A 125,469-nucleotide genomic window follows, 5' to 3' on the forward strand; every position below is an offset into this window, starting at 1 on the left:
TTTTGTTTGTTTTTGTTTTACTTTTGCCTATGAAACAGTGTGTCACTATGTAGCTCAGGCTAGCCTAGAACTCACGACCTTTCTGCAAGTCCTGGATTACAGGCATGAAACACTACACCAAAGCCTGAGTGTTTCTACTTATAATCCATAAATGCTCACCATGAAAGACATCGAGCAGGTATCTCAGAAAGCACATGACACCCCTTTCTCATCACTTTAAGTTTTCTTTTTTAAAAAATATTATTTATTTATTTATTTATTTATTTATTTATTTATTTATTTATTATGTATACAATATTCTGTCTGTGTGTATGCCTGCAGGCCAGAAGAGGGCACCAGACCTCATTACAGATGGTTGTGAGCCCCCATGTGGTTGCTGGGAATTGAACTCAGGACCTTTGGAAGAGCAGGCAATGCTCTTAACCACTGAGCCATCTCTCCAGCCCCACTTTAAGTTTTCTTACTATCTTCTTCATAAACATAAGGCTCAAAGTGTGGTGCCTTGTTCACCAACACCAATGACTGTGTTTGGGGACTTGTTAGAAATGCCAGTTCTTGAACTCTACCTCAGACCCAGTGAATCAGCAACTCTGCAGTAAACTCCAGCAATCTATTTTAATAATCCCTAAAGGGGACGGGCAGTGGTAGCACCCGCACTTGGAAGGCAGAGGCAGGTGGATCTCTATGAGTTCAAGGCCATCTTGATCTACAGAATGAGTTCTAGAACAGCCAGGGCTACACTGAGAAACCCTGTCTCGAACAAACAAAAACAAACAAGCAAAACCACCTAACATGACCTAGGTTGCACTGAGTAGGCCCTGGCAACAAACCTCAAACAGGTGACCTGAGTTCCTCACTCTTGTGATCCATTTCCAACTCTGTTGAGTGACTTTATGCCCTGGGCCGTGCCCCTCCCCTACTGAAAACACTTCTGGGCTCTATGCGGTTCCCACTCCAGGAACTAAACACACTAGCTAGCTGGCACTCTAGGACTCGCGATTACTTTTCCTTTCCTGCTCTGTGAGTCATGTCCAAGAAGTCTAAAAGAGGGGCTGGAGAGATGGCTCAGAGGCTAAGAGCACTGATTGCTTTTCCAGAGGAGCCAAGTTCCATTCCCAGCACCCACATGGAAGGAACAACACATCTGTAACTCCAAATCTGGGTGAGCTGACACCCTCTTCTGGCCTCCACAGGTACTGCACCCATGTGATGCACAGACATCCATGCTGACAAAACACCTACCCACACAAAATAATAAATGAATCTTTAAGAAAAGAAGTCTAAGCTGGGCGGAGGTGGTGCACACCTTTAGTCCCAGCACATGGGAGGCAGAGGCAGGTGGATCGCTGTGAGTTTGAGGCCAGTCTGGCCTACAGAGTGAGTTCCAGGACAGGCTCCAAAGCTACACAGAGAAACCTTGTCTCGAAAAACCAACAGGAAAAAAAAAGTTTAAAGAAGTGGAAAGTGTATCTAGTATGTTCCTTGGTACATGTCAGGCAGCCAACAAATGCCTATTAAAGAAATAAGTGGATGGATAGAAGTTCCCTGGTCTATTAAGGGGCTCTTTGGAAGGGCTCCCCCTCCCCGGACATGAATGACCGGGGTTAGCTACCCATAGGAGGTCATCTGACAAGTGATGATTTTGCTTAGTTGTTCTGGGGAGAGGCACACTCTACAATCTGCTTCTGCTTCTTCAGAGATCAGAAAAGCTGTGTAACACCAGGGTTTCAGATCTGACGCCTTCTGCTTCAGGGACAAGGGTTTTGCATTTTGTAAAGCATACAGGTGACAGTTTCTTACGGACTGTTTTGTGAGATACATGCACTCGGATGGAGGCTTGGGGTACACAGAGATACATACTCAGATACCCCTGGAAAACGGAGGAGCACAACAGGCACAGACACATTTATAAGACATGTACACAGGATATTTATTAATAATTTGCACATAGTATGCATACTTAGATATACACGAACTCTCATTTGACATACTTGACTTATTCTTTTCCAAGGTTCTCCTCTCTCTCTCTCTCTCTCTCTCTCTCTCTCTCCTCTCTCTCTCTCTCTCTCTCTCTCTCCTCTCTCTCTCTCTCTCAGACAGGGTTTCACTGTTTATCCCTGGCTGTCTTGGAACTCACAGAGATTTGCCTGCCCCCCCCCCCCATTCGAGTGCTGGGATTAAAGGCATGTGCCACCATCGCCTGGCTTCTCCTCTTTTTTAAATAAAGAAAACTTTTTGGCCTCCGTTGATGACAGAGCTACCTTCCTCCTAACGGGTCAGTCTGGGAGTGTTTGTTGGGATGTGAAATCTGGCACCAAGATACTGAGGCTCCATCTGGTGGTTGGAGCTTACCACTGCAGCTCGGCACTGCCTGCCCCCCCCCCCCCCCCCCCCCCCCCCCCCCCCGCCCTCCACCCCCAGCGGCAGCTTTACAAGTTTCAGCCTAGCCCCCCTGCCTACCCTGGAGCCCAGAACCCTCTCACCATGCCTCATGGAGGACAGAACTCACTCTGACTTGTATTTTCAAGCTTTGCTGAATTTGGCACGCAGGAGAGGAACTTGGCGACAAGGATCATGGGCAGAAATCACTTGCCTTGCAGCCCTTCCTTCTCATTTCCCCTCATGAGTCTAAAGAACGTCTATATTACTGTCAGCTCTCAAATCTGTTATCCCCTCAGACTTCTTTCTGTGCTAGGGGAGGTGACTACTGTTTGGATGTTCCGTGAACAACACAAACCATTTACCGAACAGCTTCCTTCACAAGTCTGTTCCTCTCCTGGTGTTTCCCGTGACAGAGTGGTCCCACAGTTCACACAGTGGTCAGAGTCTCGAATCTTCCGTTTCCGGTTCCTTGGTCCTCTTCACTTACAATTTCTACATCCTATTTCCTAAGTCTTATCTACACCATTCTCATTATTACTTAGTTCAGATTTAATGCCTCCTGTCGAGCTCCCCCTGCCTCCGTGTTTCCTCATCTTCGCTCCTTTCCCTGACCCCTCTACCTGCTCTTGCCCAAAGTAACTTCCAGCATCCAGACTGCTGGGGTTAGACACGCACCACATCCAGCCAACTCCAGCAGCTCCATTTGCAGCCAGCCATCTTTCTAAAATACAAACTGGATCCCATTTAATCTGTTCCAAAATCTGCAATCTACCTCCTCCCTCAACATGATCTCATATTTAAACTGCTGGGTATCACCTGATGGTGGCAGCACACACCTTTAAACCCAGCACTCTGGAGGCAGAGGTAGGCAGATCTCTGCGTTCAAGGCCAGCCTGGTACCTGGTATACAGTGCCAGTATTCCGTTTTCTGGAGTTGCTCGATTGAGACTGGGGAAGCTCGGGATTCCAGGCACATTTTGTTTTGACCTCCATAGATGTCATTGTGAGTACATTTATGTTACATTATCTGTCTTCTGGATATTAACCCATTTATGCACAGGCTAGATTGTTTTTTATTTACCCGAGAATCCAGTTTTCCAATGGATATTCTTGCTTTGCACAGCCAACCACAGACAAACAACAGGATGTACTGAGTGTATGCTTGCAGGCCTGAGAGCCTAGATGGAGCCTGCATACAGGACAGATCTGGGGCTCTCTGGCTCCAACCTGACAGCTCTGGCTCCAGGTGAGACCAGGAAAGGGTACCTGGCTTCCTTCCTGCCCTTTCAGGCCCTTCTTGACTTGGCAGGAGCACAGATCTACAGCTGATAGCCTGAAAGTCACATCTGGCTTCCGTGTTTTGTTAGGCTAATAGTGACTCAATTGAAAATAGTTTTTAATGTTTGAGTTGGACTCCAAATAAAAATTAGGATTTCTTATTTCTTTAGAAGTTGGAACATAGCCTGTGAGATGGTTCTGTGGGTAAAGGGACTTGCCACAGAAGCCTGGCGACTGGACATCTGTCCCTAGAACCCACACAAAGGAGGAGAGAATGAACTTCAAGGTCCTTCGACCCCCATGAGTGCTATGGGACAGGCATCCCACCCCAACCACATATCCTAATAACACTTCTTTTTTTTAATTGGGGGATATGGCAACGACCCTGGAACTAAGTTGTTGCAAAGATACCGGGCTTCTGGGCCCAGCCACATCAACATCTGGGTTCATGAACCTGTTGGACGAGGGCAGAGTGTGTCTAAGATTTTCCTGCATGTAAAAGCAGAGCTACGGTGCTTTTCTGGGAGATGAATGAGAACATCTACTCAGTGATCAGGACACGCCCTCAGCAGGTGGCGGTGGGTATCTTAAGTCTGAAGGGCACAGAGTAGGTGCAGGGCAGACCAGAAAGGCGGCTTCTCATCACCAATGAACATTTATTGAGTGTCCACATGTGCACAGCTTTGAACTTGGCGATCACAGAACGCACTGGGGGGAGGGGGAAGCAAGGGGTTGGGTGTGTGCGGGTCTCCAAGGGTTCAGAAAGGTAGTTCCTGCTGGAGCCGCCAGTCGCGTCTCCCTGCAGAGAGGAGTCTAAGCAGGGATTAGGGTAGAGGAGCTGAAGCCAGGCACCACGGTGGCAGTGGAGTGCAGTCACTGGGAAAACATGCGGATTCTAGGGCGGTGGAACCTCCTGTTCCCGGCTCCAGCCAGGCCAGATGGCACCAGGGGCACAGGGATCTGATGCTCAGGTGTCCAAGCAGGGATAAGGACAAGCAAAATAAATAACCCCCCAACCCCCATCTTCACCCTGCCGCAACATGACACAAAAGCTCAAGAGACCCGGGACCAAGGGCTCTTGGGTCCCCTCAAGGAAGCACAGGTGGAAGGAAGTTCCCCACCCCTCCCCCCACTGGTCTGCCTGCTCCAAACTGCCCTGGAAGGGCAGGGGGCAACTAGGACCCTGGGTCACTGAAGTTGAAAGGAAGAACTGTGATGTTAATGGCCTGAGCCTGCTCTCTGTCCAAGAGGACCAAAGGCAAGAACCAAATGGCCACTTTAAAGGGCGCGGACCTTGGGGAGCCAGAAGGGGCACCACAGCCTTGGGGAGGCCACGCCCTGGCCGGCAGGGCACACAGGCTGAGGCAGTCAGCGCCTGCCAGCCCGCTCCTACCCTGGAACCTCCCTCCTGTCAGGGAGCCAGACATTGGGTATAATGACACTTAGATGCCCTCTTTCTGGGGGCTGCTCCAACCTTCCCCGGCCTGGCGGGGCAACCTCTGTTCCAAGCCAATCCCTGCCCCAAGGGGGCTGGGGGCAGGATGCAGTTCCTTATACTTGAGAGGTGGGCATCGTGCCCTAGCCCTCAGAAAAGCCAGAAAGCTGGGGTGTTTGTAGGGGAAGTCTGAAGAAGGGGTCCAGTTTGGGGGCTTCAGGGAAGATGCCTCCTCCCTCCTTCCCTCGCTGCCCGCCCCTGGGTCTATCCCTACTGGATGCCCCTCAGGGCTCTGACAGGCACTGCTCCAAGGCAGCCATGCGGTAATGGCTGGCTGTTTCTTCACCTGCTTGCAGCCTCATGGCCTCCCGGCACAGCCGGTTGGCCCGCGCCAATTCTACCAGCACACCCTGGTAGGCAGCCACCATCTCAGGCTTGACGGAGTTGGGGCTGACACTACCTAGCAGTTGTAGCAATTCCTGCGGCCAACGGGAGCGCAGGGCGGCAGGGGCCAGCCAGGGCAGCAGTGGCACGCAACCCGTGAACGCCTGCATGCCCAGGAACCAGAGCTCTTGCAAGTCAGCCCAGATGCCCTCATAGTCAGGGGACAGGGCCAGCACCGCCTGGTCAGAGCCAGGGGTGGCCCGTGCCACATGGGACTGTGACAGAAAGAGGATGGCAGCTGCGAAGAAACCTCGGGAGGCTGGAGTTCCCTGGAGAGCTGAAAGAACGGAGAGAGCAGTGGCGTGACCCAGATAGGCACGGGACCAGTGCCTCCCCTCCCTCCCATGTGGACATGCTCAGAGAGCAGAAGCATCACCTGGACTCACTGCCCAGGTTCAAAGCCGACCTTTGACACTTACAGTGTGACACTGGGTGTTTAAAGTTTTCTGGGCCTCAGTCTCTTCATTTTAAGGTGGGGTCAGTAGCACGCTAATCTTAGCAATTGGTTGTGAGAATTAAATAATCTAGGTACACTCATCATCAAGACTTCTAAAGGTACAAGAGGGAGGAGTAAGCCTCATGTCAGATGTGAGAAAGAATCTTCCTTGGGGTTTCCACAGCAGGGACCCAAACAGCCCTTCACCAGGCTGAGAATGAACTAATTTGACATCTGGCCAGAAGAGGGCGCCAAAGGGGATGGTGCGCAGTGACCCAGCTCTGGCCCACCTGCCATTCAGGGGTTCAGAAGTCCCCTCTTCAGATCTCCAGGAAGATGTTCAACTAATGTGGGTAAGCCAGCATTGGATCCATAGTATGGTGACTCCCCTTAGGGGCTAAATGCAAGGGGTCCCTAGTTCAGAGATATGTTCCCCCTTCCACGGTAGGGTACCCTGCTGGGATCCCCACACAGAAAACAGGCAGCTGAGGGTATGGGCACATTACACCCTGTTCCCAGGCATCTGCTCTGTTCCTCCAACCTGACAGATGGGGCACAGGGAACAGGCGGGGACAGAGGGACCCAAGCAGACACCCACGGTCAAAGTGGGAGACACTGAGGGCTGTCAGGGGCTGGAGGGGACGCCCTTCCCCCTGCACACAGCCAGGGGTAGGTAGGGCAGGGAGAAGCTGTGCAGAGAGAGGGTAGTGGCGATGTGTATCACTCAGCGGGGTGGGGTGCTAAGTGGTAAAAATCTCAATGCAGCAAACTGGGTCTGTGACTCAGGGCCTGGTGGGCACAGCTCCACCTTGAAGACACGGGATTCAGAGTTCCCAGGCTGCCAGGGATTCCAGGTGCCTATGCTTGTGCCTCTGAACAGGTTTGTACCAAACACCCACCAGGCCTTGCCTTAAAAGTCTTTAAAAGGAAGAGACTATTATCATTTTGAGAAGGGTGGGGTGGAGGATGGGGAGATACTGTAGAAACTGCCTCTGAATGGGAAAATTCTGCTAAACCGTGTTCTGAAAGTGAGGGCTTAGGTTTGGAACACAGAGAGTCCACTCACATGTTCTGTCCCCAAGGCTTACCTGGAGAGGTGCTAAGAAGCCGGGCCATCAGGAGGCCCAAGGTGGCCACATTGGCAGCTAGAAGCAGTCTCCCTTGTTGCTGCACTAGCGAGGGCAGCGACGTCATCAGGGTGTTCATAAGAGATGTGAAGCAGGCATCGCGCCTGGGGAGAAAAGGAGTGGAGAGAGGGGCAGGCAGAGGGTTAGCCGGCCCTGTGCAGCCCTTAGGAAAACCTGGCACCTGAGGTCTCTAGCTTCACTGGGCCAGAGCTTGCCAGGCCTTCATGAGGCAGAGTGAAGTGTCAACTTTCGACTTGCAATCCTGCCATCTGGGTTGGTCAGATGCCAACTAGCTGCACTGAGCGATGGCTGGAGCAGACAGGCATGCCCTGAGAGATCTGGGGTTCTGGATCCTCGGGTGGTACTGGCTTGGTCTATTATGAAACCCACTTATACTAACAAAGAGAAATCTACAGCTACAGGGAAACTAAGCAGAAGGTTGAGAATGGGGTGACTGGGCAGTCCTCTCTGGCTTCTTGGCTCTCCTCCCAGCCTCTCCCGAGCCCCTCACTTGATCAGGCCTGGCGCGGTGACCACCAGGTTGAGGAAGATGTGACAACAGGTCTGCAGGCCAATCTCCACACTGTCTGGCAGCACCGAGGTATCGTGGCCAGGGGACGTGAGTTCCCACTGCTGCAGGAAGTACTTGCACAGAAGCGAGGGGGCCCCTTCCTTGATCAGGATCTCCCGGGGCCCATCTTCAACCGTCAGGTGGCACCAGCCGGGCAGGAGGAGCCTGGGCATGTGGAGACAAATGAAGGTGAGATTGGGAGAGATGAGGAACACTGAAGCTAGGGGAAGAGGACCCACTTTCACACACTTCCGAGAAAGCTCAGATGGCAGTCACGCAGGCCGGAGCTCACGGGGCTCTGCTACAGGGCACGATTATGGCCTATGTGTTTCTCAACCTCTGAAGCTCATTTCCATCATCCTCCCGAGTGCTGGCATTAAAGGTGAGAGCCTCCAACCGTGGCCATTTGTATTTTAAAAAGGTGGCAAAGATTTGTGTGAGATTTGCTATGTGGACCAAACGAAATTGTTCTTGAGAAGTATACAGCAGAACGCCTGGCTTTGTAGCAGGTGCTCAGAAAATCTAAATTCTGTTTCTAACAAAAATCTGGAGATCAGCTGGGCTGATGAAGCTGGTGGTGACGCACGCCTTTAAATCCCAGCACTTGGGAGGCAGAGGCAGGTAGATTTCTGTGAGTTCCAGGACAGGGCTACATGATGAGACCCTGGTTTTGTTTTTTGTTTGTTTGTTGTTTTGTTTTTGTTATTTAAAAAAAAAAAGAAATCTGGGAATGGCAAGTGGCACATTATAGCTCAGGCGTTCTGTGAGAAGCCCAGAAACGGAAGAGTCAGAACTAAGAAACAATCCCAAGGGAATGCTCATGACCTGTCAGGGAGCCCAGTTTAGGGGAAACAGGGTGTCCCTATGTGATCCTTGTCTCTTTCTTTGTTTTCATTCATTTATCTGTCTATTTATTTTTTCCTCTTTTTCGGAACAGGGTTTTGCTCAGGGACTAGCACTTTCTATGTAGCCCAACTAGGCCCTGAAGTCTCAAGATATTCCTGCTTCAGCCTCCTAAGTGCTGAGATTACAGGCATGTGTCACTGCGCCTGAAATCCTTTTCTTTGGAATGGTCTGACTGGACAAGCCACAACTACAAACTCACCTGAGAGCATCCCCTGGCCAGGAGGGCCCTGGGGTCGTGGGGGAGATGGCCAAGTTAGCCACCTGCTGTGAAATGTCATTGGCCTCCTCAGCCTCCTCGTAGAGGGTCTTGGCATAGCGGACAAGGAAGGGCAGCAGTTGGCACACCTCCTTTCGCAGGGATGAGGTCTCCTCAGCCAGCCAGGCACCCAGGATCCGCACGGAGGCAAACACGAAGGGCTCTTTCTGTTTCTCTGGCCCCACCTGTTGTCACAAGACCCGAGTGAAATGAAGTGGAAGCAGAAATTGCCCTCTACCCCTCCAGCCTGCCAAGAAGACTAGAGGGGAATCCTGGCCTGCATGCCCTTCAAAGATGGGCACCGAGATGGCTCAGTGGGCAAAGGTACTTTACAACCTCAGTGTGAGTCCCAGGAATCACACGGTAAAAGGAGAGAAAAGCTTGTCTTCCAGCCTCCACTTGTGTGCTGTGGCATGCATGCACTGCCCCTTCACCCCTTCTAAGAAACAGATAAATAAATGTAACTTAAAAAAAAAAAAGCCAGGTGGTGGTGATGTACACTTTTAATCCCAACACTCGGGAAGCAGAGGCAAGTGGATTTCTATGAGTACAAGGTCAGCCTGTTCTACAGAATGAGTTCCAGAACGGCCAGGGCTATACAGAAAAAAAACAAAACAAACCAACGAACAAAAAATTCTGAACAAAACAAACCTCCCTGCCCACTCCCAAGAAGGGCACCAAGCCTACTTCCACCTGAAACCCAACACACAGGAGGGGCTCACCCCACAGGGGCTAGTCACCTAGCAGGACCCCAGTGTAGACAACTCAGTCAAGTTGGTCTCAGACAACATGCCTGATGCTGAGACCCAGGTCACACCCCCCCCAATGCTCTACCTCTAAGGTAACAAGGGAACCAGGGGAAACTCGGGGTCCACAGCTAAATGGTAGTCCTTTAGAGAGGCTCTGAACTGAGGGGCTGGGGAGAGACTTGCATTAAGTAGTGAGGAGTCACTCCTATTTGGGTTAAATCGGAAAAGGAGACCAACCAGAGCGTAGCGTAAGTTACTACGTAGAAGGCTGGTAAGTCCAGAGGCTGAAGCAGGCCACTGAAGAGACCATTCACGTCTCAATCCTAACAGAGCAGAAGAGGCGGCCTCTCAAATACACAGAGTGGACAGGAGGGTGGGGGAAAGAGATTTAGCCGAAACTCTACAGAGGCGGGAACCATGCCATTCCCTGCCCCCCCTCCACCTTTCTCCTGCATTCCACAAGTTTACATGTAAGACACATAAATATGTAGGCATGCTGATATGTAAGACAATGGTGTAGCATGAGCAGAAGAGACTGCTTCGATTTTGATGTGTAGAGTGTGTGAACCGGGAGTATATGTGAGTGGGAGGTTACTGTGTTGTGTGTGTGTGTGTGCTGTGATCAGAGCGCACATATGGTGTGTGGTATGGTGCTTGTGTGGAGGCCCACGGCAGGGAGGGAGAGGGAAGGAGGCTCGGCCACACACTACTCCTAGAGTGCCTGCTATAGAATCAGCCAGCGTGTACGAAGGCATGCCATCTCCCTATTACACTCCTAGCTTCTCTGTAGGCCCGTGGCCCCTTACCTGCAACAGGTAGTGAATGACAGCTCCAATGGCCTCCTTCATAATGCTCACAAGCTGCACTTTCTGCGGCTCCTTCAGCAGGGACTGCTCACAGCGGGTACACTCCTGAATGCCCAACTCCATGAGGGCATAGCAGGCAGTTACCACATCTTCCTTCACCTCTGTGCCTGTCTCCTCCAGAGCCAGCCTCACCTCCACACACGCCAGATTCACCAGGAGGGCCAGAAACTTGCTCCCAGAGCTGCCCACTGGGATCCAGTCGGAGCCGCAGGCATGAGCCAGGCGGGCTGCCAGCTTCAGTGCAGGGTTGCGCTGCCAGGAGCTCAACTTGCTTCCTAGGATGCGTGCCAGCCCGGCCTGCAGATCCCGGTGGCATTCAGGGGGCACAGTTGTTGGGGGCAGAAAAAGGGGCAGCAGCTGGCAGAGCTCAAACTTGCTGGCATCCTCAGCTCTTTGGAAATCCTCACTGAGGCCTCGCAACACAGCCAGCAGGTCGGGCTCCGCCTCCTTCCAGCACTGTGTCTCTGCAGCGGCCAGCAGCCCCACTAGGAGTGCCAGGGCCTGGTCAAAGCCATAGCCATGCCCCAGGTATGCCTGGCACAGGGCAGATACTGTGCCACCAGCAATGAGGTGCCGGGGCCCTCGGGGTGTGCCTGCAACAGCTGTCAGGCACTGGTAGGTGTCATCAATCATGGAACGGCGGGCAGCATCGTCAGGGTCCCCCCGGGCTGTAAGGAACGTGCTAAGGATGGGGATCTTGTTTAGGACCTGGGGATGGCTGGCTAGTTCAGGGTCGCTGCAGAAACAGGCCAGCAGGGCCACACCCAAGGCCCGGAGAACGTGGTCAGGGCAGCCATCAGGCGCCTCCTTAGAAGTCAGGAGCCGATTGGGAAAGGTGAAGCCAACGGCATCAAAGATCCGCCGTCGAGTTTTGGCATCAATGTCACCTGCTTTGACTGCCTTGGTCACCTATGGTGGGTGGGAGGTAACATACCATCAGCAGGCTGAAAAGACACATAGCACAGACTGTCCTTTCCCTGTTCCCTGGGCACTGAGGGCTAGCAGCAACGGGTTATGCAATGGGATCCATCCTGGGGTCATTTCATCCATATCCTCCTTTCTCCTTGGAGCCAGACAGGTGTGACCGCTGGGATCCCTGTCAGCTATGATTATCTTATGGAAAAGGGGGGGGGGGTGTCCAGTGGCCCCTTGACCAGTCATTTGGGCAAATGGTTACCAGGTGTCAAGTCCATTAATCCATATGCCCACAACCTGGGATGCAAGGGGCTTCAGAACCCATGTTTAAAATCCTCGAGGGATGCAGGGTCCTTCCCTAACTACTTGTCTCCAGAGAAGTCTCTGATCCATTTCCGCCACCTTCTCATAGGAAATGGCTCCTCTGTCTCGCTGCTCCGCATGTCAAAACATTTCCCCTTACGTTTCACCTAAACACCTCCTCTGCTGCAGTGTGAGCCCTTGACTCCAGAGCCTTCTCCCTGTTGCCATGGCAAACAAGCAACTGCTGCACTCCCTCCTCCCTTCACCCCCCACACACCAACTCACCCCCCCACCCAGCACTGCAGCTCCTGCTCCGCTGTCCCCAGCTTGGGTTCCTCTAACAGGCTAAGACCCACACCACTGCTTTACTTTTAACACACCTATGGCCACTCTGGCCGTCTTCTAGAACCTGTCACTAGTTACTTCTAATCCTGTTACTCTTTCAGGTCCAAGAAAAGCCACCCCAGCCCTCAAGTACTCTGCACTAGTTACAACCTGCTGCTGTCACCCTATGAGTCAGCTCCCATCTGCTCTGGGACGCCCCAGAAAGCAAATCCAGGCAGCCTCCTCCATGGTCCCAGTGCCGCAGCCTTATTCACCTCCGCCCCCCTCCCTCCCGAGGGGGAAGAGTACAAAGGTAGAGAGCTCTTGGGCCTTTCTGGTACCTCCAGGTTGCTAACACCACTTAGATATCCCTGGGGACTTGCTGACCCCATTCTCTGGGTGCCCTCCTGTCCAGCCCTCCCACCTTCCAATTATCAGTCAGGTCCTTACTAGCAGCAGGGCTGCAAACTGCTCGCTGTCATTCTTGGCCTCACGGAGGGCTCCCAGGTAGCGCTCCAGGGTGGGGTTTCGGCTCTCTGCCTGGTTCAGAGCTGGCTCACAATCCGAGGCCATGATGCCCGCCTTGCCCAACTGTGAACACAAGAGGGACTGAGCATCCCTCTGCAGAGGAGGGGCGGGGGCGGGGGTGGAAGTGGAGGATGTAGGGAGGGATTAGCACAGAGGGAGGGGAGGGTGGATTTGAAAGGGTGGCTTCCTCCTGACTGACCTCCCTTGGGGGGAGCCCCTTTAAGAGGTTGGACCTGCAAATTCTTTAGGATGAAGGGACCCTGGTCCAAGGTCACCTCCAGAAAAGTGGGAAATGAGGACCGTGCACGCTGCTACTCAGCTGGACAGCTCTCCCCACCATCTAGAAGTGGGAAAGAGCTGGCCCTACTGTTCAGCAGCGCCTGCCTCTAGACACCGGGTTTTATCTCTCTCCAGGAGGCACATGGGGAGTGAGTGGTGAGGACAGACAGGGAGGGATGAAGACATACATGGGTGAAGTTCGATTATCCGGACTCACACTGACAAGAAAGAAAAGGACATTCTAGGGTTCCTTTCCCCTCCCTTCTTCAGAAAAAGTAGACTGGTTTCAACAGAAGTGAGAAGGCAAGCTCTCCAGAAAGGGCTCTGAAGACTCCCCTGAGGACCCACCCCTCCAGCCAGGACTCATAATCGCCCCCGCAGCTTCCCTGCCTTCTCTCTTCCCTCCCTCGGGCAGAGGCTGCAGAAGCAGGAGCTGGAGATGCAGCAGCAGCAGCAGCAGCAGCAGCAGCAGCAGCAGCAGCAGCAGCAGCAGCAGCAGCAGCAGCAGCAGCAGCAGCAGCATTAACCCTTTATGCTCCCTGTACTCTCCCTGCCCATCCCGCTACCGGCACTGGCTGGAGAAGGAAGGAGGGGTCAGGTAGCTCTCAGGATAACAGACTCCAAAAGCCGGATAATCGAAGCGGGGCTGCTGTGATGGAGAGATGAGAAGGGGAGAAGGGATCCTGGCGGTCACCACCTGTCCCGCCGCAGCCAGGTCACAACACGACATTGATGAAGTCGAACGACAGAGCAGCGATGAGATCACACTTCACGATGGCGCGGTGATGTCACGGAGAGATCACAGCGAAATCACGACATGAAGGGGGACAGCCCCCAAATATGATAGGGCAAATTTTAAAATTATAGATAGATAAATACTGAAAGGGGCTGTGACAAAATGGAGCCTCGACAGGGCACGAGGATGTCGCGATATGGCTCGATGGAGTCGCGATAGGGTCCCTGGGGAGCCTCGGCATCGATCAGCGCCGGCTCGGAGAGGCTCCGGCTGAGATGCAGGGGAGGGCTTGAAGGGGGCTGAGCTCACCAGGCTGCGGCCCCGAGCGGCGAAGTCTTTCTCCGGGCGCGATGCTCTGGGAGCCTGGGGCCGCTGCTCACGCCGCGTTGCCCACTCTTGGCTCCAGACGGCTACAGCTCCACCCCCACCCCCGCATCACTCTCGACCAATCAGCGCTGTCCTCACTCCTCCCCCTGGCCAATGGCGCGGCAGGGCGCTAAGCAGTAGGGGGGCGCCTCCGGTGCGGCCATCTTACTTGTGGGCACTGCCCGAGACTGAGGGCTCGGTGCTCGTGCAAAGGAGGCAAGGTGCAGCCCGTCTCGAGACGAAAGGCTGAGGGCCCGGACGTCCTCACTTGTGCGTAGTCCTCTCCTCAGCACTGCCCCTCCTCCCATCCCTGGCTCGCGGCTGGAATTGCGCTTCCGGAGGGTGGGGGCGGGAGGGCTGGATCAACATGAGGAGTCTGTTTCCGGGTCGAGCCCCGGGAGGTGGGAGGAGGCGGCGTTTCCGGCCGCGATCGCTGTCCAGGGAGGCTGAGGCAAGAGGGAGCTGTCCGGGTGGGGAACCAGCACTTTCTTCTTTCTCTTTCTCCTCCTCTGCGTGAGGGGAGAGAAGGTTTGGGGCCCCCGAGCCCATGGACCGGGAGGAGGCGGAGGCCGCCGAGAGCCGGCACCCCTCTATGTGGTCCTGAGCCCCGGTAGGTGGCCCGGGCGGCTGGCTGCCAGGCCGAGGACCATAAGCTCAGGGGAGGGGCAGAGGCGGGATGGGCGATGCCTAGGGGTACGCTGGCCCGGCGTTGGTACCCGGAGGTGGCGCTCCTGAACGGGCCAGGGCAAGTCAGCTGCTTCTGGCCTTGCAGGTACCAGAGTCTCAAGCTGAACCCCCGCTTTGGGGCTCCGGCCTGGTCAGGCAGCTCCCTCCATTCCCTGACAGAGTGGCAGACCAGGCGCTGCGGTCTTGACATCTCGACCTCTGTAGCCTCGCCTCAGTTGCTGTCTCTGGTGTTTGATTATCTCCCCATCGGGATTAAAAGGGGAAAAAAAAGTTGATACAGGATAAAGGGGGCGGGGTTGGGCACATTGGCGAAACCTGCCTCCGTGAGATTTTTGACAATTATGCCCCACAGAGGGTCCTGCGGTGGCCGCAGTGAGCACAAAAGCCAAGTGAAGGGAATCAAAGTAGAAAATCTCAGGCTGGGTTTCAGGAGTGCTCTGCCTGCTCTTCACCTCCTGGTGGTTGTGGCCGACCGACAATAGATGCTGTTGAAGCACAGCCGACTCTCCTTGTGCTTTCTTGTGATTAACAGACTGGAAACCAGGAACAAGTTGGAAAGACGACCTCCTGGAACAATCTGTTCATTTTTTCAGCTATTTGGAAAACAGTGTCTGCAAATATAAGCAAAGCTATTCATGGCAGTCTGTTCTGTAACTTTCTCAAATATGTAAGACCTTCCCCCCCTCCCTTAACGCTTTCTTCTTGATTACTCACACCCGCTGAATAGACGTGATCTGTCGTTATTCAAACATATCTTATCGCTGTGTACATAAAAGGAGTTCCACGTACGTAGCTGACAGACTGAACTATGATACATTCCCCATCAACCTGAAGTATTAAGTAAACATTGCCCCCTGCTCTGTCAGAACAGCTGCTGCAACAGAGTGCTTTTATTTCGGGTGTGCTTGTAACGCCCTAAATGCCAGAACTACTGGGAGCTTTTCATTTGTCAAGTATTGTGGGGGTGTGTGTTCTCGCTCTGGGTTGTCACGCTTTGATTTGATAACAAACACTTTGGATCTTAGTGGTATTTTGTTGTTCCTGACTCTGGCCAGCAAGTCTTTGGAAACTGGACCCTAGCAGCGATTTGTGCCCATACGCAATTGTAGGTTTCAGCCAAGTCAATGGCAGGGAGTGCAGATGAAATTAGCTCTGCCTTTCTCATGCACTTGTAACCAGTTTGCTAGTCCAACGGTGTTTATTACTCCTGTTTTCAAAAACCTATTCCTTTCTTTCTTGCTTTTCCCACCCACCTGCCAGGATATTGATGACAGGTTTTGAGTCACACCTTCAGTTCCCAATCCTTTTGTGGTAGGCAGAAATGGGTTGGGTAAGGGCCACACACTCACACACACATACTCACACTCCATCCTGGGAGGCTAGAGAAGTTCCTGGGTATACTTTCTTGGGCTTCATTTCACAAACTTTCTTTTTTTGTTGTTTTTTTTGTTTTGTTTTTTTTTTTTGTTTTTCGAGACAGGGTTTCTCTGCAGCTTTGGAGCCTGTCCTGGCACTAGCTCTTGTAGACCAGGCTGGCCTTGAACTCACAGAGATCCGCCTGCCTCTGCCTCCCGAGTGCTGGGATTAAAGGCGTGCGCCACCACCGCCCGGCTCACAAACTTTCTGAATGTGTTTGTGGCCACATATCTCTCTTCCGCTCCTTGTACAATTACAGAAAAACTAGAAATAGGAATGGGTGGGAGAGAATGAGAAAGAAAGTCCTTCAGGTGCCTATGGCGCAGCGAAAGACATTGTCTCAGTTTGAAGTGTTATGTTTGTGCCTCTTCATTTCCTGGCATTGAAATCCATTCCAGACAATTCTGGTGTTCCTGTATGCTGGCTGGAGGTGAGGGCTAGGGTTATCAACTTGTGTCATTTGCCAGGTGTGGATAATATTTAGAAAGATTTTTAATTTTTTTTGAAACAGATGTAGCCTTGGCTGTCTTAGAACTCACTCTGTAGACCAGGCTGGCCTTGAACCTATAAAGATCCACCTGCCTCTGCCTTCCAAGCACTGGGATTACAGGCATTCACCACTACTACCAGCAGAAGATTTAAAAAAAAAATTTTTTTTTGAGACAGTGTCTAGGCTGACCTTGAAGTCCTGGATTTAAGCAATTCTTCTTTAATCTTCCAAGCAGCTAGCACTTTGGTATGAGATACCATGCTTAGCCAACAGATTTTTAATTGCCTTTTCAAAACCCTATCAACTCATATGTTGTCAAGATTTATCCAAGAGGGAAGAAACTTCTGGAAAAATCGGTGTCATTCTCCTCTCCTCTACTCCGTATGTCCTACAGCCACTAGATTACAGAGTAGCCAGCACAGTACAAAATTTACTATGCGGGGAGCAGTGTGCAAGGTTTGAAGACAGGGATTGCAAGTGATCTGGAGCCAGCAGATGATGTAAAAGCGTAAGTCGGGTAGACTTGTAAGATAATGATGGTGGGGCAGGAAGCAAGCTGGATGGTAATTGCTGTGCCTGAAGAGACTCAGCTTGAAAATCAGTTAGAGGAAGTCCAACCTCTTTGTAGATAGCAGAGTACTTTGGTCAGAGTCACAGAGCAGTGAGGAGTAGAAGTAGAAAAATCAGAGCTGCTTCCTCAGGTTGGTGTTCTCACCCATTCTGTCACAGATCTGCTGTTAGGTTAGACAATAGTGGAATGGAAGTGCTCCTCTTTAACAGCAGATTCATTTTATACCTCTTGCTCTGTTGTTACACTGATAATTACAGGCTCTGCCAAAGCTCGGGCTGAAAACTTACTGGCAGGGATGAACAATTGAAAGACACACTTGAAATTTCTCTTTCTCCTGATCTGTCACATTTTCTAGCATTCCACATTTCCAGGAATCAATTATTAATTACTTGGCATATAATTTTATCTCCTTCTGTCTTTCTAGTGTATTGGTTCTGCCTCTCTGGAAGGCCATGGAGAAGAGGCTGGGAGTCAAGCCAAGTCCTGCTTCCTGGATTTTGCCAGGATATTGTTGGCAGACATCAGTGAAGCCGCTGAGAAGCCTGTACCTGCTCTATACTTTCTTCTGCTTCGGTGCTCTGTGGTTGTCAACAGGTATCATTTTTGAGCTTTAAGATTTAACCACTTCCGCCCTGCCCCCTCTCAAACAATCAGCATCCCAGATTCCTGGGTACGGTTTAAAGACCTACCAGAAAGCAGGAAAGCGACCTGCTGACAGGAATGGTCATCATTTTTGGTGGGTGTTTGTTTGTTGGGTTTGTTTTGTTTTGGAATCATGATAAGAATTGGATTTTTTTCTCATAAGAGAGAATTGGTATTCATTTTGTCATTTTAAATTTTTTATTTTTATCTGCACTGGTGTTTGACTTGCATGTCTTTGTGAGGGAGTCGGATTCACTGGAACTTGAGTTACAGACAGTTGTGAGCTGCCATGTGGGTGCTGGGAATTGAACTCTGGTCCTCTGGAAGAGCAACCAATGCTCCTAACTGCTGCACCATCTCTTTAGCCCTCATTTTGACATTTTATAAAGGCAGATGAGCAAAACAAAGCAAACAAACAAAACTTTGCAGAGTTGGGTAGATTGGGGTCCTGGAGCTGGACATTGCCATGTAATGACTGAGGCCTAGGGCTTATTACCTAATGGTTTCTTTTTCTTTTTTCTTTTTTTCTTTTTCTTTTTTAAATGGATCTCACTTATGTGGACCAGGCTGGCCTTGACCTCATGATACTCTTACCTCACTCGATTTACCTTGTTGAAATACAAGATCTGCCTTGTAGCTTGACCTGAGAGAGAACATATAAAAGCACGTGAAGCTCTGTGAACATACATGCTCAGGGAACGATGCTTTGTTTCCTTTCCTAGAGGGATCCACATTTGGTTTTAGTTTTGAGACAGGGTACCACTGTGTAGCCCTGGCTAGCCTGGACCTGGATAAGTAGACCAGGCAAGCTATAAACTCCTAGAGATCCGCCCGCCTCTGTCTCCCAAGTTTAATGTTAAAGGTGTGAGCCACCGGGGATGCCTGGCGACATCTCACTTTAACAAGTTGTATTTTTTACTTTTATTTATTTAAGTTTTGAAGAGGCTGTATGTACATGCCATAATGGTGTCTGTGTAAGGTTAGAGGACACTTTTGTGGAGCCTTTTCTCCTACCTCTGTGTGGATTCTGAGGATCAGAGTCAGGTAGTCAGGCTTGCTAAGCTGAGCAGTCTCACTGGCTCTGCTTGTTGTTCATAGAAAGGAACCATGTTGACAGACTTCACAGAATATACTTTCCTCCTCAAGACTACCTTAGAGCCTCTTGTCAGGAGTTAGTGTCAAGCCGGTTGTGGTGGCGCACGCCGGTAGGATTTGCTGAAGGAGGCAGAGGCAGGAGGATCACGAGTTCGAGGCCAGCCTGGGCTACACCTTTTAAAAAAAAAAAAAGAGTTAGTGTCAAGAAGGCTAAACGTCAAAAGCCAAATTTCAAAATACCCTTGCTTGCCTGGCAGTGATGGCGCATGCTTTTAATCCCAGTACTTGGGAAGCAGAGGCAGGCAGATCTCTCTGCGAGGTTGAGACCAGCCTGGTCTACAGAGCGAGTTTCAGTACAGCCTAAGATACACAGAAAAACCCTGTCTCGAAAAACCAAACCCAAACCAAACCAAACAACAGACCACTTTTTGTCCTTACCCTTTCAGTGTTTTTGTTGACATGGTTCCTCACTAAGTACGGAGTGTGAGAAAACAGCAGCTTGAGAAAGTCTTTGAATGTGCCTTTCCTCTGGGTGGTGACCAGCCTTCTGCTGTAGGGACCGCTGCTAAGGCTAACTGTTGAGCTTGTGCTGAATGGCTGTGGAGATTTCTGTTGTTGACATGATCTTGAGAATCAAGTAATTACTGTATTTAGCAATTTTAGTAGCACTGACTGTGGGTTTTGTTTTCTGGCTGTGGTAGCTGATGATTGCATGATTATAGTGGTGGAGACTGAGTTGATAGAAAGCTGACCCAGATATTTTTTTATGGAAGATGATGCTTTGTTGACTAGTTCTTGGTGTTCTTCTATGTAAGGTAATTTGAGTGAAGTAATTAATTTGGTAACATCACATCGGGAGACTCACTTCTTTGGAAGTGTACCTACCCCTGCCAGGCTTCGAGAAACATCACATACCTTCTCATTGAATTTTTATGATAACCCTGAAATAGATAGTTTATGCTCGTTGTATTAATAAAGAAATTGAGCCCCAGAGAGAGAGAAGGGCAAAGTGACTTACTAAAGTCACATAGCAAGAAGTCACACAACAGAGCAAGATGCTAACTCAGCTTGTTTGCTGATGCTTGTTTTCGTTTTCTCTTCTGCCGGTATGCCTTCTGGCTTGCCTTCCAGCTCCAGGTGGTCCTTGGAGGACCAAGTTGTAGTAGTAATTGTTGTTGTTGTTTTTCCCAGAACCATGACAAGAAGCTGAAAGAGTCAGAGCACCAGGGGAGGACAACGTGATTCTGAGACTTTCTGTGTTTTTCACTTACACTTGGGTTCAGAATAGAGTTGTGAGGGAATTTCAGATTTAGATAAGAAATTATTTAACTTAGCCTGATGAAGATTAAAGTGAAAATATCTAGGGGCTTGGGATTTGGGCAGGTGGAAGAACACTTGCCTAGTATGCAAAGACGCTAGGTTCAACTCCACACCGCAAAACAAAGAAATAAATAGTACAGTTAAGAAAGATGAGCTGCCCTTAAGTAGTGCTAGAAATTTTGAACAGAAAACATTTGGCATAAATATCAGGATATCTAAAAAGTTCATGGCTCTTAACTTAATTACCCTTTCAAGAGTTTTGGGGTTGGAGAGATGGCTCAGTGGTTAAGAACACTGACTGCTCTTCCAAGGACACAGAGTTTGCTTTGAACCTGTATGGTGGTTCACACCAATCTGTAATTCCAGTTCTAGGGCATCTGATGTCCTCTTCTGACCTCCGTGGGTCCCAGGCATAAAAGTGATACACATGCATGCAGACAAAACACTTGCCCACATAAAATTTTAAAAAAAGAATTATTGCTTTTGTTGGGAATTAAGGGGAACTGAGATAGCTTAGTGGTTAAGAGTATTTGTTGTGCATGGGGCATGGTGGCGCATGCCTTTAATCCCAGCACTCAGGAGGCAGAAGCAGGTGGATCTCTGTGAGTTTGAGGCCAACCTGATCTACAAAATGAGTTCCAGGACAGCTAGGGCTGTTACACAGAGAAAGCCTGTTTGGGAAAACAAACAACAACAAAGCTTTTGTTGCTCTTCCAGAGGATCTGAGTTTGGTTCCCAGCACCTATATCAGGTGGTTAATAACTTCTGGTCTCTGAGGGCACCTTCATGTATGTATGCATACTGACACACAATCACACTTGAATAAAACTGAGTTTGTCTCAAATACATAGCGAGACCTTTGCTTTAGTGTGTTATCGTGTATTAAAAACTAGGCATGGTGATGCATGACTGTAGTGCAATCCTTTTGTTTGTTTTCTGTGCGTGCGTGCGTGTGTGTGTGTGTGTGTGTGTGTGTGTGTGTGTGTTGAGACAGGATCTTCTTTCCTCTGTAAGGCCAGCTGGTGAAGATACAGCGTCTTTACTCAGACTCTGCTCTCTCTCTTCTCACCTGGGTCACCATAAGAGCTTCCACGCCACCCACACTCTCGGTTCCCACCTCTCCGCCTCGCCCATCCTCCGCTTGTCGCCATCCTCCTGCCTGGAACCTAGGCTCCTCGTGGACTGGGGGCTCAGATCCATGCCCTTCAGCAAACGTATAGGCTGCTGCTCCTGACTTCTGCCCACTCACTCCCTTCCCCATCAACAACCCCCTGTCCTGAGCTCAGGAAGTGTGTGTGTGTGAGTGTGTGTGTGTGTGTGTGTGTGTGTGTGTGTGTGTGTTGAGACAGGATCTCTATGTAACTTTGGCTGTCCTGTAACCCAGTATGCAGATCAGGCTAGCCTGGAACTCATAGAGATCCAGCTGCCTCTGCTTCCCAAGTACTAGAATTAAAGGCATGTGCCACCATGCCTTTATGTCTGTGTGAAGGTATCAGATTCCCTGGAACTGGAGTTATAGACAGCTGTGAGCTGCCATGTGGGTGCTGGGAACTGAACCCAGGTCCTCTGGAAGAACAGCCAGTGCTCCTAACTACTGAGCCAGCCCTCTTTTAATGTAATCTTTAAAAATTTCTATGAGTTCCAGGCCATACTGGCCACAAAATAAAGCCTTGTCTCAAAAACAAATAACTGGGCTGGAGAGACAGAGATTTGTTGCAAAGCCTGACAGCACTGGACCTCCATGTAGATGTAGAGGATGGGTTCACAAGTGTCCTGTAACCTTCGCACACACACTGTGCCGTGTGTACATCCAACATAGGCCCACACAAAATAAATACTAGAAAATATAAACAGTTTACCATAAGCATATCTTTAGATAGTCCTTGTGAATAAGAGCATTCACCAATACTTGTTTATTCTGTACTGTGAAACATTGTATTTGCCTGCCCAATAGCACAGCAGTAATGTTTTTGCATATTTATGTGATGGATGTTGTTATAGTTACTTTCAGTGGCCAGTGTGACACAAAACTAGAATCACCTAGGAAGTTGGCCTTTGGCCAGTCAGTGAGGGGTTTTTTTACTTGCTAGTTGACGTAGGAGGGTCCTGTCCACTATGAGGGTTGCCATCCCTAGGCAGGTGGGCCTGGGTTGTATAAGAAAGGTATCTGAACAAGCCAGTAGGCAGCTCTGCTGCTTGGTGTCTGCTTTGAGTTGCTTAGGCTTCCCTCACTGATGTGACATGTAAGCTGAGATGAGCCCTCTCCTCCTGAGCTGCTTTTGGTCGTGGTGTTTATCCCAGCAGCAGAGAATGACTAGGACAGATACTATCTAGTGTTCCCTACTTTAGAAGAATGAGTATATGGGGAGACATCCTAAACTAAATGGTAAAAGCAAGATAAACAACTGCGTGTTTGCTATGGCGTCAATGGTATGAAATGAAAAAAAAATCACATAATAGAAGTCTAAAATAAGATATATAACTGAACGTTTATATTTTATGATCTCTTCTTATTCTATACTTTCCAGTATTTTTTGGATAACAACAACTTCAACTTCTTCATCTTCTTTCTCCTCTTTCTCTTTTTGCTTCTTTTTAATAAAGAGATGAAAATCTACCAGATAATGTAGCAACAAAATGACATCAGTGAAAACCTATTTAGGTACCTGAGTTGGTATTTATCTGCTTGTGTTTATTCAGCTTCTACCTAAGCATTTAAGTTTTTTCTCTGATAAAAGATGCTTTTTGGTTTTTTTTCTGTTATCATTTAGCTCATGAATTATATGAATTCTTCCTGACAAAAATAACCAAAAATAAGGGAATTCTGTAGTTACCACCTATTTCCGGGTACCACTTAGTAGTTCCTCCTTTGGTAGATTTCTAGGTACCCATTGACTTCATTTAGTTGGCTCCTTTTCATTTCTGCATTGGGCTCAGTAGTGAAGGCCACTGCTAGAAATGAATGATTACGATTTATCTGATAAAAGATACCCTGTTTTCCTTGTGAGCTATTGAGTTAGAGTTTTTCTGTATAATTTTACTGCTATGTGATTTGAGAATAGCATTTTGGACCTTGTAATTGTCATTTGGAAACAAATATCAGATGACCCTAAGAACTTGGAAATTCCTTAGTAGTCAGTCAATTTGTTTGTTTGTTTTGTTTTGTTTTTTAGACAGGTTTTTTCTGGGTAGCTTTTTGAATTTTTCGAGACAGGGTTTCTCTGTAGCTTTTGGTTCCTGTCCTGGAACTAGCTCTTGTAGACCAGGCTGGCCTCGAACTCACAGAGATCCGCCTGTCTCTGCCTCCCGAGTGCTGGGATTAAAGGCATGCGCCACCACCGCCCGGCCTTAGTCATATTCTTTTTATTTATTTATTTATTATGTATACAATATTATGTCTGTGTGTATGTCTGCAGGCCAGAAGAGGGCACCAGACCCCATTACAGATGGTTGTGAGCCACTATGTGGTTGCTGGGAATTGAACTCAGGACCTTTGGAAGAGCAGGCAATGCTCTTAACCTCTGAGCCATCTCTCTAGCCCCCCTTAGTCATATTCTTGAGAGCAGGAATTTGGCCTTTTTGCTTATTGAGATATTATTCTGAGCAAGCATAAAATTTGGCATATAAATGTAACATAAAATTATTTGTTTACTGAGTAAGTACATTAGCAATAAGGGGATTATCCTTTGAGAATTAAGCTAAAGCCAACATAAAGTAGAGGTCTACAAAGACAACTTAAAGAGACATAATACCTTTGAAACCAATCTGAACTATATTAACATATCCAAACAAGAATGGGTATATCTGAAAAGTTACGTGTGCATGGGGCACAGACCTAATTGTTCTTGGAATCCTAAAACAAGGATGTAAGCCTAAAGGTAGCAGTTGGTTCTGGAAACTTCCTTATCTGCTTCTGAGAAGGAAATTGCATGTCTGGTTAATGATTAGAGAATTTAGTAGGACTCTGGCTCTACTTGAGGCAGATAACAAGGAGTGCAGCACAGCTCCTGTCCTGGGAAAATATGCAGTTTGATGAGAGAAACAGACAGACACTAGTATATGCTAAGGGAAAGGATGGAGGGATTCAGGCACTATGCTACGGGAACCAGAGAAGAAGCATTTTGTGTAGAGGCTTAGTTGGCGATTCTATTGCTGTGAAGAGACACCATGACCATGGCAACTCTTTTTTTTTTTAATTAAGTCAACGCTTTTTATTATCTGTTACATGTTTTATAGAAAGAGGTGTGGAAAACAGGCCAGGGTTGTAAAAAAAAAAGTTACTTTCTACACATTGTTCTATTTACACGCAGATGAGGGGAAATCCCACTTCAGGCGCAGCAGCTGCACTTGTCCGAAGCTTCTTTGCAGATGCAGCCCTGAGAGCACTTCGCACAGCCCACGGGGCAACAGGAGCAGCAGCTTTTCTTGCAGCTGGTGCATTTGCACTGTTTGCATTTGCAAGACCCGGCGCAGGAGCAGGGTCCATCTGTGGCACAAGAGCAGTTGGGGTCCATGATGAGTAGAGGCGGCGGCTGAAAACCGTGAGAGAACGAAGTTGGAGAGCTAGGAGGAGGCGTGATGTCGACCATGGCAACTCTTACAAAGAAAACATTTAATTTGGTTGGGGGGGGCTTGCTTACAGTTTCAGAGGTTCAGTTCATTATCATCATGATGGGGAGCATGTTGGCATGCAGGCAGATGTGGTGCTGGAGCCGAGAGTGCTGCATCTGGCAGGCAACAGGAAGTCAACTGAATGTCATACTGAGGGAAGCTTGAGGGAAAAAAAAGACTTCAAAGCCTACCCACACAATGACACTCTTCCTCCAACAAGGCCATACCTCCTAATAGTGTCCTTCCCTTTGGGGGGCATTTTCTTTTAAACCACAGAGTTGAAGGGAGTCCTTTCCAAGAAGCTGACACCTAAGCAGTTTTGAAAATTGAATCTGAATGACTCAGAAGGTATTCCCAGGCAGTGGGCACTGGAGAGCAAAGGTATAGAGGATGTGGATGAACCATGCCCCACTTAGTGCTTCTGGAAGGGCAGTTCCTGAAGGGGTCAGGAGTGGCCAGGTGATAAGGAGTCTTGTTTGCCATGCTTAGAAGCCTCAGTTCGAATCTTTTTCAGAGAGGCTGTCTACAGATTATCTCCTCTGTAGCTCTGGTAGTCCTTGACTTTTTCATCCTTATGACTCAGCTTCAGCTTCTAAGTATCCCAGGATTGCAAACCTGTGTCACAAGGCCCAGCTCAAATTCTGTCTTTTCCAGTGTTTTCATTTCCCATTATTTCTGCAGTGCTTGTGCATGTTAGGTAGGTTCTCTGTAATTGAGCTAAGTACCCAGCTCTGGTTTGGGGTTTCTTTGAAACACGGTCTAGCTTTTGTAGCCCAGGCTAGCTTGGAACTGACTGAATAGCCCAGACTAGCCTTAAACTTGCAGCAGTTGGTATCTCCCAAGCACTGGTATTATAAGCATGAGCCACCACACTTGGTTTCAATTCTATTTTTTTTAATAATTTATTTTTATTTGCCAAGATAGGGTTTCTCTGTAGCTTTGGAGCCTGTCCTGGAATTCATTTTGTAGACCAGGCTGGCCTTGAACTCACAGAGATCTGCCTGCCTCTGCCTCCCGAGTGCTGGGATTAAAGGCATGTGTCACCACTGCCCAGCGGAATTTTAATGTTTTTATTTAATATTTTAGTGTGCAGAATGAGTTTAATACCCTTTTGTACACATATTTTATCTTGTTTATATTCACTCCCTGTTCTCCCATCTCTCCTTCCCCAGATAATTCCATTTACACTTTCATATATATATGAAATTTTAAAAAACTTACATATATATGTAATATATATAGTATATATAAAATCTAAATTCTGCATAAGAAAACAGGCAGCATTTGCTTTTCTGGGTCTGGTGACATAATGCTCTCAGTTCCATCCGCTTTCCTGGAAATCATGTAGTTTCATTCTTTATGGCTGCACAAAGCTTATTGTGTATATGTGCCTCATTATCTTTGTCCATTTGTCTCTTGATAGGCATCTGGCTGGTTCTCTGTGTTCTGCCTTGACCCTCATTATTTACTTCTAGCTATTACTTTCAGATTTAGATTGTTCTTATTTTTCTAAGAACTTAAATAATTTATTTGAGATGTCTCTGTTTTTTCACATAAGCACTCACAGCTATAAACTTTCATCTTAGAACTGCTTTGCTGTATCCCAAATGTTCTGTAAGTTTTGCTTTCATTTTATTTGCTTCTAGAAACTTCTGAATTTCCTCTCTCACTTCTTTAGTGATCCACTGGTCATCCAAGAGTCTGTTGCTCAGTAATTAAATATTCATGTAATACATGTAGTTTTCTTGTTAATTATTTCAAGTTGTTGTTTTTTTTTTGATTTTTCGAGATGAGGTTTCTCGTAGCTTTTGGTTCCTGTCCTGGAACTAGCTCTTGTAGACCAGGCTGGCCTCGAACTCACAGAGATCCGCCTGCCTCTGCCTCCCGAGTGCTGGGATTAAAGGCGTGCGCCACCACCGCCCGGCTAATTATTTCAAGTTTTATTCCACTGTGTTGTGTTGAAATAGAAGTTATTTCTTAAGATTTGCTTTATGGAACCACGTGGTGGTGGCACAGGCCTTTAATCCTTTAATCCCAGCACTCAGGAGGCTCTCTGAGTTCAAGGCCAACTTGCTCTACGGAGTGAGTTCCAGTACTGGCTCCAAAGCAACACAGTGAAACCCTGTCTCAAAACACCAAAAAAAGATTTGCTTTATGACCCGTTTTAGAGAAAGTTCTCTTGGTTGGATGAGAAGAACTTTTACTTTGCTCTTGGATGGAACATTCAGTAAATGTCTTTTAGATCCTCTTGATCTATTGTGCAGATTAACTCAGAAGTTTCTTTTGTTTTGTTTTATATTTTATATTGAGCTGTTTATAAAAAAGTACTTGAACTCATATTTATTCTTTATGGGGAAAGTAACAAATGGATTTTGAATAAGAAAAATGACAATTTGTTTTGTTGGCAGGTTATCATGTATCCCAGACTGGTCTCTAACTCGCTGTGTAGCTGAGGATGACCCTGAACTTCAGATCCTTTTGCCCCCATCTCTTGAGTGCCGGGATTGCAAAGTGTGTCACAATGTCTGGTTTATGCATGGTTGGGGATCTAAGCCAGGGCCTTGTGTTAGGCAAGCACTCTGCCAACTACGCTGTAACTCACGTCTTGAACTTTTCTTTTCTTTTCTTTTCTTTTCTTTTCTTTTCTTTTCTTTTCTTTTCTTTCTCTCTGTCTCTGTCTCTCTGTCTCTGTCTCTCTGTCTCTGTCTCTCTGTCTCTCTCTCTCTCTCTGTCTCTCTCTCTCTCTCTCTTTTGTTTTAGACAGGGTTTCTCTGTGTGTAGCACTGGCTGTCCTGGAACTCATCCTGTAGACCAGGCTGGCCTCAGCTCACAGAGATCCACCTGCCTCTGCCTCCCGAGTGCTGGGGTTAAAGGCATGCGCCACCACCGTCAGGGTTCTTGAAGTTTCTTTACTGATTTTTAGTCAGTATGATCTATTTTTGTTTGCTTGTTACATTACTTTATGTATCTCTGTGTGTTTGTGTGCGCACATGAACACCCCTGTTTATGTAAATGTTAGAGGGTTTACTTTACTACATGGGTCCCAGGAGTCAAACTGAGGTCGTCAGGCTTGGTGGCAAGCTCCTTTATCCATTGAGCCATCTTGCTGGCTCTTGATGTCCTCCTTCTTAGGAGAGTGAGATATTGAAGGCACTTACTGTTTCTGTCAAGATCTATCCTTTCATGTCCATTAGTGCTTTGTGTTCTAATTGGGAACCCCAACATTTGTTGTATGTATATTTATATTTTTTGTGTCTTACGTTTTTTCCTTCTTAATATGTAGTGACATTAGAAAAATCTTTTTTTTTTGATTTACTTATTTTTACTTTCTGTGCATTGGTATTTGTGAGGGTGTCAGATCCCCTGGAGGTAGAGTTACTGGCAGTTGTAAGCTGCCATGTGGGTGCTGGGAAGTGAAACCAGGTCCTCTGGAAGAACCGCCGCCAGTGCTCTTAACTGCTGAGCCATCTCTCCAGCCTCGAAAAATCTTTTCTAGTTGGTGGTGCATGCCTTTAATCCCAGCACTCAGCAGAGGTAGATCTCCGTGACTTTGAGGCCAGGGCTACATAGTGAGACACCATCTCAGAAAAATAAAACAAAAAACCCCAAAATCTTTTCTGATTTTGGTTTAAAGTCTGTTTTGCCAGATATAAAACAACTAAGCTAACTTGGTTTTGGCTTTTATTTGCTTGATAAATTGATTCCATCCTTTCATGCTCAGTCTGCTGGTATCTTTGCCAGGGACATGTGTTTCTTAGAGACACTGGTAGCTGGATTTTTTTTCTTTTAATCCAGTAGGCTCTCATGCACTTTAATTGCAAGGTTAAGACTGTGTACCTTTATGGTTACTATTGAGGGCGTCTGCTGATCGTGGTGGATTTCTCAGCTGTTTCCTGCATACACAGATGTATTAGTTGTTTGTTTCTATGACCAAACACTTGACAAGATGTACTCTGACGAAGGAAGGTTCATTTTGGCTCACAGTTCAAGGATACATTACCCATCGTGGTGGCTGGGAAGGAGTGGACAGAGTGTGTAGGCAGCTAGGAAGTTGAGAGTGATGGCATTCATTCAGTCTGGTACCCCATGAGGCACTACTGCCCACATTAGCCTCATCTAGATAATTTCTCACCAGTTTGCCCAGAGGCTTGTCTCCAAGGTGGATCTGGATCCTGCCAAGTTAATGTTGAGAATGAACAATGACAATAAGTTGTTGTTTGTGTTTGTTTATGTTTTTCTTTCTCTCTCATTTTGTATTAGGTGCTTGCTAGTTTATGATATTGGACATGATGGATTCTTATTTCTCCTTTTCTTGTGAAATTCTTTTTTTTTAAAAAAAAGATTTTTTAAAAATTGATTTATTTGCCAGGTGGTGGTGGCACATGCCTTTATTCCCAGCACAGAGGCAGGTGGGTCTCTGTGAATTTGAGTCCAGATTGGCCTACGAAGCAAGTTCCAGGACAGCTAGGGCTGTTACACAGAGAAACTCTGTCTCAAAACTGCCCTCCTGCAAATCTGTGCAGCTTGGCATCTTTGTCTATTTTCTTGAGCCCCTGACTTCTCTTGCCTTAAAAGTACATCGTTTTCTTTGTTCTCCTACTTGCTAGTCTGAACTTTTCAATTACTTTCCTTTTCAACCCCTCCTTAGCTTTTCTTTTAAATTTTTTGTTATTGAGGGTTTTGTTTCAAAGCCCCCCCCTCTTTCTCGCACTTTAGCAATCTCGCTCATTCCTTCCGTTGATAGCTCTGTGATTACCACTCCCAGATCTGTCAGTGCTGCTGAGCACCAAACTGCCTAGCCACCTGGATGTCACACATCTCCAGCTAGATGTCTCATAACTACCATTAGCTTAATATGTCAAAACGGAAGCCAGATCTTTTCTTCTCTTTCTTCTCCTTTATTCCCTATAAACATGAAAAGAGCATCTCCACCCATATTCTGAGGTGGAAATCTGAGTCACTCTGTTCCTTCCCTCCTCCATATCAGGAGATCATCATTCATATCATGCTTTCATGCTCCATCCTGCTGCATGTCTCATTATCACTCTGCCTCATGTTTCCTGAATCACACAAACAAGCTTCTCTCAGATTCGGAGACTTCTGGGCTGCACTCCTTTGTGCAGTGCTCTGTGTACCCTGCATTCTGTGCGTAGTGCTAGGCTTTAGGAGGAGAACCCAGGCGCAGGTCTTGCGCCGTAAAGCAAGTCTTTTTGTGTCGCCACTAGCAGATGATGTAATATAAATGCTTAGCATTAGCTGGACTGAGTTCTAGCATGCCCCTGCCTCCCTCCTACGCTAAGCACTGCTTGACCCCTAGTGATTCTGTTTGCTTCTCAATCCTGCATTGTTCTCCATCTAATAAACACCTGGTGATCTTACTTTACATTGTTTGCAGTCCAGTCCTTAACCTCAGACTGGTTCTCACTGGACTGCTGCCCTACCCCATCTTCTTACAACAACTTCCTCAATTTTCAGCCAAATGCAGAACTTTGCTTTGTAGCATCAGAGAGACTTTCCTGTCCTGCTTAGGTTCCAGCTTTTTGTGCTACAGTGGGGAAACCATCTTTTAACAGAAAACTGGGTGTTCGTAGGGGTCATTTCAAGTTTTTCTTTTCTTAGGGCTGCAGCCTTATTGCTGATTGTTGCAAATATTCTGTATGGTAGATGGCAGTTATGGTGGGGTGATGAGTTCTCCATCCTGATTATGAACAGGAGTCTACTATGATGATTTAACTGTGTATCTGTTCCATGAAACTGTCTTGCTTAGAGTTATCTATCCAGCATGTAGTGTAGAGTAGGTAATAAGTTCTGATGTTAAAGTAACCATAGCACCCCTCTGGACATTTGTATTGTGTTATCTTTTCTGCTCTGTTTTTTCAAGCAGCCTATTATGTGGGTTCTTCATGTCCAAGGAAGAAAATGTCGCTATCTTTTCTCTGTCTAGTTCATTTCATAAATGGTGGGAATTTTTCTTTCTGGTTCATGAAGTTAGAAATGAATCCTATTGTGTGGAGTGGACCAGGCTTGAGGACTTCTTGCTCCACCATGCTCTGCTGGCCTACGTCTCCCAGGACATCCTGCATTTGCCTCACTGAGTAAATTTAATTCTGTATGGTAAACAGAAGAAATGTTGTGGCTACACATCCCTACCATGTTCTCCAGCCACTGTTATCATTTGTACTATAAAGGTGATACTTTGATCTCCATGTATCTTGTATTTTAATCAGGCCAAGACTCTGCATGGAGAGATTAACAACCTCAGAACCCACAAAGACCACAGATGGGACACAGAGATGGCTCCAGGCTCAGCAAGAGTCTCTTCCTTTCTAGTTGCCATTCTATTCTTTTGTGCTTGTGTTCATGAGCCCAGATACATGTCCCTAATGCCAGGAGTGTTCCTGGTACCTGGCACAAGAGCCAAATTAGTGTTGGTCTTGAGCCCACTATCTCTCTTATTCCTTTTTTGTTATACTTTGTGATCTGTAGCCCTCTTATGCCAGTAAGAGCAAGACATATCTTTTTTTCTTTTTAAATAATGTGATTTTTTTTTTTATTTGGTTTTTCGAGACAGGGTTTCTCTGTGGTTTTGGAGCCTGTCCTGGAACTAGCTCTGTAGACCAGGCTGGTCTCGAACTCACAGAGATCCGCCTGCCTCTGCCTCCCGAGTGCTGGGATTAAAGGCGTGCGCCACCACTGCCCGGCTAATGTGATATATTTTGGACATGCATGGGTCTTATTTTCAGGGAAAAGCATTTTTGGGAGCCCCTTTAGGTACTTCCATTTATCTTCTATGTGCTGGGTGCCCAATTTAAGGTGGATGACTAATGGAATATCTCTTCCAGCAATGAGCCTTCAGCAGGAACTTTCTCCTGCCAACTGTCTTATATTCTTAACTACATTGCAGTACAGGAAGGTAATGAATTATTAATCCTCAGTCCGTCTCCTTAGATTGTAGGGTAATGACTTGAGTGCATGGCGGTCTGGGAAAAGGAGAGTTTTCTGGCTGTTGGCACAGACCATGAAGCCTTTTGATTCTAGAGTTCAGCTAACTGGCATGAGCAAGTCTAGGGATCTTGTTATATTACACGAAGTTGATGCAAGTTTGTGAGATTGGTCAGAGTTCCCACAGTTGGCCTCTCTCCTGATGACATGAAATTGTTTTCTGTGGCTTAAACATTCTGAAGCGAGATATAGTCATCTTCAGTTCCTCAGCTTGGGAAACAGTATTTTTGGTGGGTTTTCTTTGCCCTTTAGAAACTGTATGCAAACATAACGAACTTATTTAATAACCTGTGCAGTAAAGTGAAGAGAGATGAGGAAATGGAGTGATTGGCAGTAAACCTAGCATGATTAAAAGCATTTGTTTTGTTTTGTTGTGTTGAGACAGTGTTTCTCTGTGTAACAGCTCACCCTAGCTGTCCTGGAACTAGGTCTTGTATATAAGGCTGACCTCGAACTCACAGAGATCCACCTGTCTCTGCCTCCCAAGTGCACCCGGCCCAATGTAAAAACAATTTTAAATTGATTCTTCTTGGGGGTTTTTTAGGAGAAGAAATAATAAGGTGGCAGTGAGGTCTAAAAAAATAGCCTTTGGCTTGTTTTGTAGGTTTTATAAAAATCTCAGTGTTTGGATTAGCTGCTAGTTTAAAGCATTGTGTCAGAAGTTGCCAGGAATATACGTAGGAGTGATGTGACCAGTGCCCAGACACCTGTTTTCAGCCAAGCAGTGTCAAGAAGTTTGAGTTAAAATTTATGGCTATTGATTTATTTTTGTTTGTTTATTTAATATGCATGTGTGTATTGGGTCATACTTATGACAAGCATAGTTCTACCACTCTGCCACTGAGCTACAGCCCTAGACCCTAGGATCTACTTGTTTTGTGTGGTGTGTGTGTGAGATAGAAGGAGGATCTCATAGCTCAGGTGGGCCCTGAACTTGAGTATTGTGATTATAGGTATGTACCACACTATTCCTATGGGTCTCCATTTTAAGCTGTCTTTCTGATCCTCCACCCAGAGGTTTCCATGATAAGAGTCAGCCCAGGGCTGGTGAGATGGCTCAGAGGTTAAGAGCACAGACTACTCTTCCGGAGGTCCTGAGTTCAATTCCCAGCAACCACATGGTAGCTCACAACCATCTGTAATGAGATCTGGTGCCCTCTTCTGGCCTGCAGGCATGGAGGCTGAACACTGTACATAATAAATAAATAAATCTTTTAAAAAAAAAAGAGTCAGCCCATGTGGTTGAGCTCCCAGAGCTACTGTTGACTGCAGGCAGTACTGGATATGTTTCAGAGAGAAGATGTAAGGATTGGTCTTGCTGGGCATGGTGGCCCACACTTTTAGCCAGCACTTGGGAGGCAGAGGCAGGTGGAGCTCTGTGAGCTCAAAGCCAGCCTGTTCTATATAGCAAGTTTCAGGCTGGCTATTGCTACATAGTGAGACCCTGTCTCAAAAAACAATTGGTCTTGACCACCTGCCAGTTCATAAGGTAGCAAGAGGTAGACCTCCGCCAACAGCATGAGCTTGAGAGTCATACGAGCCTAACTGCATCCTGGGCTTCTTATGGACTGTTATTGTTAAACTCCATCAGGTTCTTCATCTGTAAAATGGGGATGAAATTACCTCTTGTAGGGTTATTGTAGGGATTACATGAAATACTTATGCAAAGGGCTCACCCTATTTTTAGATTCTTTCAATAAATGTTAGCAGTATTTATTTTCACATGAAATTCAATTTGGTGAAAGTCTTGTTTAATTTCAGAGTGACCCAGCAGCAGCAAGTTTGAGTTCTGTGCTGGCTTACGTCTCTGTCCATTGGGATCAGAGTCTCCATTTCTAAGTATAATGCAGGCAGTGGCCTTTCTGCATTGTCAGAGAATGTAGGCTCCCGTTCATTTCTACACAGGCTAGGAGTGAATGGACTCTATCAGACACTCTTCATGGTTGTAGTATGTCTCTCAGGGGCACCACAGGTCACCTGTTTACTCTTCTTCCTCCTCTCGAGGAGTGCTGTGTTCTGTTGCCACACCACCATTGTGGCCTCCACCCTGCTTCACTTCTCTCATCATGATGATGTGTTTGTGCTTCACAGAATCTTGTGCCCGACCATGTTGGCTCTATCTTTTGGTCAGGATAGTGGTTCTTATTTTCTAAGAGAGAGTATTGCTATGCTGCTCAAGCTGGCCTCGGACTTGCCACCGTCTTCCCTCTGCTTACCTCAGCACTGGGATTACAGATGTGTAGCACCACACCTGGCTCGAGATATTGCTTTGACTGAAGTTGATTTAGAGTTAGTTTTAGATTTTGTGTTGGAAGCAGATAGCAGAGTTAGTCCCTCCCTCTATTAAAAGGGTAATTTTTGTGTGCCAGCTAGTGTAAGCATTAGAAATGGAGTAATGAGCTGGATTGGTTTCTGCCCTCGTTGAGTTTCTTTCTATTGATATCTTTCACATCCCTGGGCAATGAGAATTCTCTTTCCAAGGAATACTTGGAGTTTGGGTTTGGAGAGATGGCTCATCAATTAGGAGCACTGGCTACGTTTCCAAGAGGATCTGGGTTTGATTTCCAGCGCCCACACAGTGGCTTTGTAACTCCAGTTCCAGGGGATCCAACACCCTCCTCTTAGCTTCCTTGGGTATTGCATGCATATGGTGTACAGGCATACATGCAGACAAAACACCCATACGCATTAAAAAAAATAGGAGTTTGAGGTTTCCTCATGGTCTTGAGGCAGTGTAATGACAACGACAGCACTGTATAACTTGTAGAATTCTAGAAATGTAGGGAACTAGTCTATTACCATCATCATCATCATTATTATTAAGATAGGATCTGACTTACAGGCCACGTTAGAACTTGCCATGGAGACCAGGCTGACCTCTAACTCACAGAGATCTACCTGCCTCTGCATCCCCAGTGTTGGGATTAAAGGTGTGGATTGACATGCCTGACCTGAAACTAAGCAGTTTGATGCCTCAAGTTAGTTTTAGTAAAGTAAAACTCCGTTAAGAATTACGTGGATAGTGCCAGGTGGTGGCACACGCCTTTAATCCCAGCACTTGGGAAGCAGAGGCAGGTGGATCTCAGTGAGTTCAAGGCCCTCCTGGCCTACAAAGCAAGTTCCAGTACAGCCAGGACTGTTACACAGAAAAACCCTGTCTGGGGAAAAAAAAAAGATTATGCGGATAGAGGCTTGACATTGTAACGTTTGCATGTAATTCCCTTGGAAGGCTGAGGGAATAATGGGAAGTTGGGGCTGGTGTGGAGTTTTAAGAGATCCTGAACCATGTTGTGTGTCTCAAAAAGCTAATAAGTTGGAGATCTATCTCAGTGGTGGAGCACTTGCTTTAGCATTCAGGAGGCCCTGTGTTCAACCAATTTGTTTTATACCTCCAGTCAGAATTATGCAGGCATGTCTCCAATTCTCTTTCGACCCACTTGCTCTTACCTTGAATAACCTACATCCCCTAATCAGCAGTGAGAATATTTATCTGGAGAGATAGGACAAGAACTATACATATAGTCTTTGCTTCATTTTTAGATGTAGCCAGTCAATACTGGAAGATCTTTCCAGCATCAGGATGTTCTTGTCGCTTTGGTTTCAAGTTTGTTTCTCAGGTGAAGTCTCCAGCATCCTGAATTGGCCTGTCAGTCACAAAGGGAAGCTAGACAATTCTATAAGATGAGAAGGAATTACCCTTGAGTGGGGAGTTAAACATCACTGACATCGTCTAAAGAGTATGAAGCAGAGGAATCCTGGCCAAGGCCGGTTTGACGCTCTGGAGACTGTCCCTAAAGATGGTGCTCAGAGTATCTTGCCCCAGTTCACCTTTGAAAACTCACTCAGCAGACAGGGATTTTTAGGAATGCTTGTCATTATGCTTTGATTCTAATCCAACAACACATTTGAGTTTGAGATAAATGTGTGCTCCTGAATTCTCTCACTCGTAGGTAATAAAGGGAATGACTTGACCGTTCACAGGCTTGGTGAAGAGGAGTGGTGTTTACATTGATTTGGTTTTACTTTGGTAGTCTTCATTTCTAATTAGGTTTTACAGTTTTAAGAGAACTGCCATCTACCTGTTAAAAGTGCCCCCCTCCCCTCCAAAAACCGCAGTATTTATTGACCGAAAGCAACCTGTGTCAGCTGGAGACTATGGAAATGGGCCTGCTGGTGTGAATGAGTCTCAATTAGCATAAAGGAAGCTGCCTTGTAGGTAGGCAGTCTGTACCCTGCCAGGTCAGTTGCACGGCAGCAGCCAAGTTTCCCTCTCCCTGTGTGTTCCCTCTACCAGCTTCCACTGCTGGCTTTCAGAGTTGCCCTCCACTGTGCTCCCCGGGTGTGCTCAGAAGCTGCGTGCTGACATTTCTCACAAGGTACTTTTAAAATAACAAGGTAGATTTTAATGTCATTCCTTCTGTGAAAGGTTAAAGGGTGGGAAGCTTGGCCTTTCAGCACAGAAAACCTGACCTGGAACAGGTTTCTTTACCCAGGATGGCTAAGGCAGAAGCAAAAGTTCTCTTGTCTCCCTGGAGTCTTTCTCTGACAAGGGCTCGCTTCTTTCCTTCCCCAAGCTCTTTTGATTGAGCTGTTTTGCCTCCACCCTTCTGTATGTATGTGGGAAGTACTTGAGAGCATGGCTGCCTCCATCAGTGGGGAAGAAATGGTGGAGAGTGAGAGCCCATGTGCCACAGACTTCCAGGGGTTTCCATGTGTTTCTGTGGGGCCGGGGAGAGGTCGCAGACACATGACACACTTTGGTGCCCTGCCTAGACTTAATCTTGAAATTGATTTCTTTTGACTCAACACAGCAATGATGCCATGTGTTTAAAGAGAGTTCACGTTAGATAATTAGTGGTCAAGAGCCTTGACCAGTTCATCCAGATTTTTATTTTTGTCAGTAGAATATATAAATTATGAAATTTGAAAGTGGAGGTATAGGATAAAGAACAATGAATTAAAATATATGTCATAAAGTGAAGTCAATGGCCAGGCGGTGGTGGCACACTCCTTTAATCCCAGCACTCAGGAGGTAGAGACAGGGGATCTCTGTGAGTTCGAGACCAACCTGGTCTACAGAGTGAGTTCCAGGACAGGCTCCAAAGCAACACAGAGAAACCCTGTCTCGAAAAACCAAAAAGAAAATTGAAAGCCGCTTGTCTATACCAGATAAAGAGGCATAAATGTCAACACTGCATCAAGTTACACTTTTCTAATATTTGTAATACTTGGCTCTTATGAGTGTTTGATATACTTAGAAGCTTGAAATACCCTAATTTTCTTAAGTACTGAGGATTGAATTCAGAGTCTCTAGCATACTAGGCAAGACTCTATCACAGACATGTGATCCTGTGTCCCTGTCAGCTACGTTTTTAATAAGTTCTCTAAGGTATTTATTATTTTCAATTTTATTTTTTGGTGTGGGGTGTGTGTATATGTGCATGTGGGTGCATATGCATGTGTGCTTATGCAGGTAGAGGCCAGAGGTTGATGCCTGGTGTCTTTTTTTAATGTCTCTAAGTATGTATGTATGTATGTATGTATGTATGTATGTATTTATTTATTTATTTATTTATTTATAGATAAAGTCATCACTATGTAGTCCTGACTGGCCTGAAAAATCACTATGTGGAGCAGGCTGGCCTTAAACTCAACAGAGATCTGCTGCTTCTGCCTCCTGTGTGCTGGGACTAAAGGCACATGCTATTACCATGCCTAGCCTTACCTATGATTTTTGAGATAGAGCCTCTCACTAAACTGGAGCATCAATTGATTAGACTCTAGACTGGCTGGCAAGTGAGCTTCAGGGATCTGCCTGACTCCCCACCAGCACCCCTTCTAGAACTGGGGTTACAGGTCCCGGCCTTCTCATATGGGCTCTGGGGCTGTGAGCTCAGGTCTTCATGCTTGTATAGTAGGCATCTTACCAATTGAGCCATCTCCAGACCTTCTCTAAGACATGCCATTCAAATAATTAGTGAGAACTAATAACTAGTGTTATTACATACTATAGACACTTTTTAGGTCAACGGACACTATACCAGGCTAAAATAAAACCCAGTTCCTGCCATTAGAGTTCACAGTATGGAAGCAGAGGAGAAGTAGAAAAGACAGATGCATGAAAATTCCAGGATGTGCTGTGGGAGCACAAAGAATAGGGCAGAGAGGAGCCAAGCCCTTCTACAGCAGGTGGCTGGTGAGGCATGGGCTATTTTGATTCCTTTGAACCTCCCTCTCCTGGATCCATCTGAAGTGGTTTCAGTCTGGCCGGCTCTTTTCAGTTTATCTCAGAGGGAGGGTTTGAGGGAGGGCACTGCAGCTCTGTAGCGTCTAGAGAGTCAGAGCCCTGAGAAAATTATTTTTGTACAGATACAGATTGGTTTTGATTTAATTTAAATAAACTGGCTCTCAGAAGTTCTAAGAATACTGACTACTCCACGGCTCCGCTTTCATTTACACACAGATGAGACGGCATCTGCAGCTCTGCACTTCATTTGCTATAAGCAAAAAGTGGTTTGAGATATTTAAGTTTGGGAGCTCAGTTGTATCGAGTCCTCATATGTCCCAGTTCAGCTTACTGCAGATGTTTTATTTTTTTAATTTTTTATGACACTTACATAATGCTGCAAAAAGAGAGGCTTTCAATGGATAAACTGACAAACTTTTTCTCTATTCGCCATACCTGCTGAAATAACACTTTATAGCTAGCTATAGTTTTCTTTGTTTCCTTTCATGCTTATTGCTAATTTATTTAATCTGTATGTCTCTGCTGTAGGCTTCTAAATGACCTTTTCTTTAGAAATAAGAAAACAAACCAGGGGTGGGGGAAGAAAATCTTCTCCAAAACAAAGCAGGGCTCTGATTCAAGGTTCTTTGTGTGGGTTTCAGAGGAGGTTGGTGTGATTGTAGTTGAATGCAAATAATTTATCAGCTCATAATAGCTGCAGTCAGAGACAGCAATCAACTGCAACATCTTAACAATGTCATTGTCAGGGGAACTCACGGAAATTGCTAGATCCTAGGCATTATCTAGATGCTTTTGGTTTTTTGTATTTTTTTTCCTTCATAGAGCCTACCCCTTTTTATACAAACCAAAGCTTATCTGTTATCATTTGATACCTGTGCTTTTTGAAGTACAAAGGCAGCATTACATGGAGAGGTGTGGGCTTCCTTCACGCTGTGGCTTGGAGGCGTGCTCTCCTCGCTGACAGCATTCTCTTGAGAGTCTTTTAGTCATAAAGTGGTGGGAGAAGAAGCAAAGCAGGATTCTGAGTACATCATATGCAGCAATGTAACCCCCAGTTACAGTTTGTTTTTTTTTTAAGTACATGTTTTAATCTGCCTTTAAGTAATATAAAGCTCTTGATGACTGGATTGTTTCTGAGCAGGTGACTTTATGGTAAGAGCACTATTTTCAGCTATACCAGTGATTCTATTAACACTTGGTTGTGAGAAATGTCTCTGGGCTAAACTTTGACAGATGGGCTTTTTGAAACATAATGACAGCTATATCCAATTAATGCAAACTTTTCATTTATTAGTAGCAGTTAGAAGCTGAATTAAAATTGAGATAGAATGGTTCCCATGTTTTCGCTTAGGTGGCCAGAACTTTGGGTTGTTTTAAAATCTTCTTTGTCCGTGTCACTCAGACAAAGGTCTGGGTAGTGGACCAGGTGTCAACAGTGGTAGATGACTGTCTGCCTAGGTGAACTAGGAAGCTATTCTCCACTGTTGATTTTGTTCAGAAGTTTCCATGGTGAAAACCTCTCGCATCTTGAAGTGGAGTGGAGTGATTTGAAGTAGATGGCTCAAGGAACTGAAACTTGGCTGGTCCTTTCACAGACACAGAATTGCTCTGTGATGCGAAAGGACTTTCCATCTTAGGGCTTTGACAAGGAAGCCCATTTCCTAGCTGGTTCATTGCTCAGTGATCTCTTCAGCCACTTAGCATGTCTTCAATGTCTTCAAGTTTGCGCTACACAACTCATCGTGCTTCTGTGTCCCTCAGTTTCCTTTCCCCTCCTTCCTTCTCTTTCTCTGAGACAGAGTCTTGCTCAGGTCCTCCTGTCTCAGCTTCCTGAGTGCTGAGGTTGTGGGCAGCATCACCACACCTAACTTCAAAACTTATTTCCAGGAAAATTAATCAGCATTGAAACCTGACTCAAACCCAAGTGATCCATACTGGAGGTGACACCTTTCCTTCAGTTTTACCTCTTAAAATAACAAATTTATTTATTTAAAGTTCAGTGGCTGAACTTTAAAAGCTAAGGAGATTCTATGAATGTCTACTGTCAAGAGTCTGTCAAGCCTGTGAATCCAAAGCTACAAGGTACAAGCTCAGCACTTAGAGAAGGAAGACTTGATGAAATGGAAAAGGAGAGGCCGTCCAGGAAAGGAATGTAGGTGTTACAGACAGCATGAACTATCAAGAGGGTGCTGGGAGTTAAACCTGAGTCTCCTGGAAGAGCAACCAGGGCTTTTTGTTTGTTTGTTTTTTTCTTTTTCAAGACAAGGTTGCCTTGTGTAACCCTGGCTGTCCTAAAACTCACTCTGTAGACAAGACTGGCCTGGAACTCAGAAATTCACTGCGTCAGCCTCCCAGGTGTTAAGATTAAAGGAGTGCCCCTCCACCACCTAGCCGCAGCCTGTGCTTGTAACCACTGAGCCAGCTCTCCAACTGTGGAAACCTGTTTTTCATTTTACAGATCACCAGAGTTAATGTAAATAGCAGCAAAGACATATATGTCGGGCATCTGTGTCCTAGGGAGTTTCTCATAACGGCCTATGGGAACATGGAAACACTGCAGTCAAGGAAAGGAATCAAAGCCTAGTAACACTTGTTTAGCAGAGAGTTTAGTTTCAGCAAGTTACCTACACCATAACATTTAACAAACTGTGCTCTTAACAATCTAGGCACACAGCGAAGGCAGCACATAGTAATTATTTTCTTTTCAAAGGACTGCTTTGTGAGGCAGCTGCTACCTCCAGTCTGACGTGTGCAGTTGAGGAAATAAGTGTTGGCCCTTTTGAGAAAGAGGAGAGGGGGCAATGGTTATTACTCTGGCCTTTTCCAAACTTCATAATACCTAATTGCACCCTATGAAGGATTTGTTACCCCCTGCCTGGCCTTCTGAGTGTGCTCTACAGAAGAAAACTGGTGTGGGGAGGAATGTGGCACCATTTTTTTGTATTTGTTTAGCAGTAGGTGTGCAGGTAACAGATATCCTGACAGCAAAAGGAAGGTGGGCGTGCCCCTATGTTGGTTTTTGAGCAGTTCTATTAGTGTGCCTGTGTTTCCCAGTTTTCTGTGGTTCTGTGGTGGCCATCTTGGCTGAGATGCAGCATACCTTTGGTGATGACTGCTGGAAGGGAGATGGTATAGAGCCACAGCTCACAGGTTCAGCACCAAATTTAAGGCTTCTGCCTTACTCCTTAATAACAGTTCATTAATAGGTCCAGGGAAAAACATTCGATGAATTCTATACATTGTTACAGAATCATGAGACTTCATAAAAATTTGAGCTCTGATAATTTTTTGTTGTTGTTGTTGTTTTGTTTTTTGAGACAGTGTTTCTCTGTGTAACAGCTCTGGCTATTCTGGAACTAGCTCTTGTAGACCAGGCTGGCCATGAACTCACAGAGATCCATCAGCCTCTACCTCCCAAGTGCTGGGGTTAAAGGTGTGCACCACCAGTGCCCAGCTAGCTCTGATAAATTTAAACATTCACCGAAATATGCAGATTTTACCTATAAAATGCCCTCATTGTGCTGTTTTCTGCAGAAAAACCCCCACCCCACAGAAGAACTTAGCAGTTGCTCTGGGTTTTTCTTTTCTGAAGAAACTCCAGTCCCTATTCATATTTCCACCACCATAGCCTTTCCCTTTGGATGCAGTATGATGGATTTGGTTCAATTCCCCGGGTACATTCTCAATGTGGCTTTTGAGGTAGTGGGTGTTTTGTGCAGTTGCCAGTCAGTGGAGTCTCCAAGTTTGCTCCTGAATTCAGACTTGTTACCTGCCTGAGTTTTAAGAATGCCAGAGGCAATTGCAGTGCTTCTAAATATTTCTAGAATTGTTCACAGCTTACTGAAAGTATTTAGTGAATTTCCTCCTGGCAATAATTTATTTATTCTGCAGTCTCCACTCTGCTACTTGGAATTATGAAACCGGGTCTAGATTTTGTGCCAGATTTATTAGAATTCTGCCTTTTGAGGAGTAATGAGAATAAGCATTGCTAGTTCCAGATCCTCTTGCTTTGGGGATCATTCAGGTAACACACATGGGAATTCTGTCTTCTTTGCTTTGCCATCATTATAGACAGTGATCAGCTTTGCCTATTGCTCTTACCCTAGCTGAACTTTCTACATGTTTCTACCTACAGTGAGCTCCAGCCGTTCGCAAAGAGTTTTCAGTCTCAGGTTCTACCAACTGTAAGCCCTTTTTTGTAAGCATTTAATATTGCTTTTGCCTAAGCCCTGGGAGCAGAGCCAGCCTATGGAGGCGTGGGCAGGAAGAGGAACTGATCTAAAATTGGAGTTTATTTTCACCTCACCTTTTATCCACATTACTTCTGGAATCCAATATTGACTCCCCCAGTGCCCCTGCCCCCTCTTCTCACAGACTGTTTTCTAAGAGCAACAGCAATTGAATCTTGGAGAAGTTAAGTTGTCCTTCAAAGGTTAAGCTTTTAGTAACTGGTGTTCAGAGCTGAAGTTAGAACTAGTGTCTATTTGAGATGGTTAATTATCTTTTCATCATTCTCATCTAGTGAACGGCTGGAGATGAACTGTTTCCTTGTGTTTCTACTTATTGAATACCCAGTGGAACCACCCATGTGATGACTTATTTCTGTGGTCAACTTGATTGGATTAATACTTAGCATGTTAATGAGACACACATTTGAGTGTATCTGTGAAGGTATTTCCAGAGGGCTTGAATTGAAGACCTACTCTGAATGTGGATGGCATTGCCCATGGGCTCCGGCCCCGGACTGCATAAAAAAGGGGAAAAGGAGAAAGCCTGCTGAGTACCGCCATTCCCTTCTGGTTGCTGGTCAGCACCACAGACCATGCCTCTCCATGGTGGACTGCACTCTGCCCAACTGGAGACATATACAAACTTCCTTCCTTGGGTTCCTTTTTCTCAGGTATTTGGTCACAACAATGAGAAAAGTAACTAAGCAACATTAAGTAGCATTTAATAATGATAAAATACTGTTTTGTTTGTGTGTTTTATGTAATTAATGGCTAAACTTTATTTTCTTTTAAAGATAGGATCTTGCTCTGTAACTCAGACTGGCTTGGAGCTCACAGTGACCCCCTGCCTTAGCCTCCCAACTTGTGGGCTTAAAATGTGTACTACCCCTTAGCCAGGTGGTGGTGGCGCACACCTTTAATCCCAGCACTCAGGAGGTAGAGGCAGGTGGATCTCTAAATTTGAGACTCGCCTGGTCTACAGAACTAGTTCCAGGACAGCTAGGGCTATACAGAGAAACCCTGTCTTGGAAAAAAGAAGAAGAAGAAGAAGAAAATATGCACTAACAAATCCAGCAGGCTCAATTTTTATGATAGAAAACCAATGATTTATGCACCTATAAAACATTGAAAAAGAATAATACATTAAGAGCCATTAAGGAAACAAAAAGCAAACAAACAAAAAGACAATAGAGGAAAAAAAATCAATGAAAATAAAATGTGGTTTGAGAAATCAATAAATCTAATAAACTAAAACCTATCGCAGGAAAAAAGAACACTGCTACAAAATACCAGGAATGCAAAAAAGTAGGACTAGAGAAATGGCTCAGAGGTTAAGAGCACTTGCTCTGGTCCCAGAATCTGAGTCAGGTGGCTCACAGCTGCCTATAACTTGATTTCAGAGACCTACGCTCTATATGCTCACACACTCAAAATTAAAAATAATAAAAATAAGCATTTTAAAAAGGAAAAGAAGAGCTGGGCGGTGGTGGTGCACGCCTTTAATCCCAGCACTCGGGAGGCAGAGGCAGGTGGATCTCTGAAAGTTGTAGGCCAGTCTGGTCTACAGAGTGAGTTTCAACACAGCCAGCAAAGGATGTTTCCACATTTACATGGTGATAGGGCTTCTTTCCTATATGTATTATTTGATGACTAATAAAAGTTGAGGTCACCGGGCAATGGTGGCGCACGCCTTTAATCCCAGCACTCGGGAGGCAGAGGCAGGCGGATCTCTGTGAGTTTGAGACCAGCCTGGTCTACACAGCTAGTTCCAGGACAGGCTCTAAAGCCACAGAGAAACCCTGTCTTGAAAAACCAAAAAAAAAAAAAAAAAAAAAAAAAGTTGAGGTCTTCCTAACGGTTTTCCCTTAAGTTTAACAAAGTACAAGAGATGTTTTAATTTAGAAAAAAAATACACCAAAACTTTGAGTGTCACAATATTTTCCCATTCAATAATAATAATAAAATAATAATACCTCACAAAAATAGAAAACAAAAGAGAGAATAGTGTGTTTTTGGTTTTTTTTCTTCTGATAAGGGTTTCCTGAGACATGGAACTTACACACACATAGGTAGGTACCTAATTACATATGGGAACTTTTACCATATTAAAAGGATTCCCACTCGGAGTGTTAAGATGAGTCAGCAAGTAAAGGTGCCTGCTGCCAGTCCTGATGACTTGAGTTCCATCTGTAAGAACCACATTGTGGAAGGAGAGAACTGACTCCATCAGTTTGTCTTCTGACCACCACTTACTCTGTGAGTGAACACACACATCCACACACTGACACACAACTGAAGAAAACAAACCTTTCCTCGAAACTTCCACTTCAGTCCTCAAATCAAAAACCACACAAGCTTACTGGGCGATGGTGGTGCACACCTTTAATCTTAGCACTCTGGTAGTAGAGGCAGGTAGATCTCTGAGTTGGAGGCCAGCCTGAACTACAAGTGAGCTCCAAGACAACCAGGGCTGTTCCATAGAGAAACCCTGTCTCAAGAAACCAAAATAAAAACAAACAAACAAGCCGGGCGGTGGTGGCGCACGCCTTTAATCCCAGCACTCGGGAGGCAGAGGCAGGCGGATCTCTGTGAGTTCGAGGCCAGCCTGGTCTACAGAGCTAGTTCCAGGACAGGCTCCAAAGCCACAGAGAAACCTTGTCTAGAAAAAAACCAAAAAAAAAAACAAACAAACAAACAAAAAATGAAAAAACATACCAGCGTGGCCCAGAGATTTTTTTTAAAGATTTTATTTTTAATTATTGTGTGTATATACGTGTATCTGAATATGGGTTGGTGCCCTTGGATGCAGTGCCTTAGAAGGTCAGAAAGGGGTGTTCAGTCCCCTGGAACTTGAGTTACAGGCAGTTATCAGTCACCTTGTGAGGGCTGGGAACCAACCTCTCATCCTTTGCAAGAGCAATACATGATCTTAGCCACTGAGCCATCTCTTCAACTCCAGAGACCCCACCCTCCACCCCAAGGAACCACAAAAGGAAGTCTGGCACATTGTACAGCCACTCAAGAAAAGTGAAGTCAAGTGGTTCAAAATGAGAAACAACTAAAAAGAGATCTATAAGGAACTTAGGAAAACATGCCATAAACCAGAGGGAAGACCTGTTGGTGTGGAGCAGGTCCTTCCAAAAGTACAAGCTGCAGCCTGTAAGCCAGAGTCCGTAGTGAGACTCACCACTAGATGGTCTGTGTAGTCCTAACTACTGTGGAACTCACTCCGTAGACCAGGCTGACCTTGAACTTACAGAGAGCCACCTGCCTCTGCCACCCAAGTGCTGGGATCAGAGGCCTATGCCACCACTGCTTAGCCCTAGACTTCTTTGTACTGATGAATCACTGAGACGTGATCACAAATTAGTGATCATTCTTCATGCACATAAGAAGAAATGTCTTCCCAGATTCAAACATTATACCAATATTTCTTATCTAGGAATCCCCATAGAACCCTAGATCCCAGTCCTAACCTGTCAACAGACTGAGCCTATGATTGGTTACTTCATAATTGAGGGAATTTTCTTCTTGGAAATGTTAGATCTGTCTGGCCATCCAGTGATGTGCCAGACTTCCTTTTGTGGTCCCTTGCAAATGTTAGTGTTCTTCTCTTTTGAAAATTGGATTTTTATTTCCAACACAGCTACAAAACTTGAGTCTACTGCTGTTTCATCTACTGACTGTGGCTACAGTTACTGGCTCACTTCTCTAGCATTGCCTGGTGGGACTTTTATATCTTGCTGGATCCACCTCCTGCCATTGCCATTTAACTGAATCTCTACCATTCTATTTACCAATAAATACTTGGGAATCAAAGGCTGGGGTGAAAATCTATTAGCTCAGAGAGATTGAGGAGCAACTAACTGACCTTCCCTCTTCACCACCTCAGAGAGTGTCTCTTCCATTGCTCTAAACCAAAAGTCCCTCCCTGTTACTTCCTGTACATCTTCCTATCAGTTTTCCCGACACCCTCTGACTTGCTATGATTACTTTCTGTAAACTAGTTGCTAACTCCACCTCCTGACCCAAGGTTGATTTTATTGAACTAACACAAATGCAGACTTGGAGTTCACAGTGTTATCATGTATCCCGCAACAATTGAATGCTGCTTATTCTACTTAATCCTAACCATCTTCTCCTGTTGACAGATATAGCATATCCACAGTCTGGTTACTCCGATCACCTCATTCAGATTCCGCTTGAATATTTTCTTGAATATCTTTCTATACAGATCTCACCCATCATAGCTTTCTCCTCTGTTCCTCAGTAGCTCCTTCAGCAGGAGAGTGTCTGTTAGCCTGATGTTTCTAAGAGCTAGGCAGAGAAAACAGAAGGTGGTTTCATCCTTTTCCCAGAAGACTTCTTCATTTCTTTCTTTTTTTTTAAAATATTTATTTATTTATTTATTATGTATACAACATTCTGCCTCCATTTATGCCCACATGCCAGAAGAGGGCGCCAGATCTTATTACAGAAGGTTGTGAGCCACCATGTGGTTGCTTGGAATTGAACTCAGGACCTCTGGAAGAGCAGCCAGTGCTCTTAACCACTGAGCCATCTCTCCAGCCCCCCTTCATTTCTTTATGTGTTGCTCAGACCTGTTCTTCTGAGCATAGGGATTGTCTGAGGCTGGTTTGTCTGGCAATGGATGCCAGATTCTTTACTTGAATACCAGTTATAATAACTGTGCTAGGACAATTCCCTGGACTGAAGGCAACAGACAGGAACATGAACCTGATTACAGAGATACTTGTTGCAAAACTGATACTCAGCTCTATCTGTCCTGGAACTCCCTCTGTAGACCAGGGTGGCCTCAATCTCTGATATTCATCTGCCTCTGTCTCCCAAGTGCTGGGATTAAAGGTGTGTGCCACTCTATCAGCTTTTAGCAAAGTTTATAAATCACTAAGCCACAATGCCACAATTTATTGATCATAGCAATGACTGTAGGTACTGCTCTTACTAAGACACATGCTGCCGATGACTGTGGGAAGATGGATAAGGACACTGAGAATATTTTGGTAACTTCCTTCATCTTTGTTTCAGAATTGTTATTTGTTCATCTTTTCTTAAGGAAGTTCTTTTTTTCCTGGTTTTCTAAATTGCCTTGTCTGGTATTAGGTGCCAATGTATCTCACATTTTTCAGAGATTAATGGTAGGCTGGCTTTCATACATAGAACTTGTGACTCAGTAGTCTAGAAGACCACCTTTATCTTTTCATTCTGCAGTTGATTAGTGTCCACATTTAGCCTGTTGGATACTTAGTGAGAATTTCGTGGGAGTCAGGTTGGTTTTGGCCAATGAACAGTTGCTTTAGTTAGTGTGTTTTCAGTTCTGTGTGTATGCAGATGCATTTATTCATCAGTGCTTTGATTCTATTGCATGTTTCCTATCTGTATTTCAAGTATACACACATACACACATCTATATATATTTACATTTTATTTTTTCCATTTTTATAAGCTTGCATGTGTTTCTGCGGAAGTATATGTGGAGGTCTGAGGTTGTCAGGAATCATCCTCTATCACTCTTTCAATATGTTCATTGTGAGGCAGGTCTCATAATCCAACAGAGCTCATAGTTACAGCTAGCTGGCTTGTTCTGGACAACTCTTGTCTTTGCCTTTTGAGTCCCACCCACCTGGCATTTAATATGTTTTTTTGAATTATAACTTCAGGGACAGGGTTAAACTGATGAAAGAGAGCATCTATTAAGGGTCAACAGGAAGTTTAAAGGGGCATTCTGAGTTGGGCATTGTGCATGACTGCAACTCTAGCACCTCAGGAGCTCAAGGCTATCCTTGGAAACAGAGTAAGTTTGAATTAAAACAGGAAGGTCTGTAATCCAGCTCTTAGGGAGACTGAAAGGATTCAAGTTCAGTGTCTGCCTGGTACACAGTGAGTTCAGAGCCACCCTGAACCCCTTAGTGAGACTGTATCTCTAAGTAAAAGATTAAAAGTGGATGAAGAGATAGTCCAGTGGTAGAGTACTTATATACATGTCTGAGGCCCTGTTTAATCTCTAGCCCTGAGGGGTGGGCTGGAGGGAAGACTTTGTGCTGGCTACTTTTATGTAACATGAGGGCCTGCTTGTTGGGTTTCTGTCCTGCCAGGTTCCCTCAGCCGGTAAGCCCCAAAGAAATTACAGAGGTCTATATTAATGATAAACGGATTGGCCCATTAGCTCAGGCTTCTTATTAGCTCTTATAACTTATATTAACCCATTATTCTTACCTATACTAGCCACATGGCTCAGTACCTTTTTCAGCGGGGTAGGTCACATCTTGCTTCTTCGGTGTCTGGACAGGACTGGGGAGGAATAGGCTTCCTCCTTCCCAGAATTCTCCTGTTCTCCTTCCCTCATCTATACTTCCTGCCGCCTGGCTACTGGCCAATCAGCATTTATTTAAAACATTGACAGAATACAGAATTGTCCCACACCACTTTTATGTCAACTTGACACAAACTAGTTGTCTGAGAGGAGGGAAACCTAACTGAGAAAATGTCTCTGTGAGATTAGCTGTGGAAAGGCAAGCCTGTGGGACCTTTTCTTTTCTTTTCTTTTCTTTTCTTTTCTTTTCTTTTCTTTTCTTTTCTTTTCTTTTCTTTTCTTTCTTTCTTTCTTTCTTTCTTTCTTTCCTTCTTTCTTTCTTTCTTTCTTTCTTTTTTTTTTGGTTTTTCGAGACAGGGTTTCTCTGTTTAACAGCCTTGGCTGTCCTGGAACTAGCTCTTGGAACAGACCAGGCTGACTATGGACTCACAGAGATCCCGAGTGCTGGGATTAAAGGCATGAGCCACCCTTGCCAGGCTGTGGAACGTTTTCTTTAACGAGTGATTGATGAGGGGAGAGCCCAGCCTATTGTAGGTGGAGATACTCCTGGGCTGGTGGTCTATGTTCCTGAGCAAGCCATAGGGAGCAAGCCAGTAATCAGCACCCTTCCATGGCCTCTGCATCAGCTCCTGCCTCCAGGTTCCTGCCCTGCTTGAATTCCTGCCCTACCTGCTTTTGATGATAAACTGTTACATGGAAGTGTACGGGGAAACAAACAAACTTTCCTCTCAAGTTGCTTATTGTCACAGTGTTCCATCACAGCAACAGAAACCCTGACTAAGACAACAACTTTCATTTAGAATAGATTTCATCATAGGCAATGATCAAGAAGATCAATTTCATGCCTGAAATAGTTCAACTGAGAATCCAGGATCATGTTATTATCTAGATTACGTACAGGAGAACACTATTGCATGTTTTCATTGATTTATTTGGAATGGTATGGCTTGTCATTAAGATAATCCAGCTAGGATATTTCTCCCTTGATTTTGCTAATTTTCATCACTACTTTGGCTGATGGAATGATATGCAAAGTCATGTGACTGGCAAATAGCTGATTAGAAAATACCTGTGTGTGTTACCTCATGCGGTCAGGAGTGCTTAGCTTGTGTTGCTGGTGGTTCAGTAGAGAAAATGTTACAGCGTATCCATCTACCTACACTTCTGGTCCCTTAGCCCATTGTCCCTGACACACCTTGGAGGCAAGTAGAAGGTCAAGTCTGGGGACTCTGGCCAAGCCCTTTTATCAGAACAGTCCTTAAAATTTTGCTTTATATTTTGTTTCATAAGTTATGACTCTTTGTAAAGGCCTTACATGACAGAAATTCACTGAGAATGGAACCTCCTCCATGGATGTGGAACAATTGTCTTATAAACTAAAATATCCTGAGTCATAAAATGTTTTTTCCCTCTGTTCTATTTAATAGACTATTTTCTTGTCTTTTAAAAACCTGTCTTCGGGCTGGAGAGATGGCTCAGTGGTTAAGAGCACTGGCTGCTCTTCCAGAGGTCCTGAATTCGATTCCCAGCAACCACATGGTGGCTGACAACCATCTATACTGAGATCTGGTGCCCTCCTCTGGCGTGCGGGCATACATGGAGACAGAATGTTGTATACTTAATAAATAAATAAATAAAAAATAAAAACCTGTCTTCAGCCAAGCTTGGCAGTTCACACCTTTAATCCTAGCACTCAGGAGGCAAGGTGAATTCAAGGCCAGCCTGGTCTAAGTAATGGGTTCCAGCCATCTAGGGTACGTCGTGAGATTTTGTCTCAATAAAACAACAAACCTGTCTTCAAAACAGTCCCAAAAGCTGGTGTTCCAGCTTATTAAGGAAGAGTAATCTCATCTGGTTTCATCCTAAAGCGTTTTCATTTTTTGTTTTTAGATGCTAATGAGAGCAGATGCCATCAGGGGAAGACACTCTTTGGAGTTGGCTTGAGAACTGGGGGAGAAAATCACCTTTGGCTTCTTAAAGGAAGCCTGTCTTTCCAAGCTTGTTGGGCTGCCTGCTGCCAGGACTCTGCCTGTCATGCTCTTTGGTGGCTGGACGGGATGTGTTTTCAGGCTGACTGCAGCAAGCCCCAAAGCTGCCGTCCTTTTAGGACAGACTCTTCCAATTCCATGGTGATATTTTTTCAAAAATCCCAAACTGAAAATGGCTTGGGCCTTCTACCTGAAGATGATGAGCCACTTCTTCTGAGGCTAGGCTGGGGCAGGACGTCTTGGAGGAGGCAGAGCCTCGCCAGGTCTCCCCTCACCCTTGCTGTGTCCTCTGATGACCATCAGAGTTTAACCAGAGCTCGTCAAAAGAGAGATCTCGGTGAAGTGGCTCTACCTGGAGCGGTGCAGCATTCTCAATTGAATGGCTCGGAGGAAGCAGGTGCTGTGAGTCCCAGCGCCTCTGTAGAGGTAAGCAGGTTCCCAGGGAGTAGAACTTAAATCTACTCTTTCACTTCCTGCGTGAGCAATGGAACTGATACTGTGGCCGGTGCTCACAGGCCCAGTGTATGTGGAAAACTGGGCGGTATTTCTTCCTAGTTCCTAAGAATGTTCATTTTATGCAAGTCTGACAGCTGCTTGGTTAAAGCAGAAAAACTGCTCATTATCTATTCTAAGCTGGTTCTTGGCTACAGGTAAGTGCAGCTGTGTGGGTGTGAGTCTCTACCAATGGCGTTGCAGTGTGTTCTGCCAGATAGCAAAACAGCCGATTGATGTAGCTGCAGTCAGTTTTCCTCCTCCATCTCCTGCCTATAAACACATTCCTTATGAGCTGGGTTCTATTCCAGTTTGAAAAAACTATACCTGGTACTGTGGACCAAGATCTGACCTGCTGGGCTGGGATGCAGGAAGTCTATCAGCTTAGAAGTGTCTGGGGGGAATTCTCACCAAGCTCATATGCTAAGGAACATGCTACCAGTAGAGTTTATTCTGCTGCTTGTTATGTTTCTTCGTTGTTGATCTTCCTGCGCAAATGATTAAAAGGAATGACTCATTCTGTGCTCGGTCTGCCTTGATTACTGTGACTTATTTTTGTATTTGTTTTGTCCTAGTTGTCTCTGTCAAGTTGAAACCTGAGTGGGGAGGCTACTACTTGCCAGGCACTGTGTGTCCTAATCACTGTACCGTGTCATTTTGTTTAGTTTTCATGGCAATATTTCCAAATAGGTATTATTAGCCTTGTTCTACCAGTGAGGAAACTGAGGCCCAAAGAGGTTAAGCAGGTTGCCTCATGCAGCTAATGAGCAGCAGGCCTGGGATAGGAAGCCAGCTTTACTGTTTAGGAAAACCTTTAACTGAAGCATTAGAGATGACTGCTCTTGGTTTAATGTACCCACGGCCATTTATGGAAACCTACCGTCAGTGAGAAGTACTTCTCTAAGCACTAGAAGTGTGAAGGTGTGTAAGACAGTCTGTGTCTTTCTGTAGTGTGTGATTATGGCGTTAACAAAACCTAACCCTATGCATGTTAGGCACGTACTCTATCACTGAGCAGTGGGAAGTCCTTCAGGACTTTAGGCAGGGAAAGACAGCAGTTTTCCCTCATTCCAGGGAAGGATGTTCTCAGGACCTCAGTAGACCCTTGAAATTAGTACCGGTTCTCTGGACAGACTGCTGCCTGACATCACCTTATTATTTTTTTTTTCTGAGATAGAATTTCTCTTTGTAGCTTTGGAACTCACTCTGGAGACCAGGCTGGCCTCAAACTCATAGAGATCCATCTGCCTCTGCCTCCCAAGTGCTGGGATTAAAGGTGTGCACCACCACTGCCTGGCTTTATTGTTATTATTTTTTTAAAGACTCTTTTATTTGTGTGAATTTCTGCTTGCGTGTATGTGTGTATATCATATCTGTGCCTGGTTCCTACAGAGGTCAGAGCAGAACATCAGATCTCTTGGAATGGGAGTTCTGGACAATTGTGAGCCACTGTGTGGTTGCGGGGAATAAAACCCTGGTCCTTAGCAAGAACAAATACTCTATTGCTGAGCTATCGCTCTGACTCCTGCCTTTTTCTTCTTTTTGTTTGTTTGATCGTTTGTTTGGGGTTTTTTTTGGTTTTGTTTTGTTTTTGTTTTTAAGGCAGAGTTTCTTTGTGTAACGCTGGCTGTCCTGGAACTCCCTTTGTGGACCAGACTGGCCTCAAACTCACAGAGATCCATCTGCTTCTGCCTCCTGACTACTGAGACTAAAGTCATGCACCACCACTACCTTCCTTGACATTTTATTCTTTTTTTTTTTTTTTGAGACAGGGTTTCTCCGTAGCTTTTGATTCCTGTCCTGGAACTAGCTCTTGTAGACCAGGCTGGCCTCGAACTCACAGAGATCCGCCTGCCTCTGCCTCCCGAGTGCTGGGATTAAAGGCGTGCGCCACCACCGCCCGGCTGACATTTTATTCTTAATGTAGATTTTATAATAGCACCCTCAGTTTATCTTTTTTTTTCCTTATTAAATTGAGATCTTTCACATTTTCACGTCGAAGGAAGCACTTGGCTTCTTTTTTTGCCATATCTGGATTCTCAGCATCTTATTTTGCTTTTGCACTGCCGCTGTCGCCACCACCACAGCCAGGCTGTTTTAAACTTTGTATCAGTTCTTTGAGGATTTCATCTCATTTGTTTTCACTCATATTCACTCTTCCCCCCTGACTGCTCCCAATGCACCCCCACTCTCCTGCTTGCCCAACTTGTGCCCTTAAAAAAAAACACATAAAATAAAAAACAACATCTATCAAGTCACACTTGTGTTGCCCAAATATTCTTTTTTTTAAAAAAGATTTATTTATTTATTTATACAGTATCCTGCCTGTAGACCAGAAAAGGGCACCAGATCTCATTACAGATGGTTGTGAGTCACCATGTGGTTGCTGGGAATTGAACTCAGGACCTCTGGAAGAGCAGTCAGTGTTCTTAACTGCTGAGCCATCTCTCCAGCCCCCAGGTATTCTTGATGTGTGGCCTTCCACTGGAGCATGAGTGACTTCTCAGGAGTTATACTATTAGAGAAAACTGACCTTTTCTCTCCCAGCAGCTAATAATTGCCAATAGTGCTTGGCTGGGGTGGAACTTAGAGCCTAACTCTCCTCTCCGTGCTGTGGGTTCAGAGGCGCAGCTGCCCTGCTGTGTCCAGAAGACACAGTTTCCTTATAGTCATCCACTGCATCTGGCTCATAGCCTTCCTTCCCCTCGTCTCTGAGCCTCTGGAGGACAGGGTAGTGTATATGTTCCATAAGAGCATTCTTTTTTTTCCATGATATTTGTTTAGCTCTACATTTTTCTCTGTTCCCCTCCCTGCCTCTCCCCTCTCCCCTTCAACCCTTCCCCAAGGTCCCCATGCTCCCAATTTACTCAGGAGATCTTGTCTTTTTCTACTTTCTACTTCCCATGTAGATTAGATCTATGTAAGTCTCAGTGTCCGCATTGTTGTCTAAGTTCTCTGGGATTGTGGTTTGTAGGCTGGCTTCCTTTGCTTTATGTTTAAAAACCACATGAGTACATGTGATAACTGTCTTTCTGTGTCTGGGTTACCTCATTCAAAATAATGTTTTCTAGTTCCATCCATTTTTCTGCAAAATTCAAGCTGTCGTTATTTTTTTCTGCTGTGTAATACTCCATTGTGTAAATGTACTACATTTTTCTTATCCATTCTTCGATCGAGGGGCATTTAGGTTGTTTCCAAGTTCTGGCTATGACAAACAAAGTTGCTATAAACATAGTTGAGCACATGTTCTTGTGGCACAATTGAGCATCCTTTGGATGGATATATACCTAAAAGTGGTATTATTGGGTCTTGAGGAAGGTTGTTTCCTAATTTTCTGAGAAATCACCACATTGACATCCAAAGGGGTTGTACCAGCTTGCGTTCCCACCAGCAATGCAGAAGTGTTCCCTTTTCCCCACAACCTCTCCAGCATAAGTTGTCATCAGTGTTTTTGATCTTGGCCATTCTTACAGGTGTAAGATGGAATCTCAGAGTTGTTTGGATTTGCTTTTTTTTCTGATGACTAAGGATGTTGAACATTTCCTTAAGTGTCTTTCAGCCATTTTATATTCCTCTGTTGAGAGTTCTCTGTTTAGGTCTATACTCCATTTTTTTATTGGATTATTTGTTCTTTTGATGACCAATTTCTTGAGTTCTTTGTATATTTTGGAGATCAGACCTCTGTCTGATGTGGGGTTAGTGAAGATCTTTTCCCATTCTGTAGGCTGTCATTTTGTCTTGTTGACCATGTCCTTTGCTTTACAGAAGCTTTTCAGTTTCAGGAGGTCCCATTTCTTAATTGTTTCTCTCAGTGTCTGTGTTGCTGGGGTTCTATTTAGGAAGTGGTTCCCTGTGCCAATGCATTCAAGTGTCCTTCCCACTTTCTCTTCTATAAAGTTCAGTGTAGCTGGCCTTATATTGAGGTCTTTGATCCATTTGGACTTGAGTTTTGTGCATGGTGATAGATATGGGTCTATTTTCATTTTTCTACATGTTGATATCCAGTTATGCCAGCACTACTTGTTAAATATGCTTTCTTTTTTCCACCTGATATTTTTGCTTCTTTATCAATATCAGGTGTTGGAAGATGTATGGATTGATATCCGGGTCTTCTATTTGGTTTTGTTGGTCCTCCTGTCTGTTCTTATGCCAGTACCAGGCTGTTTTCAGTACTGTAGCTCTGTAGTAGAGTTTGAAGTTAGGGATTGTGATGCCTCCAGAAGTTCTTTTATTGTACAGGATTGTTTTGGTTATCCTGGGTTTTTTGCTTTTCCATATGAAGTTGAGTACCATTCTTTCGAGGTCTTTGAAGAATTTCGCTGGGATTTTGATGGGCATTGCGTTGAAAGGCTGAACATTCTTGAACATTCTGCAGTTTCTTCCTCTGTGCACCTAGTTGTGAGTCTGAGTTAATCATCACCTACTGCAAATGGAAGCTTCTCTGATGAGAGGTGCACTAATCTATGGGTGTGGGGCTAAGTCATTAGGAGTTAGTTTAATGCTGTGTCCACTTAGCAGGAAAGCAGTAGTAGTTTTCCTCTAGGGCCTATGACCTGGCTTGCTATAGATAGGTTCTTGGGCCAACAGTGGTGCCAGGTGGGTTTTATCTTGTGAAATGTTCCTTTTTTTTTTTTTTTTTTTTTTTGGTTTTTCAAGACAGGGTTTCTCTGTGTAGCTTTGGAGCCTGTTCTGGAACTCACTCTGTATATCAGTCTGACCTTGAACTCACAGAGATCTACCTGCTTCTGCCTCCCAGACAAGAGAGATGCTTTACTATCAAAGTAAGTGAAGGATACAGGAAAGAGAGTAACCAAGAATTCCCTTAAGTATGGGATCCCCTGACTTTAGCATCATCAACTTCACTTGAAGGCTATGTTCAAAACAGGCCACTGGGCTCTAACCCAGTGGGGCCCCACTCTAAGATTTGATTTTCTAAGTTTCCAGAGAACACTAGTACTCTGGTCCAGGGACCATACCTTAGAGACTCTGCCTGACAGGATGGGTTAATATAGAATAATACAGAGCATTGGTTTAGTCTTAACCATGGGATTAGCCATAAGTAGGATACCTCCTTCATTGTGATAAGTAGGATACCTCCTTCATTGTGATATAGAGGAAGGATTTCATGGATATAACTAAAGTGAATATTGATAAGTTTGCTAAAGGAAGTCTTTTTTTAATTTATTTATTTATTATGCATACAATATTTTGTCTGTGTGCATGTCTGCAGGCCAGAAGAGGGCACCAGACCTCTTTACAGATGGTTGTGAGCCACCATGTGGTTGCTGGGAATTGAACTCAGGACCTTTGGAAGAGCAGGCAATGCTCTTAACCACTGAGCCATCTCTCCAGCCCTGCTAAAGGAAGTCTTAAGTCATTCTTTGGTTCTTCTGAAGTGTGGTAGATTATGGAAAATGGAAGCAGAAACAGATAGGGTAGGGGTAGGTGGGCAATAGACAGGAAGATCAGGGGTTTAGGGAGAATGGCAAGGGTCTGAAGTAGCCTTTGTGACAGACAGAAGATGGCAAACTAGATAAGGAAATAGGAAGCCTTCCTTCTAAGTAATCTTGAAGATGGAGACCATACAGTAGTGTGCTGATCTTTCCAGTCATGTGCCTCTTCTCAGTAGCTTCCAGCAACCCTGCCAGGAAAAGGCTGGTAGTTTGACTCATCCAAGTTAGGAGATTTGCTAGGTGGTTTGTGCAAAAGGAAATTGGGGCATGGAAATTAAGGTTTTCAAGGGATGGATGACAGAGAAGAACAAAGATACGAAAGGAGGCAAAGGTAGGATGGGCTCACTGGTAGAATACAGAAGATTGTCGTTTGGAAGTTTCCATGGTCAAGCAGATAACCAGGAACAGTGATTATGGGAAGGGCAAGAGGCCATATACAGAGCATAGGATATTTGAATTTAGGATTTGGGGTTGTAGAAGTTCTGGTGGTGACAGGATCTGAAGCACAGCTGTGGAAGATGTTGTTGGAGCATATGGCGAGGTTTAGTTGAAAAACCACAGGAAGCAGCCTCACAGGATGCATCAGTGAGTTGTCTGTTGATCACGCTGTGAACCCGAGTGCATTGTTTACTGGGAACCTGCTTCTAGCTGTGGTGTGGCTCAGTCTTAGCACACACCTTTCATCCAAGAACTGTCTGCTTGAATATTGTAAACAGAAGTAAATAAAGTCAACCATAGTTCTAGAGGCGGAGGGACCAGGCCGTTGACAGGAAGTGAACAAAAAATTAAGAAAAAACCATAGAGAGTAAGATGGACGGATAGAGAGACGCAGAGGGAAGAGAAGCAGAGGGAAGAGAAGCGAGGACACTAAGTTTGAGGAGACTTTTGCCACAGTAGGAGAGAGGAGGAGTAGGAAGGTCAGCTGGTGCTTCGTCTGCCTCTGAACTAACAGGTTTGAGTCTTTATTGATTGAGATTTTGTTAAAAACAACGGTTGTCTGTGTGGGAACTGAGATGGCCGTTAACATGATGGTGTTAACAGCAACAGCTAATGTTCACTGATACTTTCTGTGTACCCGGTGCTATTCTGAGCCCTTTACAGACTTGTTCTCAAGCCACATAACAAGTCTATGCGGTACTGTTACTATCCCTGTTAGAGAGAAGAAACTCAAAGGAGAAAAAAAGACCAGCCACCCAGCTTGCTCGTCTGACTCGGGCAGTGTGATTCCATCCAGAGTCTGTTCTCGGAACTCTTTTACTCCTTAGGCAGGACCTGGGATGATGAAAATTTGAAAGGCAGAGGCCAACACCATGTGGAAGGCATGAGTGATGAGTGAGCTGGGATGACAGTTGTGCTAAGAATGAAAGCCCAGCTGGTTGGTAGGAAGATGTGTGTCCAGAAAGGGGAAGAGTGATGGTTTGCAAAGGACATGGGAGAGGGCAGCCCAGGCTGAGTAGGACCAGTGGCATTAGCGATGGGTCAGTAAAGCTGAAGCTACAGTAGATTTATACCAGACAGTCTTTTGGGAGATAGTGAAAACACAACTCAGGCTTTATTGAATACAGTTGCATGCTGGGAGGCAGACCCTGGGTTTGGATCGGCTAGAGGCTTCTTTTTCTTGTTTACCTGTATTGGGGAGTGGCTACGAATTGTCGTTACTGAACAGAATTTCCAGAGCTCTGTGGTCTGATAGAGTGGGTGGTCGTGGAGGACTTCTGCATACCAACTGGGGAGTAGGAGTGGGTCTTTGCTGCAGGCAGTGCTGCAGACTTTGACTTCACACGAGGACTGCAAGCGTGGCTAAAGATAGGGCAGTCTGTTAGACCCTCCATGCTTTGCTTAAGAGCTTACTTAGTGCTTTAGCCTCAAAGCCATGGAAAACTGTGGAAGGTGGTAAGGTTACCTGTACCTTCTAAGTACTTAACTGGTAGGTGTTTCTTTGAGGAAACAGCTTCAGAGTTCTGTTTAATCCACAAGGAATACTTTGAAGAATGTGTATGCACTATAGTTCTTATCCTACTCAGTGCTGACTGACCATCACTAATGGTTTCTGGTCTATTCTGTTTTTATCGAGGTAGGTCAAGTAGCTCTGTATCCAGAGTTGGGAGAAATTGTCATGTATTGCTCTGGGTTTTCCTGAAATGCCTGCAGTACTGTAAAGGCATTGGCTTGTCAGGGTGAACTGTTCATCCTTTTGGCTACACATATATTATGATGCCCAAGAGCAGGTGCTATGGACATTTTGTGTTTTTGAAGTGGTAAGGAGTGCCATTTAAAAGAGGAAAAAATTAGTCTCGCTTGGTCTGAGCACTGTACTCGTTTTGTGTCAAGAGCCTCTGAATTGTGGCAGAAGGAGCAAGGAGGATGGTTAATTGGGACCTGGAACAGGCACTGTAGGCGTGGTTCAGCCCTTGGCAATTAGCTGCTGCTGGTCCTGCTTTATGAAGGAGTTCAGGAAGGAAGGTCCACGTGGACCACAGTTTGACTTTAGGAAGAGTCAGGTGTTCGTTCTCTTTCCCATGCTTATTCCCCATTCCAGTCACTGAGCAGCGGCTCAGCCTCTGCAAGCCTTTCATCTGCAGCTGTCTGCTGCTTCTCCTGAGCACTCGTGTGCTGACTCCTGGTGCGGCCTGAGCTTCCCTCTTATCAGAAGAGAAGATAAGGCGTGGATGTGGGCAGCCAAGGAGAACAATTACATAACCAGGGACAGCCTTTCCTCTCCAGCAATCCGGTGTTCTTTTGTTGTTTTTGTCATGCCCCGCCCCAACTCTCCATGGTTTTCTGCTTGCTTGCTTGCTTGCTTGCTTTTGGTTTGTATTTTTAAATTTTGTCTACATTCTTTAGGCTGTGAAATTATTGCCAAGAGTTTGTTTATTCTTCTGGTTATTACTCTGACAAATTTGGAATCCCTTGGGGCCTAGATTTTTTTTTTTTTTAAATTCTAACGTAGTTACCTAACAGATAAGCTAACAAACTTGACTTTTTTTCTCTTACAGCCCTAGGTTACTTCCAGGCCTCTGCTTTGGGTAGTTTGTGTGGGTCTTTACTCCAGACTTAGACTCTTCTTGTGCGGTCTCTGCATCCCCGTTCCCCATTGTAATCTTACACAAATGGCTTATTACATCTTGAGAAGAAGTGGGTCGCCTGCTTCCTTGCTATGTATGTATGACAGACGTCCCTGCAGGCCCCACTTCCTTTTGCAGAGCATTGGTTTCTGACCCACAGCACCTCTCATATTTCCCTATCTCAAAACTGCTCCATTCCCATCTGGTGTTCTAAGGGCTTCTTTAATATTCTGCTTTACTTGTATGCAGCCAGTGAAACTGTTAGCTGCCTCTTGTCTTAGTCCATTTGGCTGTTGAAACAACATGCCACAGAGGGTGACTTCGGAACCACAAAAGTTTCTTTCCCACAGTTCTAGAGGCTGCGGAAGTTCAAGATGAAGGCTTTAGCAGATCAGAATTTCGGTGAGGAGCCTGTTCCTCATAGGCCCTTGCTTCTACTCACATGGTGGGGGAGATAAACAAACTCCATGAAGCCTGTTTTAGAAGGGGAACACTCACCTCCCAGAGTCCTCATGCCCTAAATACCAGTTCCTTGAGAGGTTAAGATTTCCAACATATAATTTGGGGTGTGCACAGACATTTATTTCATAGAACTTCTGAATATAATTTGCTCAGAATTTTTTTAAGATTATTTTACTTCATGTGAATAGGTATTTTGCTTACATATGTGGTATGTGTGGTGTGTGTGCATGCGTGTGTGTGTGTGTGTGTGTGTGTGTGTGTGTATGCGGTGCCTGAGAAGGCCCAAAGAAGGCTTGGATCCTCTAGCACTGGAAGTACTAACATTTCTTAGCTTCCATAAGAGTGCTGGGATTTGAACCCAGGTCTTCTGTAAGAGCAGCGAGTACTCTTCATTGCTGAGCCATCTCTCCAGCCCCTCGGAATTGGGTTCTTTTTAAATCACTTCTGTCATCCTACCTTTCTTCTATCATGCACCCTGCCATTCAGTATTTTATAGTTTTTGAAGTAAAATACTTTGCTTCAAGTTTTCCTACTCATTTCCTTAAAAATAAATACATAAATAAATGATAAGCTGTTTCTTTAAAAATAAAATTCTGTCTAACTTTAAAAAGCTCACAGTTTTCTGCTTCTGGGAATCTAATTTGAGCAATGATTCCTAAAGAAAGAGCTTTGTATACAATGTTAGGATGATATTTATTTTGTATTAATTAATATTCTCTCTCTCTCTCTCTCTCTCTCTCTCTCTCTCTCTCTCTCTCTCTCTCTCTCTCATTAGTGTCTTGCTATGTGATCCTGTCTTGGAATTCACTATGAGCCAGGCTGACTTTGAATTTACATTGACCCTCCTGTTTCTGCCTCCCAACTACTGGTATTACAAGTAGATGTCACCTTGCCCAGTGGCATCTTCATACATTTGTCAATATACTTTGTTCTTTTCTCACCATATAGCCCTGTTCTGTCTGGAACTTGCTACGTAGATCAGGCTGGCCTCAAGTTCACCAAGACCTGCTTGCCTCGCTAAGATAGGGGTGCACCGAGATATACTTTGTTCTTATTTGACTCCTCCCTCGTTACCTCAAGTTAGTCCTTTCATACCTCCAAATTGTCCCTTCTTGGTTTCTTGATACATGGAACCCCCATTTTTTCCTTCTTCCCTTCCTCCTTTTGTTGTTTTCTTTCTTTTTTTTCCCCTCTCCCTCCTACCCTCCCTCCCTTCCTGTCTTTTTCTTTCTCTGGCCTTGAATGATTGTAGCTCAGAATGACCTTGAGTTTACAATCTTCTTAATCTACCTCACAGTTCTGGGGTTACAGTTGAACACCACTGTACCTAGTTTATGTGATGCTGGTGATTAAACCTAGAGCCTCATGAATGCTAGTCAAGCATTCTAGAAACTGAGCTACATCCCAGCCCCTCAGCAAGCCCCCTTATCTGGAGGAACTGAGAGCCTGGACACTGACCATGCTAAAAAGGATCAAGGGCATCTAGGAATTCTCTGATATAATCAGAAGTAAATAAAGCCACCATGAGAGAAAATAATGGGCAAGCTCATCAGTGATGTCTGGAGGCATCAGAGGGGTTGTGCTTTATTTTCTGAGTCATGAGTGTTTCATGTGAGATGTCTTACCTTCAGGCAACAAGGTGCAGGCAAGTCTTGCTGGTTGCTGTAACATGCATGAACCTCACTGTGCCAGGATCTGTTAGCCTCTGCGGTCAGTGAGACTGCTTCATGGGGCGGAGTTCACCGGACAACTTGTGACCAATGAGTCTTGCTGCCAGCAGATGCTTGTTTGGGGTGATAAAATCATCAATGACCTGCTTCCTCTGCCTTGGAGCCTAGATTACATCAGCTGGCTTGTCTATATGCTCTTTCAAGAACAGGGGAGTAGGGATGAAGACACTGACCAGTAGGCCTGGTTATCTCTCTACCCCTCTCAAGCTGATAGGTACATTTCCAAGTGATACATAATCTTTTTATGCAAACAGTCATCTTGTATAGGAATAGCTGTCCTTGTCTCTAATGAAAAAGTGGAGACAGTCTGTTAGCAAGGGAAGGTTGGCCTTGTACAGCCATTAACTTCTGGTGCACAAGTGACCCTCTTGTTACTCCATATAAAGTGAGTGCTTGCTCTTTCTCGACTTCATGCTATTTATTTATTTACTTTTCAGTGCTGGGAATCAAACAATCTAGTACCTTTACATGCTAATACTAATTGAGTACTGTACCATTGGATTATACTGTCAATACACTATACTTAAAATCTGTCTGTCTGTCTGTCTACTTATTTTTGAAACAGGATCTCTCTACATAGTCCTGACTGGCCTGGAATTTGCTGTGTAGATCAAGCTGGTTTTGAATTCAATGGAGATCCATTTGCCTCTGCTTCCTCCCGAGTCCTGGGATTAAAGGCATTCACTACCATGCCCAGCTCTTTATTATTTATTAAAATCTATTCTATTTGATTATATTTGTGTTTGTGTGTGAGTGTGCATGCTTACATGTATGTGTGCACATGTGTAATGCCTGTGGAGGTCCCAAGAAGGTGTCTAATCCCATAGAGGTGGAATTGCAGATGGTTGCGAACCACCTGACATGAGTTCAGGTTCTCTGCAACAGTAACAAGCTCCCTTAACCACTGGGCCATCACTCCAGCCCCCAACCATATGTTTTTGTTAAGATTTACTAGCTGGGCAGGTGTGGTGCACACCTTTAATCTCAGCACTTGGCAGGTGGATCTCTGTGAGTTCAGGGTCTGCCTGGTCTATAAAGTGAGTTTCAGGACAGCCAGGGCTGTTACACAGAGAAACCTTGTCTCAGAAAACAAAACAAAACAAAGGATTTATCTTATTTTATGTATGTGAGTGTTTGGCCTGTATATATATGCCATTAGTACCCCTCATGCCTGCAGAGGTCAGAAGAGGGCATCAGGTTTCTTGAACTGGAGTTTCAGGAGATTCTGAGTCATCATGTGGGTGCTGGGAATGGAACCAGGGTCCTCTTCAAGAACAACAGATACCCTTAACTGCTGAGCCATCTCTCTAGTCCACTGGCCATACTTTTAAAAAGTAAAATTGCCATAAAATAACAGTGTTTAAGGGGCTGGAGAAACGGTTGTCCTTCTAGAGTACTTGGGTTCAATTCTCAGCACCCAACATGGTGACTAATAACCATCCATAACTCTAATTCCAGGGGATTTGAAGCCCTCTTCTGGGCCCTGCAGGCTCTGTATGCACCAACTTACATGCAAGCAAAAACATTCATACACATTTTTTATATTTATTTATATTTTTGGCAGAGTTTCTCTACATAACTGCTCTGGCTTTCCTGGAACTAGCTCTGTAGACCAGGCTGGCCTCGAATTTACAGAGATCCACCTGCCTCCCAAGTGCTAGGATTAAAGGCGTGGGGTCTGATTTTTGTAACTCACTGGAACTTTCTGTCCTCCTGCTCAGTCTCCCAAATGCTGGGGACTGTAGGCATATACCAGCACACTAGACAAATTTCTTAGTTTGGCATATGAATGCCCACCAAACCAAAAGACAATGATTATATCCATCAGTCTCAGAATTCCCCCTGCCCGGCAGTAATTAATCCATTTCCCTCACCTCCCCCCTTATTCCCATCATCTGTTCATTATGGATTCCTGACACGTTTCTTTCAACAACTGTTCTGAGACTCAGTTTATACCTCAGACAACCGCCTTTACCCTCATCTCTTCATGCCATCCTTATCTCCACCACTTTGATGGTCATTGGTCTGCCATCTCTATGAGATTTTCTTTTCTGAACAGACATGCTGGGATGTGACTTCAGTTTCAGCATTCAGGAGGTTGAGGAAGGAGGATCTCAGAGTTCCAGGACAGCCAAGTCTACATAGTGAGTCTATTTGTATTCGACAAAATTAAAGAAAATACTCTATTATCTATCCTGTCTTTGTAAGTTTAAAGTTTTATATCTAGTTTATTTTTTATCATAGCTAAGGAAAACTATAACTACCTAATCTTCAACTCCATCAAAGACCCCAGAAGGATATAATATTACCTGAGTAAACAGGAAGTGCATTGTAAGCAATTTCCAAAACTCTATAAATGACAGAGACATCTCGCTGCCTGGACAATCATCCAAAGTTCTTTTGTAATGTTAGGGCATCCCTCTTCAGCCTACAGGCCTAGAGTATCTAGTAGAGGGCATGCTTATACCAGTGTATGTGGTGGTCAGAGGACAGCGTCATGGAGTTGGTTCTGGGAATTGAACTCAGGTCATCAGGCTTACACAAGAAGCACTTTACATACCTTATATCTGCCCAGGATCAGTTTTAATTGAATGAGGTTTTCCCTGTAAGGTAGTTCCTGCTTTTATCTCCATATCTGGCTATTAATTAGGCACTTGCTATTTTACAAGTTTTTAGGAGGCTGCTGGTGACTTTGTGTTACTGTGGATGTTCTTGAGCTTTGCTCTGGAATGTGTTCAAACTCTTTGAAAAATAATTTGATCTTTTGTTGTTGTTGGTTTTGGTTTTTCAAGACAAGGTCTCATTTGGTAGCTCTGGCTGTCCTGGAACTTGCTATTAGACCAGGGCAGCCTCGATCTCATAGAAATGCCTGCCTCTGCTTCCTGAGTGCTGGGATTAAAGGTATGCACCATCACACCTGGCCAATTTGATCTTCTTGAATCTTACTTTTGAATTTTGTCACTTGAGCTCAGAGGTACATCTAGTTAAGGGTTAATTTCTCCAACTACTGAAGCAATTCCTTTATTACTAAGTTCTCTAACTGATGCCCTGTAAAGCAGAAAGTTCCCTATTCAGTTTTGTGGAGTAAGTGCTGTTCCCATCCGTTCTCAGTACTGCTCCTCTAACCTTTTCTAGATCCTTCCTTGACTTGGGGTGGTTGGCTCCCATCCAGGAGAGCTCTGCTCCTCTGTATCCCTCTCCTCTAGACTCCAGCTGCATCTCTTCAGTTCAGTTAGGCTGCTGGTCTTGCTCTTTTGGGACATAGCGTGGAAACTTCTGACAGTCAGATGGGGCAATCACAGGTTAAAGTTTACCTTGTGTGTTTTATCTTGTAGGAATTGCCACTTTCTACGAATGCCATTCTTTTATACAATTTATCTGGTTTTAAAAATTTTTAGGCAGAGTGTTGAACCTGTTCCTTATCATTTATTTTATCTTTACTATGTATGTCTCCTATGTAGTAGAGTGTTGAACCTGTTCCTTATCATTTACTTTATCTTTACTATGTATGTCTCCTGTATAGTTTGGGCTTCTGTCAAACCCATGCTCTTCCTTCCTCTACTTCCCAAATGCTGTCATTACAGGTGCATGTCACCAAATCTGGCTTTTCTCATTTCTTTTTAAAACATTTTGATGACTTGGCATGGTGGTATGGTGGCATCTTCCTTTAATCCCAGCATTTGGGAGTCAGAGACAGGCAGGTCTCGGTGAGTTCAGTGCCATCAGGTCTCAAAATTTTTCTTGTTTTTTGACATTTACAGTAGCAAAGAAATTTCTCATTCTTTGAGAGTCATTCCAGGTTTCCCGACTCATCGTTCAGTTTTCAGGCCACTCAGTAATACCAAATATGTCCTTGACTGTGTCTTCTTGTGTCCTCAGTTTCTATTCCAGTCCACTTCCATGCTTTTCACACATATAGGAAGTGGAGTTTATAGCAGCTTACTCTTCTTCGATGACTTTTATTTAACCCCTGGTCCTGTGGAATTTTCTAGTGAAGTCATTCTTGCTGGGGTCATTGGTAAATTTCCAGCTGCCTATTGCAGTGTGTTTCCATCCACCTGTATTTGATAGGCCGCTGGTCCTTGTCTTGCATGGCTGCAGTGTACCTTGATTCTTGTTTGTGTGCACTTTCCTGCTTCATTTCCTTCTTTCTGACAGCAGTGTGTCAGTGTTGGGGTCATTTCATGCATTGGAATTCCCAAATTCTGCTTTGAGCCTCTGTTTCCTTTGCTCATATGCTCTTTCGTTGTGGTTTGCCGTTTTCTGTGGCTTCAGCAGCGATCTGGGAACATGAACCCCAGCCCGACTCTTTCTTGGCATTTCCTAGAGGTGGTGTAGACTTGATATGCCCGTTACTTCCCTGTGCTCCGTCTTAGTTCTGACTTTACTGTGCAGCCAGCCTTCAGCCGGGCTAGAAACACTGGTGCTATTGCATACTTACTTCTCCCCAAGTCCCGGGTCTATTTCAGCTTTACACATATTAGATCTTTAATATTTTGAAATTTATCCCACAGGAGGAATTCCGGTGATGATGGCAGAGTGAAGTGGTCTCCTGAACCTTCACAGATAATAATGATAAAATCTTTTTTTCCTCTTTTTTTTTTTTTTTAAAGAAAAAGTACATAAAGGAACTGGAAAGAACTTAGAAGAATGTAGAAGCTAGAGGAAAGTTTAATTTTGAAAGATGAAGACTGGAGGTGATTAAAATGTTTATTTGCAATTTAAAAAGTATTGCCTGGGGTATCCAACAGGCTCCCTACTACTAGAGAAGCATGCCTAGGGGAAGCCTGACTGTCTCATGGCTGCCAGGACCAGGGTGCACAATAATACTATGTGGACATTTAGCAAGGAGGACCTTTCAAGGAAATAAAATCCTAAACAGTAAACAACAAAGAAGATGAGCCCCAGAAGACTGTTAGCTATAATTCCTGACTGAGCCTCTTTACTGTACCCATGTGGGGAGACTGCAGGAGGCCTGGTGAGGAAGCATGCAGGGATGAAGAAGGCAGAGCTGATTTGTGAAGACAGTTTGTGCCAGGTTGAGCTTAAAGTTTTTGCTCTTTACACCAAGTACATCTAACCATGGGAAAGCAGGTTTGAGATGTCAGAAAATAAAGTCTGTGACTGAAAAGTTAGAAAGGATTCCTTTCTAAGCAAGGAAAACAGTGATGGCTCTCAACAGGACAGTTGTATCAACACCTTCAAGACTCAGGGCATGTCTTAGAAGAGGGAGCAGAAAGAGACCAGGGAGAGTGCCGTCAAAACTGTCTTCTGGACATAGTGTGACCTTGTCACCATTCTGTCCTGTATGGAGGAGGGGCTCCTGAAGCCTCGCCTTCCTTAAGGAACTGTGTAGAGGAGTGGGTATCATCTCCCTTTCCTCATCCACTCATAAGTTCCCCATTCTCTAGCAAATAACTGCTGAGCCATGATCATGCAATCAAACTTAGTGGGGGAAAGAAAGACATGAGTAGGAGGGGAACTTGCTGGGAAGAGGGTTCAGTGGAAGAGGGAGGGGGTGGTAGAGGATAATGGGGGATATAAAAAATTCATTATATGAATGTGTAAAACTATCAATATTTTTTTTTTTTTTTTGGTTTTTCAAGACAGGGTTTCTCCGTAGCTTTGGAGCCTGTCCTGGAACTAGCTTTTGTAGACCAGGCTGGTCTCGAACTCACAGGGATCCGCCTGCCTCTGCCTCCCAAATGTTGGGATTAAAGGCGTGCGCCATTACCGCCCAGCCAAAGAATAATTTTTTAAAAAGGAAATCAGAGTGACACCAGGCCCAAACCTGAGTGACTGTAATCAGGGATAAAAGGCTATCAACAGAAACTGACCCCATGTTGACTCAGATGATGGACTTAATGATCCAAAATGCACAGGTAGCTGCTGTATATGTATTTGGAAACTCAAAGGAAAACTGCCCATTTGAAAGTGCAAGGAAAAGAAATGCAGACCAGAAACAAAGCAAATCACTTATGTCACAAGTGTAATTATGCACCAAAAAACAATTTGTCTGTATTCTACATTGGAGATAGCAAAGTTGTAAGGTATATGATCAATATGCAAAAAACTGTGTGCTATATTAACAATGTATATAGAAACTGAAGTTTTAATATTGAAAGTCATGAACTAATTAGGAATAACAGACAAAATAAATCCAAAAACTATATACTGAGAACTATAAAACATTGCAGAGAAAAACTTGAAGTAAATAAATGGAGAAAAGCCATTTTAATGGGCTATCTAGTGTTTCCTCTAGGACTCCTATTTCTTCTAGTCCCTTTAGATGCTCAACATCCTACCACATTTGGGAGCAGGGTGTTTACAAATGTAATTTAAGGAGCTCATGAAGAGATATTTTTTGATTGACCTTTGAATCCAGTGACTAGTGGCATTGCCAAAGAAAGGAAATAGAGATTTAGATTCTCAAAAAAGGAAGATCTTGTGAAGACTGAGGCAGAGATTAGAGTTAGGTTGTTATAAACCAGGGACTGTTGTCTCAATTACTGTCCTACTGCTGTGAAAGAGACATCACGACCAAGGAAACTCTTATAAAAGAAAGCATTTAACTGGGACAGTTTCGGCGGGTTAGTCCATAATCATCATCATGGTGGGAAACAGATAGGCATAGTGCTGAATCAGTAGCTGAGAGCCTTACATCCTAATCCACAGGCAGCAGGCAGAGAGAGCCTGGTGTGGACTTTTGAAACCTCAGAGTCCATCCCGAGTGACTCACCTCCTCCAACAAGGCCACACCCACTCCAACGAGACCACACCTACTAATCCTTCTCAAACAGTTTCACTAATTGGAGACCAAGTGTTCAAACATATGAGCCTATGGGCCTTTCTTATTCAATCCACCACAGAAGTTAAAGTCTCTGGGAGCTAGACAAGACAAAGATTCTTTAGCACTCTGCTGCAGGAGTGGTCCTGTCATCTTGCCTTCAGACTTATATCTCTAGAACTAAGACAAAGTTCTGTTGTTTTAACTACTAAATTTATCATGGCTGTTCTAGGAAACTAATATAGCTGTTCTCATGGATCAATACTGATGAGCAAAAAAAAAAAAATGATTTTGGAAAAAAAAAGAGGACCTAAACTAACTAAAAGATGTATTATAACTAGAAATTTAGTAACCCATTATGCAGTTGTCCAGTAAATACACAGCAGATATTCAACATTAATCAATAGGAAACTATAGTATAGTGTGTAGCATGAATAATAAAAACCCAGAGACAGATATTGGGGCTCAACCTGAGGATCAGAGAAGCAAAGCAGCCAAGCTGCTAGAAAGTCTTCCATCTATGAAGTCTTCAGACTGAAAGAGTTCCTGTCTCATTCATAGAGGCGATCACCACCACCGCCTGGCCTGTATGGCTAAATAGTGTGACTGTTTTGTGTTCTAGTCTCCAGGAAATCTTTATTTGCTAAAACACAAATAATATACCACTGTATTTCTCCTTTTTTCCTCAAGAGTAGAAATGTAGTACAGTATGTTTTAACAAAATCTCAAATTTGTATCAATATACAAAACTCCAATCCAATGTAAAACGTTTAAAGCTGGTAGTTGATCTTTAAAAGTAGATTCAATTATCTACCTTTTTATCTTATATCTATATCCTCCCTTTTTTCAATCATCTGTCTATTTATCCTATCATATCTGTAACCCATTTTTTCTTTTCAAAACAAGGACTCTGAATCTAATCTCCTTTGTTCAACTTTCCTCCTGGCCATAACCAATAACAACTTGTAACCAACCACCCTAAACAATGACAAATATCCATAACCCATTGAAAGACCAAAAACCACCCACCCAACCTCTTGGAAATGTGGGCATCATGTTCTTAAATTTACTTCCTGCTCTCTGAGGGATCTTAAAAAGAAAAACTTGGGTTAATTGTCAAGTCCTAGGAGAGGTAGCCATATAATTTGTTGTGCAGTCTCTGTGTAATGGGAAAGTGCAGGGCTTGTCTCAAGTCCTGAATAGAGTAGTCTGTTAGGCTAAATCATCTTAGCTAGACTCCTTGAAATTGTTCTGAGCAGTTTGTAGTACAAAGCTGATCTTTAGGTAGTGTTTTTCAGCTTAGTGGTGTTATCATAGTCTGGAGCAATCATTGTAGTTTGGCCCAATCCTCCTTTTGGTGACTTCAAAAGTTACTGTTAGGCATGCTCATGATTCACGGAAGAAAACTGATAGAGACTCAAACCCAAAGTCATGTACATGTACAGGAAGGTAAATGGAACCTTTTTCTAGAATTAGTATTCTATATGACCATTAATATTATGACAAAAAGTTTTAATCTTATAAATCTTACACCTTAAGAAAAGCTGTTAAAGAGTCAATATAAAACCAAAGGATTGGGGGCTGGAGAGATGGCTCAGTGGTTAAGAGCATTGCCTGCTCTTCCAAAGGTCCTGAGTTCAATTCCCGGCAACCACATGGTGGCTCACAGCCATCTGTAATGAGGTCTGGTGCCCTCTTCCGGCCTGCACACAGACAGAATATTGTATACATAATAAATAAATAAATATTTTAAAAAAAACCAAAGGATTATGAGATTAGTAGCAATAAAATAGTCCTTAAATGTTGTCTTTCTTCTGACCCATACCAGGTGGCTCTTCTGACATGAGACAGAGATTTTGGATTTCACTTTAAAAAATATGCTTGAGCCGGGCGATGGTGGCGCACGCCTTTAATCCCAGCACTCGGGAGGCAGAGGCAGGCGGATCTCTGTGAGTTCGAGACCAGCCTGGTCTACAGAGCTAGTTCCAGGACAGGCTCCAAAGCCACAGAGAAACCCTGTCTCGAAAAACCAAAAAAAAAAATAATAATAATAAAAAATATGCTTGAGTTTAGAGAAGGAGAGCCACATTTGAACTCTAAAACCAGCTTTAATTTTTTTTAAAAAGATTTATTTATTTATTATGTACAGTGTTCTGTCTGCATGTGTACCTGCAGGGCAGAAGAGGGCACCAGATCTCATTATGGATGGTTGTAAGCTACCATGTAGTTGCTGGGAGTTGAACTCAGGTCCTCTGGAAAAGCAGCCAGTGCTCTTAACCTCTGAGCCATCTCTCAAGCCCTTTAATTTTTAATTAGATGGGACTACAAAAAACCATTTGCATTATACATCTGTAGAGAACAGCAGAAACAAACATTTGGGAAGACTTATGAAATTCTATCCTGTTGGAAATGTGATATACCAATAGGCCAATTTACTCTTTTTCTTGAGACATTTTGTCTGGATGATTTGTTCTTTTTCTTCAGATGTCTCATTTGTCCAATGGTCTTATGAGTGAGTACATGTGATAATTGCCTTTCTGGGTCTGGGTTACCTAACTCAAAATGATGTTTTCTAGCTCCATCCATTTTCCTGCAAATTTCAAGATGTTATTTTTTTCTGCTGTCTAGTACTCAATTGTGTAAATGTACCACATTTTCATTATCCATTCTTCAGTGGAGGGACATTTAGGTTGTTTCCGGGTTCTGGCTATGACAAACAATGCTGCTATGAACATAGTTGAGCACATGTCTTTGTGGCACGATTGAGCATCCTTTGGATATATACCCAAAAGTGGTATTACGGGGTATTGAGGAATGTTGTTTCCTAATTTTCTGAGAAATCACCACACTGACATCCAAAGGGGTTGTACCAGCTTGCATTCCCACCAGCAATGCAGAAGTGTTCCCTTTTCCCCACAACCTCTCCAGCATAAGTTGTCATCAGTGTTTTTGATCTTGGCCATTCTTACAGGTGTAAGATGGAATCTCAGAGTTGTTTGGATTTGTTTTTTTTTTTCTGATGACTAAGGATGTTGAACATTTCCTTAAGTGTCTTTCAGCCATTTTATATTCCTCTGTTGAGAGTTCTCTGTTTAGGTCTATACTCCATTTTTTTTATTGAATTATTTGTTCTTTTGATGACCAATTTCTTTGTATATTTTGGAGATCAGACCTCTGTCTGATGTGAGGTTGGTGAAGATCTTTTCCCATTCTGTAGGCTGTCATTTTGTCTTGTTGACCATGTCCTTTGCTTTACAGAAGCTTTTCAGTTTCAGGAGGTCCCATTTCTTAATTGTTTCTCTCAGTGTCTGTGCTACTGGGGTTCTATTTAGGAAGTGGTTCCCTGTGCCAATGCATTCAAGTGTACTTCCTACTTTTTCTTCTATAAGGTTCAGTGTGGCTGGCTTTATGTTGAGGTCTTTGATCCATTTGGACTTGAGTTTTGTGCATGTGGGTCTATTTTCATTCTTCTACATGTTGATAAAGAATAGCATATAATTTTGACTTTTATACAGAATCATAAGGGCTTTGATCCACTTTACTTAAATTTTCTGATTTGTATCATGCCTTCCCTGATTTATTTGCATCAGTATAAAAAGTAGGGGCTCCAGTTATTGGTGTGTCCCATACAATGTGAGGAAGGATCCAGGTAGTTCTCTTTATAAGTTGAATTCTCTTGCTTTTGGGATAGTTGTTAATCTCTCCCCAAAAAATTACTACAAAATATTTGCCAGGGTTCACTGTCTTCCCATAATTTGTCAATTTTATCATTATTAAGAGGTACTATAATTTCTGCTGGGTCTATTCCTGCTCATTGACTTCTCAATTTTCCTTTTAGAATTAACTCAGAGACCTTTTCCACATAAGCTTTTCATTTTTTACTTGGTTTTATATGTTAAAAAGACCCATTGTAAGATAATATCTTCCCTCTGCATAAAAATTTCTGTAGGGGAATATTTGGAGGGTAAAACTGCATTGGAGGGAATGCAGTTAAGATTCAGATCTACATGATCCACATGTGCCTTCTGCAATTCCTCTTTAATCAAAGCCAATTCTCTTTCAGCTTCAGCTGATAATTCCCGGTGACTATTTCAGTCCTTGTCACCATCTAAGGTTTTGTTTAAATTAATCAATTCATTGGGTTTTATACCAATAGTTTGCTATAAATGGGAAATGTCTCCTAGCAATCTTTGGAAGTCATTAAGAGTCTGCAATCATTCTCTCCTAATTTGCCCCTTTTGGGGTCTAATTTTTGTAAACCTATTTTATAACCTAAATAATTAATAGAAACATCTCTTTGTATTTTTTCAGGAGCAACTTATAAGTCTCAACAAAGCAAATTTTTCTTTACTTCTTCAAACATACTTTCTAAAGTATCTACATTTGAATCAGATAGTAAAATGTCATCCATGCAATAGTAAACTATAGATTCATGAAAATGTTTCTGTATCATTTCCAACAGCTGTTGTACAAAATATTGGCACAGGGTGGGGCTATTTAACGTTCTCTGTGGGAGAATCTTCCATTGATTTGTCTTAGCAGGCTGAGAATTATTATAGGTAGGCATCGTGAAGGCAATTTTTTCTCTATCTTTTTCTTGTAAAGGTATAGTGAAGAAACAGTCTTTTAAATCAATAACTATAAGACACCATCCTTTAGGCAATAGAGAAGGTAAAGGAATATCGGGCTTTAGAGAGCCCATTGGCCGAATCACGTTATTAACAGCTCTTAGATCTGTTGCCATTCTCCATATTCCAAATATCTTTTTAACAACAAATACAGGAGAATTCCAAGGGCTGGTTGATTCTCCAATATGGTGAGCATCTAGTTGCTCATGTACCATCTGTTCTACAGCTTGCAATTTCTCTTTTGTTAAAGGCCATTGATTAAGCCATACAGGTTTGTCTGTCAACCATTTTAAAGCTAGAGCTTTTGATGCCTTTGGAAGATCAGCAGCTGTTTTTCCCTGTTCTTATATAACGTGAATGGTCAATGACTGTTCTTTATAATATCTTGTAATATTTTCCCTAGAAACATATGTTATGTTATGTTTTTTTCTAAGATTAGGGGAATGTTAATCAGAGTATTCCATTGCTATAACAAATCACATCCCTACAAATTCATTGCTTTGTTAGTTGTTATATTCCTCTCTGTCCTTTGAGCCCTATACTTTCAACCCATCTCATGTTCTGCTTTACCTGAGATAAAGTTACGATCCCTAAAAATTGAACATTTACATCCTGAAGGGGTCAATTTGGATGCCAAGATTCTGATGAAATTATTGTTACATCCACACCTGTGTCCACTAGACCTTCAATGATAATGTCATTTATTCATATTTTTAATTTTGATCTTTGTTCATTCATAGAAATTTGTCAAAATATTTGTTTTATGGTTTCTCCTGAATTTTTTGTTCTCTCTTCTATACCTGTTCTGTTATCCAGAGCAGTATGGTTTCTTACAATAAGCATTAAGTTCTTTAATTCAAATTCTTGAATATTCCTTGTTGACCTACATTCATTAGTTCAATGCCTTCCTTTGCCACACCTTCCACATAATTCAGAAGGGAGGAGCATTTTTAATGAATTATTCTTAGAAAAAACATTGTTTCTAGGAATGCCATGTCTACAATCCCTTTTAAGGTAACCTTGTTTGCCACAATTATAACAGTTGACATTTTGTTTTTTCTTGGGACCTCTGGAAATCACCTCTCCTATCCATGCATCATCATGGTCATGAGATTCAATATTAATTGTATCTTGAAATCCATCCCTCCAAAGGTGCTGACCTTGCTTTTAACATCTTATTATCCTTTTGCATAGAGAATTGGCATTTTCAAAAGCCATCGGTTCAAGTATTATTTGTCTAGCTTCTGAATTTGGTATCATTCTTTTTACTGCTGAAGTCAATCTTTGTGAGAAATCTGTAAGGCTTCCTTTGGGCCCTCTTGTATAACTTTAGTAAATGACTCAATTTTCTTTCCTATTTCTCCAATTTTGTCTTAATTATTCAAAGCTGCTGCGTGTCATAGACCCAGGGTGTGGACATCATATACAGCCTACCTTTCTATAGTAGCATAGTCTTCTTTTCCAAGAATTTGATCTTGGTAGATTTCCATACCTCTAACTTTATTCCACTATTATTAAATTAGCCTCTTATTTGAGCCAGGTATTCCATTGTAATTGTGGACCAGGCTCTAAAACACCTTCAACCAAATCTATTCAATCATTAGGGATAATTCTATTACAAACTGACCACAAGTTTAACATTTGCTTCACAAAAGGTGAATGCATGCCATATGAGACTGTTGTTTCCTGGAATCTCCTTAAATTCTAACATTGGCCTAGGAGTTCAGTTATCTGTAATAGAGCCTCTGACATTTGGCATTTCCTATAAGGTTACTGGATGTGTTAAGGTTGGTTGTCTGAAAACCTTAGGCCATTCCTCTCTATTATTACAATGTGATGTAGAATTTGGCTCTCGGATTAAAGCTCCTCTGTCTGGATTTGAATATTAATGTGATCTGTTTTATTAAATTTTTCTAAGGCCTGTATCCTAGCACTCAGATTAACTAACTTTTTTAGTGATAAGACAAAAATGATGACAAAAATGACAGAAACTGCTAATATTTACAATTGACATTACAGTTCAGGGAGAGCCTGCAACCCAGGATGGAGAGAGAGAGGGAGGGAAGGAGGGAGGGAGAGAGAGAGAGAGAGAGAGAGAGAGAGAGAGAGAGAGAGAGAGAGAACGAGAACAAGAGAACGAGAACATGAGCATTGGCTGTCTGAAAAATGCACCGAAGATTGTTGTGTGAGGGGAGCATGTATGGTAGGTGTGGGGGAGGGGAAAGAGGGAGGAGGATAGGGAAGGGGGTGGGGGGAGCTAGTCAAGAGCATGTGAGTCCTGTTGCTTTTGGAGCCCTGGTGCTTCTGGAGTTTGGGTGGCAACTGGAGACTGTTTCAGAGAGCTATAACAGGAAAATCCCAAACTCGCTCAGAGGCTTGGATAAAAAAGAAAAGAAAGCCTAGCTGGGTGGGGCAGAGCCCCACATGCAGATCTGGCCTGTCCTGGTGGATAAAAGCCACAGACAAATGGCTTTTTCGTAAATTGTACCCCAGACGGGCATCAACTGTAACGTGAATAATAAAAACCCAGAGACAGATATTGGGGTTCAACCTGAAGATCAAAGAAGCAAAGCATCTAGCCATTAGAGAGCTCTTACATCTATGAAGTCTTCAGACTGAAATAGAGAGTTCCTGTCTCATCTATAAAGGCGTGTACCATCGCTGCCTGGCCTCTATGACTAACTAGTGTAGCTGCTGGGATTAAAGGTGTGTGCCACCACTGCCTGGTCTGTATGGCTGATTAGTGTGACTGTTTGTGTTCTGGTCTCCAGGCAAGCTTTATTTATTAAAACACAAATAATATACCACTATAATGCTGACCCCACCTTTAGAAATGAATCTAAAACTAGTTCACAGCAAATGTTGGTAAGGTCATAGGATACCTAGAATGCCCAAATAAATGGGCATGCTACACAATTTCCTCAGCAACTTTTGAACTATTGAAAGTTTGTTCTTTTATTTATTTTGAGGTATGGTCTCACCGTGTAGCCGTGCCTGGCCTTGAACTTGCAGTAATCCTCCTGCCTCTGCATCTGTCTCTGCCTCCCAAGTGCTGGTATTAAAGGCATGTGCCACCACACACATTTTTACAAAAGCATGAACTGAACTCAATGGTAGAACAGTGGGCTAGTCTGTGTGAGGCCTTGGGTTTGAAAACAGAGAGGGGTCAGGGAGAGAAAGGGAAGAGGAGGAGGAAAGGTCAAAATTCTTTGACATAGGGTGACATTCACTAGGCAGGCAGGCGGAGGCAGGAGGATCATAGAGTGGAAGCCAGCTGGGTTACATAGTGAGACCCTGTCTTCATGTGACATTCTAGAATGGAAAGTGATTGTTAGTGAGTAAGTAGAGGGTGCTGCTTGGTGACTGTAGGTGGGGAGGGGAAGGGAGTGCAAAGGAATGTGGGATCTTTGGAAGCTCATTTGAATTGATGATTTCTTTTTTTTTTTTTTTTTTTTTTTTTGGTTTTTCGAGACAGGGTTTCTCTGTGGAGAATTGATGATTTCATAGTTGTTCAAATCTGTTCAAATTTGACCAAGTATAAGATTAAATATCTTTTGTGTCAATTATACCTTAAGAAAGCCTTTAAAATGGACAAAGATTTGATCAGACCTCATCCAAGGAAAAAAAATGGTCAGTAGGCACATGAAAATATCTCCAGCATCATTAGTGAAGGAAGGAGGCTCCCTGTGGAAGCCACTAGAATGACAAGGAGATACAGAACAGGAATTGGGGAAGCTGTGGCCTGGAGCTCTTGTACTTTGCTGTGGGAGTGTAAGCTGACATTAACTATCAACTGTTTAGCTAACCATTCAGAAAGTTAAACATGCTGGCTGTGGTGGCTCACACCTTTAATCCTAGCACTTGGGAGGCAGAGACAGGTGAGTTCGAAGCTAGCCTGGTGGTCTACAAAATGAGTTCCAAGATAGCTAAAGCTGTTACACAGAGAGATCCTGTCTCAAAAACAAAACAAAGCAAGCAAACAAACAAAAAACAAACAAAAGAAAGAAAAGTCAAACATTCAGTAAGTATAGTCAGCAGTTCTACTCCTAAATATTTAACAGTGAAAATTGGGCCAGACACAAATCTTAGCATTCTAGAGGCAAAGGCAGGCAAATCTCTGTGAGTTCAAAACCAACCTGGTTTACATAGCGAGTTCTAGAACATCCAGGGTTACATAATGAGATCCTGTCTCAAAAACAAAACAAAAAGGCCGGGCGGTGGTGGCGCACGCCTTTAATCCCAGCACTCGGGAGGCAGAGGTAGGAGGATCTCTGTGAGTTCAAGACCAGCCTGGTCTACAAGAGCTAGTTCCAGGACAGGCTCCAAAACCACAGAGAAACCCTGTCTCAAAAAACCAAAAAACAAAAAAAACCAAAAAACTTGTTTGTAAAAAAATATATTTATATCCAAACATTTATAGCAGCTTTCTTTATAACATCTGGGGACTGAAAACAACTTAAATCTCTACCAGTAAATGAATGGAAAATAAATTTTGATATATCTGTAATAAAATAGTGTTCAGTAAAATAAAAAAAAGTACTACCAATACATTCAGTACCATGGGCTAATCTCAAAACCTTGTTGAGTGAACACAGCTAGAAATAAAGATAGAGTACATACGGTTCCTTTTATAGAAAGTGTGAGAAAACACAAACTAGTCTTTCTGTGACAAAACAAATCAGTGGCTGCCTGAGTCTGGAGGTGGAGGCAGGGACATAATGAAAAGGACATCAGTGAACCCTTGGGGCTGACGGAGATGTTCTGTCTCTAAGTTGTTGTTATGTGGGTGTGTGCATTTGTCAAAACTTGACCTCATGTTCTGATGTGAATTGTTTCCAGTAAGTTGATTTGTAAGGATCCCTACCCATTCCTCGTTGGTTGAATGAGGTGGTGGTCCTGTTGTCACTGTGCTGCTTTGAGCCCCAGCAACGCAGCGTGACCTGGACAAACACTTGACTGTGCCGTTCTCTGCATATGGTCCTTTAGCATTCATCAGTGTGCCTCTGCTCTCCCTGTCTTCCAGCTCATCCCCATTGCTTCCTGCCTCTTGCTGTGCTTATGGCTTTTAGTCCCCAACTGCTCTATGCTAATTTCATGTCTGTGCCTGTGTTCCTTCTCTACCCCTTTGTGTGGTAAACAGCTGTTCCCCTTATAAAACTCAGCTTAGGACTCTTCTTGCCCAGAATCCTTCAAGAGAGAAAACATGACATGTTCTCAGTTACTTCTTTGGTTCATCGTGACTTTTATAGGAATATTTACTGTTTGACCTTATTATGCTTTTAGTTTGTTTTCTCCTGTTAGCTGAGCATAATATTTGGTCGTTTTTTTAATATTTATTTAATTATGTATACAATATTCAGTCTACATGTATGCCTGCAGGCCAGAAGAGGGCACCAGACCTCATTCCAGATGGTTGTGAGCCACCATGTGGTTGCTGGGAATTGAACTCAGGACCTTTGGAAGAGCAGGCAATGCTCTTAATCGCTGATCCATCTCTTCAGCCCCCTTGGTCATTTTTAAGTTTAAAAATTCTTTAATGTTTATGGGTGTTTTGCTTGCATGTGTTTGTACACCGTATGTGTGCCTGGTCCCACAGAGGCTAGAAGAGGGTTTTTGGATTCTTGAAATTGAAATCACCATTGATTGAATTGAGCCCAGGTCTTCTGAAGGAACAACCAGCACTCTGAACTGCTGAGGCATTGCTTGAACTCCCTGGTTTTTTTGTTTATGTTTTGTTTTGTTTTGTTTTGTTTTTTGAGACAGGTTCTTATTCCATAGCCCAAGCTAGCCTCAGATTCTTGTCAAAAACTCTTTGCCTCAGCTTCCTGAGTGCCAGAAATTTAGATGAGAGTCTCCATGCCCAGCTTATTTTATTTTTTGTCTGTAATTTATGGTCTGAGGATCAAACCCAGGGCTTTCACATATCTGGCAGGCATCCAGATTTAACACTATTTGACTTTGGGTGGTAAGATTGATTTCTTCCATGTTTTGGATACCATTTCATGAGCCCACCCCAGTGAGTGTGTAACTTGCTCACTAAAGTTAATCTTTCATGTTTCTTTAGGTCCACAAAGTCGTCACAGTTTCCAGTCCCATCACCACTGACCATACTACACAGACTCCTGATTTTCCAAAGAATGTGTCCGTCCATCCTGAACCATCAGAGCATTCCAGTCCTACATCCAGTACTCAGCAAGTAAAAAGCACTGAGCACAGCCCAACCGATCCTCCTCTTCCAGTGGTCCCCTCCTACAGCTATGCTACCCCTACGCCCCAGGCCTCTTCCCAGAGCACCTCAGCACCATACCCAGGTGAGGCTCACTGTTCCTGTCCTTGGAGGTGAGAGGAGAAAGTGGAGATTTTGATTCAAGTCTTCTCATTTAGAGACAACAGAGGAGGCACGCCTGACTGTTGTACATGACCCTGTCTGTGCCCCTGAAAGTGTGGGTTTGGAGCCCCAGGTCCCTATCTCAACAGCTGCCTACTTGGGAGAGTTGGTGGAATCCATTTTCTCAGAGCCACTGTGACCTGAAGGCACAAGCTGTGCTGGGGATGCTGTGTACACCTGTTATCTGGGGGTGAAGGCAGGAGAACCAGGAAGTCAAAATCACCCTTGACTGTGTGTGAGCTTGAGACAAACTTGAGCTATGTGAGACCATCTCAAACAAACAAACAAGCAAAAACCTAACTAAGTAACTAAATGGGGCGGTATGACGGGTGGTGCTAAGAATGAAGAAACAGATGTGCAGGGAGGCAGTGTTGATGTGCCCCTCTGCCTCCCAGACGCCTGGCTATGGGTCAGACGTTTGCCACCTGATTCTCAGGACAAGCATGGGAAGGGGCTTAGGCCTAGAGCCTTACCAATTCTGCCTGATGGTGCAGGACTGAGGGACCAAGTAGAGAGAGATAGTCCATCAGCAAGGCAAAACCAGTGAACACTTCTTCTTCTTCTTCTTCTTTCTTCTTTCTTCTTCTTCTTCTTCTTCTTCTTCTTCTTCTTCTTCTTCTTCTTCTTCTTCTTCTTCTTCTTCTTCTTCTTCTTCTTCTTCTTCTTCCCTTCTTCTTCTTCTTCTTCTTCTTCTTCTTCTTCTTCTTCTTCTTCTTCTTCTTCTCTTCTTCTTCTTCTTCTTCTCTTCTTCTTCTTCTTCTTCTTCTTCTTCTTCTTCTTCTTCTTCTTCTTCTTCTTCTTCTTCCTCCTCCTCCTCCTCCTCCTCCTCCTCCTCTTCCTCCTCCTCCTCCTCCTCTTCTTCTTCTTCTTCTTTTTTCCTCTCCACTTTTGGTTTTCTGGGGTCTCCTTTGCTTTTAATGAAACATGACACTGTTCCAGTCCTGAAGCCACATGAGATTTCTGTGTTCAGGAGAAAGCCTGTGGAGTGTCTATGAAACTGAAGTGTTTGGCTTTTGCTGTATTGACTAGCCAGATTTGGTCAGTTATACTGAGTATAATGACCCCCCCCCCAAAGTTCCATCTCCTGGGGCAGCTGCAGGTTACAGTTTCATAAAGGTTATGGCAATGTTCCTGAGCAGAGGCAGATTAACCTCAAGCTCCTTATTTGTTCAGGAATCCCTTTTCACGCCCAGCCTTAGAATACAAGCTGACCAGTCTGCAAGGCCTTCAGTAAACAGCTATTGCCGGAAGACTGAATCAGTGGTTTTAAGTGGGTGTAAACCATCTGCTTTCCCCAGCCCCCTAACAATTGTTTGATGCAAAATATCAATAATGCCAAAGTTGAGAAACACAGACACACAGGAGATCGGTGGCAATAGTGTGAGCAGCACACAGCTTTGTGCTGATTTGGGAGTTCCAGAAATGCAGAAATGACTCAAAAAGTAGATCAGAAATGCAGTGATCTGGAAAGAACTCTTGGAGAGGAGACAGTTTAAATTAGAAACAAAGTAGAATACAGGAAAGGTAAACATCCCACTTGAGCCAACAGCTGCAGCAGCCTCCATGTGCTTCCCAGAGGCTCCACGCTTCTGTGATGCTGAGAGGGAAGGCAGGACTGGGTTGGAAAGGTGAGTCCATGTGGTTCTCCTATGCCAGCTTAGGCCTTTGTGTGGGAGGCAAGAGATTGATGGATATGTCATAGCAAGACCGGATGGGCTGGGTAAGGTGGGACACAAGTGGGAAAGGAATTAAGAATCTTGGAATAATCTTAACCTGTGAACAATGAGTTGGTAGTCACAGAAACTGGAAAAGGTGGGCCTTCTGACTGACCTTATCCTTTGTTATTTGTATGCTTTAAGAAAAAGGTATTCACCTGATAAAAGTGGTCATTGAAGCAGAATTTGGACTCTTGGGAAAGTAGTATATAAAGCAGATGTGGAGACAGACATTAGTGCAGTACAGAAGAAATCAGAGCCCTGAGCTCTGTCTGGTGTTGTGAGAGCTTTAATGTGGAGGCAGTCAGCAGGAGTGAGTGCCCCCAGCCTGAGGTGGGGAGCAAATCTCAGAAGCAGCTTTCTGATAACCTCGAGAGACCCTTTCCAATGGAAACTTGAGGGGATTCGAGAGTAGACAAGTAGCAGATGAAGGTGGTGGCTGGAGAGAGCGGTCTGGGTGTGCTTCTGCTCACCGTGTGGTCACTTGGTTCCAGCTGTAAAGGAACTGGTGGTGTCTGCTGGGAAGAGTGTCCAGATCACCCTGCCTAAGAATGAAGTTCAGCTAAATGCCTACGTTCTCCCAGAACCAGAACAAGGTAAGCTTTTGGGAAACACAATTGTGTTTGCATTGGTAGCTACAAGCTTCAGTGCATTTGCTTTTGGAACAACCCTGTGAAGACAGGATGTGGCATGTGGGCACACAAATCTGCAGGCAGCACAGGAGGGGATGTTCCTACAGCTGGAGAGCAGAGACTCTGCTTTCTTTAGCATGCTGGGTCTCACACATGCTACACAGGTGCTTTGTCATGGAGCTGCTCTCCAGCCTGGTCCTGTAGGCTTCGATGCCATTCAAGGATTTTCAGCAAATTACTCCTAGGTTTTTATTTCTCAGTAAAACTAGGAACAATAATCCCTGTTTTACAATATGACCTGAAAGGACCAAATGTGACGGTATGTAAGTGACTTCTCCAGTGCCTAGCCGACGCTCTTTATTGTGAGTCTTTATATAAGATTGTGTTGTGTCCATAGGGGACAACCAGGCTGAAGTATAACTCAGTGGTAGAACACTTGGTAGGGGGAGAAAGGATGGAACAAAGACTCAGATATACCATTTATTTTGGCTAAACAATTAGTAAATAACAGGTGCAGACCTTGAAATTATTCAAGATGATTGCTAATATAGATTGTTACTTGAGAAAGTCAGGACTGGCAAGATGGTTCAGTGTGTAAAGGTTCTTACCACCAAACCTGATGACCCAAGTTCAAGTCCCAGAACCCACATGATGAAAGGAGAAAACTGACTCTTACAGATTGTCCTGTCACCTACGTGTGCCTGTACACACACACACACACACACACACACACACACACACACACACACACACAGAGGAGGTGGAGAGGTAAGTTTAACAAAAAGATTTTAAAGAAAAAGAAAGCACAAGCTTCAAAATGGCAAATAAAATTTATATTTATAAGTCATATAAGAGAGTTGGTGACCACTAGGCATGGTAGTACATACCTTTAATCCCAGCACTCAGGAGGCAGAGGCAGGCAGATCTCTGTGAGTTCAAGGCCAGCCTGGTCTACAGGCGAGTTACAGGACAGCCAGGGCTACCCAGAGAAACCTTTCTCTAGAAACTTAAAAAAAAATTATATATATGTATACACACATACATACATATATATATATATATATATACATACATACACATATATAATGATATTTGATTTTAAAAAATAAGGAGTTGGTGGTAAATTCACTGTTTCAAATCTTATAATATGAACATCCATTTCATCTTTTAAGTGTGTGTTAATATACCAAATTTGACTCATAAACAGCCATAATCTCATCTGGGTGGTGGTGTATGCTTCGTACCTTTAATCCCAGCACTTGGGAGGCAGAGGCAGGCGGATTTCTGTGAGTTCGAAGCCAGCCTGGTCTACAAGAGCCAGTTCTAGAACAAGGAATACACAGAAGATCTTTTATGATCTCCTATGACAGGAAGGGTTTGGCTTGTGTCTTACTTTAAAAGGCTGACCAAGTAAAATGCTCTTCCTCTTTCAGGACAAGCCCTTCCAGTTTATGTTTGTGTGTTTCTGATTCTCTTATTTTTTGTTGTTGGGTCTGGAGAAACTACTCAGTGGTTAAGATCATGTTCTGCTCATCCAGAGGATGTGCATTCAGTTCCCAGCACCTACATTGGGTGAATCATAATCACATTTAACTCCAGCTCCATCGGATCTGATGCCTCTGGCCTGTAGGGCACCTGCACTCATGTGCACACACCCCCACACAGACACATACTGCACATAATTTAAAAATAATGAAAATAAAATCTTTTTGGAATGCGTTCTTCATTGTTTTTGAGACAGTCTCATTGTGTAGTTCTGGTTGGTTTTGAACTCATTGAGAATCACCTTCCTTTGCTTCCCAAGTACTGGGATCAAAGGTGTGCGTGTGGTTGAATTCAATATTCTCAGTGTGGGAGTCTAATACTAAGTAGTATATGCATGCCAAATATATTTTTCCAGAGCTGGAACCCTGTTCCACTCTGTATTTTTGTTCTTGAAGTAACATTTCCTTATTAGGTCACTCCACTTTTTTTTTATTGAAAAAATTTTTCACGTAATATATTTTGATCATGTTTTTCCTCTCTTCCAATTTCTCCCAGATCTCCCTTATTTTATATATTTATACTCTTATTTTCCTCCCTCTTTCAAGAACAAAATCAGACAAAATACAAAAACAAACAAGAAACAACAAATTTGAGAACAGCTTCGTCTACAGAACTAGTTCCAGGACAGCCAAGATGACACAGAGAAACCTTGTCCCAAAAAAACAGGGCTGGAGGGCTGGAAGGCTGGAGAGATGGTTCAGAAGTTAAGAGCACTGGCTGCTCTTCCAGAGGTCCTGAGTTCAATTCCCAGCAACCACATGGTGGCTCACAACCATCTGTGATAGGATCTGATGCCCTCTTCTGGCATGCAGGCATACATACAGTTGGAACAATCATACACATAAAATAAATAAATATTAAAAAAATAAGGTTGGAGAGATGACTCAGTAGTTAAGAACATTTAAGAGCTCTTCCAGAGGTCCTGAGCTCAGTTCCCAGCAACTCCCTGGTGGCTCATAGCCATCTGTAATGGGATCATATTCCTTCTTCTGATGTGCATGAAGGCAGAGCACCCATATACACAGAATATATGAATAAATAGATAAAAGGAAAAAAGAAAGAACCACCAAACAAAATTAAAAAAATAAACACATGCTGGGCAGTGGTGGCGCACACCTTTAATCCCAGCACTCGGGAGGCAGAGGCAGGAGGATCTCTGTGAGTTCGAGGCCAGCCTGGTCTACAAGAGCTAGTTCCGGGACAGGCTCCAAAGCCACAGAGAAACCTTGTCTCAAAAAACAACAACAACAGGGCTGGAGAGATGGCTCGGTGGTTAAGAGCACTGACTGCTCTTCCAGAGGACCCGGGTTCAATTCCCAGCACCCACATGGCAGCTCACAACTGTCTGAAGATCTAGTTCCAGGGGATCTGACACCTTCACACCAATGCACATAAAATAAAGTTAAATAAACCATAAAAATATTTTTAAAAAAACAACAACAACAAAAACCCACATAAAAAGACCAATAAGACAAAAAATGCCCCAAACAAAGCAAAATGAAATGAAGTCCATTAAAAATGCCATTGAGTTTGTTTTGCTGGGTATGCCCTTAGTGTGTGGTTGATATACCTAGGGCACGCCACTGGAGGAAACTGATTGTCCCTTTGCCAGGAGTATCAATTGCAGATGGCTTCTTGCTTAAGGGTGGGTCCCAGTGTCCACTTCCCTCTTTCAGTGCCTGGACCTCATCTGGCTTGAACCTGTACAGGTTTGTCCACACTGACACAGTCTCTGTGAGTTTGCACATGCATCTGTCCTGTTTTAGCTGTAGTAATGTTTCTTTTATGATTGGTGTATAAAATTATGTTTGGTGTATAAATGTTTAGAACTTCAGTATCCTCTTGGATTTTTTCCTTTAATGATTATGTTATATTCTTCCCTAGCTCTTCTGTGTAGGTTCTCTCATTTGTTTTTTGTTTTGTTTTTGTGGTCTCATATTAAAACTCTGCCTGCTGGCATCTTAGGATACCTTCTTATGTCCTTTTACCCTGCCATAGTAACTATACTTGATGGCAAGGTGTGTTTTCTTAGATGCAGCAGAAAGATGAATCCTGTTTTCTGACCCAGTCTTATAGTCTGTGTTATTATTGCAGTATTAGGGTTTTCAGTGAGCAGTGTTTATTGGGTCTTGTGAGTTTGTAGTTACAGTGTAGTCGTCATTCCCCTTTAATGTCCTCTTCTGGGAGTGTGTATTCCTGTGTCTTCTTGAGTGTGGTTAACCTCTTCAGATTGGGGGTTTTCTTCTAATGTCCTTGTAGAGATGAACTAGTAAATAGAAATTGCTTAAGTTTGGTTTTATTGTGGAATGTTTTCTTTATTTGTTGATTTTAATCAATGGCTCTGCTGGGTATGGTAGTCCAAGCTGGCATCTCAGAGTTAGTAGTGCATCTGTCCAGGCCCTTCATCGACAAGTTGGGTGTTGTTCTAATGGGCCTATGTTTATGTAGGAGTTGGTCTTTTTTTCTTTGCAAACTTTTAATTTTCTGTCCTTGTTCATACATTCAATGTTTTCATTATTATGCATTATTGGGAATTTCTTTTCTGGTCCAATCTATTGGTGTTCCATATTCTTCTTGTACCTTGATAGATTGGGGAGATTTTCTTGTACAATTTTTAAAAATATTTTCTGTGGAGACTGGAGAGACGACTCCGAGGTTAATAGCACTGGCTCCTCTTCCAGAAGTCCTGAGTTCAATTCCCAGAGCCCACATAGTGGCTCACAACCATCTGGAATGAGATCTGATGCCTTCTTCTGGCATGTAGGCATACATGCATATATATATATATATAATCTTTAAGAAATATTTTCTGTACATTTGACCTGGGTTTCTTCTTCTTCCTCTTTTCCTATTATTTATAGACTCGTTCTTTCATAGTGTCCCAGATTTCCTGAACATTTTGTTCCTGGATTTTGGTTTTTCTTTTTTAGATTTAACTTTTTGTTGTTGTTGTTTTATTTTTTGAATGAACTGTCCATTTCTTCTGCCTTGTCCTTAAGACCTGAAATTCTCTCTTCTATGTTTTATAATCCATTGATGAGGCTTACCTCTGAGGTTTTTTTAAATTTATTTATGCTTTATTTATTTATTTATTTATTTATTTTTGGTTTTTCTAGACAGGGTTTCTCTGTGTATCTTTAGGTGCCCTGGAACTCACTTTGTAGCCAGGCTGGCCTCAAGACCTGAAATTCTCTCTTCTATGTTTTATAATCCATTGATGAGGCTTACCTCTGAGGTTTTTTTAAATTTATTTATGCTTTATTTATTTATTTATTTATTTTTGGTTTTTCTAGACAGGGTTTCTCTGTGTATCTTTAGGTGCCCTGGAACTCACTTTGTAGCCAGGCTGGCCTCAAACTCAGAGATCTGCCTGCTTCTGCCTCCTGAGTGCTGGGATTAAAGGCCTGTGCCATTACCTCCAGGTACCGCCTGGCACCTCTGAGGTTTTTGTTTAACATCTTCAGTTCTTCATTTCCAGTTTTATTTCACTTTGGGTTTTGTTTACTTTTTAGTGATACTATTTCTACATCCATGTGTTGAACCGTTTTCATTATTTCATTCACTTGTATTTTCACAATCTTCATTAAGGCATTTATTCCACTTTAAGGTTCTTGAATATATTTAGACTTGCAATTTTGAAGTCTTGTCCTGTGCTTCAGCTAAATTCTCAAGGCCTATTGCAATCACTGGCTTCTGAAGAGGCTTGTTGTCTTGGTTATTCATATTTGTGTGTTTGTATTGGGATGTAAGCATCTGGAGTCACGGTTAAGGTGTTTCTTGGTATCTTGTCGTTATTAGGAGGGCGCTTCATTCTTTGGTTGCTGTTGCCCTCTCTGGATCCTGGGCAAGCATGGTGGCTGTGGGGGGTCCCTGATAAAGGGTGCTTCTGTGAGTTGGTAGGTGGCACAAAGGAGTGGAGATGTGCTAGGAAGGAAGGCCGAGAGAGTCCTCAAGAAAGAGCTGGTGGAGCTGGGTCTTCAGGGAGTGGAGGTGGAGTGGGAGGAGATGCTCCCAAAGGCAGAGTAAGACAGGAATGAAAGTGCTCAACCGCTGTCTTCAGAGAGGCTCTCTCCTTTCCTCCTTGGGTGTTATGTTCAAGGTGAAGGAATTTAGTCATCCTTGAGGAAGGAGGAGAGGAAAACACTTCCTTAGTAGTGGGTGCTCCACTTCTGCTTAAATTCCCCTACTCTCCTCTGTCCAAGTTCTTTGGTTCTCTGAGATAGATAATTTCATTTTAAAAGATGGGGCCACTGAGGCAGGATCCTTTCTGCACTGTGGCAGCCCACACGGATGTCTGTAAGGTTGGAAGGTCTGGTTTCAAAGCTGTGCCCTGGATCGACTGTCAGCATTCTGTCTACAGCCTCTATGTGTGTACATTCCCACCTGTGGGTGAACTTCTGCCTCTAATGCACAACTCATTCCGTGAGCATCTCTGGCCTAGGAATAGCATCCTGTTTTGAAGTCTGTTTTTAGCTTTTGATATATGAAATTGTCAGTTCCCAAGCTATTGTGAATATGTTTTCTGTGTGGGAAATTTTTTTTTAATTACAGTTTGAAGAATTATCTCTTAGCATGAGTCCTAGTTGTTGCTGCTCCCCTGCCTCTTCAGATTTGACTTTTGTGTGTGCATATGTGAGAACAGCTAGAGATGACCACAGGCCAGATCATCATGCTAGTTTGGTGGAGGAACACTTACAAAATAAAATTTGCTTCTCAGGTTTTGGAGGATTAGGCGTTGTGTTCAACATTTGAGCTCCTCAAGTAAAAGCGTGGCCATGCTTTGCTGAGCGCTGTGGACTGTTTTCTCTCTCCCTGGAGCAGCCAGCAGCCCTCCTTTCACACCCCACCTTTCCTGGTGCATCTGACCCCAGCTGAAGATTACTTTCCTGGGGGGGGGCAGATGGTCCCTCATAGATGACGGGATTCTACCCTCATGCTATGCAACAATACAGTCTAAGCTGTAAAGGAGGACCATTTACTGCTTCATTTGATCTTAATTAATTTCAGTGGGGCCTGTTTTAAATGGGCCATGCCTTGCCATCTTCTGCAGGGTGTTATTTAGCTCAGCAGGAATGAAGTAGCTCTTTTAACTCACCAGGGTGTGATGACCTCAGCTAGACTAGCATTGTTAGCACTCTGTAAAATGCTATTTTTGAACCATGTTATTTAGAAGTCATTGCTGTTCTTTGTTGGGAAAGAAGTTTTGTAAGAAAATGACCTTTGTTCCCAATCAGTTCATCTGTAGTGGTTGGTAGGGCATGTATCTTCAGTGAGAGACACCATGAACAACCTGATTTTTTTTAAAGGGAGGATTGGCTGGAGGGTGGGTGTGGGGCAGAATGAGCACTATTGAGAGAATGAAAGAGACCCTGTCTGTGGCTGAGTCAACAGAGCCCTTTCAGGAAATGGTTGGCTTCCCTACAGCTTTAGGGCAGCATGTTAAAGCCACAGCTTTATCAGGATTTAAAAAAGGTTTCTTATTGGCAGGCTGTAGAAGCGATTTGTTATTGGCAGCTCTTTGTGTGTAGGTGCGTGTTTTCATGGTTTTCCTAACTGCCCTTCTATAGGAGAAACCTACACCTACGACTGGCAGCTGATTACTCATCCCAGAGACTACAGTGGGGAGATGGAAAGGAGACACTCCCAGGTCCTCCGACTGTCCAAGGTGAGTTTGCCTCCTTCCACCTGCAGGGCGAGGGGAGAGCCCCTGACTTTCTGAAACAGGGAATACAGAGTTTCTGGCCACACTGAAGCTGAGAACAATCTTTTAGTGGTGAATCCTTCAGAAGTCTCCATGGCGGACAGCCAGTGTTTGTTTAGTGTACGATTCTCAAATTTTCATTGCTGGTGAGAAGACTACAGCATGCTAGAGATGGCTGGAAATATACACTCAACAGCTCTGTGAGGTGACATAAGCACTTCAGAGTTCCAGATAAGCGAGGTTATTTGTGTCCACATGACTGGATCTTCAGAGTAGTTATGGGCAATAAGATGTTCATGTCCCTTGGCCCAGCGGCTCCTGCATTCCATGACAGTTCACTGCATATTATGGCAGCCGCTTGGGATTACCCAATGATTAATCATAATCTTTTTTTTTTCCCCTGGAGACACAGTCTCTCTATGTAGATCAGACTGGTCTCAAACTCAGAGATTCATCTGCTTCTGCCTCTGCCTCTGGAGTGCTGGGATTAAAGGCGTGCGCCACCACATCCAGCCAAAATCATAATCTTATGTAGACAGAAGCTGCTCTTTCATTTCCCGGCCACCCAGACCCAAAATAATCACACAGAAATTATATTAATTAAAACACTGCTTGGCCTATTAGCTTATGCATATTTCTAACTGGCTCTTACATCTTAAATTAACCCATCTCTATTCATTTGTACATCACCACAAGGTCATGGCCTACTGGCAAAGTTCCGGTGGGCTCCTGTGGGCATTCTTCTCCCTTGGCAGCTACATGGCATCTCTCTCACTCTGCCTCCTTTTTCCCAGCATTCAGTTTAGTTTTTCTGCCTAGTTTTATTTTGCCCTGCCGGTAAACCAAAGCAACTTTATTCATTAACCAGTGGTTCACAGCATACAGAGGGGAATCTCACATCAATCTTAATATTTAGGAATAATAGAGTTTAGGCAGCATAAGAAGCAAGTAATTATAGCAAAGGGTTTGTGGGCAGTAATGGGCCACTGATGGTTATCAGTGGGGTCACTGAAGTCCTGGGGCTTACTGTGGGTTTCTTAGAGTTAACCTACTTGGGTCTTGAAAGGGGCCCTCTTGACTGGGTAAAGGGTGCATGGAAAGAGAAAATTCAGCAACAGAAGCCCTGGGCTAGAAATCTTTCAGAGGCAGGACCTGTGGTGGAAGGAACGCCACATGGTTTGGCCTGTGAAGAGCACCTGTCAGGGAAGGACTTTGAATGCCTTTGGCTCTTTATTTTTCTGTGTGTAGCTGTCAGGTCCAGCATCAAGTGCCTTTACCTGTGAGCCATCTCGGTGGCTTTACCTTGAGTATTTTCTATAGAACAGAGAGCCTGTGAGAGGTTCAGATTCTCAGTTTAGAAATGCGGCCTTCCACAGATTGGCAGAGATTAGACGCAAAGGGGGAGATGAATAAGGAGTCTACTGACACATTTAGGTAGGAAATGATATTATTCTGAGATTCTGAGTAAAAACACCAAAGTACAATTAAAACAAGAAGCCATCTACAGAGATGTTGCTAATTCTTTTATTTAATTATTTTTGTCATAAAACCTCAAGATATCAGGTATTAAGATCTGTTTTACAAATGAAAAAATAAAAAAAATTTAAAAAGGGAATGGCTTGGCCAGATTTCACAAAGCCATTAAATGGTGGGTTGTTTCTAGAACGTTCCATCCCAAAGCCCACACTTTGATTCCTAACTGCTGTGATGAGTGGATGAAGAACAAGGCAGAGGGGGTGTGGGTGGGGATAATCAGATGAGTTTGAGATACTGGATGGGGGTACTGGGGGAGAGAAGTCCAAGCTGAGTCTAGCTTTTAGACTTGGAGTAGAGGAAATGAGGACAGAAAAACCAAATTTGGAGGAGATTTACAGATAGGTGATTGAGTCATTTGGAGTATATGACTGAGGTGCATATGGGACATTTGGGTGGAGTGGATCCATTGGCAGCTGGAAGAAAGGACTAGAGACCAGGAGATAAGTCTGGATCAAGAGATAAATTTGCAGATCTGCTTAAAATCAAAGGTGTAGTCACAGCTCAGGGCAGCCAGTGAGAGTGGTTTGGGGTGAGGCAGAGGACATGGGGGGGAGCAAGGTGGAAGCCAGGGACAAAAGCATTTTGAGGAGAGATTGGCTGAATGGTATTCACACAAAAAAGAAGAAAATAAGGAAAAATCTTTATTTTCTTCCATGATGTTCATTTTAATCATAACAAAAACTTGGAAACCGCTCAAGTATCTAGCAATATGGAATTCTTGTGTGAATTATCATACATATATTCCTGCAGTGTTTTATAGTCACTAGGATTAATGAATGTTAAAGAGACTATATCATAATCAGGGACATTACTTATGCTAACTGAACAAAATAAAAAACAATAAAAAGTTTGATACCTTGATTTTTAGCTAGGTCCCAATACCTCTGAAATTTGGCCTGGGATAATACAGGTAATGTTTGGCTCTGAAGAAATGAGTTGAAGCCAAGCATGGTGGTGATCACCTTTAATTCCATCACTCTGGGGTATCTCTGTGAGTTCAAGACTAGCCTGGTCTACAGAGCAAGTTCCAAGACAGCAAGGGCTGCAAAGAGAACACCCTGACTCAAAAAAACAAAAACCAACCAAACAAACAAACAAACAAAAAAAAAAAAACAAAGAAAAGAAAGGAAAAGAAAAAAGAGAAAAAAAGAAATGAGCTTGAATTAAACTATTTTTTTTTGTATGTGGTCAAGGATTAGAGGGCTTGCTGGATAGTGGAACAGTGGTGGTCTCACTGTGCTTCCTCTCTGGTGGTATGTATACACTGGGTGGAAACTGGAAGGGAAAATCAGATATTTAAGCATGATTTGATTTTTTTGTTTGTTTTGGGTTTTTTTGGTTTTGTTTGATTTGTTTTTTCTGAGACAGGGTTTCTCTGTGTAATAGCCCTGGCTGTCCTGGAACTCACTTTGTAGACCAGACCAGCCTTGATCTCAGAGATTTGTCTGTCTCTGTCTCCCAAGTGATGGGATTAAAGGTGTACGCCACCATTGCCCTGTTTGTTTTAATTAAATTAGCTTTTGTATATATGGGTGATTTTCCTGCATGCATATCTCCCTTCCGTTTGTATGCCTGGTGACCAAGGAGACCAGAAGAGGGTATCAGATCCCCTGGGACTTTAGTTAACAGATGATTGCGAGATGCCATGGGGGTGTTGGGAACTGAACCCAGGTCTTCTGGAAGAACAGCCAGTGCTCTTAACCACTGAGCCATCTCTCCAGTTACCCATTTGTTGTTTTTGTTTTTAATAAGATGTTTTTCTTAGAAGTCTTGATTTTTTAATTTCATAAGTGGGATGGTTGGGTCTTCAGTGTTCCTCTGAGAAGAAAATTGGAGTATAGAGAGATTGAAACATTTCTTTTGTTCCAGATACAGCCAGTAATAAGAGTCACATTAAAAGATGTGTTTCTTATTAATTTGACCTATCTTTAATCCCTTTAGCTACTTTACTTTTTCCCCTTTGAGAACAGGACCCAAAAAGAGTGCAGGATTCAGGCCAAGAAAGCTCAAGTGCTCTGTTGTCTAAAACAAAGCTTCTCCTCCTTGCAGTCATCTAAAGGGTCTTGTCTTCCTTTGTCAGCTGACTCCAGGCCTGTACGAATTCAAGGTGATTGTGGAAGGTCAGAATGCCCACGGGGAAGGCTACGTGAACGTGACAGTGAAGCCAGGTATGCGTCCATCTCAGGGCTCCCTCTGCAGGACTCCTAAGAGGGAGATTTGGCCTCAGGCTTTGAGATTCCTATTCATTTTGGGGGGGGGGGGTCATTATATTCTATTTATTGGGCAATTCCTAGTCCAGTGTAGTAATTGTAGCAAAGTGTACTGGACATGGGAATGGCCCAAGCAATGACTTTCTGCCAGAGACTCCAAGTGACCAGGGCCGAGAGATGACCCAGTGTTGTAATTAAGAAACTAAGGGAGCTGGAAGTCCTGGAGAAGCCAAGTGACCAACCAGGTGACCTCTTTTTTTTCTTCTTCTTTTTTTTTTTTTTTTTTGGTTTTTCAAAACAGGGTTTCTCTGTGGCTTTGGAGCATGTCCTGGAACTAGCTCTTGTAGACCAGGCTGGTCTCGAACTCACAGAGATCCGCCTACCTCTGCCTCCTGAGTGCTGGGATTAAAGGCGTGCGCCACCATCGCCCGGCTCAGGTGACCTCTTTTAAACACTACCAGTTTTCTCCCATTGGAAATTCAGTCCTGAATCCATACTGTCATTCTCTTAAAATGAGCCATGTTGGTAGACTGTAGAACAACAGTAAGGATTCGTAGTTTGCATTTGGACAGACATTTGCAGGGAGCTGGAGAGAGTGCCTGCTCTGGCATAGGTCAGTGCCACCTTCTTCTTCTATTGGCAACAGAGTTTATTCCTTGGGCTCTGAACCCAAAGTAGACTTTTCACCAGACATTGACTGTGTGACCCACAGACTAGATCTGTAGCTCGATGGTGAGGCGCTTGACTAGCATGAGTGGAGCTGTGTGCTAACCCAGAAGTGGCGATTGGCAGCCATGTACTTTCCAAAGCTTGACACATTGGAAGAGTGCACAGGGCCATGGAGTGATGCATATTTCAGTCTAGCTCTCAGGTTTGTGAGTTGAAGGTCAGTCAAGACTACACGGCTAACAGGCTCCGTGTTGGCATGGTCTTGGGAACAGTCAGGCTTGGAACAGGCCTGAGCAGGTGTCTCCCATTAGAATGGCAGCCTGGTCTTGATAATTTCCTGTCTGGTACTACTTCATTCGTCAGCCATTCATTGAAAAGGATTTGTAATCAACACAAATAGGCCCCACCCTCCTACAGTCTTAAATTTTTCTCTCCCATTTCTTTTTGGCTCACTCTCTTGCAGAACCCCGTAAGAATCGGCCTCCTGTTGCTATTGTGTCCCCCCAGTTCCAGGAGATCTCGTTGCCAACCACTTCAACCATTATCGATGGCAGCCGTGAGTATTTGTCTAAGTGTTATAGAATGGAAGTCACTGTGAACTCTAGGGCCAGCTGTGTCCATATTTTGCTTAGGTCAGTCTTTTTAACCATTTTACAGGAAAGTCAACCATCCCAAGCAACTGACTGGGAAGTTACCAGTCAGGCCAGTTAAAATCTGTTTGAAGTAACATTTCTACTCAGAGAAAATAGGATTGTACATACAGTTAGAATTACCTTAGTTGAAACTGACTGGTTTACATATTTGCTTAGATGCTGTTTCCTTTCTTGGTTGTTGGAATCAAGTTCTTGGCTACATCAGTAGCCAAAAGGGCTGTCCTAGGAGTGTTCAACAGACATCACTGCCTAATAGGCTATCGTCAGCCTCCTGGAGAGGCTCACTGTGTACCTGGCCTGGGTCTATGTTTCTTTTTTGTTTTGTTTTAATGATTTTTGAAGATTTATTGTTGTTATTTTAATTATGTGTAGGGGTATGTATGTGCATGTACCCAAGGTATCCCAGAGGCCAGAGACGGAGTAGAGTTGCAGATGGTTGTGATCTACCTGGTATGGATTCTGGTCCTCTGGAAGAGCAGCATGTGCTCTGGAGCCATCATCTTTATTCACTGTGACTGTGGACCGAGGTTTCTGGACCTGTGGATGTGGCTCAGTGGTGCAGTGTTTATATAGCATTCACAGGAGCTGTGGATGTGGCTCAGTGGTGCAGTGTTTATATAGCATGCACAGGAGCTGTGGATGTGGCTCAGTGGTGCAGTGTTTATATAGCATTCACAGGAGCTGTGGATGTGGCTCAGTGGTGCAGTGTTTGTTTATATAGCATGCACAGGAGCTGTGGATGTGGCTCAGTGGTGCAGTGTTTATATAGCATGCACAGGAGCTGTGGATGTGGCTCAGTGGTGCAGTGTTTGTTTATATAGCATGCACAGGAGCTGTGGATGTGGCTCAGTGGTGCAGTGTTTATATAGCATGCACAGGAGCTGGACTGGGAAAACAGAATAAAAACCAAGCCCCAACCCAAAGTGCTCAGGTAGTTTCAGTCCTGTGCTTTGATCTGCTCCATCTCCATCACTCTGCCTGTCTTGGCACACGGACACACTTTTTGACCAAGGCAGCCCCTGCTCTAGCAGAGCACACTTAAGGAGGGCTCAGCATTAGATGTCGATGCTCTGTTAAGAGGAAGGGCCCAGAAGGAAGCGGGTGTCAGAGGAAGGGTAGAAGGGTTCCAACACCACTTGTTGTTTCATAGTTTGGAAGGTCAAAGTTGAATACTATGCAAAGACAGCATGAGGAGAGTGTCCCCCAGTCCTCCAGACAGCAGTGACTGCAGTTGTTGTCTGTGTCTTTGCAGAGGGCTTTTCTGCATATCTGGAAACTGCACATGCGGCGGCATCTTTGCTCTGACCCACACGGCCACATGTCACATACACTGTCATTTGTGATGGAGCTCAGCTCCGTGTGGAGGATTTGTCTGATCAGTGCATGAAATGCTTATCCCACTTTCAAAGATGACTTCTGCTGAGTGTGGAGTCAGTGTGCTTGTTTACGGTTCTGTTGTCAGTGTGCTTGTTTACGGTTCTGTTGTCAGTGTGCTTGTTTACGGTTCTGTTGTCAGTGTGCTTGTTTACGGTTCTGTTGTCAGTGTGCTTGTTTACGGTTCTGTTGTCAGTGTGCTTGTTTACGGTATCTGTTGGTGACCGTTTAGGTCACTTGAATTCATTTCTGTGATGAGCAGTGCTACCACAAATAATATTGTCAACATGATGTTTAACATGCATGAAAGTATATCTGTAAGGTAAATTTCTAGAATTATTACATTAATTAGTAGTGAAGATACATGTTGCCATGTAGAGCAATAAACTGTATTAGTTCAGCTAATATGAGAGCCCTTTTCTCCATACATTTACCATGCTGTGAAACAAAAATTTTTATTTCATTTTCTTGCTGTGTGTGCTAGGGGAGGGTGGTGGAAGTCAGAGGACAACATTAATCAGTTCTCTCCTTCCACCACATGGGGCCTGGAGACTGAACTCGGGGTCAGGCCTGGTGGCAAATCCTTTACTGCTGAGCCATCTCAATGGTCTGAAACTTTTTTTTTAAATCAGTGTGATAGGTTAAAAAATAGTATCTGAAAGAGTATTTTTAATTTTCATTTCTTTTAAGCGAGGGTTCAATATTACTTTCATGCATTTAAGAATTGTTTTTCCTTTTTCACACAATAGCATTTTAATGAGATTTCCTATGTTAGAGTCCTTAGGAAATGACACAGGAACACCCCTAAGGGACCAACTGACCCAGTATTCCCGGGGAAAAACTGCTTTGGAGAGAGAATCTAATTTTATGTTTTTCTAGCTTGAGTTCTCTATGTGGCTACTTGGTTTGTGTAGATTGGGTAAGTGCTGAGACTCAACATTATTGTCTCCTAATTGATGTTCTTTGTGGTCCAGAGAGCACTGATGACGATAAAATTGTCCAGTACCACTGGGAGGAGCTCAAGGGGCCTCTGAGAGAAGTGAAGATCTCTGAAGACACAGCCATACTAAAACTAAGTAAGCTCATCCCCGGGAACTACACTTTCAGGTAAATCAGGATTCAGTTCACGTCAACCTTGTAGGAGCAACTCTGAAAATGTCTGTTCACTCTGGGGTTGGTGGAGGGGTTAGTCGCGTGGTGACTGGTCACAGTGATGGTGACTTCTTGTGTGTTTGTTGAGGCAGGGTTTCTCTGTGTATTGCTATCTGGGGGGGCATCCTCCAGGCATCTCAGGGCTCAAAAGGAATCCACTGTATTGGCATAAGCTAAGACTTTTCTTTCTGAGGGGGTTAGGGGAAAAGGACACTCATATGTTTTTTGATGGTTTCTTTCTTTCATTTTCTGTACTCATGTGTTCTTTCTAACTCTGTCTTTACTCTTTTTTAAAAAAATATTTATTTATTATGTATACAATATTCTGTCTGTGTGTATGTCTGCAGGCCAGAAGAGGGCACCAGACCTCATTACAGATGGTTGTGAGCCACCTTGTGGTTGCTGGGAATTGAACTCAGACCTTTGGAAGAGCAGGCAATGCTCTTAACCACTGAGCCATCTCTCCAGCCCAAGAAAAATATGGAACGCTTCACGAATTTGCGTGTCATCCTTGTGCAGGGGCCATGCTAATCTTCTCTGCATCCTTCCAATTTTAGTATATGTGCTGCCGAAGCGAGCACTGTCTTTACTCTTGAAGTTTCCCTTCTAGTTCTCTCGTTTTTGATGTTTTCCTTCTAGCCCGTGTTAACTCCTTCCCCCTCCTTCCCCTTACTACTACTACTACAACTTCTACACCCCAACACAGTCCTCCAGACAACACAGCAGGAGTCACACGGGCTACATCCAGTTCTCAGTGAATGATTGTAGGGAGAAGATTAAAAGCAGAGTCGTCCAGACAGCTCACATGCGCTATGCCTAAGTAACTTGTCACAGAGCAAGGAAGGAGCATTTTTTTTTCTTAGTCAGCTCTTTCATTGACAGGCTGAAAACTGCGGTAGTTCACTTTCTTATCTTGAGAGGTAGTCTTACCAGGAATATTATTTTATTTTTATTTATTTATTTTGTTTTTTTCGAGACAGGGTTTCTCTGTGGTTTTGGTGCCTGTCCTGGAACCAGCTCTGGTAGACCAGGCTGGGCTTGAACTCACAGAGATCCACCTGCCTCTGCCTCCTGAGGGCTGGGATTAAAGGTGTGCGCCACTGCTGCCTGGCCAGCAACTTTACTTTTCATTAGCAGTCTGAAGATGATTTTTGGAATCTTTCTTTATTGGGACTTTTTAGAAAATTTAATTTAATTCGTAGAAAGTCCTGAAGAATTAGCATAGACATTTAAAATGTGCTTCATAAGGCTTAGGCTGACTCTAGTGCATTTCCTGTATTTGCATAATTTATGTTACAATATACTAGTAATGAGTACCATGCATCTTATGCAGACGGTAGGGGAAGGTATAGTTGTTTGTATTTAGTAACTCCTCTGAGATCACACAGCTAGAAGTCAAAAACGGTTTTCTAATCCTCCAGTCAGGACTCATCCCACCTCATTCCTGGATTTAATACACACACACACACACACACACACACACACACAATTCTCACTCACACATTCACACAATTCTCTCTCACACACACATACACACAGAATCTTCAAATAATATATACTATTCTTTGAATCCCCTTCTCATCTGTAGGAATGCTAGCTAATTTACAGACTTCAGGTTCCCATGAGGCCCTATAATCTGTCCAGAGGAGAGAGTATGACTCGTCCTCCCTCTTGTAATCAGTTTCTCTCTAGCACCTCTCATTGTGTGGCTCATGCCTGGGTGCCTGTCCTCCATGGGTCTAAGATATATTGAGTTCTAGACATTGTTGGTAGCATGGAGTTCATGGGGATTCCCTTGCAGGTTTTACAGCAGAAGGAAAAAATATAATCGAAGAAGAGATAAGAATGAACTCCGCTCAGCCGGATTTTATTGTAACCAGTGCTATATCAGGACTTCTAAAGTCTGGCCCAGATCATTTTACTTTAGCTATATTTAAGTACAGCACAATTTTTAAAAAAAGTATTCAGATAACAATTAATTCAGTCCTAAGTACACAACAATTTAAGACATGTTTACATTGAGATTCCTTACAAAGTGCATCTGACTTCTTTGCAAGAGTGGGTATTGTTGACTCAGAGATTGTGCCCAAGGATTAGGATCTAGGCAGGTTAGTGGCTGTGGGAGTCCAGACTGGCCTGGCCCTAAGATAGCACAGAAGTCACTTGGGTGCTGTACAGCACAAGTGACATCACTCACAACATGGGTTTTATGGTCTGAAAACAATGCTCAAGATGTAGAGGTAAAGGCCTTAGATAGGTAACAACACAAATTCTGGGAGATGCCACGGAGCCTCTCTCATCAGACAGCAAAGGATCACCAGGTTGTAAAACTACATCATTCCTAGTGTTCCAGGAAGAACAGCCGTGCACCTATTTCCCTGAAGAAGTACAGTATGTGTTTAACTTTCCTGGCTTCGCCAGGGCCTATCCATGTGCACTAGGCCTTTTTGTCCTCTACAGGAGTTGATATCCTAGCATAGCCCTTATTGTGACTTAGTGACACTCACTGGCTATTAAGAGGAAGGGACAATGATCCCCAATGCAGCCTGGAGCTATCTCATTGGCTTAGAGGGGAGATTTGAGTTGGTTCTTGCCTTCAGTTTCTCATATGGCATTTAATACAGAATTAACCTGGGGCTAGGTTGATCCTTTTTAAAAATAATGTCAAAATTGGACATAGTGGCACATACCTGTAACCCCAGCGCTTAGGGGACTGAGGCAGGGACCTCATACGGAGCTAAATAGCAAGACTATCTCAAAAAAAGGGGGACAGTAATAACTACTATTTCTGGAATACATACTGTATGCAAAGTGTTTTTCTGATCCCCTACCACACAGCATCTCATTTAATCCTTTAAACAAGAAGTCTGCTTATTCTTATTTACAGATTAGGAAATTTTGGCACAAGGAGGGTTAAGTGATTTACCCAAGGTCACATAGTAATCTGACTTCAGAGTGTAGCAAGCTTTCTTTTGGGCCACCAACCAGCTCCTAAATATTTATTTTATTTATTTATTATGTATACAATATTCTGTCTGTGTGTATGTCTGCAGGCCAGAAGAGGGCACCAGACCTCTTTACAGATGGTTGTGAGCCACCATGTGGTTGTCGGGAATTGAACTCAGGACCATTGGAAGAGCAGGCAATGCTCTTAACCACTGAGCCATCTCTCCAGCCCGACCAACCAGCTCCTAAATCATGATATGGGGACTTCTTATTAGTTATGAATGCTCGACCTTATCTAATGCTTGTCTCACTAGCTCTTATAACTTAAATTAACCTGTTTCTCTTTTTTTTTTTTTTTTTGATTTTTCGAGACAGGGTTTCTCCGTAGCTTTTTGGTTCCTGTCCTGGAACTAGCTCTTGTAGACCAAGCTGGCCTCGAACTCCCAGAGATCCGCCTGCCTCTGCCTCTCGAGTGCTGGGATTAAAGGCATGTGCCACCACCGCCCGGCTAACCTGTTTCTCTTTATCTACGTTTTGTCTCAGGGCTTTTAATCTTTCTTTCATTCTCTATGTCTTATTCTGTGGCTGGCTAACTGGTGGCTACTTGGCTGGTTCTGGGTATCTACCTCTTTTTCTCCCTTGTGTGCCTGGTTCTCCCGAGCCTAGATTTGTCCTACTACTTATCCGCTCTGCCTGCCAGCCCTGCCCATCCCTCTACTGCCCAGATATTGACCAGTCAGGGGCCTTAGGCCGGCAAGGTGAAACAGCAACACATCTTTACATCATTAAAGTAATATTCCATAGCATTTTCCCTTTTGTCTAAATAAAAAGAAAAGTTTTAAATTTAACACAGTAAGACTGTATACAATAAGAACAATCATCAAGTAAGAATTGCATTTACAATATCCAGACCATTTGTATTTGGCGAATTCAGAGGAAATATCCCATTATTTATTCTATCTTGATTCAGTACCTAATTTACCTTCTATCATAACTAAGGAAAACTGTAACTATAACTAACTATTCAACTCCATCAAAGACCCCAGAAGGACATAATATTACCTGAGTAAACAGGAAGTGCAGAGCAAGCAACTTCCAAAACTATAGAAGCAGAGACATCTGGCTGCCTGGACAGTCACCCAAAGTTCCTCTGCTACACTGGGGCATCTAACTTTGGCCTACAGGCCTAGAATATCTGGAATACTTTTCTGTGAAGCAGGAATTTTGAAGAGCTGTTCACCTTGTTTTGGCAAAGTTCCACAGTCTTTCCCTTTGTGTTCGGCTTGTCCAGTTTGTCCAGCACACTGCCAGCAGTCAAGGCAAAGCAGTTTCTTGCTCAAAGGGCTAGCATTGCCACAATGAAAGCAAATTCCAAATGGAGGTTCTTGAATGCCAATCATCTTTTCTGAAGTAGAGTGGTGCTGCCAGGAGCAGACACATGTCTCACTGTCATCAAAAACCTTAGGTTATTAAACATCTTAAATACCATATTCTGTAGGCCTTTAAAGTGTTTGAAGACTATCTAAAATATATCTATTTAACCTTGAAAACATACCTAACATGACTACAAGTTTGATTATTGTAGATGACTAACTACTAACCTGCATTTCTTTTTTTTTGTTGTTGTTTTTTGTTTTTTTTTGTTTTTCGAGACAGGGTTTCTCTGTAGCTTTGGTGCCTGTCCTGGAACTAGCTCTTGTAGACCAGGCTGGCCTCGAACTCACAGAGATCCGCCTGCCTCTGCCTCCCAAGTGCTGGGATTAAAGGCGTGCGCCACCACCGCCCAGCTTAACCTGCATTTCTTAATTTTTAATTAAGTTATATAATGAGCTATATAAGCACAATATCCCAAACAAGAGTAGAAACATACTTAAGGTATACAAAAATAACTTTAAATTTGTATCAATATACCAAAATTCATACCAATGTAAAATATTTGAGGTTAATAGTTGTTTTTTATCCTATATTCCTATATCCTCCATAAATGATGACAAAAATCTATAACCAATCAAATGACCAAAGCCAGCCACCTCACCGCGTAGGAATGTGGACATTGTATTCTCTAGACAGCTTCCTGAGAAAATGGAGACAATGGTCTAGTTCTGGGAACACTAGTTGTCAATTGTTGTCCGGTCTCAGAGCTGTCCCTATGCAGAGGGATCGGTATGAGTCACCTGTCTTGTAGTCTTTCCCAGTTTACTTCTGTGTATCTGTAGCCAGGATTTTCAGGAGGTTCCTCATCCCCCTCCCCTATCAAACCCCATCCATCTCTCTTTTTTTTAAAATACTTATTTATTATGTATACAATATTCTGTCTGTGTGTATGTCTGCAGGCCAGAAGAGGGCACCAGACCTCATTACAGATGGTTGTGAGCCACCTTGTGGTTGCCAAGAATTGAACTCAGGACCATTGGAAGAGCAGGCAATGCTCTTAACCACTGAGCCATCTCTCCAATCCCCCATCCATCTCTCTTAACCTTGAAGGAATCCATGGCCTTTTGTTTCCTGTGGAAATAAAAGCATAACCTCTTCCCCAATCCATTTTCTGACTTCCATTTTAAAGTTGAAGCATTCCTAGGGTGTGTAGGCTGTTTAATTCAGCAGCCCTCTTCCAATCCCATGTCTCTCTGCAGCTGTTGTTCATTCATGAGCATTCAAAAAAACTCAGTCATCACAACACCATACAGGATCCAGACTCCCTGTGTATTTCCCATCTTTTAAGAAAATGGTTTGTTTATTTTTATTTTATATGAATTGGTCTTTTTCCTGCACGTATGTCTGTATGAGAGTGTTGGATCCCCTGGAGCTAGAGTTACTGATAGTTGTGAGCTGCCATGTGGGTGCTGGGAATTGAACCCAGGTCCTCTGGAAGAGCAGTCAGTGCTCTTAACCACAAAGACATCTCTCCAGTCCCATATTTCCCATTTTTATGTGACTTTTTTCCTTTATATTACTTTACCTCTCTCTCTCTCTCTCTCTCTCTCTCTCTCTCTCTCTCTCTCTCTCTCTCTCTCTCTCTCTCTCTGTTTTTTGAGACAGGGTTTTTCAGTAGCTATGGAGCCAGTCCTGGAACTAGCTCCTATAGACCAGGCTGGCCTCAAACTCACAAAGGTCTTACCTGCCTCTGCCTTCCGAGTGCTAGGATTAAAGGCTTGTGCCACCAATGCCTGGCACTTTATTCTCTCTTTAAAGTCTTTACCTTATTATTTATAAACTATTTATTTTTTCTATGACTGTCTATACCCTTTTTTTTCTTTCTTTTACATTTTAAAACATTCTGTAGCCAGTTCTGGTTTATAGTTTTTTCCCTTCTGAACCTGTTGTTATTGCATGTCTCCAGCCTTTTCTGGCTGTGTGAGGCAAACCTTAAACTGCTAAGTGGCATTTGCACTAATGACTGGCTCCATCCTGCTCAGATCCATGAGAGCCAAGCTTTATGTACTATGAGGTTGATCGAGGGCTGCTTTCAACTGGGAGCTATGTCTAACTGCCCCAGCTCTAGGAAGCTGGTGCCCTCATGGTGGCAAGCATTTCTATTTAATGTGCTGGCTACTCAAGTGTTTGCTGTATGGTAGAGCCTCTTAAAGGAGTCATCTCCATTTTTTTGTTTGTTTGTTTGGGGGTTTTCTTTTCCTTCTTTCTTCAGCTTCCTTAGGTCCTATGTGGAAATATGGGCCCCATTTTGGAACAGCAAATGTAACACATCTTTACCTCATTAAACAAATGCTCCACATCAGAGCCTGAGCTTTTTTTATTGTTTGTTTTTGAGGCAGAGTTTCTCTGTAACTTTTGAAGCCTGTCCTGGAACTAGTTCTTGTAAACCATGCTGGCCTCGAACTCACAGAGATCCACCTGCCTCTGCCTCCCGAGTGCTGGGATTAAAGGCATGTGCTACCACTGCCTAGCTCAGAACCTGAGCTATTAACCACACTGATAACCTACAATTTGGGGGTAAATGGGTATAGGGAATATGCTTTCTTTTTTTTTTAAATCTGTGATATGAGAGTGGCCCTGATTAGCATTTTGCTTTTGTTTGATTGCTTATTTGTCTTCTCCTGCTTTTACATGGCATTAGCTTGCTCCCACCCTGTAGCAGGTGCCACCTGAGTCTAATACTCTGAAGGCCAGTCAGGGACCCTTCCAGGGGAGTCAGAACAAAGGACCACAGCCTTTATGTCTGTAATTGCTCCTGTAATCCTCCTGACAGAAGTCAGGGGACCAGGGGAAGAAGCGAACACCATGATTGCCCTTTTCCAATACTTGATCTTGTGTGTGTATCTAAGTTTCTGTGCCTCTTTGGAAAGGCTGCAGTACTCATGTTCTCTGCAGCTCACAGGTGACAGGTAAGGCTGGTAGGAAGCCCCGCAGATGGCTGGGGTGTCTGAGGCTGCTGGTGAGGGCTAAACAAACGGCATGTCTTTTCAGAGCTTTTCCTCTTTCTGTCAGCAAATGGAAGGATCCCAAACTCCTCGCTCACTTACACTCACATTCTGAGGTGGTGTGAGAAGCTTTAGGCTGTTCAGCTGGAAGGCATCGTTTAGGTGGAAGCCTGCTCTTATAAAAGAACATTTCCCCTCTCAAATTCTGCTTCTCACTGCACATACTGTGGGCATGTTGCGTAGGAGCATTCATTCCCATCTCAAGCTCCTGCCTTGCTGGAGCCAACCTTCTTGGTCTGTCCCAGAGCTCTGTGTCCAGGATGTCCACATCCATTTTTGTGATGTGTCCATGGCTGAAACAGAACAATGGTGGACAGCCTGCCGCAGACCCAGGTGTGCTGTCTGTGAGCTCTGCAGGAGTGGAGGTCAGGGATTATTGCTTCCTAAGAATGGGTTTCTGAGCCGGGTGTGCTGGGTGCCTGTAATCCTGGCACTCCAGAGATAGGAGAGGCAGACAGATCTCTGTGTATTCAAGGGCAGCTAGGGTTTCTCTGCAACACTTACAGGGTCTTAGCACATGGGCACACACAGGCAGCAGAGCAGTCTGCTGCTGCTGACATATAGGGCCTGGATTACAAATTCTGAGGCCCTTGCTGTCAAGCTGCACAACTGTGGGCAACTTGGTTTTTCTCTCTTTATATGGGTGTGGAGATGCAAGGAGGTTAGACTTTACAGAGCTTGTGTCTGTGTTCAGTAGATCCAAAGCATTAGGAACTTCACCCTGTGCAAGGAAACCCTCAGTCAATTTCAGATGTCTCTAACATCACCCTGCTTTTCCAACAGGATGGGGAGGAGTGGAAACTCCTGCCACCGTGGTATTGCCCAGTACTGACACTCAGTCCTCCGGGTCTATTCCTTTTCCCTTAACCTCCCTGTTGAACTCTTCTCTCCAATAGCCTGACTGTCGTTGACTCTGATGGGGCTACGAACTCCACCACTGCGAGCCTTACAGTGAACAAAGCTGTGGATTACCCTCCTGTGGCCAATGCAGGTCCCAACCAAGTGATCACCCTGCCTCAGAACTCCATCACCCTCTTTGGAAACCAGAGTACTGATGACCATGGCATCACTAGCTACGAGTGGTCCCTCAGCCCAAGCAGCAAAGGGAAGGTGGTGGAGATGCAGGTAGGAGAGCATGCTCATATCTTCTCTCACTCAGGCGGCAGGAAGTTTCTGAGTTGGGGTCTCCCACTCAAGGTTTATTTATTTCTGTTCCATTTTAGTTAACAAAGTCAGTTTTGTGCATTTAGATTTTTTTTAATCTCCAAACTAATTCAGAAAATTTTAGGTTCTCTGACTAGCACATTATCTGAAACCTTATTAGGAGGCTAGCTAAGAAATGTGTCTGTTACGGGTGACCCAACCTAGAGAGTCAAATTACACAGATGCAACCAGGGCGCAAATCTTCATAAACTCATTGGAGTAGACCGTCTGGCTAAAGGAGCTCTTCCCTAGAAGTATTGCAGAATAGACAGGGCATTTAAATAAGTGGAGTAACCTGGGTGGGGCTGTGCTGGAGGACCCTTGGCCTCCGCAGTCTGACGGCTGCTGTCACGTGGAGATAGGGCCCTAGTCCAGACATAACTGAGACTCTCGGGTGGAATTTTCCAACTATTCAGACTACAGGCCAAACAAAATACCTACAAACTGGACTCAGCCCTAGGTTGCCAGGTTTTGTATTATTCTATAGGAAGCACCTGTGTTGGAGGTTTGCCTCTCCTTTACAATGTTCCTTTTGGTGTGCAGGCAGGATTCTGTATCTCTGGGTTTCTAGACACAACTCAAGGCATGCTTGACCCATTGTAGTTGATGTGTTCTGACAGGTCTCTCTGAGGTCACAGAATCTATAGAAATTCTCTCGTGCTGGACTTTCAGTGGTCATTCACTGTGCTGAGCTGGGAGGTGATAACCAAGTTAGGGTTAAAGACCTGAATGAACCATTTCTGTCAAGTTAGCATTGTGTGCAGTGCTGTGATCCTGGGAGTCATTGCTCATTCCTGAATTTCCGCATGTAGGGAGTTAGAACGCCAACCCTGCAGCTGTCTGCAATGCAAGAAGGAGATTATACCTACCAGCTCACAGTGACAGACACAATAGGCCAGCAGGCGACCGCTCAAGTGACTGTGATTGTGCAGCCTGGTAAGTTGCTTCCTCAGGAGTATGGGAGAGAAGGGGTTGAGTTCTGAGCTGAAGGAGCAGAGAGGTAGAAGGCAGAACCACATCTGTTGCTCCCTTGCCCTCTTTCGTAGCTAGAGGAGGCTTCTCAGCTTCAGTGTGTGCCTCTCCCTTGCTAGTTACAGTGTGCTGAGGTGGCCTGGGAGGGGGAGCCACACCTGTCAAGTGTCACGTGATTTTAAAGGAGTGGTGTGAAGCCCACTTCATCTAGAAAGCTGTCTCCTGCTTCCTACCCTGTTGCATTAGATTGCAGAGCTAAAACTTCACTGTTTTCAGAATCGCTTGACGTGAGTCAGTCTTATTCTTCTTGTGAGTCCCCTGATGGCATCCATCTCTCTCCCACATACCTTGTAAAGCTCTGGGCTAAGAGGCAGAGTTCCCATGGCTACCAGAACAGATGCCCCAAGGGTCCTTTCCTCTACCACCTGGAGGGTTGCTTTAGACAGCCGCATTTCTTTGTCCTAGAGAACAACAAGCCTCCCCAGGCAGATGCAGGCCCAGACAAAGAGCTGACCTTGCCAGTGGACAGCACAACCCTGGATGGCAGCAAGAGCACGGATGACCAGAGAATTGTCTCCTATCTTTGGGAGAAGACCCAGTGAGTGTTCTGTGCATAGCTTCCTGGCCTTGGAAGAGCATGGTTCTACTTGTTTTTCAGGCTTGACTCACTCCTACTGGCTTATTCAGGAGAGGAGAAAGTAATGTTTATAATTCTAAATTTCAGCTCTTTAGAAAGATTTTCTGATTTTTTTTTTTAAGAAGAATGTGCATCATCAGTCTCCCCAGGTAGTGTGGTCCTGGGGTTCCTGCAGGTCCACTCCATCTGCCAATGTGTAGTTGAATTACATTTGAGAGGCAGGCTGGAGAGGTAATGGAGCAGAAAAATACCATTGTTCAAAACTAACTGGTAAGGTTAGCTGAGGATGAGCAAGCAGCTACTAAGAGGAATTGAAAATTTATCTATAAAACAAAAGCATGCCTATGTTATTGTTCTTGAGAGACATTGTTTCTCAGTTAAGTTAGCTAAAGGTCAAAGACTGTAGCCAAGATAATACTTTTTAAATTGAAATTACCTATGCGATCCATTTTTGTTTGCACAGTTTCTTTCAGCACTTATGAACCATAACAAATGGAACTTAAATTGTATACAGGATCCTGCAGGAAGTGAAGGGATTCTAGGGAAGTTGAAAAATTCTTTATTTCCAAAAACAGCAGCTACAGGACAGGTGGGGTTTAGTCTTAACATATATGCTCCCCCCCCACACACCCATATACATACAGACACTTTGTTATAGCATTGGAGATGGGTAGAGAAGGCTTTAGTTTCTACTTAGGCAGTCTATGTCAGGCACCAGACATCTCTTCTGCTGCTTTGGAGATCTGGGTCTCCCTTAGCTCACTGTGTTGTTGCTGTAACTGTTTATTGAAGGCAGACCTCAGGAACCCTCAGGCAGAATGTCAGTGGTACCTGCAGTTAGAGATTGCTTCCTAGATGAGACAGACTCAGGAGAGGCCACTCTGGTCAGAGTTAATAAGTTTCAAAAGCAGAGCTGGGAGCTGGCAGCTTTCTCTGGTTGTCCTCAGTTGGAGGGATGCGTGGGTGTGCAGGGCTCTGGCTGTGTGAAGCCCTTGCCTGTGTGCTGGCCGGAAGCCTGCTGAAGGCTGCTGTGCCATGAGACACAGTGGGAAGGAGGCAGGCAGGATGTGGTGTCGCAGTGTTTTGTGGCACTGATCTGGAAGAGACTCAGTTATAGAGCAGGGAGAAGACAGTTTTGTCCTAAGAGCCCCTCTGCAGCCCTGGCCTGCATCCTTCCCCCAACTTCTCCTCAGGAGGACTCCCGAGTGTGGATAAGAAGTGTGTTTTGCATCTTTGCAGGCAAGGGCAAACCTGCTAATGGGCCAGAAAAGCTTTTCAGAAACCTGATCCCTGGGTCATCCTGTTGAGCAGAGCTGCTCAGAGGACTATTTCTTATATAAACTAGAATAATGAAGAGTTTGAATGTTCTAGAAGCTCATATAAAAGATAAGCCTATATTTGTTTAAGAGCTGACGAGTGACATTTTCTGACCAGAAGATGACTGTGTTTTGGGGCCGAGTGATACTTTCTCCAAACAGAATATTTTTAAACATTTTCTGTCGAGGTTTGGGAAACAGTTGTTCCTGTCTTAGTTGAGGCAATAATTGCAGTTCCTGCTGCCAGGAGAGCAGCCGACAGGTACACTCCGCCTTCTGATTGCTGTCTCGTCTAGGGGCCCTGACGGGGTACAGCTGGAGAACTCCAACAGCAGCGTTGCCACCGTGACTGGGCTGCAAGTGGGGACCTATGTGTTCACCTTGACTGTCAAGGATGAGAGGAACCTGCAGAGCCAGAGCTCCGTGAATGTCATTGTCAAAGAAGGTGCGTCTTGCTGTGTCTGTGCAGCAGCCTCTGGGGTCTGATGGCCCAGGAAGCCACCTCGTCCTGTTTGGGGGCAGAATTGATTAAAGGGGAGATAGGGAAGCCGACTGGGGAGGGCAGCTGTAATGTCGTAAACAATCTTTGAGAGTAACTGTAAGTAACTGATTTTAAACCCCTTCCTCTCTGCACTCTCTACCCCATCCCCTGCTTCCTTTCCTGATTTTTCTTCTCAAATGAATAGTGGAGGCATTAAGCAATTTGTTTTCTTTGCATTTTAAGTTTGCCCCATCCTAGGATCTGGGGTTTCTGTGACTTCCTGGTAGCAACAGTGACCCCTGCTGCCAGGGGCTGGAATGACTGTTGCACTGGAGTTGTCCTGGGTTATCTGTCTGGCTTGTCCCTCAGCCTTGTGTGTTGGCCTCACTGGGGTGGACTGGGAGAGGCCATGAGCTCATAGTAGAAAAACCACCCTGTCAGTGGATGACATCCGAGCAGTGTGCTGACCAAACTGTGTAACCCCGGCCAGCCGAGCTTCTGTGCCATAGATCACACTCTTCCTTTTCCTGCGAGGTGAATGGGGTGGGAGGGAACGGACGCTGGGGGGCACCCTGGGAGCAGCATTTGAAAGGAGAGGTCCTGGTGTTAACCAGCAAAACCAGAGTCTTGGGCTCTAAGCGCCCCTGGCCTTCATCTCCAGTCTCTAAATTTGAAGTAGAGAGCTGAAAGCACGCCGTCTCCTCCGTGTGCAACTAACGGGAGAACCCGGGAGCTTCCGCTCTAGTGGCTTTTGCTCTACACCTTGGACGTGCACTGAACAGCTCTCCTTTAAAGCTCTTCAGTATTAGCTCCTCATCCGCATCACAAGCAGCATCTGGCTTTTCCAGAATGTCACATTGTTTCAATGATGTCTCCTTGGTTAGAAATAAACAAGCCGCCAGTAGCCAAGATCACCGGGAATGTGGTGGTTACCCTGCCCACAAGCACCGCAGAGCTGGATGGCTCCAGGTCCTCGGATGACAAGGGGATAGTCAGCTACCTGTGGACTCGAGACGAGGCGAGCCCAGCTGCAGGGGTGAGTGAGCCGGAGTGGGAGTGCTGTGTAAAGTCAGGGTAGGGGTAGGTGGAAAGGGGGATCCTACCCTCCAGTATCTGTTTTAACCACAACACCCCTGTATCAAACCTAGATTGTGCTCTGGAATCGGGGAGTCAAATGCCTTCCTGTGAGTCACCCTAGAAATTGGTGTACACAGCATCTTCTAGCCCCTGACCCTAGGGGCCGTAAAGGGCGATGCTGTGACTGGCCCACCGCAGAGCTGTGTGGCTCAAGCAGCAGCTTCTTCCAGGAAAGGAGTGGCATTCTGTCCCACAACACCCGTGCTGTCACCCTTACAGGAAGTGCTGAATCAGTCGGACCATCACCCTGTGCTCTTCCTCTCTAACCTGGTGGAGGGAACCTACACGTTTCATCTGCGAGTGACCGACGCGAAGGGTGAGAGCGACACCGACCGGACCACCGTGGAAGTGAGGCCTGGTGAGCAAACACCTAGCCTCAGAGAGGGCGGCTGTGCCCTGTCAGACCTTGTGTCCCAACTCAGGCCCTTCTCCGCACATGTCTGCGAGCAGGCTCGGGTACTATGGGATCTGAGCACAGGAGCGGCTTGAGTCATGATGTCTCATCAGCACCCAAATGTACAAAATAACTTATTTTTGTAAGTTGAGCCTCAGGCTTTATCTGACAATCCAGGGAAGTAAAGTGATGTCCTGCACACTTCTCAGGTTTTCAGAAATTAATGTCCTTAAATAGAAACTTGCTTTTGTGATGCTGGTGGCTGCATTGGTGATAGGGAGGATGGCAGTGGGCAGGGCTGATGGCCCCTAGTAGAGATGTTAGCTCTTTACTCTTGGTCAGCTTCAGGCATGGCTCTGCCTTGGGAAGGGTTTTAGTCCTTGTCATGCCTCTAGGAAAAACAGTGACTGAAACAAACAGGGTCTCATGTGTGTTGAAAATCAGGCTACAGCCCTGGCTCTCCCATCCAAGTCTGCAGGCAAGATTTTCTGGGCAACCCATGGTTGCTTCAGCTATGCCCAGCAAGTATGACCACATCTCAGTTCTAGAGGTCAACAGTGTGGCACTGAGGCCATTTCTTGGCTTCCTGGACTTTCCCTGTGTTGGCTGCATCCACACCACTGTTAGGACGGTCGGGGGTGTATTCTCCCTCCAGAATTTATGAACAAAGTACAGCATATCCCTGAAAGTGTGGTGGGGTCTGGGGAGACCGCTGACATGGTTAACTGGAGAGCTCAGCAGTGCCTGTCAAACAGGTCTCACTACCTCTGCCCCTCCCCATGAAGCCTGGTGCCTTATGGTTTGTGCCTTACCCTGGGATTTGGGTGGCAGGGGTGGTGGGAAGCTTTCCAAGCCTGCTCCTGATAGCTTTACCAAGAGTTTGCTCCTCTTCTTTCCCACTTGAATGTCTAACTGCTGTCACCACTTCCCCTCCTGTGCCAAAGCAAAACACAGTGACAGGCCTGTTTTAACCGTTCATTTCTGAAGCCATGACTGATCCTTGTGCCTTCCAGATCCCAGGAAAAACAACCTGGTGGAGATCATCTTGGATGTTAATGTGAGCCAGCTGACGGAGAGGCTGAAAGGGATGTTCATTCGCCAGATTGGGGTTCTCCTGGGGGTGCTGGATTCCGACATCATTGTGCAAAAGATTCAGCCGTACACGGAGCAGAGGTAGCTGGACAATGAATGTGGAGAGAAAAGGAAATCCTGGGGGTCACAAGGCTTCCCAGCTGAACAGCAGTGGGGCCAGGTGGAGAAGGGTGGGTACTTTGCCAGTCAGGCCTCAGGCCCTGTGGTAAAAAGTCAAACTGGCTCTGGGAACAAGGTCAGAAGAGACCCGTTATGTTCACAAAGCTCCAGTCTGAAAGGGAGATGACTGTGTTATCCTCACCGCACAGCTGGGAGCACTGTTTGGCCTTTGCTATGGCCGATCAGCTCTTTCTTAGACCATCAGGTGTTTTAGGCAGGCAAACTAACACAGCTTCACAGAGTTAAACAAGTGCAGCAGGAAAGGATGCAGCACACCTCTGCATCACTAAACCAATGTTCCTCAGCATACACGAATGGAACTAATATTCCACAACAGTTTTGTTTGTTTGCTTTTAATTTTGAGACAGGGTCTCACTGCGTAGACCTTGCTATGTAGACTAGAACTCACAGGGGTCCACCCGCCTCCGCCTTGAGTAGTAGGTTTAAAGGTACGTGTCACCGCCCTGGCTGTTACTTACTACCACAAGTTTATTTTGAGACACGCTGAATTGAGGCGGAGACCTGGGCTCTATAATTTCAGCGAGTTTCTGCTGATACAGATTAGTCACTATTTGTCCTGTGCAAATGGAGATAAAGATGTGAGGGTTATTGGTAGAGACAAAATAAAAGCTGTACACATGGATTACAGGAGGAATGGTTTATGGTAAAGACTGTATCAGGTCTGGAATTTGCAGGGCCCTACTGTTAGCTTCACTTTGTAGTAAGTAGCTTTTAGTCAGTCAGAAGTAGGACAGTTCAGCCCAAATTCTATGTCATGTCACGTGTGGACAATGCTGCAGTACTTTAGGGTAGCTTGTCCTGGAATCAGCTGGGCCAGGGCGTTTGGGATACTTAGGGCCCCTCGGCCACCCTGTTATGCTAAGGGGTCAATATCTTGGGCAAACCTGTAAGTCCACGTGGCCCACTGATTCGGAAGGTTTGCTTTGTGATGCTAAGGAAGAGGCCATCAGAGAGACCCAAGTTCAGATGACAGGCAGAATGCAAACAGATTCTGGGCTTGGAGTGGCGTCACTTCAGCCCAGCAACCCTGCTGCGGAGTCTGTTGTTTGGGCGTATGGGCAGTCTTTCCAGCGGTTTACATTCATGAAGTGCTGTGGCGTGCTTTATTAGTAACCCAAGCACCAAACCAGCTACATAGCTAGTGAAGACTGGAAGCAGGGATAGGGCCACATCCAACCCTGCTTTTTCTCGCTCTCCTGCTAGCTGTGTGGACCATAGTTGCTGGTAGTCAGGGTAATCGTAAATGGGTAAACTTTAGGGTCCTGTGTAACAGGGTGGGGCTCTGGCTCTGCCGGAACTGTGTGACCCTGGGTGAGTTAGCTCCTCTGGGCCCCCATTTTGTCCTCTTGTAAAATGAAGGTGGGGAAGAAAGCATCTTTCTCGCTGGGCTGTTGCGGCAGTGCGTGTCACCACAGGATACAGGGTGCTTAGTGGATGAGGTTATGGCAGCCACTCTGGACCACTCCAGCACACTCACTGTTGTCTGTCTCTACAGCACCAAGATGTTATTTTTTGTTCAGAATGAGCCTCCCCACCAGCTCTTCAAAGGCCATGAGGTGGCAGCCATGCTCAAGAGTGAACTGCGGAAGCAGAAGGCTGACTTCCTGATATTCAGAGCCCTGGAAATCAACACTGTCAGTGAGTCATGGGAAGCTGGGAACAAAGCCCTAAGGCAAACAACCTTTCACCCGGAGGGAGATTCTTACCCCAGGGCCCACAGGCCCCTGACTGTGCTCAGGGAACTGTGAGCCTGAGGAAGAAAATACTTGTGTCTTTATTTTATCCAGCCTTGCCTCCAGATTCACCATCACCCTCAGTTTTGAAGGCAGGCAGCACTAACAGAGCTGGTGACTCTGGGGCCAAAGAACTGACATGGTTGGCGGTACTCTGTGGGCAATAGCATTCGCACAGCGCTGCTTCAGACCCACGGCAGAGCCTCTTCCTTAGTGCTTTAATAGATACTTGTCTACTTTTAAAACTTTGGGTTTTTAAAGTCGATAGTATTCTATGTATTGTTTCTGGAATTACATTGCTCTGAAGAGGAAGCATGCCGGATGGACAGTCACTAGTGCAGACAGCAAAAGGAGACTCGGGAGCTGTTAGACCGGGGTCTGGCACCTGCCTATCAACATGAAGCTAACATGAAACAAGGGACTTCAATTTCCATCAGCTCTGAAGCTTTTGTTTGCCTTGCTCTTTCTCACGCTTACCTCTTTCCTGCCACCTTCAGCATGTCAGCTGAACTGTTCTGACCACGGCCACTGTGACTCATTTACCAAGCGCTGTATCTGTGACCCATTTTGGATGGAGAATTTCATCAAGGTGCAGCTGAGGGACGGAGACAGCAACTGTGGTGAGTGAGTGTGTGGCTTCATGCCAGCCAGCTTGGCTGCAGAATGGCGCTGTGCTGCGGGGGTAGGTGTTGGTGTTCAAGGTAGATGAGCAGGCAGAACTCTGTATTTTCTGTTTGCAGAGGACTCTTTGGTCCCTTCCTCCACACTTTCTGAATGCCAGCAGAGGGTTCTGCAGCAGTCAGAGCAGCTGCATGCTGTGACCTGAATCCCATGTGCTTCCAGGCGGCCCCTTGTCTTTGTGGAGTGCCTGCATGCTGTGACCTCATGGGAGCCCACATTCCCATCTTAGAGTTGTGCCCCTGCACAGTGGGCAGTGCCCAGAACATTGCTGGAGTGGCCTGGGACACATGGGCATTTTAGACGCTTCCAAGCTTCCACTCACCCTCCCCAGGGAGCCAAGCACATTCTTTCCCTTGTGATTTCTTTGCAGAATGGAGCGTGCTGTATGTTATTATTGCAACCTTTGTCATTGTTGTTGCCTTGGGAATCCTGTCTTGGACTACTGTCTGTTGCTGCAAGAGGTAAGGTGAAGGGTGCTGACAAGTATGTGTTGGAGTCTGTGTGGCTCCAGTCATAGAACCTTTCCATGAGGAGGTACCTGGCACCCTTCTTTACAGGCAACCAGTCTCTGGGATGGGATTTGACCACCTAAGGCCTGTGGCAGAAAAAATCCTCATTTCCCACTCCTGAAGGCAGAAGCACTGCCCTCATTTAAGGGGTGTCACTGCAGATATTTGCGAGGTGGGGACCCTGGTGGAGGTGTGGCCGGGTGCATGTACTCTGCAGTGCTGAGCCATCCTCACACCTGGTGGAGGTGTGGCCGGGTGCATGTGCTCTGCAGTGCTGAGCCATCCTCACACCTGCACATAGACTTAGACTTGAGGTCATGATTGCATGGTCTAGTTTGTTTTTACTTGAGACAGCCTTGCTAGCTGTATTAATTATTTTATGGTTACATTGATTGTATTATTTTTCACTGTTAAGCATGATTTCAAGCTACAGGCATAACTCAGTGGTAGAACACTTGTCTGGCATGTGCAAGACTTTTGCTTGTGGTGCTAACACCTGAACCAAAAGTTTTGAGTTTTGTGTGTCATGGTAACGTTCAGAAGGCATTATCTTTTTTTATATTCCCCAACAGCCTTCTCCCAATCCACAGATAAGGAAACCCAGGCTTAAATACTCAACTGATAGCAATTTGAGAGAGTTGGGACTAAATCTTATATTGCCTTATTTAAAACTTAGAAAAGTATGGCTTTTGAAAAGCTCCACCAGCCAGATAACCCTCAGCAGGGTGCACTGCCTCTCTCGGTGTGCTTTCTAGCCAGCCCATCCCACAACGGCCACAACTCCCTTGTCTCAGGTTGCCACCTGCTTTGGCTGAGAAGTAAGGAGAGGTGCTGTCCACTGGGCAGCCTCGGCACTTGGAGCCTCACAGACCTCCTTCCTGAGCAGAGATGGGGGTTGTGTTTTTTAGGCAAAAAGGAAAACCCAGGAGGAAAAGCAGATACAAGATCCTGGATGCCACTGATCAGGAGAGCCTGGAGCTGAAGCCAAGCGCCCGAGCAGGTAGGACTCTGGGAGCTGGTGCTGAGGGCTGAACTGAGTGTTCAGTCCCCATGTTCCTTTCACCTCGTGCTCCTTTGCCTGCTCATCCCAGGTTTGCTTCTCAGTGACCCTGTGGTCACTGTCAGGGGCCTCAGTCTCTTGAACCTGAGCAGTCTGTCCCTTCCAGGCAGAGACCAGATCGTAACCTGCTTTTCTCTGACTTCTCCTACCCCACCCTCTTCAGTCTTAGGGCAGCTGCTTTCCTGATGTCTGTGGGTATGTCCCACTGTGACTCCTGCTAAATAAGCCCTTCCTGAGGTTCCCTCATGAGGGCCCCAGGACAGGTCATCTGTCTGTGGGAGTTGTTCTCCACGTAAGCTGTTTCTAAACTGCTTTTACAGAAAGCGTTTATTAGCCAGGCAGTGGTGGCGCACGCCTTTAATCCCAGCACTTGGGAGGCAGAGGCAGGCGGATCTCTGTGAGTTCGAGGCCAGCCTGGTCTACAAGGGCTAGTTCCAGGACAGGCTCCAAAGCTACAGAGAAATCCTGTCTCAGAAAAAAAAAGTGTTTATTAAACACCCTTCTGCTTAAAGCTTTGTGTTGAAGAGGCTATGGTGGAGACAGGCCTAAGACCCTCTGCCCCAGAGAAGACAGATCTACAGAGAATGAGTGTTCACAAGCAACTGGGCTCTGCACCCAGGCAGTTCCATTGTGAGTCCTGAGTCTGAAGTGGGCCTAGTTACCAGAGCAGCAGTCGGAACACTCCCCCAAACAAATATGGTGTGCAGCTAGCTTCCAGAGTGGCCAGCGAGGCCCCTATGGCTTTACTCCTGACCATGTTTCCTTCATAATGCTTTTCTTGGCTTGGTTACATGGCCTCTGTATCTGTTTACTTTCCCTCTTTGTTCATCTCCCTCCAATCTGTTCTGCTGCTTCATGTTCAGACAGTTTATTTCTCATCCCTCTCTGGCCTCCCAAAACCACACTCCCAACTCTACAGAATGATGGTAAAAGGTCTTAATAAAGAGTACACCATGGGAGGGAGGCCCGAGAGAGGCTCGGCAGGAAAGTGCTGCCACCAGTTTTGACAACCTGCATTCAAGCTCCAGGAACCACAAACTGGAAGAAGTGTGCATAATCTCACATGCTCACAGCAAGGAAGGAGAGATAGTTTAAAACTAAAAACGCAGCAGTGAAGCCGAGTGTGAAGGATGAGCAGCATCAGATCGGTCAGCAGCACTGCAGACAGGAATGTGAGGGTGAGGTCTCACTGCTTGGAGGGGCAGAGGGCATTTGGGGATGTGGACAAAAGCTGTTTACACTGGCAAAGTGAGCCAGAGTGAGTGACCCAAGGCTGGATACAGATGAACAGGTCTTTGCTGAGGTTCCCCCTAAGAGTAGTGGGGTGTCTTACGTGGGGTTAGGGCTGAGCATCTGTCTGGGTGGTACCACAATGTGATGTTTCAAACATGCTCAGTGACTCTAGTGACGACATGTAGCAGGCTAACGGGAGAACTGCAGATAGGGAGCCTGGTCTGAGGAGGTGGTGACGGTGCAGAGGAGCAGACAGGGTCAGAGCTGATTCCTATCTAGATGTTGACAGAATCGGGACAGTTGTTACCAGGACTCTTAGAGAAGAATGGTCGGTCAGGACTGAAAGATGGGATTCTTTGCCAGATAGGATCAGCACCTCAAAAGTGGGTCCAGCCCTAAAAAGACCCAGGCATCCAAGATTGGCTGCACAGGGGAAGCATTGTCATAAAAGTCCTGACTCTGGGGATCCTAACAGCCGCCTGCTGGGCTGGCTGGCAGAGTGGAGGACTGTAGAGGTCAGGGGTAGGGAACCATATGCCCTGTGGATTTTTAAGCCTTTTTCAAACAAGGGGGACAGAAGGCCAGAACTCATGACCAGATTGCATGCAGGGCAGGGCCTGGTGGTGAAATTCCTAGAGTGGGCGTGTCATGAAGGGAGCTGCAAGGATTCCCCCTCTGAGGCAGAGCAGAGCTGAGGTGCTACACTGGACAGGATAGAGCCCAGAGTCTGACAGCAGCAGGTTTAGATCTGCTTTTATTTGTTCCTTCTATTATTGTAGGCGGAACCAAATCAAATTAATTTTTAAAAAATATTTATTATATTCTTTCTGCGTGTATGCCTGAAGGCCAGAAGAGGGCACCAGACCTCATTACAGATGGTTGTGAGCCACCATGTGGTTGCTGGGAATTGAACTCAGGACCTTTGGAAGAGCAGGCAATGCTCAATACCGTTGAGCCATCTCTCCAGCCCAAATTAATTTTTTTTTTGAGACAGGGTTTCTTTCCCTGTTTGTCCTGGAACTTGATCTGTAGACCAGGCTGGCCTCAAACTCAGATCTGCCTGCCTCTGCATCTTGAGTGCTGGGATTCAAAGTATGCACCATCACCACCTGGCCAAAATTACTTTTTTACCACTCACAAAAGTGGCAATTCTGTTTGCCAGAATATTGGAAATACAGCAGGTGGAGTTGTCACAAGGGAAATCAGCCCCTGTCCCCCTTTGTGCTACCGCCCAGTGCCCAGGTTAATAGTATCTGAGTCAGATTGCAAATGGTGCCACATGCTGGGCCGCTTTCACCCATGTTCCTTACAGCAGGTTCGCACCCAGTCATCTACTGACAGGTATATATTTACTGACCAGTTATACTGCTCATCCCTGTGCCGTTTAGAGGACACACACATGAAGCTCTATGAGTTAGACTCGGAAAACTGTTGAGTTCCAGCGATGTGTGTATATAGTTTTCACTGATTGTTCCCCAACTTTGTCATTTTTAGTGGGTGAAGTACATGAGCAGGAGCTGTGGTAGACAGGTGCTGGGTGAGAGATGGGGCTGCACAACCAGGGGGGATCTCCTTAAAGGTCCTTGTCCTTTGCTGTGGGGAAGAGAGGAGGGTGCGGGTACTAGGAAGGAAGTGAATGCTCTTTTAAGGTCTCCAGTGGAGGGGCTGTGGGAGAAGGAACAGCATTTAAGGGAAGGGCTGTTCTTCCAAAGGTCCTGAGTTCAATTCCCAGCAACCACATGGTGGCTCACAACCATCTGTAAAGAGGTCTGGCGCCCTCTTCTGGCCTTCAGGCATACACAGAGAGAGAGAATATTGTATACATAATAAATAAATAAATATTTAAAAAAAAGGGAAAAAGAAGCACCTTTTCCTGGACCTTCCATTGTCACTCTTTCCACCACACTGGAGAGGCCCATGGTGCCAGTGCTCTTCTGTGGCTCTGCCGCACTGGTGCCCTGAGGCTCTGGATGTGACTGCAGGCAAACCCCAGGATTATACCCCCTGTAATAGTGGGCCTTAGCCCACACTGCATGGCCAAAACAGATGTGGATGAGGTCCACCGCAGGGTGTGATCTTTGAGTGGGATGGGAGTGGTCAGGTCTGAAGCCGGCCTTGGGAGTCCAGAGAGCACCCAGAGCTGTAAGGCTGCCCACCAGTCTTTTCAGGAGCCATTGATGTTTACACGGATGGACGGCGATGTTGTGGACTGCCTGACTGAAGTACAACTCACCTGGTAGCCACCACTTTTAACAAGTGGAGAGCTAGCTCCTGTGGTTGGGCAGTGCCAGTATAGAACACTGCTGGAGTGATCTTGTTGGCTATTCCTACATTCTCTCTGGGAATGGGATCTACCCTAAAGCTGTTGACAAATAGTTCATCCCTGTGTCTCTACAGTGAGGGAAAACCTGTGAAGGTGACTTTAGAGTTTCAGTTTTATGGATTTTTAAAAGATTCTTTATGTGTAGTTGTGCTATCTGCATAAGTGTATGTCCACATGAACCATGGAGTCCAGAGGTGTTGGGATACCCTGGAGATGTAGTTACAGAAGCCATGTGTTGTGGGTGCTGGAAATAAGACTTAGGCCCTTTGGAGGAGTAGTAGCAGCTACTGCTCTTAACTGCTGAGCAATCCAGCCCCAGATGCCTCTTACAGAACATGGTGTGTGCCAGGCGGTGGTGGCGCACGTCTTTAATCCCAGCACTCAGGAGTCACAAGAGGCAGGCAGATCTCTATGAATTCAAGGCCTGGTCTACAAGAGCTAGTTCCAGGACAGACTCCAAAGCTACAGAGAAACCCTGTCTCAAAAAACAAAATAACAAACAAACAGAACCTGGTGTGTTCTGATAACATGGCTGCTTGGGACTTTACCTGAAAGAGAATCCACCCATTTTAAAATCTTAATTTTTGGGTGTGTGCGTATGTGTGTTGAGAAGGGTCTCACTATGTAGCTCTGTCCAGGGATGTGATGAAGGAGAACAGACCACCACTTGGCCACACCAACCGAAGCTCAGGGGTATAGCAGAGTCCAGGTCTCATCTCCAGGCTTTGCTCTCTGTGTTCTTCTAGGCAGCCCAGCCCTCCTCCCACCTGTTCTTCCTGTAGGATGCCTGGTCTTCTTCCTTGTCTCCTTTCAAGGCAGAGATGAGGATGGGCTATGGCTCAGGCCTCAGAAGGTGTTTCCTGACACTGGGCTTTTCTTGGCAGGCAGCAAACAGAAAGGCCCCATGCTGAGCAGCAGCTTGATGCACTCAGAGTCGGAGCTGGACAGCGATGATGCCATCTTCACATGGCCAGACCGGGAGAAAGGCAAACTCCTGCATGGTCAGAATGGATCTGTGCCGAATGGGCAAACACCTTTGAAGACCAGGAGCCCACGGGAGGAGATCTTATAACTCCTTGGTCTGTCTCATCAAATTGAGCCCCAGTGCCAGAGGCCGGAGCACGTCTAGGCTGGTTCCTGACCTCCTGGGTCTGAGGGCAGCTGCTCTCCCAGCGTGTGCTGGTCACTCCATCCCAACAGCCCTCTTCAGAACTGCTGGTACTTGAATCCACAGACCCTTTATAGGAACCCCTGAATGAAGCTGTGAATGAAGGTTTCCTCTATGAACCTATGTGGTAGGCCCCCCCAATATCCTCATCTCAGGGCCTCACTTTGCACACATGTTCCTTGCCCCCTGCTGAGAGCAGACACAGCCAGCCCCTTAGCCTCTTCTCTGCTGTTAGAACAGTGCAGCTGAGCCCAGAGCCGAGTGCCACCAGCTTGCCCTCGGCATAGTCTTTGTTAGCTTCTCTGGGACAGTGTGCCCTGCCTTTCCTAGGCCAAGAGAAATCCTTGCCCACTAACTGCTGCCTGGCCCCTCATCTCAAGAGCTGGCTTGTATACTGACCGTATCAGGGACATAGAGGGCTTGCTGGGGATGACCAGCTCCTGCTTCCAGGCTCAGGCCACCCCTCATTCTCCCAGAGGAGATAGCCACAGATCGACTGGAACTGGAACTCTGTGGCATTCGCGTGCATGTGTGTGACTGCCCCACTGTGGTCCCTTCCTTGTCCCTCCATCCATGTCTTTTCTGTGTCCTTTGCACGCGTGAGTGCTTGAGTGTATGGGTGCCTGTTCCTTATAGGTCTCTTGGCTGCTCTCAAGGCAGCTCTAACTTGGAGACTTTCAGCTCCTTGGAAGACTATTAATCCCTCTGGCCCTGTCACCAGTTCCTCAGCCATGGTGTCGGGAGTTTCAGGGAAAGTGACTTTTTAAACAAAGGACTTACAATTTCTACTGCTGCACTATCTGTTGTGAGATAATTAAACATGCTATTTAATTGTGTGCCTGACTACTACTAGGTTGTGCTTTTCATACTACATCCATGACCTGCAGGGCCTGAGACTGCTGCAGACCCGTGAGGTCACCATCCTGAATCCTGCACACTGGTGGTCCAGGGCTCCCGCCTGCCATGGTAGGTGAGCTTGTGCCACAGGGAATGCTGGCTGCCCTAGATGCTCTTTGATTTTGACCTTTTGTTACATAAAAATGACTTCTGTCCACCTATGACCATGCTGAGGAGCACAATAAGAACTTTAGGGCAATATTGTTGCTTTTTGAGTTCCCAATATTTCAAGAATATCAAAAGGAATATATCTACTGTCACATATCCCATTCCTACCACAGAGGCCGGGATGCAGTCTCAGTTATCACAACTGACAGTGACACTAGGCAGTACCATCTGAGAACAGCTGGCAGGGCTAAGGCACAAGAGGCTGGCTGACAAGCTGACAGCTGAGTGTGAAGAGGAGAAGGTGCCAGCAAATAAAATAATCCCTTCTGTATAGAATCTAAAGTACTGGCTAGGAGGTAAGTGTGGTTACGTAAGATCATTCTACAGAATGATCATACCTTTTTAGAGTTTAACTCAGGTTGTTCCATGTTGTAAATATTTTGAGAAAACGCTTAAAATGTCAGGACAAGAATCTATAGAAACTTATAAACCAGCCAAGGGAAGATTATTTCAACCAACCAATCAGAAAGCAGGAATAGAAGCAGTTGTAGTGGTGCCGTGCCTATAATTCCAGCATTTAGAGGGTCAAGGTAAGAAAGATGCCATGACTTTGAGACCAGGCTGGGACACACAGATCTTGCTTCAAAAGGAAATGAACTGGAAAGGATGGTTCAGTATTACGAGGATTTGCTGCTCTTCCAGAGGGCTGGAGTTTGGATTCTAGCATGCACACTGGGTAGCTTTAACTATGGCTCCAACTTCAAAGGTATCTTCTGGTATACACACACACCTTTAAAAACAAACAAAGCAGGACTGGGGTGGAAGAACAATTATTAAAAACTACAGGAGTGTAGGCAACAATTATCACCAGAACCAGGCATGGTGGGTCAGCACTGGTGAGGATAAAGGAGGATTGTGGTAAATTTCAGGCCTGCCTTAAGACAGAGAGAGCCTCGCTTTATGCTCCTGATCCTCTCTCCCCCCCATACTGCTATTAATAATGGTAAATTTCTAGTTATAGGAGACACTTAAAACAAAGATTGAACATATAAACTATCTTCTATTAATAAAATTACTATCACTTCCTTTCTTCAAAGAGAAGTTACTACCAACAAACTAAAACTCAGAAGTATCAAGATTTCCCCCAGATATTGAGACTCTGTGAGACTGCTGGCTATGGTTAATTACACACCTTGAAGGTGAGTTCAAGCCATCCAGTTACTGTCAGCAGTAGGTTGGTGGTGTGCTGGTAATGTCTACAACTCCTTCCTCCCAGAGCTGCTGCTGCCCAAAAGTCTATCTCCTAATAGTTCTGGGAAAGTAGTCAACAGCAAGAGATGCCTGAAGGCCATGACCTTCCCCTTAAGGTACTGACAAGGGTTTTGGTCTTTTTCCAAAGAAAACTACTAGACAGCTGTGGGAATAGCTGCTCACTCAAATGCCATAAATTCGACTATCCATACCAGCAATTTAAGGCAGCAAGGGGCTGGAGAGAAGGCTTCAGAAGTCCATAGCACTGACTGTTCAAACTTTTGGAGAACCCAGGATTGATTTCCAGCACCCGCGTGATGACTCAAAACTGCCTTTAAATCTAGTTCTAGAAGCTCCAGCGCTGCTTTCTAACTTCCTTGGATACTAGGCACACATGGTGCACAGACAAAAGACGTACACATACCTATATGTTAAACATATTTGCTGGGTATGGTGGCACACCCTTAAAAAATAAATCAGTATTGCCGGGCGATGGTGGCGCACGCCTTTAATCCCAGCACTCGGGAGGCAGAGGCAGACGGATCTCTGTGAGTTCGAGACCAGCCTGGTCTACAGAGCTAATTCCAGGACAGGCTCCAAAGCCACAGAGAAACCCTGTCTCGAAAAACCAAAAAAAAAAAAAAAGAAAAAAAAAAGAAAAAATCAGTATGAATAAAACTTAGCCAAGTGGAAACAACTCGTAGAAATATGTCACGGGCGGTGGTGGCACACGCCTTTAATCCCAGCACTCAGGAGGCAGAGGCAGGCGGATCTCTGTGAGTTCGAGGCCAGCCTGGTCTACAGAGCTAGTTCCAGGACAGGAACCAAAAGCTACAGAGAAACCCTGTCTCAAACAAAAAAAAAAAAAAAGAAATATGTCAAAATATATGAGTTATATACACACACACACAAACCTGATAATAAATATTCTCAACAATAAGGAGTCTCAAAAGGAAGAGGGTCAGAAGTTCAAGGTCATCCTTAGCTACTTACCAACCTGAAGGCCAGCCTAAGAGGGAGTAGGGGAAGGGAATTTCTCTTGGAGTAATGGTCAAAAAGTACATTTAGAATCCCAGCACTCGGGAGGCAGAGGCAGGCGGATCTCTGGGAGTTCGAGGCCAGCCTGGTCTACAAGAGCTAGTTCCAGGACAGGCTCCAAAGCCACAGAGAAACCCTGTCTCGAAAAACAAAAAACAAAACAAACAAAAAAAGTACATTTAGATAGAGGGTGTAACCACTGAGAAAACTGTATTCAGAAATACCCAATACTATGAAGATAGCAAGCCCAGTAACATTTATTAGCTTTCTGGAACCCAAAGTGCAATATAACTACAGACAAGACCAAAGGAGCTGAAGAGTGTAAGTCTTGACAAGAAGGCTAACATACATTTAACCAACAGGAGTGAACAAATATGTTTAGTATTAAGAGGCACAGCAAGCTGGGAGCACTGAAGCATACATGTAATCCCAGGACTAAAACAACAGGAGCAGGGAGGTCATGAGTTCCAGGCCAGCTTAACTGTAGCAAGTCCTAGAGAGATGCCTCAGCTTTAAAGGCTAGGCTCATAACCACCCCCCCCCAAACAAAACCTCTAGGCTAGGCTCATAACCACCCCCCCAAACAAAACCTTAATACATTCTATTTATTTCTAAGCAATTATGCTAAAAAAAAACCCCACAAAACTTAATCTGTACTGTATAAGCCTGCATGAGCATAAGTGCTATGGGTATAAGAAGCATTAGAGACCGGAAGAGGCCATCGGATCCCTGGAACTGGAATTATAGGTGGTTGAGCCATTATGTAGACGCTAGATATTGAACCTGGGTCCTCTGCAAGAACAGGAGGTGCACCTGACAGCCTGAGCCATCTTTCTCTGGCCCCTGTGTTATTTTAAATAGGAAGAAGAGGGTTAGGTAAGAAAGTGCAAGCTAAATCTCTGGAACCAACAGAAATTATGGGGGAGATACCCAATGTCATGGAGTGTCCTCCATATGTGCTGCAGCATGCATTGTGCCCCCTTGCACCAACCTTACGTGTTTTAGTCCTGCAACTCTAGCTAGTATGGTGAAGGAATGAAGAGAGCACAGATACATATAGTGAAGCTGTGACGGGCTGTGCGCGCGTGTGCGTGTGCGTGTGTGTGTGTATCTAACCACTACTGCTGAACCTGGAACCTCATTTATGCTTATTAGTAAGTACAGGCCAAGGACAGGGGTTAGCTAGTCTCAGCAGGTGAAAAGTCTCAGGCTATAAACATCTGGAAGGGAGAAGCTGCAGTGTCTCTTTGCTCACACTGATAATCATCCATAAACATTAATACTCGGATTCCTGAGAAGTCTTGCCATTTCTCTGAGCTTGGCCTATATATTTAATGGCTTTCAGAGACCCTGACAGGCCACACCATATTAAAATATACATTCCCTCTGGATTTCACTCACTTGGGGCTCCCTCTGCTGTCTACACCACTACCCCACATACAATAACAAAAATTTAAACAGAAGAAAATTTTCTACTCAATAAAATGAAACAAAAAGTCACCCATAGCACAGGTAAGTGTGTGAAGGTTTGAATGAGAACGTTTCCATAGACATGTATTTAAATATTTTGGTCCCCATTTGGTGGAACTGTTTGGGCTGGAGTAGGAAGTGTGGCCTTGTAGGAGACGTGGGGGTGGGTTTTGAGGTTTCAAAAGTTCACACTATTCTTGGTTTGTCTCTGTTTTGTGCTTGTGGAGCAAATGTGAGGCATGGGCTACTAGCATCATGCTGCCCTGTGCTCTCCACCAGTGACGGTTACTGACTTAGCACCTGCTGAAGCAGGTAAGCCCCAATAAATCCTCCATAAATTGCCTTGGCCATCCTGTCTTCCCACAGCCATAGAGAAGTAGTAAAGACAAAATAGAACATGGGCAATAACAGCAGCGGTTCTACTGGCAGCACTTAAAAGTAAACACAAGTGTGCAGACACAAGGGTTCAGGCTCAC

General features: G+C 44.7%; 2 protein-coding genes, 1 non-coding gene and 1 pseudogene across 7 annotated transcripts; 1 reads left to right on the plus strand and 3 right to left on the minus strand.

Annotated features, from left to right (window-relative positions):
• Positions 1 to 4,296: 4,296 nt before the first annotated feature.
• Ncdn (neurochondrin) lies at positions 4,297 to 14,260 on the minus strand. 3 transcript variants are annotated; one of them, XM_075944954.1, is made up of 8 exons: positions 13,845 to 13,989; positions 13,497 to 13,566; positions 12,443 to 12,583; positions 10,391 to 11,359; positions 8,779 to 9,020; positions 7,614 to 7,838; positions 7,064 to 7,206; positions 4,297 to 5,816 (listed from the first exon to the last, which is right to left on the minus strand). In XM_075944954.1, exons 2-8 carry the CDS (start codon positions 13,527 to 13,529, stop codon positions 5,380 to 5,382), a joined length of 2,190 nt encoding a protein of 729 aa, XP_075801069.1. In that variant the 5' UTR covers positions 13,530 to 13,566; positions 13,845 to 13,989; the 3' UTR covers positions 4,297 to 5,379. The 3 variants fall into 3 exon arrangements, with proteins under 3 accessions (XP_075801069.1, XP_075801070.1, XP_075801071.1); XM_075944955.1 differs by lacking the exon at positions 13,497 to 13,566 and having other exon boundaries at positions 13,845 to 14,260; XM_075944956.1 differs by lacking the exon at positions 13,497 to 13,566 and having other exon boundaries at positions 13,679 to 14,238.
• Positions 14,066 to 121,065, plus strand: Kiaa0319l (KIAA0319 like). Of its 3 annotated transcripts, none has more exons than XM_075944952.1 (21): positions 14,066 to 14,171; positions 17,490 to 17,659; positions 50,436 to 50,959; positions 79,215 to 79,461; positions 81,748 to 81,849; positions 88,998 to 89,095; positions 92,748 to 92,835; positions 94,010 to 94,102; positions 96,548 to 96,680; positions 105,007 to 105,235; positions 106,126 to 106,249; positions 106,751 to 106,883; positions 108,535 to 108,683; positions 109,604 to 109,755; positions 110,076 to 110,214; positions 111,264 to 111,423; positions 113,018 to 113,160; positions 113,753 to 113,875; positions 114,307 to 114,397; positions 115,354 to 115,445; positions 119,946 to 121,065. In XM_075944952.1, exons 2-21 carry the CDS (start codon positions 17,518 to 17,520, stop codon positions 120,131 to 120,133), a joined length of 3,150 nt encoding a protein of 1,049 aa, XP_075801067.1. In that variant the 5' UTR covers positions 14,066 to 14,171; positions 17,490 to 17,517; the 3' UTR covers positions 120,134 to 121,065. The 3 variants fall into 3 exon arrangements, with proteins under 3 accessions (XP_075801067.1, XP_075801066.1, XP_075801068.1); XM_075944951.1 differs by lacking the exon at positions 14,066 to 14,171 and adding an exon at positions 14,304 to 14,511; XM_075944953.1 differs by lacking the exon at positions 14,066 to 14,171 and adding an exon at positions 14,310 to 14,371.
• On the minus strand, positions 24,306 to 24,699 carry LOC142833559 (metallothionein-2 pseudogene; annotated as a pseudogene).
• Positions 97,200 to 97,306, minus strand: LOC142834551 (U6 spliceosomal RNA). The gene has a single exon (XR_012907634.1). It is a non-coding gene; the product is annotated as a U6 spliceosomal RNA (small nuclear RNA).
• Positions 121,066 to 125,469: the final 4,404 nt, after the last annotated feature.

This window comes from Microtus pennsylvanicus, chromosome 13 (genome assembly GCF_037038515.1).
Source record: "Microtus pennsylvanicus isolate mMicPen1 chromosome 13, mMicPen1.hap1, whole genome shotgun sequence".
Classification (NCBI taxonomy): domain Eukaryota; kingdom Metazoa; phylum Chordata; class Mammalia; order Rodentia; family Cricetidae; genus Microtus; species Microtus pennsylvanicus.

Bases quoted from the DNA above. Each gene is read 5' to 3' on its own strand.
- Kiaa0319l (XM_075944952.1), top strand. From the start codon at position 17,518: ATGGAGAAGAGGCTGGGAGTCAAGCCAAGTCCTGCTTCCTGGATTTTG. The intron at 89,096-92,747 runs GTGAGTTTGCCT...TTCCTTTGTCAG, and splicing joins AGGTCCTCCGACTGTCCAAG to CTGACTCCAGGCCTGTACGA. The intron at 106,250-106,750 runs GTAAGTTGCTTC...TCTTTGTCCTAG, and splicing joins GACTGTGATTGTGCAGCCTG to AGAACAACAAGCCTCCCCAG.
- Ncdn (XM_075944954.1), bottom strand. From the start codon at position 13,529: ATGTCGTGTTGTGACCTGGCTGCGGCGGGACAG. The intron at 7,207-7,613 runs GTGAGGGGCTCG...TTTTCTCCCCAG, and splicing joins ACCGCGCCAGGCCTGATCAA to GCGCGATGCCTGCTTCACAT. The intron at 5,817-7,063 runs GTAAGCCTTGGG...CCGTTCTTTCAG, and splicing joins GCTTCTTAGCACCTCTCCAG to CTCTCCAGGGAACTCCAGCC.